Consider the following 110,237-nt stretch of genomic DNA (forward strand, 5'->3'; position numbering starts at 1 on the left):
GCAGAGCTTTTGGAATGCTGATGTGGGGCTTGGAATGGAGGCTGAGTGACATCTCCGGGAACATCACCGTGGGCTGGTGCATTCTAATATCAGATTTTAATTGATTTTTGTAAATTGGAAACCTGTTTGCAAGGACTGGAGATGCTTAAAAAGGGGTAAATATTTATTTATTGATGTAAATAACCTTAAACAGGCATTTACTCACTCCTGCAGAGCTACTCACAGTTTACAACACAGTGAAAGGAGACCGATGCTTCCAGCTTGGAAGTGATGCTGGAATCTGCGCTCCTTGCAAGGTTTAATTATAAAAGAATGGATTCAGGCAGAAAACACGTTAGAATGCACTTTAGTCCAGGAGCAGGCAGCAGAGATGGTGCTGCTGCAGGTGCCTCGGGGCAGGAGGGAGAGGGACGGCCCTAGGGTCATGGCAGAGGGGTTTCCTTGGCCCTGCCGGGCTGCTTGTGCAGCACGGGTCTGTGTTCTGTGGGTCACGGAGGGGAATCCCTGTCCTCCTGAGGAGAGCAGGACAGCCTGTGCTCCGGAGGGGAATCCCTGTCCTCCTGAGGAGAGCAGGACAGCCTGTGCTCCGGAGGGGAATCCCTGTCCTCCTGAGGAGAGCAGGACAGCCTGTGCTCCGGAGGGGAATCCCTGTCCTCCTGAGGAGAGCAGGACAGCCTGTGCTCCGGAGGGGAATCCCTGTCCTCCTGAGGAGAGCAGGACAGCCTGTGCTCCGGAGGGGAATCCCTGTCCTCCTGAGGAGAGCAGGACAGCCTGTGCTCCGGAGGGGAATCCCTGTCCTCCTGAGCAGAGCAGGACAGTCTGTGCCCCGGAGGGGAATCCCTGTCCTCCTGAGGAGAGCAGGACAGCCTGTGCTCCGGAGGGGAATCCCTGTCCTCCTGAGCAGAGCAGGACAGTCTGTGCTCCGGAGGGGAATCCCTGTCCTCCTGAGCAGAGCAGGACAGCCTGTGCTCCGGAGGGGAATCCCTGTCCTCCTGAGCAGAGCAGGACAGCCTGTGCCCCGGAGGGGAATCCCTGTCCTCCTGAGGAGAGCAGGACAGCCTGTGCTCCGGAGGGGAATCCCTGTCCTCCTGAGCAGAGCAGGACAGCCTGTGCTCCGGAGGGGAATCCCTGTCCTCCTGAGCAGAGCAGGACAGCCTGTGCTCCGGAGGGGAATCCCTGTCCTCCTGAGGAGAGCAGGACAGCCTGTGCCCCGGAGGGGAATCCCTGTCCTCCTGAGCAGAGCAGGACAGTCTGTGCCCCGGAGGCGAGGATGCCTGCTGAGCTGGAAGGAGTGGGAGCCCCAGTCCAGGGTGTGCAGTGGAGTCGGGGACTCAGCCGAGCCGAAAGCGGCCGTGTCCCAGCCCGGGCACGCCAGGGAGCCTGGGGAGAGCAGAGATCAGCTCCCATCAAGTGCATTGGCTTGGAAAATGGGGAAGGTTTGGGGTCAGGCGCAGACGGTCCCGGGGGGAGCTCTGCCAGGGGAAATGGGAAGAGCTGCAGCCGCCTCTGCTGTGATTGCTCCTTTCAGAGTCAATTTTCTGTGGGTTTCAGTTGTCCAGAGCCGTCACCTGCTCCTGGCTGTGGGAGGGGGGTACAGAATCCTGGAGTCCTGGAGTGGCTTGGGCTGAAAGGGACCTTAAAGCTCAGCCAGCTCCAGCCCCTGCCACAGGCAGGGACACAGCTCAGGATAGCAGATTCCCTAATGGAATTCTGTCAGACACACGGTGGGGGCACTGGGAAGGAGGAAAATGGGACTTGTGCACTCAGAACCACACACTGCCCATCAGGGACAGCTTAGGCATTCCCTCTGCAGTGCTGGGGCTTATTCTGTGTGTGAGGGAGTGAGAGCTGCAGCTCCAGACCTGCCTGTCCCAACAGCCCAGCAGGACTGGATGGTCCTTTCCAAGCCAAACCGTGCAGGGACTCAGCAGGGTGTGGGTCACCTCCTTCCAGGATGGATCTGGAGCCCACCTGCAGAGGCAGCTGGCAGCAAAGCTTACCTGGGCAGCACTTCTGGGATGCAGGGAATCCTCTGTGCCTGGGTCCTGTCCCGTGGGATGTGGGCTCCAGCTCAGAGGTCCGAGTCCTGAGGGATTAAAAGAGATTAAACAGCTTTTTCTCCCAAACTGGAGGTTTGGATAGTTAACTGCTCCTGAACATGGGAGCTGGAAATGGTCACCCTCCATCTACACCAGATTCCTTCTGCTGCTCTCCTTGGCTGTCCCTGCAGGGAAAACACACATGGAGGGCAACAGATACTCCTCTTTTTGGTAAAACACTGCATTATTGCACCCAAACTGCTTGGAGCAGCCTCAGCCAAAGGGGGTGCCTGAGGGGACAAGGACAGGGAGCCTCTGCTGGGGGACATGGAGCCCTGGCTGGATGGATGGAATGCTGTGCCCTGCTGGGAAGGTGCCCGGGGAGCCTCTGCTGGGGGACATGGAGCCCTGGTGGGTGGATGGAATGCTGTGCCCTGCTGGGAAGGTGCCCGGGCTGGCACTGCTGGGGGACATGGAGCCCTGGTGGATGGATGGAATGCTGTGCCCTGCTGGGAAGGTGCCCGGGCTGGCACTGCTGGGGGACATGGAGCCCTGGCTGGGTGGATGGAATGCTGTGCCCTGCTGGGAAGGTGCCCGGGCTGGCACTGCTGGGGGACATGGAGCCCTGGTGGGTGGATGGAATGCTGTGCCCTGCTGGGAAGGTGCCCAGGCTGGCACTGCTGGGGGACATGGAGCCCTGGCTGGGTGGATGGAATGCTGTGCCCTGCTGGGAAGGTGCCCGGGGAGCCCCTGCTGGGGGACATGGAGCCCTGGTGGATGGATGGAATGCTGTGCCCTGCTGGGAAGGTGCCCGGGCTGGCACTGCTGGGGGACATGGAGCCCTGGCTGGGTGGATGGAATGCTGTGCCCTGCTGGGAAGGTGCCCAGGCTGGCACTGCTGGGGGACATGGAGCCCTGGTGGATGGATGGAATGCTGTGCCCTGCTGGGAAGGTGCCCGGGGAGCCTCTGCTGGGGGACATGGAGCCCTGGTGGATGGATGGAATGCTGTGCCCTGCTGGGAAGGTGCCCGGGGAGCCTCTGCTGGGGGACATGGAGCCCTGGTGGATGGATGGAATGCTGTGCCCTGCTGGGAAGGTGCCCAGGCTGGCACTGCTGGGGGACATGGAGCCCTGGTGGATGGATGGAATGCTGTGCCCTGCTGGGAAGGTGCCCGGGGAGCCTCTGCTGGGGGACATGGAGCCCTGGTGGGTGGATGGAATGCTGTGCCCTGCTGGGAAGGTGCCCGGGCTGGCACTGCTGGGGGACATGGAGCCCTGGTGGATGGATGGAATGCTGTGCCCTGCTGGGAAGGTGCCCAGGGAGCCCCCCCAGCTGCTCCTCGGAGCATCTTGTCCAGCTCTGCTAAGGATTTAAACACCCGTTGGAATTAATCTGCTGGATAAAACCTTTTCTTCATAGTCTTCATTAATCACCCGTCCTTCCCGTAGATTCTTGCAGGAAAATAGATTTTTAAACCTGTCAGCTGTGGTTTTGTGGGATTCATTTCGTGCCTGCTCTGTCTGTTCTCCTGCACTGCCGGGGAGGAGGGAGACAATTAAAAACTCTGGGTGCTCCTTGCTGCACCGAGCCCGGAGCTGGGAATTATGTAACCACTGGGTGGGCTGGGGGCATTAAATACAGAGTTTGGGTCGGGGACTTTGGGTTTCCCGGCAAGCCAGGAGATTGGCAGGGCTGAAAATCCGTCCCGAGCCGCCTCCCTGGGACAGCGGCGGATCTGGGAAGGGGAGGGAGGCTCCGGGGCTGGCGGCGGCACTCGCACAGCTCGCCTGAAGCTCATCCCCGATATCGAGCTCACGGAGGGCAGGTTTCCATCCAAACCAGCCCGATCCGTCCCTGGCATCAATAATGGATGGAGGCGGAACTGCAGGAGGAAACACTTCCAGGAAAGGCGGCAGAGGAGCCCCCGGGGAGCGGCGCGGAGGGAGCGCGGCCGTCGCTCCCTAACGGAGCCGAGCAATTAGCGCGGCTCTGCCGGGAAGGGCGGCGGCGCTGCCAGCCCTGCCGAGCGCGGGAGGGGCTGCCAGCCTCGGGGGGCTGCTGGGGACCTGCCGGGACCCCGGGGCGCGCAGGGCACACAGAGGGACCCAGGGCACTCCGAGGATGCAGCCGTGGATGAAGCAGCACTGGCAGAGCAGCAGTGCCGTGCTCTCCCCTGTTCCCACAGCAGGGACCGAGTCCAGCCCCAGGCTGAGCTGTTTGCCCTGTTTGAACACGGCCCAAGGGGTAAAATGCAGATTTATTTATTCTGTTTTAGCCCCAGAGGAAGGAGGGAATAAGGAGCACATTCGTGGCTGGGAGGGCGGGCAGGCCCTGGCACCGGTGCCCAGAGCAGCTGTGGCTGCCCCTGGGTCCCTGGCAGTGCCCCAGAGCAGGCTGGGACAGTGGGAGGTGTCCCTGCCATGGCAGAGCTGGCACTGGATGGGCTCTAAGCTCCTTTCCAACCCAAGCCATCCCAGAATTCTGTGACTCGCAGCACAGCCCACAGGCTGGCAGAACATCACCCCACGGGGAGGGTGCTCCAGGAGAGACACGGCCGATCACCGAGCTCGTTTTCCATATGGAAGGATCCATACGCCGCTGACATTTCTAGGACACGCTATTTTTGCCTTGTGAGGGGGCTGGAAACATCAGAGTGGCTTTCAAGAAATGAAAGCACCCTATTTAAGCTGAGAAAATTGTTCTTGCTGATTAACCTCGAGCTTTTCCACAGTGTCTCTGGTGACACAATCCCAAAGGATCTAAGGCGAGGACAGGTGTGGTGGAGCTGTTGGATATGCAGCGGGGAAGGGTCCAAATGGGGTTTGGAAACCTCTCAAGCTGCTCCATGGGGATGTGTTGGGGTGCTGAAAATGGTCACTCTGAAAAGTAACCCCCCAAAACTGGCGGTCAGAGGCTGCTCCTCAGCAAAGAGCAGTGGGACACGACAGCTTGCAAGTTACAAAAGTAATTCCCTGATGGAAAGCAACCACAGATTTAGGTGGGCAAAGGGACAAAAAGGCAAAAAATAAATTCCCATAAACTTATTGTACTTCATTTGCTCCAGAGTTTGCAAAATTTCTCAAGTTCATTGACTTTTTTTTTAATGCAGGAAATGCCATGAAATTTATGACAATTCTAGGAGGTGAAAACCAGCACATGTCCGGGGGCGTAGATCCAGTGGGGGGGATTTAGCTCTTCCAGCCTAGAGACACACCAACTGCAGTGTGGAGAGGCTCCCAGACTTTCTTTCCCTTTCTTTTTTCCCTTTTTTCTCCGTGGGGATAATAATAACAGTGTCAAGGACACCATTCAAGCTGATGCCTGGAGAGCTATTCAGTCCAGGCCTATTTACGGCCATTATAAAATGCCTGTGGATAGTTCAACGACCGATTTTCAAGAGTCTTTCTCTACCTTTTGAAGGCTTAGGAAAATCTATCAAACTGCAGAAATTAAGCTATTTTTCTTCAGGGGAAGAGAAACAGAGCAGGGAGCTTCTCACATTAAAATGCTGCCGTAGATTCCCGATGAATGAAAAATTGCCCGGCATAATAATGAGCTGGGAGATGGATTTTGAAGCAGCTTAAAGCTCTGTGGCAGCAGTGCTGGGGATTTGGAGGTGAAAGATGGCCCATCTCTGGGAGCTGCTGTTCCCACATCCATCCAGGGCGTGAGGGTGCAGCCGGGCTCAGAGCACCCAGCAGGGCACAGGGATGGAGGATGGGGCTGTGCAGGACAGCCCTCGGGATCAGAGGTGCAGATTCCCTGGCTGTGCACCCACAGGGACAGGCAGGCTGTCCCTGTCACACATGGCTGTGCACAGGTGTCCTAAAGGCCCAAACCCACTCAGGAAGGGGCACGGCCCAGTGCGTCCTCACTGTCACCCTGCCTTCCTCCTGCCTGCTCCAGCCACTCACCTGCATCCCTGGAAAACAGCTCGTGGAGCAGCTTGCTCTGGAAAACGGGGCGTTGGAGTGCTGTGTGTAATTCTCACACAACAAAAGCAATCCATGTGCTGAACAAGCAGCTCTCCCCCAAATGGGCTCCCAGCACGATCCGGTTCTCAAAGCCATCCCAAAGCCACAAATGGAGCCCACTGGCTTTTCCAAAGCCTCCAGTTACATTTCACTGAGTGGGAAGCACGTTTATTTTTCCCTTACAAGATGCCAGCTCCCTCCTGTGTGTAACCACAGAGCATCATCTCCCTGTCCTGCAGGCAGAGCCCAGCCCACTGCCCACCGGGAGGGGAGGCCCAAACAATCCAGGGGCACCTCCTCGCCTTGGGGAGCAGCACGTGCTCCTCCAGCTCTCCTCCTGCTCCTGTTCCCTGGGAGCAGAGCCCGATGCCTGCCCAGCTCCATCCTGCTGTCAGGGGGTTGTGGAGAGCCAGGAGATCCCTTCTGAACCCCCTTTTCTCCTTGTGCCCTCTGGAGCTGAGGGGTGGAGGGGCACTCCAGGGCGGTGGCACATCCCTGGCAGCCTCCGAGGGCCCCTGGGAGCTGCCATGGTGCCACTGCCCTGCCCTGCTGTCCTACACCCCAGCCATGCCATGGGGGATGCCCTGCCCTGCACGTCCCTGGACAGCACATCCTGCTTTCAGGGCCTGCTGTGCAAGATCCCCTCCCTTCCCAGCCCATCCCAGGTTCCCTTTTTGTGCTCTCCATGGATTGTGTCTGCCCGAGCCCCTGGTCTGTACACGGGAATATGAATAAATAATGCCCTGGGGATGGAGGGGATTTGGAGCTGCCACGTGCTCCTGGGGTAAAACCCTTCCCTTCCAACAGCCTGTGCCACTCCTGCATTTTCTTTTCTGCTGCCGAGGCTTTTGCTTCCCGTTAGAGCAGGAGCTGTGTCCAAGGCACTCCTGAGGGACAAGAGCTCGGCTGCTGAATTTCCAGGGCTGACTCGATGCTATCAGTGCTCCAGGACCCTCTGCTGTGGGGTGGTGCTGCAAGGCAGGGGCTTGGTTTTCAGCAGCAAGGAGGGATTTGGGAAATGCCGAGTCCCTCTGCTGGGGGAGGGTGCCTGGGGTGCTGGCACACAGCAGAGGTGCCCAGGAAGGTGCCAGGGGATGATGGGACACACCTGGGGCACACCACACGGCTCTGAGCTTCCAGCACCTCTGAGGCCCACACTCCTCTGACACGGAGGGACAGGGAAAGCCCTTGGCAGAATGTCACTGTGCCCAGGAGCTGCAGGAGCAGCCCGGAATGTCACTGTCCCCAGGAGCTGCAGGAGCAGCCCGGAATGTCACTGTCCCCAGGAGCTGCAGGAGCAGCCCGGAATGTCACTGTCCCCAGGGAGCTGCAGGAGCAGCCCGGAATGTCACTGTCCCCAGGGAGCTGCAGGAGCAGCCCGGAATGTCACTGTGCCCAGGGAGCTGCAGGAGCAGCCGGGGCAGCCCGGAATGTCACTGTGCCCAGGAGCTGCAGGAGCAGCCCGGAATGTCACTGTCCCCAGGGAGCAGCCGGGGCAGCCCGGAATGTCACTGTCCCCAGGGAGCTGCAGGAGCAGCCGGGGCAGCCCGGAATGTCACTGTCCCCAGGGAGCTGCAGGAGCAGCCCGGAATGTCACTGTGCCCAGGAGCTGCAGGAGCAGCCGGGGCAGCCCGGAATGTCACTGTCCCCAGGAGCTGCAGGAGCAGCCCGGAATGTCACTGTGCCCAGGAGCAGCCGGGGCAGCCCGGAATGTCACTGTGCCCAGGAGCTGCAGGAGCAGCCCGGAATGTCACTGTCCCCAGGAGCTGCAGGAGCAGCCCGGAATGTCACTGTCCCCAGGAGCAGCCGGGGCAGCCCGGAATGTCACTGTCCCCAGGGAGCTGCAGGAGCAGCCCGGAATGTCACTGTCCCCAGGGAGCTGCAGGAGCAGCCGGGGCAGCCCGGAATGTCACTGTCCCCAGGAGCAGCCGGGGCAGCCCGGAATGTCACTGTCCCCAGGAGCTGCAGGAGCAGCCCGGAATGTCACTGTCCCCAGGAGCAGCCGGGGCAGCCCGGAATGTCACTGTGCCCAGGAGCTGCAGGAGCAGCCGGGGCAGCCCGGAATGTCACTGTCCCCAGGAGCAGCCGGGGCAGCCCGCAATGTCACTGTGCCCAGGAGCTGCAGGAGCAGCCGGGGCAGCCCTCGCTCCTCCTCCCCGTCCCAGCGCAGCGGCGCTGGCGGAGCCGGCGGTGCCGGGCCGAGGCTCAGGTGTGGCCGCGGCGCCCCGGGCCCCCGGCAGCCCCCGGCAGCCCCCGGCAGCCCCCGGCAGCCCCCGGCCGCCCCCGGCAGCCCCCGGCAGCCCCCGGCAGCCCCCGGCGGGACGCGGCAGGACGGGACGGTCCCCGCGGGCAGCAGCTGCCCGCTCCCGTGGGAAAGGCGCCGCGCCGGCCCCGCGCCGCTCCCGCCGCCGCAGCACTTTGTTCTTTGTGAAAAGCGGGAGCTGCAGCCGCTCTTTGTGCCGCCGATTTGAATTTGACCCTTTCCAACACCAAAAATCGATATTCCCGGGGAGAAGCAGTGGGTGCTATTTTTCCAAGCCCTGTTTACAGCGGAGCGGTCCTCGAGGCAGATGTTATCTCGCGGACTTTACCAAATTTTACAAAGCATTTTCTGAGCACATAATGACAGTATTATCTTTGTCCACCTGCTGAGAGGAGCGGTGGGCTCACAATAAATATCGGCTTCCGAGACGGGCGAGTCGGAGTCCGTCTTATCTGTCCAGATGGGGGGAAAAAAAGGCCCTAATTTACATCCCAGAAAGCACTGGGGTGTGACAAAGGTCATCGGCTGACACTGTACCCTCGACTGGGATGAAAAATATATGAGTCGAAGGTGCATTGTGTGAGGGGGACCCAGTCCCTTCCCGCGGCTCCTGCCCGCTGCTCTGCTCCTGCCCGCCGCGCCACCCGAGCCGCGGCATTCCCTGGCTGGCAGAAAGCTCCTCCGGGTTCCCAGCACGGGCCGGGCTCACACAGCTCCTTTCCCCCGAGGAAGCACCTCCCCGGCACTCACAGCGAGGGTGGGAGCGCGTCCACGGCTTTGGGTCCAGGTGCCACCTCCCACGGAGTCTCCTGGCTGCGCGACTCCCTCCTTTCCCTCCATTTCCAGGATATTTTCTCGGTTTTACAAATACCCCACAATTAGTGAGTTAATGAGCTAATGAGAGAATTCTAGCCAGCTTCCCTCTCATCTGAGAGCCCACGGGATCCTCCCTGCTCAGCGTCTCAGCAGCAGATCCTGGCTCATCCCGGGGGGCACAGCCCATTACGGAGTGACAGATTCCTGGAATTAGCCATTAGATTAAGGTACACGGCCCTGGAATTAGCAAAGGCACGTGTGTGATGCTGAGCTGGTGCCACAGGAGCTCAGTCAAACCAGGGGTGAGTGCTCTGCTCCGAGGGGCCAGGGAGGCTCTGGCCGCTGGGGTGTCACCGTGGAGCCTGTCCCACTGCCCTGCCAAAATGACAAAGAAAAATGAGTGGGGAATATAAAATCATTAACACAGTGCCTAATACAGTGGGAGAAATGTCAATGGGGACGCTGAGCTAATGGGCTGGTCTCCTCCAGAATTTTATTATCTCTGAAGTTTTAAATAATGCATCACGCTCGGATCCCCGTGTCCCTCCTGCCGTCAGTCCGTGATTCCCCAGCCCAGCACAAGGAAGGGGGAAATCAGAGACACTCACCCTTGCCTACACGTTCTACAGGTAGTGATTGAGCCAAGATTTATTTATTAGTCAGGCTGTGATTGATTTAGAGGAGATTTGCTGGCTGGAGTTAATTACAAGCAATAACTGGCTGCGCTGGCTGCCGCTGCAGGGCCATCCTGGCAGTGCCTGCTCTGACCAGGCTGTCCCAAACTGTCCCCCAGGCTTGGCACAGCTACCTGGGGCACTAAAGCCAAGAATATTCCCCTTGATTTGAGCAATGGCTATCCCTGGAAGTGCTCGAGGCCAGGAGGAACAGGAGGCAGGAAAGAGAGCAGAGGAAGGGCCGCGCTGCCCATGGCCCTGCCGTGGGGCAGCCACCGCCTCCAGGGCCCGCAGCTGTCCCTGTCCTGTCCCCAGGAGCATTCCAGGATGTCCCTCCCTGCCCTGAGCCTTGTTCAGGAGCCAAACACTCTGGGGCACAAATGGTTTCTCCAGTGGAAAAGGAACAAACTACTTTAAAAAACCCCAAACAAGTCAAAAAACCCAAACAAGTAGAGAACCCAAAACAAGCGCTTCAAATTTCATCTCCCAAGGCAAATCCTTTAACGTCAAGCGTCAGTCCCAGGTTTCTTGTGCTCATTATCACCCTGTAAAGCCCCTGCTGGAGGGATGTTTCCTGCCTGGCACTGGGGTGTGTCGTGGAAAAGCTGACCCAGCCAGAGGGAGCTGGGAAAGCATCCTGCCATGAGCATTCCAGGGGCACTGCCTGCGCGGTGCTGGCACGAGTGGCACACCCCAGGAGTGGCATGTTCACAGCCACCAGTGTCTGCCCCTCCGCCCGCTCTCAGGGTGTTAATTAATTAATTCATTAATTAATCAATCGTCTCTCCCTCATTGGCTGTTTGGGTCAGGCTCCCCGCGCCCATCACAGTGAGAGCACCCCGGGGAGCCCTTTGTTCCACAGAGGTGAAAAATTGTACCCACAAAAAGAGTTCCCCCTGCGATCAATTCCCTCTAACAACTTTATTGATTAGCTGCAGTAACATCTCCCATTTATTAATTATGAAGAAGATGTTCCAGTGTTTGCTTAAAGTTAACTGTTGTGCTTTCCCTCTGCCCTCAGGCCCCAGCCCAGCCAGCACTGCCCAGAGTAGCATCCCCGTCCCTGGAGGGATTGAAAGCTTTGGGGATGTGGCACTTGGGAACATGGGGCAGTGGTGGGGAAATGTTTGGTCTCAATGAACTTGGAGGGCTTTCCCAGGCTGTAGGGACTCTATAATTCCTCTGTGCCCTTATTCCAGGATGCCAGAGCTGGCGCCTGGCCATGGATTTGTGTCCCTGCAGCACTGGGACCAGAGGGGTGCTTTGTCCCAGATCCTCTGCACAGGGAACAACCAGGATGTCTCCATGGCTTTGGCTCTTTGGAATTACTGACAGCAGAGGTGGCAAATGCCAGCACTGGGACCAGGAGTCCTTTACACACAGGGAAGGGATGTTGGGGTGGTTTCAACAGCCCAAAGGAGAGATTGTCCACCTCCTTTGCTGTGGAGCTTTTCCAGGCAAATCCAGCCTGGCAAGGGGCTGCTCCCACCTCTGCTCCATCCTCAGGAACACTCCACCCCAAAACCCCAATGTCACCAGGGCTGAGGGGGCGCATAAACCGCTTTCACACCATGAATTAAATGAAAGAGTCAAGTGAGGGCAAGGAAGCCCAGGAGCAAGCTGGAAGCAGGGGTAAGGAAGGAAAAGGAAGGTCAGAAAGAGGGTAATTAAGGAAATGCAGCAAAGAGAAATTATACAAGAGAGGATTAGAAATGTACAATTGGTGTCGCTACCCGGGGCCATAAATCACCCGCGCTGGAAGGAGCTGCTGAAGGAAGCCCAGGGTGATGCTGGACTGATTATGAGTTTGAAATATGGCACGTTGGCAAAAAATCCACGGCGATTTATCTTCTGTCACCAACCATCCCAGGAAGGTGGCAGCCATCCCCACACAGCTCTTCCGAGACTGAGACTCCACTGCTGAATTGATTTCTGAGCCTGCCAGCCTGCATTCGTCTGAGCGGGTAACAAATAACACAGGGAGGGAAAAATTGGGAAATCACAGAGATCACAGTCACAGCAAAACGAATGGATGGGGGCAGGACAGGGATTTGGGTACCTCAGACTCTATTTACACCCTGCAAGCAAACAGAACCCCAAATAAGCCTTTAGCATGGTGTCCTGGATATGTAAAGATTTAATAACTCAGATTTGCAGTCCTACCCACACAGAGTTGTTGCCAGCCTGAGAGAAGGGTGAAAATCTATACTTTTAGCAAATATCTAGATCTAAAAATAAGAGGGGGATACAAATCCTAGCAACGCAGAGGGGTTGGCTGGGAGGTGAATGAAATCCCTGCATTAAAATATGAACATGTGCTGTAACTACAAAGCTGATCCCAGGCTCCCAAGCCCCTCCATGGGCACAGGGCAGCAGCAGGGCTGGGAGCCAGCCAGGAGGGCCTGGGGGGGCTGGAGATGCTGCAGTGCCAGTGGGAGGCAAGGCAGGAGACGGAGAAAAGCTCCAGAAGGATCTGCTGGCAGGAAGCATAAACCAAAAATAGGCAGTGGCAGGAATCAAGCCGAGAGTGGGGAAAATGGAGACGGCGATCAATACCTGGAGACCAGAAACACAGAGAATGTGAACAGGTTTTATTCCTGACCTGTGCTACCAGGGGCTGAGCTGAAAACCTGATTTCTCTTAGAGAATTCACAGACATAGTTCAGAAATTACTAAAAATGAAACATGTAAATGAGGGCATCGACTGCAAGGTGTCCCTGTGCCTTTAGCACTCCTGAGCTGCTCCCAGAGGCTGGATGGGGGTCCTGACACAGGGAAAGGGGACCCTGGGGCATCTCTGCCCCACCACAGGGGCACAGCCCAGCCCAGGGATCAGGGAATGTGCCTCTGTCCCCAGACAGTGACTGCCTGCTGCTGCTGCTGCTGCCCTGAGGGTGCTGGAGGGGGTCTGGGGCATCCAGAGTGGATGGCAAACATCCATTCTCCAGCTCACCCATGGTGAGGATGGAATGAGCAGGGAAGAGCTCAGACCTGGAGATGCATCGTCCCGCAGACCATAATCCCAGCACGGGGCTTGCTCCTGAGCACCTGGATCAGCCCCACTCCCAGGGCAGGCTCAGACCTCCAGCCTGGGATCCACAGCCTCTCAGGACACTTCACCACCTCACCCCTGGGAGAACTGCCCCCATTTCCTAAAAATATTGACCTAATTGGCCCTTGCACCGCGTTTCCCCATGAGAGCCCAGCAGCAGTGCAGCACCGCAGCTTTCCTGCTGCCCCACTTCCACCCCGGGACACAAGGAGGTCACGGGAGCAGGATGGCCACGGCCTCCCTGCCATGGGATTAGAGCAGGGAGTCTCAGGGCTCAGGGTCCTCCCCTAAGCACCGGAGTCCTGCTGGAAAACAGATGGTGAGGAAAATGATTGGAGGAGGAGATTAATAATAACACTGATAGAAAACCAGATCGAAGGGATCAGGGCGTAGCAGAGGGGCTGAGCGATAATTCGGTGCCTTGTGGGAAATGAGGGGGACAGATGCTTGCCTAAATTTGGGGATTAGATTTTGTAGCCTAAAGAAGATAATAAATGAAATGATTATGGCATTAAAGGGCTGGTCCCTGTGGACAAGCAGGCTGGGAAGACCCTTGGCATTAAGAGCCAGGGATGAGGGGACGGGTCAGTTTTAGGGCACCCTACCAAAGGTCATCTCCTGACTGCTGAGAGCTGCTTTAGCCCAGGGGAAATTCCTCCTTCAGGGGATCTATGGAGCACAGGACAAGGATCCTGTGGTCACAATTTTCCAGGAAACTTTAGCAAAAAAAAAAAAAGCTTTTTTTTTTTTCTTTTTAGCTGGCTCATGCACTTATTTGGGCTTTGGGAAAATCACGGCATTTCAGTGGGACAGAGTTCCAGGGCCATCTTACTGGGGCGGCTGGGAGGGCCAGGATGAGTACAGCCACCAAGCCCGGGCTACACCGGCAGGGGCACCTCAGCTCAGCCGGCTCCACACTCAGAGCTGCCCTGAACAAAGAGGTGCTTTTGTGTGTTCTGGGGATTTCCCCTGGCTTTTGTCCCCAGCTCGGAGCCCAGTGGCACCGGAGCTGACCCAAGGCGGGACCCCGCCCGTTTAGGGGTGCCTGGGGCTGCTGGGGCTGGCCCGGCTCCGGAGGGACCATGCCTTGATCCCCGCCTTGCTCTCCCCGGGAGGGTAATTGGCGCTCGGGCTGAGATGAAGATCCGGCGCTGCCTGGGGTCCCTGCGCTGCGGCCCCGCTGTTTATCCGTGCTCCAGTTAAAGAGTTTCCCATGGAGAAGTGGCTAATGATGGCCCGGAAAGATGAGCAGGGAGGAGGAAATGCAGGCGCTCCTCGCCGAGCTGCAGCCCCTCTGCCGGAGAGGGAAGCGGCGTGGGAGAGCCCCGGAGCCGGGGGAGGAGGAGGAGGAGGAGAGGGAAGTGCTTTACGAGGAGAGCCTCTCCTCTCCCACACAAATATCTAAAAACTATTAATTTCGGGCAGCAGCTAGGAAGATATACATGAAAGGGAAATTGATTTCTATTTAAATGGTATGTTTTCATCACCTTTTTTCAGAGCATGAACATTCATCTCTGAGTACCTGTGCTAATTGATTTCAAATGCAATTCAACACAATCACTGTAGAATAATAAATCTGGGGGCCAAGAAGGGGAAGGAGGGAGATCAGCAGGGCTGGGAGAGGGAGAGCCCGCGGGCGCAGGGAGCAGGGGAGGAGGCGCATCCAGCCTGGAAAAGGTGACACAATCCCATTAGAGCCGTCCCTGGGGGATCAGCGACGTTTACGGATAACACAACGGGACCTGCTAATCCACATAAACTCTCGGAGACAGAGATTACGAGGGAGACGGGACACAAGCCAGGAGAGGAGCCAGGGCTGGGAGGGACCGTACAGACAATCCAGCCCCACCCTGTACCCTGGAAAGGGACACCTGCCACTGGCGCAGGTTGCTCCGAGCCCCATCCTGAACGGCTGCAGGAATGCAGGGAGCAGCAGCAGCAGCAGGCAGAGGAGCAGGGGACGCTGGAGGAGCTGGGGGCACCAGGAAAAGCTGCAGCTGGAGATCCAGGGTCACCTGCCACGTCCCCTGGGGGGACACCGCAGAGGAGACCGCTCCGGGAGCAACAGCTCTGAAAAACATCCAGCTTTTAGGTGTTTGTCCTCAAATAAATAATGGAACATGATACCCAAAAAGCTGCTGTGGGAAAATGGGCTAATGGAAGGCCTGGGTAAATGCAGGTGAGGCAGAGGGGAGCTGCTCCTGCCTCAGCATGAGGCACTTGTACCCAGATATTGCAGTGCTACAGCCTGTTGTGGTACTCAGGGCTCGAGAGGATGCTGGAAACTGGGGAGAGAACAGAAAATAGCCATAAAAATTACCTGCAGCCAGAAAGACACTGCACAGCAACCAGCTGAAAGAGCCTGACATGTTTAGCTCATCAAGGAAAGAGGGGAAAATGCCCTGATAGCCGGATATGGGAACTTGTGCAGGAAAAATGATGGGATAACAAGGCACCTTTAACCTGAGTCTGCTCCATAAGGAAAGAGCCCCCAGACTGGAGCTGGGGGAAGCTGTGCAAGCCCTCCCCACTGACACAGGCACATGCTCTTGGGCATAAGTAGGATTAGGGAGTGAAATTCCAAGGCCTCTGGTAAATGAGCAGTGTATGAATTCAGTGTGGCGCTGTAGGATAAAGCTCAATAGCAATATTCACATGGAGTTAGCCCCATTTACCCTGGCTGGTTTGGCTCCCAGCTAATCTGAGCCATTTCACACACCGCTGGGAAGGAAAGGGGATGGATGTGGACACTGCCCAAAATGGAGATGATGCTGCAAATGCTCTGTTCTTTTGCTCTCTCCACTGTCGGGACAGACACAGGCATTTTTGCTGGACTTCTCTGAAGCAGTTTTTATGGATATCATCTTTTTCCAGGACATGTAACCTTGCCAGGGAGAGGGTTCGAGCTCCAAACCCACCTCCAAACCACTTGGAGCTCTTATATTGATGCAGCTGGGACTGTAAGCAAAATAAAGCCAGTGAAATAATGGCCAGTGGACAGGCAGAGACCGTGGAAAGGATATTGATTGGAACAGGGTCTCTTTTCTGCACAGCACACTGAGCTCCGGAGGGCTGAGCTTCGGGTAATTTCTAGCAAATAATGTGTTGTACACTGTTATTTGTGGATCCTGAAATCAAACTGGAGCATCCGGGGCTCTTGTCTAACAAGTCCCTGTAGCTAGAGCCAGTAGCTGGGGCCTTGAGAGAGGAATAAAAGCAGCAAATCAGAAATAAATGGGAATAAAATAAAACCCAGCGTGTTTGGCAGCGGTGGAACACCGGGTGCACCCCCAGGCGGCAGCACCGTCCCTGGGTCCGTATGTAAAGCACCCAGGAAAACCCCAAGGAAGCTGAATGGGATGAAGTTTTCCAGGCGCGGAGGTGCACGGTGGGATGGGACACGCGGCCACAGGCACGGGGGAGAGCCGGGAGCAGCAGCTCCTCCCTGCCATCCCTGCTCCGGGGCCGTGGAAATGGATGTATTTGTTTCTAACATTCACTCGAGCTGCCAGCCCCTGCTGCTGAAGGATCTGGTGGCACAGCACAGCCGGCCATGGCAGAAGGGGCATCAGGAGCCCCGCCAGCCCCGGCAGTGAGCCCGGCTGGCCTCGCTCCGCCTGCCTCCTGCACGGGTAACAAAGAGATTGCAGCACCGGTTCAGAGGTGGGGAATTTGATAAACTGGCTCATATTTTTAAATGAACAAATGACACTTCATCGTGGCCGTGACAGAGGGCTCGGCGCTGCTTTACAGTAATCTATGCCTTCTTTAACACACGGCTGCGATCCTGGCCGCCGGCAGATGAAGGATGGAGGAGCAGGCAAAAGGTTAATAGAGCATTGGGCCTTTTTTAATTGAAAAAATGACTGAGGGACCATGTAGCAGAGCGAGCAGTAATATTATTACAGGCTGTAAGTACTGTTCCAGAGACTTACTGTTCATCTGGGAGCAGAGTAATGAGCACAGCCGGGCTGCTCCCGCCTTGGCCGGAATGCCGATGGCTCCAGCAGGAACCGGCTGCCTTGGGAAAGGGACAGCATCGCCTAAATGTTTGTGTTCCTTTGCAAACTTTCAGATTCTCCAGGAAAAAGTACCCTGGGTGGCTGGCAAAATTGATTCCTCCACATGATGCCTCCGCATTGGCGTGCGAGGGGCTCCAGCTGGGCTGGGATTTGTGGTTCAGGAGAGAGGCTGCAGGGAGCTGATCCAGCCTGTGTGACACAGGGTTAACCAGCACAGCCGTGTCCAGCTCAGGAAGGGACAGACCTTTACACCTCCATGGATGGGCCCTGTGCCCTTCCCTGGCACCGCTGGTGCTCCCTGCTGCAAGTCTGGCACAGGGCACAGCATGGAGCATCCCTGTGCTGAGCATCCCTGTGCCAGCTCCTGCACTGGGGCATCCCCGTGCTGAGCATCCCTGTGCCAGCTCCTGCACTGGGGCATCCCCGTGCTGAGCATCCCTGTGCCAGCTCCTGCACTGGGGCATCCCTGTGCTCCTGCCCTGGTTGGGATTTACAGCACCGACCTCAGCACATCCCTGTGATGGCAGCTCCGTGAGCCCGCAGTGCCATCTGCTCCAGAGGTCAGGAACAGGGATAAACGGCTCACGGGAGAGCCCGCAGGAGAGGGAGCACGAGGGGAGGAGGACGTCCCGGAGAGGCCGGCAGACAGGGCAATGGCCCGCAGCCACGAGGGAAGGCATCCTCGCAGACAGGGCGATGGCAGCAGTGCACGGAGGCCATCCTCGGAGGAGCTTTATCGCGGGGCAGGGTCAGTGCCCGGCTCGGCCGAGCGGCGGCGGGGCCCAGCGGTGCCGACAGGGCTAATTGATGAGGAATTGCCCGCGGAGCGCTGTGTCATCCCGAGGAGCTGCACTCGGGGCCGGGGCAAGCAGGCTGTTAAACAGGCTGTGGCGGCACTTTGGGCCGCCAGGATTTATGCTCCGGGGGAGCAGCTCTATCTGTCATCTGTGAAAAGCCTCATTTACAGAGAGACTCCGTCAGGAAAGGCAATCAGCCTGGAACCTGCTATGCTGGGAATTTATAACTGCTGTGCCAGAAGAGCTCATCCCTCCCTTGGGCAGGAGCTGGGGGAGCTGGCCTGTGCCTAGGAATGGGTGTTTGCTCCCCAGGGAATCCCCCAGCACCCTCAAAGGGCTCAGGGTCTGAGAGTGACACGGTGATGGGGACACCCATCTGTGGCACAACTGGAAACGCTTCTGGTAGGAATAGCAGACCTGTCTCTGATGGGCAAAAGGGAATACTCATGGAAAAAAGCAGGGGAAAGGAGGCAGGTTTGGCCTCACCTCTGGGCCTGGTGATGCTGGGGCTTTGCCTCTGGTGGGGAAGAGGATTCCCAGGCATGGGAAACCAGAGAATCCCAGAGTGGTTTGATTTGGAAGGGGTCTTAAAGGCTATGCGGTGCCACCCCCTGCCATGGGCAGGGCCACCTTCCCCTAGCCCAGGTGGCTCCAAGCCTCTCCCCACAGCCTGGTGTGGATGTCCTCTGCTTCCCAGGACCCTGGGAGCCCAGCAGGGCACAGCACTGGGGCATCTGCTGCAGTCCCCCCATGATGGACCTCAGAATAAAGGCCCTGACCGAGGGATGGATGGCTAACATCATCATTTGTGCTGCATTTTCCTCTCCCGGGGAGGATGAGCTCCAGTTACTCCCATCCATCTCATTCTTTCAAGTCATCTTCATTCTGCAATTTCCCCTCACCCCGAAAAGAGTCAAAGATAGATCAATTTCTTTCCAATTTCAGCTGGGAGAGGGAAGGAGCCTGAGGAGAGGCAGAGGATGCCTTTTGCCTCCCCCAGCATGTGCCTGTCCATGTTTCTCCCCGTTCAGAGTGGGAGCACGGCTGGCTGGGTATTGATCCCTCCCTGGGAAGTGCTGCAGCCCGTGCCCTGACCTCCTGCTCACCTGCCAGAGCCAAAACCAGTCAGCTTTGTGTCTCTGCAAGCACAAAAGGAGTTTCTCCCTCAAAAAGGCGAAGGGAGTCCCAGCCAGGACAGCAGCCACTGCCGCTGTGCAGCAGCACGGAAAGGAGTAAATCCTGGCAGGAGGAGGGTGAGCCCTGCCCACCTCTGCAGAGCTGTGTTTGCTCTCAGCTGCTCTGCCCGTGGCCAGGTGGGACCCTGAGGGTGGCAGCAGGGGATGTGGCACTCACACAACAGTGGAATTCAGACACCCACCCCGAAACACGACAGACCCGAACACCTCTGCCACAGCAGGGTCACTGTCCCACTGAACCCTCACTCCCACACAGCCCTGTTGAGCCCCTTGCCATGTCTGTAACAAGTGTGATTTTAGGTGTTTAATTACCAGAGACAGGGCTTAATGGCATTTGTGTCCCAGCAGGGAGTAGTTTGGATGCAGTTTGAGCCTCCAGTGCTGCCTCCCAAACTCCCTCTCTGATAACAGGTGCTTTTACAAACATTGTTAAATGAGATGGATTCAAAATAGGCCTGGTTTTCCCACCTGATCAATAGATCTGAAAGGAACAATGCCAAATATCTGGAGTTATTGTGCAGCACTGATGGCTGTCAGGACAACGGGCAGAGCAAAGACGAATACACACCTTTGCCTGGGTTATTACTTTAAGCCTGTTATTATCATTATTATGGGTGATTAAAAATCCCATTAATCAGATGCTAAACAGATTAAGCCCTATGAATTAATTTTCTGGAAATAACTAAGATAAACATTCTGTGCAGAGCTCATTTAATGAAATAGAAGCTGTTTATCTGCAAAATTAGGGCTTGAGCTTCAGCTGGAAAAATCCAGCATGGTGTGGGCATGGCGGGCACAGGCTGGAGCCAACACCGATTTTTTACCCATTCTAAGTAAAAGAAAAATCTTGCTGTAAGTAATTTATGATACATTACACAAAGAGCTCATTAGTGAGAGCTACAAAATAAAATTACAGTCAGTTAGGAAATAATTCCTTGATTTAGTGTATAAGGAGAGGGGGCTGAAGGGCAGAGGCCCCATGTGCTGCTCCTACTAGCAGTTAAACAAGAGGGTTCTTACCAGCTTTGCCATTAATGAGATAGGAAATGAGCATTAATTGATTTTTCACGACCCTCTTTCCCTTCCACAATTATGGAGTTGCCTCTGAGAGCAAAATATTGGAACCAATGGGGTAAAGCAGTTTCACTGTGGTGAAGTAAATACGAGAGCCGTGCAGCTGTGGCAGTGCCCTCATCCTGAAATTATCCAGCTGTTCCTGCTGCTATCCCAGCCCTGGGCTGCCTGACATCCCAGTCTCCAGGGCATTGCTCTGGTTCCTTTTCTGTTAAAAGGAGCTTCACATCAGTATCCAGCCCCTAAAGTGTCACCAGGGACAAGTGGAGCTTCCCTTTGCATCCATTTACAGCCTTCTCCAGAAATTGCCTATGGAATTGCAGTTTCTTGAGTCTGTTTTAATAAATGGGTGTGTTTGCTATTGCTGTTGAAAGTTCTGCGTTTGGCCTTTTTAAGTCATTTGATTAGGAAGTAGAGAGAATATTTTAGCAGCAGAGAAGGCTCTCGCAATCAGCACTAGGAGGAATAATCCAATTTTCTTGGCAAAGAAGGGCAAGGGTCCTCCTAGGAGGTCAAAGCTCCCTTAGCACAATTAGAACTTTAATTGATGAAATTGGTTGAGCCTCCACCTGCAGAAGCAGTGTATTTGTTGAGCTCTGGGAGTGGAGACAGCAGCTCCCTGCTGGCTCTCCTGAGCACACCCCAGGCCCCCAAATGCACCCAGACCCCACCATGCATTCCAGAGACGCAACTTTGGGGCTCTTGGTTGGACATTAAGAGCGAGATTGGCCTCTCCAGCAGCTCTGTGAGGAGCGGCACGACTCACCGTGTGTCCTGCTGTTCAGACATGCTGTCTGCAATTAATATTGCATAATGGCCTCCTGATTCCTAAATTATGTATTTCTCCTTCTCAGCATCGTGTGGTTTTTTTACAGGGTTAATTATTTTCCATCATTCTGCCTTTAGCAACAGTCGTCTTAATTAAGGGGGCCAAGTTCCGCTCTCGTTGCTGCCTGGCAGATCCTAATGAAATCAATGGAGCCGTGCGGTGTAAATGGGAGGGACGCCGGCCCTCCAGTAAAGTAAAACGTTCCCTCTCTTGTTGATTAATGCATAAAATTAACCCAGCCTTAGCGTCCAACTCCTGACTGAGTGAATCACTGCAGAGCCCCCTCTCGGGCTGCTTTTCCACCAGCAGTTCTGACCTTGTTCATCCCGTGTGCAGTGCTCTGCCACCACAGCAGCACGTCCCGGGTGCCCTGCCTCTGCTTTTGGGTTGGAGAAACACGGCACAAGTCTGCAAGCAAGACTCCAAGGCACCGTCACCTCTCCCTCCAGTGGCTCCAGACAGGGCTGAGCAGGTGGTCCCTGTCCCTTTGATGGGGTCCAGGGCTCTCCCAAAGCCATGTGCTGTTCTCTGCCAGGGATCAGACTCCTGAGGCAGGGATTTAACTCAGCCCAGAGCCCCCTCCCCTGGCTCACTCCCTGCCTCTCCCCTCCCACCCTCGCCTGCTGGCACTAAAAGGGCTGATCCCCAATTATTCCTCCCTGGGTTGCATTTCCTGACAGCCCAACATTAAACCAGGCCCAGGCAGCCATGCAGGGGAGGCTCCAATAAGTGGATGCACATGCAATATTCATGGATGGCTTCAGAATAGTTACAGATCCATCACACTTGGCAGCGGGATGGGGATGGCGTGCTCTCCTAATGCTGGGCTTAAGCACCTTCTTGAACCTGAGCCCTGAGGATGGATGGAGCCGGGGGTGCCAGCATGGCCCCGCTGCTGGCGTGTCCCCGTCTGTCCTGCCACAGTCCCCTCCCACCTCGGGGGCAAAGCCTTTGGGACCTGGGCCTGGGGCACCCCTGGCCACCCCATGATGCGCTGCTCCTGCACCCAGCTGGAGCTCTGGGTAAAGAGCAGGGAAAACAAGGGAGCCACTGGAGCTTAATGCCCTCACTCTGGGAAAGGTTTGTTTACCAGCTCCTGGCCAGCACCACACTGCAGCTCCAAACCTGAGCTCATCCCCCAGGATTAATTTTTACACAATCATTCCGCAGTCTATGATAATCACTCCATAAAAAAATGAAGAGATTTGGGATTTTTTCCAGCGCGGAGGATTAGGTCTAAAGACGAGTAATCTGCAGGAAGCTCAGCTGCATGCACACCACTAATCGCTCCGCACTCTTCCCAGCTTCAGCTCTTTCATTAGGATTTTCCACAGCGGGCTGGCTGTCCTTGCTGGGGCCGGCTGCCGCAGACAGGCAGACACATCCCGAGGGACCCGGCCGTGTGCCAGCCCACGGGGCCACAGCAGCAGCCTGGGTGAGTGGCAGTGCCACGAGTCCCTGCGGTGCCACGCATCCCTGTGGTGCTGCGCATCCCTGTGGTGCCCTCCAACCCCACAGTGCGGGGCACGCCTCATCACCTCTTTCTCCACTACAAACAGGAGCCCCTGGAACCCGCTCCCCACTCTGGCATCTCTCCAGCTTCCTTGGGAAGGAGGTGAAGCAATTGGCACTGCAGACATTAATGCAGCGCAACAAACCAGGTGGTGAGATGGTTTTAAAATGTAATAAACTATTAAAGAAATAATCAGCTTAAATCTGAAGCCTTTAGTAAATTCCTGGTGGTTTAACCAGGTGCAGAGTGAATAATAACCTGGAAAGTGGCAATTTCCCTGTTCCAGGAGCAGCCATGTTCTCCTGAGCACCCAGAAACCTCCTTTGGCAGCCGGCCTTGCCAGGCCTGGCTTAACTAACCCTTGTCTGCACTAAGAGCAGCAGTGAGTGCAGGAGGTAGCAACACACACCCCAACCCTCCTCATGGGCACACCAGGACTATTCCCATTGTGTCCCACTGAGGCCTTAGACTGAATTCCCAAAGATTCCTGATGGGATGTGACCCCATGCCAGAAGGGTGAGAGCTTACAGGATGAGAGAAACCACTGCATGTTTTAGAGTCAAGAGGAGAGACGTGCCCGTTGTGCCCAGCAAGCATTTTTCCAAATATAATTAAAATGAGTACATCTCTACGACGTCTCTGACCACAGGGATAAGGATGCAATGCCAGGTTTTTAAAACAAAATAACGTAAGCACTTAGAAAAGGACTCGAGCAGACTTTGGGTACTTATGTTCAAAATAATTGTCCCAGGAAACCCGATTCAGCAGCCACCCAGGCTGAAAGCACTTAGGCACACGCGGGCAGGCGTTCAACAAAGCATTTAGTGACCCCGGCGCTGCATCAGCAGGAACGCGGGGCTCCGGGCAGGGAGTGACTCAGGGAAACCGCGGGGCTCAGGCGCACGAGGTCCCGCCTGGATCCCGCCTGGATCCTGCCTGGATCCCGCCTGGATCCCACCTGGATCCCCCCTGGATCCCACCTGGATCCCACCTGGATCCTGCCTGGATCCCGCCTGGATCCCATCTGGATCCCACCTGGATCCTGCCTGGATCCCACCTGGATCCTGCCTGGATCCCGCCTGGATCCCATCTGGATCCCGCCTGGATCCTGCCTGGATCCCTCCTGGATCCCACCTGGATCCTGCCTGGATCCCGCCTGGATCCCATCTGGATCCCCTCTGGATCCCCTCTGGGTCCCACCTGGACCCTGCCTGGCTCCTGCCAGGGTCCCACTATGGTCTTACCTGGTCGTGCATGGGTCCCACTGGTTCCAGCCTGAATCCTGCCCAGCCCTCCCTGGGGTCCTGTTTGGCCCCAGGCACGCACGGCAGTGTCCCCGCTGTGCCCCGTTTGGCTCCTGCCTCCTTGGCTGCTCCCACTGCCTTAAGGGCTGGCCTGTGAGGGTTCCTCAGCCCCGCAGGAGCTCACTCCTCACACCCTTCCCCCGGGAATACCTTTGTGGAGCTGCTGTAATGCAGCATACTCGTGGTAATAAATACATGGATCTTCACACCCCAGCAGGCTGACAAGCACTTGGTTTTAAAGAGACTTTAAAACCACTTGGAGTGCTGTGAGGCAGACCGAGACCCCCTTATGCTTGGAGACCCCAAACACCAGCTTCAAAGGAGGGTGGGAAATTGCAAAGATAGCCTGGAAAACGTGGATTTCATGGGGGACAAATCTTCAAAGCACAAGTTTCCTGTGCTGTTATAAAGACCGTGTACCTTTTGCATGAATAAGTCAAAAGTGGGAACCTTTCCTAAGCACTCACCCAACCTGACAGGTGGTTCCTCTGCTGGGCTGTGAAGTGATCGATGCTCCAGGATCCTTTTGTTCTTCTCCTCGATGGGACCCATCCCTCCTGCAGTGCCCGGGGACTCTGCCCCAGGACAGGGTGTCCATGGGTCTGTCCTGCTGCCCAGCTGAGGGCTTTCACACACGAGGCACATTGGAGAGCCTCAGATCTCAGCTAACCAGATTTCCTGCCTCTGCCACCGCTGGATTTTCCTGACCTTAGGGCCGGTGTTTCTCACCAGCTGAGGACTCGGTGTACCTGGGGCTGTCCCAGGAACTGGTGGGAAGCTGCTGACAGCCTGGGACACGTCCTTCCAAGCTGCCCCTCGTCCTCAAGGCAGCTTGCAGAGCAGCCTGTGGCCCTCTGGCTCCTGTGGAGCTGCCCCCAGCCCCGAGCTGCCTAATTGAGGCAGGAGCGGTACCTGGGCCTCCCCGCTCCTGCCGCAGCCTCCGGCGAGCTGAGCTCTGTGTCAATTACAGGAAAATCAATGAAGATACTGTTCAGGACTCCTTTTCACCATTCAGCACGGATGATATCCTTCACTTTCTAGCACTGATTCATTTACTTTCAGCCTCTCCAGGGGCTCCTGACATATTGCTATCTCTGAAGAATCTGAAGCAAGAACTGCCTTTGTTTCCACTGCAACTTGTTGGTGGGGCTGGAGCTCACTGAGGGTCAGGGGAGAGGCTGCAGCACACAGCAGGGTTTAAACATTTCTTACCAAAACACCTTCCCAAGGTCCTCCCAAATCTCTTTTGCATGGGCAGGATCAGGGGAAAAATGTGTCCAAACACAGGACCAGAATGCCATCAATGTCCTTGCTCTGGCTAAGCTGTCCCCAAAAGCGGTGACACTGCAGCAGCGCTGCTTCTCTTGTTGGCCATGTTGGATTGGAGCTACCTGGTCCAGTGGAAGGTGTCCATGGCAGGGGCTTGGAACTGAATGGTCTTTCCCAGTCCAGCAGCTGCACACTCTCCTGCAAGAGAAAAGCCAGGAGAGTGAACAGGACTGTGACACTAGGGCTTCACAGTCTCAGTCTGGGGTTTATTCCCACCCCCAGGACTCAAGGTCAGAAACTACAGGAGACAATATTAAATGTTATAGAGCTGATTCCTAAAATATTTAAAGCAAAAGTCTGCAGTTGGTTTATCCTGGGAAGCCTTGGATTCCACTGGGACAACACTATCCGTGTTGAAGGTGGGGACACTGTGCGCTGGGTGTACAATAAGGGACGTCAGGTGACAGCCACATAAAATGCCTATGTCCTGTCTTAAACCACTGATATCTTCTGCATTCCCAGCCTTTCCTCTCGCTCCACCAAAGCCACAGGCATCCCACAGCAGTTGGATATAGACCTCAGGCTGTACTCTGACCCAACTCCCACTGCAGGCAGAAGAACCTCACTGATGCAAACCCCAGCCCTGTGAGCTCCTCGTGTTCCTGCTCTTCAAAGAGAGCTCCGTGCATGGAGAGCAGTAGGAAATAGCCCAGAGCAAGGACCGGGCTACAAAGACAGGATCTATTATTTATGAGGCACTTCAGTGAACTCGAGGCTTGGAGGCAGAGTGGGCTGGGGGGGAGACCTTTGTGAGGGGAAAAATGGAGTTTGAAGAAACACTGAGAGGGATGCAGCATGAAGGGGTCGTGCTCATGACAGACATCCCTGGGAGTGCAGAAGGCTCTCTTGGAGTTCACATGGGATTTGCTCTGTGGTATAGGGGGCAGTTTAATGACCCATGCTCCAAACGCCAGGCTTTTAAAAAGCAAGGGATCTTCTGAGCCAGCTCAGAGCATGCACTGCCCAGCACAGGCTCCAACAGATCCGTATGTGCCACCCGGGATCTACGGTGTCACAGGGAAACGGGAGCTGGGCATGATGTGCACCCACCCAGACATGGGTCCCCCAGCAGAAGCACAGCGTCCCCAGCAGAAGCACAGTGTCCCCAGCAGAAGCACAGCGTCCCCAGCAGAAGCACAGGGTCCCCAGCAGAGGAACAGGGTCCCCAGCAGAGGAACAGGGTCCCCAGCAGAAGCACAGGGTCCCCAGCAGAGGCACAGGGTCCCCAGCAGAAGCACAGGGTCCCCAGCAGAGGCACAGGGTCCCCAGCAGAGACACAGGGTCCCCAGCAGGGGCACAGGGTCCCCAGCAGAGGAACAGTGTCCCCAGCAGAGGAACAGAATCCCCAGCAGAGGAACTGGGTCCCCAGCAGGGGCACAGGGTCCCCAGCAGAGGAACAGTGTCCCCAGCAGAGGAACAGAATCCCCAGCAGAGGAACTGGGTCCCCAGCAGGGGCACAGGGTCCCCAGCAGAGGAACAGGGTCCCCAGCAGAAGCACAGCGTCCCCAGCAGCCTAGGCCCCCCATGGCTGAGCCATGCTCAGCCCTCATGCATATTTAGGGGCTCCGTGGGCTCCAGGGGTATCCCTGTGGCTGCCAGAATGGGACACACAAGGCTTTTGGGGGGTCACCTGGGCACCCCAAGGCAGTGGGAAGGGTGGTCTGGGCACCTTAGGGTTGCTGGGGGAACACTGGGTATTGTCAGGGTGGGCACACTGGGGAGGGAACTGCTGTGGAGGACACCCCGGGGCTGTTGGGGGGTGCTGTGGCTTTCCGGGTGGCCCTGGGGCTTTTGAGGGCACACTGGGGACGTTGGGGGGAAACCTGGTGCTGTCGGTGGGCCCGCTGGGGCTGGGGGTGGCACGGGGCCTTGACGGGGGCTCGCCGGGCCTGTCGGGGGTCACCGGGGCGCCGGGCTGTGCCCGAGGCCGTCCCGCCGCGGCTGCCGGCGCGGGGGGAGCGGGGGGGCCGTGCGGGCGCTCCCGGCTGCCATTTCACCGCCCCGTCCCTCCATTTTCCTGCGAGCGCGGCGGAGCCGGCCCGGCCCCGGCCCCGCCGCCGCCCCCAATGTAGCGGCGCGGCCGCCCCGCACCCGCCCAGCCGCGGGGCCGCCTCCGGCATGCGGAGCTGCAAGATGGTGCGGGTGGCCAGCGTGCTGGGGCTCGTCATGCTCAGCGTGGCGCTGCTCATCCTGTCCCTCATCAGCTACGTCTCGCTCAAGAAGGACAACATCTTCGGGGCGCCCCGCGCCGCCGGCGCCGCCGGGCCCCGCATGTACATGTTCCACGCGGGATTCCGGTGAGGCGCGGCCCGCCATGGCGGCCCCGGGCCCGGCCCGGCCGGGCAGCCAGGGGGGCGCGGGAGCGGGGCCGCAGAGCGCCGGCAGCGGCCACCGCGCGGGCCGGGCTGCGGGGCGGCGGGCGGGCGACCGGGGGACGCCGGCACGGCCACGGCACGGCGGCGGCGCCGGGCGCTCTCCGTGGTGCTGATGGCGGCGGCCGCGGGGGCGGGTCGGGCACGGCCGGTAACGGGCTGCGGGGCTGCGCGGTTTGTGTGTGTGATTTGTGTGTGCACGTGTGTTGTGTACTTGCGTGGGCGTCTCTGTGTCTGCGTGGGCGTCCTCATGGGTGCTGCATGGATGTCTCTATGTGTCTCCATGTGTGTGGGTGTCTCCGTGTGTCCCTGTATCTGCGCACGGGTGTCTCCATGTGTGTGCACGGGTGCCTCCATGTGTGTGTGTGGGTGTCCCCATGTGTGTGTGTGGGTGTCCCCATGTCTATCCGTGGGTGTCTCCATGTGTCTCCATGTGTGTACATGGCTGCTTCTGTGTCTCCATGTGTCCCCATGTGTGTGCATGGCTGTCTCTGTGTCTCCATGTGCGTACATGTGTGTGCATGGGTATCTCTGTGTCTCCATGTGTCCCCATGTGTGTACATGTGTGTCTCTGTGTCTCCACGTGTGTACATGTGTGTAAATTGCTGTCTGTGTGACTCCAGGTGTCCCCAGTGTGTGCATGTGTGTCTCTGTGTCTCCATGTGTGTACAGGTGTGTAAATTGCCGTCTCTGTGACTCCACGTGTCCCCATGTGTGTGCATGTTTTGGTGTCTGTGCCCACCTGCAGGTCTCAGTTTGCCCTGAAGTTCCTGGACCCCTCGTTCGTGCCCCTCACCAACTCCCTGGGCCAAGAGCTGCAGGACAAGCCCTCCAAGTGGGTGTTCAACCGCAGCGCCTTCGCCCACCAGAGGTGAGCCAGCACCTGGGCAATGGGCAGGGCCCAGTTGTGCCCTTCCCAGCAGCAGCTAAGGGAATGCAGCACCCTGCTAAGTGCTCTGAGCTCCGAGGAATTTGCCAGCGGCAAGAGACAAAGGCTGAACCAGAGCTTTCCCCCAGACACTTGCAGCTGTCCCGAAAGACTTGATTATTTCAGAGCAGGACACCAGGCTGCAACACACATTATTGTACTAGAACGTGACCCAGTTTCCTGGTGTGCAAGTGGAATTGTCATTACTCCAGGATAAATAGCTGTGGTTTAAGAGTGGAAACATTTGGCCTGTAAGAGCCACGAAAGGCTGTGTTCATGGAGGCCGAAGGCACACAGAGAAACTTCCCAGCTGCTGGCAGTTCTGAGCAAGTGCAATGCTGCTCCTGCCTCCAGCTCCGCTCCAGCTGCGGGGGCAGGCGCAGAGCTTTGTGCTCTTTATACATACATCTATTTGCTGATTGCATATATTTAGCATTTCTATAAAAGAAAATAAAACCATGTAGCCATTTAGGACAGCTACTGCCATCTTGGACTGTAATTTTGTGCTGCCAGATGCCTGCTGATTTAGGGGCTGCCTCATGGCTCTGCTCACATGTCCCACCTGGGGAGCAGGAATCTGGCTCTGTGGCCAGGCAGGATGGGGCTGCTGCACCTCTCAGTGCAGGGTTTGGGCTCTTCTCCTCCCTTCAGGCCACAGTCCAAGGACAGCAGGACAAGTACTTCCCTTCCAGTGCTGCCACACCTGCTCTCAGGAGCCGTGGGCTGCAGAGAGGATGGGGCACTTAGTCCCATCTTTTCCCAGGACCTGCCAGGCTGTGTGACAGTGACAGTGGCCACCCTCAGTGTTGCTCCATCCCTGGCACCAGCAGCTCCATAGGCCTGCTCCTGTGCTACCCCTCCGATGATTTTAGCTGATGCCTCAAGGAGCTGCCTTTGCACTTGTCCGCCAGCCAGAACCCATAATTAGGGCACCCAGTGGGACTCCATTAATGCTCAGACATTGGAGGATGTGAGCTGGAGGAATGGTTGTTTGTTTTCCATAAACATAAGTAAATAAAGTCCTATTCAGTTTCTAATTTTATGCCCTGCAAGGGAAATTCCCAAGCAGGGTTGGTTTTGTTTGCTTTCTAAGTATCCCTAATAACCCTCCTAAAAGTGCTGCTGTGCTTGCCCAAATATGAATTAAGGAACTATATTTGCATAGATGGAGACAGTGACTGTCGCTTGGTTTTGTGATTGGAAGCTTGTTAATGAAAACATAAATATATGTATATATAAGTTGTCTCCTGTTAATTCAGTTGGATATCCTGGGTTTGTTTCACGTGCCTTGCGGCTGCACCAGCAATGAGAGGCACACACAGCCCCAGCAGAAAGCTGTCCCTACCCTGTGTCACAGCCCAGACAGGGCAGTGCAGTGCTGGGTGGCTGTGGGGGTGTAATGGGGGCTGCACCCCTTGCCCTAAGCAGCCAATCCCATATTTTAATCCTGACACTATTCCAAGAGGCACAGGCACAGCCTGAGCTGGCATCAGTAGGGACCAGCCGGTAAATCCAAGTGGAGCTCTAAGTGAGGAGCCAGCTCCCTCATTCCCATCTATTTATATTGATTGAAAAGCCACTGCATCATGTTGCTCAGGAAACTACTTCAGTGCACTTTAAATTAAAAAAAGGAAAAATATAAGTCTAGGTGGAAAACAAATCCACTGCAAAAAAGGGCAATTAGAACTCCTTGTTTTCTGTTATTTTGCTCTTGTTTTAGGCAAGAAATCCTTCAGCATGTTGATGTCATCAAAAACTTTTCTCTGGTCAAGAGCAGCGTTCGGATCGGGCAGCTGATGCACTACGATTACTCCAGCCACAAGTATGTTTTCTCCATCAGCAACAACTTCAGGTCTCTGCTTCCTGACGTGTCTCCCATCATGAACAAGCACTACAACATCTGTGCTGTGGTCGGCAACAGCGGGATCCTGACCGGGAGCCAGTGCGGGCAGGAAATTGATAAATCGGATTTTGTCTTTCGCTGCAACTTTGCTCCAACCGAGGCTTTCCAGAAAGATGTTGGAAGGAAAACCAACCTTACCACCTTCAACCCCAGCATCCTGGAGAAGTATTACAACAACCTCTTGACCATTCAGGATCGCAACAACTTCTTTTTAAGTTTGAAAAAGCTCGATGGGGCCATTCTTTGGATCCCCGCTTTTTTCTTCCACACATCGGCAACAGTCACGAGAACACTGGTTGACTTCTTTGTTGAGCACAGAGGGCAGCTAAAGGTCCAGCTGGCTTGGCCAGGAAATATCATGCAGCACGTTAACAGGTGGGTGGGCTTGCCTCGCATTTAACTGGCCAAATATATCTCCTAAGTGATTTCCCCCTCGTGCCTGATGTGGGAGGCACATCTGGCTAGTCAGGACCACTTCTTGTCAGAGCCTCTGATGACGTTTTGTGGTTGCTTCAGAACAGCCGTCAGCTACTTCTGAGCAGATTGATTCTGACTCCCTCTTGTCTTCCCAGGTACTGGCGGAACAAGCACCTGTCCCCGAAGCGGCTGAGCACAGGTATCCTCATGTACACCCTGGCTTCAGCCATCTGTGACGAGATCCACCTGTACGGATTCTGGCCCTTCGCCTTCGACCCCAACACGCGGGAGGACCTCCCGTACCACTACTACGACAAGAAGGGAACCAAGTTCACCACCAAGTGGCAGGAGTCCCACCAGCTGCCTGCAGAGTTCCAGCTGCTCTACAGGATGCATGGTGAAGGACTGGCCAAACTCACCTTGTCGCATTGTGCCTAAGAACCTAAATCTTGAAGTGCCAAACAATTGTCTAAAAAAGTGCCCAAAACCAAATTAAACATTCTTCAGATAGAATTCTAAAAAGGAAACAAACCCACCCTAGAATCTTTTCCATAATTTAAAGATGCTTTTTAGCTACTGCTCATCCAGGGTTTCAGTGTATTTAGCGGTGCAGAAGCTTTTATCATGTTCTGTGGATGCGATTTGTGCAGCTGCAAAGTTGAAACATTTTGCATTTCTAGATAAGCCACTCAGTATGTTTTAATATCTGTTCATATTTTAGCATTCTGCTAAACACCCTAAATAATTTTATTGTTCCTTGCCATTAGAGCTAGAAATGCTACTTTTAAAAGGTTTTGCTTCTTTTGTATCTGTTGCTGTCAATAGCTCAGCGTTGCCGTGGCCGCTGGAGGAAGCCACTCGGAATTGCAGCGCGTCGTCACACGCAAGTTCCTCAGTGTGGATCCTGATTTCCACCGCTTGGGTATTTTCCTATTTACTGAATTTTACATTTTTTAAAGAATAACAAGAAGAAGGTCACAAAGTGGCTCATACCTTAGCTAGGTGTTTATATCACTCTTGGAATACTTCAGTGTTTTTATTCCTTTCGGGACAGATCCTAGTCCAGACTAGACAGATGGAGGCACGTTCATTCCCATCCAGCTGATGCTATTCTGTCATTTGATTTTAAACTTAAACCACCACAATACATGGAATTAGGCTTCTCTGGAGACATGGTGAGAAAAGCCCCAGACCCCATCCCTCTGCTTGGGCAGGGACTGGCAGGATGGGCAAAAATGGAAGCCAGGTGCTGGGATTTTTAAAACCAGTTTTTGTAGGGAAGTGAGCAGAGCTGGAGTGCAGGGAAGAGGCAATGCCATGACCAAATGCCCCATTTATGTCTGTAACTCACCAGTCAGCCAGCTGGAGCAGTGTCCCCCTTTTCCCATCACCAGCAGCACTCCAAGGCAGACAGGGCAGCTGCTTCCTTGGCACCACAGGAAATCCAGCTGTCTGGGGACAGGACAAACAATAGGGTCGCTTACAGCTGGGAAGTGTTGGCCAGTACGTCTCAGGATAAAGGAGCCTGGGAAATAACTGGGTTTCTTATGAGAATGCTGGCAGGTATTTAACAATTTTTTACTGTTCTAAGTGAGAACTGACCCCACAATGACAGAAGATGCAAAATCCGGTGTTTAAAATGGCACAGGTTAATTTTCCTTAGCTTCTTTACCTGTGATCAGACATAGGAGATGAGGAAGGAGATGTCCAGCACAGCACCCAAGCTGAGCAGCCCAGGCATGTCCTGGTGCCCACTGTGGCACTGCAGCTCTGCTGGCCCTGCAGCCAGGATGGTTCTCCCCCCACACCCCTGGGTGCAGAAGGAGCTGGTGGCCTTCTCCTTCATTGGAAGCATCCCACATTTCCCAGCCTCACTTTTCCAAAGGCTGTTTAGGGCTGTGGTGGGGCTTGGATCACCCCCTGCTGCCCCAGCCACTGCTGCTGGGGCTCTGTCCAGTCCTGTGCTCCTCACACTTGCTCAGCAGGGTGCAGCTGGAGTGCCTGTGCTCCTGGAGTCACAGTGGGACAGTGGTGATGTCCCCTGTGCCAGCAAGGGCTGTGGGATCACTGCCTCTGCGAGCGGTGGGGCTGGCAGTGACCGGGCACCGCTGGTCCCAACAAAGCCTGCAGGGACCCTTCTCCATGTGCTGGAGCACACAGATGGTTTAGCCCCAAACTAGGAATTGCACAAGGAAAGAAGAGCTCTGCTCTGGTCACTAATGAAGTGCAGGAATGAATAATTTCTGACATTGTTTCCTATGGAGCTGTACAGCAGCCGTGCTGGTCACTGAGGTCCATGGTAAAGCGGTGCCCAGCCACTCTAATCCTAAAGACAAAGAGCCCACGGGGGCAGAAGGGTCACCCCAAAGCCTGAGTGACCCTTCTTGGCTTCTCTGAATGCCAGATATTTTTATCAAGAGGCCTTTTACCAGTTTCCTGTGGGGACCCATCACTTCTCCTCAGCAAATTCAAGAGATGAGAATTTTATCATTATATTGGCATAAAAGCAGGGAGCAGTGTGCTCCATACAGTTTCTGGAACCTCCCATGGGTTCCAGAGGGGCAGAACCCCCTGCCAGTCCTGGTGTCACCACCAGAACTTTCCAAAAGCACAAAGAGGCACCAAATGCAGAGAAGGAAGCACAAAACTGACTGCAAATATTTGGAAATGGGAATCCAGAAAAATTATTGACAGAACGCCATATTACATCATTGATTTTTAAGCAAAACTCCCCATCGATGCTCCAGACCCACATTGAACATTTCAGAATCATTGATTTTAATGGGGAGTTCTGCCCCATGATCGATGGCACAGCACAGCCCAAAGTAAATTGCTTCTTAGTATCAATATTCTTTTGCCCAAGCTTATGCAAGGTGGAAAACCATCTCAAAGTGTGCAGCTTTTGTTTTGCCAGGTGGGGTCTGAGGGAGAGGTGAGGATGGCAGGGCATGGACAAGACAGTGGCTGAGGAGGAGAGGCTCTTTGGGGCTGCCTCTCTCCAGCACAAATGCCTTTGCATTAACAAACAAGTATCTTTATTATTTATTTAATAGTTATTTATAAGGTGCTGGGGGCTGCCCTCCTTGCTCAGGACAGCCAGTGGCCCCTGCAAGTGGCATCACCTCAGCTGGGCTCTTCCTTCCCTCTCTTTGGCCCCAAACCTTCTGCCTGAATTCCTGATGGTTCAGGGAGAACTCTCCTTCCCATGACTGAATGTCTGGACAAGCCAACAGAGCTAATGCAGTGTGGTCAATACCTGTAAGTACAAAACATTTGAGGCTCCAAAATCCAGACAAGTCCTCCTGAGCAGCTCCCTCCGTTGGGAGACCCTGCTTGGCCCTGGGCTGCCAGGACAGTATCCAGTGGCAGCCACATCCCTCTCCAGCCCCTTTGCCAAGGTGCTGGGGGTGTACATAGGACTGGGAATACGTTTCCTCTCTTCTTTTATACATCTTGGGTCTCTATTTTTGTTGCTTGCATCTCCTTGGTGAATGGTAGCAAGGCACGTGAAAACAGGCATTTGGCTACCAGGTTTAATTGTAGGACTAAGCCAAAAAGCAAGAGTTTGTGAAACAGAGCTACTAACTGTGAATGGAGGCTGCAAAAACAGGGCAAACAGGAAAAAGCAGGTTTTCTGTAAATGAATGTGTCTTTATTTCAATGGCTCTACAGTTCAATGCCTGATGGAGTTGTTTTCGATAAAAAAATATAAACTTAAAAAAAAAAAGAAAAATGCCATAATTGTAATAACGGTTTCATTAGTAAGGGCCATACTAAAAGCATCGTTTATTTTTAAAAGGCTGATGTTCCTAAAGGGCCAGGACACCTCTCAGGTGAGTGGCGGGAAGGACGCTGCACGTGGAGCTGCTCCAGCCCCACGACCACGGAGAGCCTTGGGACAGGGGCTGGCACCAGGCTCTGTGTGTCCCCAGGCTGTGTGTGTCCCCAGCCCGGGGCTGGCACCAGGCTGTGTGTATCCCCAGGGCTGGCATCAGGCTCTGTGTGTCCCCAGGGCTGGCCCCAGGCTGTGTGTGTCCCCAGCCCAGGGCTGGCACCAGGCTGTGTGTGTCCCCAGGGCTGGCATCAGGCTGTGTGTGTCCCCAGGGCTGGCATCAGGCTCTGTGTGTCCCCAGGGCTGGCACCAGGCTGTGTGTGTCCCCAGGGCTGGCATCAGGCTCTGTGTGTGTCCCCAGCCCGGGGCTGGCACCAGGCTGTGTGTGTCCCCAGGGCTGGCATCAGGCTGTGTGTGTCCCCAGCCCGGGGCTGGCACCAGGCTGTGTGTGTCCCCAGGGCTGGCATCAGGCTCTGTGTGTCCCCAGGGCTGGCACCAGGCTGTGTGTGTCCCCAGGCTGTGTGTGTCCCCAGCCCGGGGCTGGCACCAGGCTGTGTGTGTCCCCAGGGCTGGCACCAGGCTGTGTGTGTCCCCAGGCTCTGTGTGTCCCAGCCCAGGCTGCAGCGTGCCTGCACAGCCCTTGGTGCCCTGGCTCCCCTCGGCACGAGCATCGGGGCTCGGGAGCTCTCAGTGTGATCCCGTGGTGTGATGTGCCTGCAGCATTGACTCATGTGCCATAACCTGATATTGAATGCATTGTTTTTAAATAAAATGGTTTCTTGTGCATTGGGAGTCTGTAAAACTGCACTGCCTCTGCCTCTTCCTTATTATTATTTCCCAAACTGCTCAGGGCCACTGATAGGTTTTACTGGAAAACTTCACCAGAGGAGTTGCCAAAAGTGATGCTTAATGCTGCCTATATTTAATTATGCAGTGCAACAAGCTTGGTGTGATGGATCAAATTCTGCACTCCCGTGAAATATGTGAAGATAAAAAGTGTGGGAATCTGGGCACTGATTGGCTCAGGGTGTTTGCTCATTAAGGTGAATTACATCCCCAGGAACATCTTACAGCCCACTGCTGTTTCTTGTTCCAGGTGACCTGCTGCTTGCTCCAGCACTGCAGTGCCCTCACTGGCAGGAATTCTTGTTTTTAGGAGTTCACACCAACTCTCAGGACAGAGTCCCTCAGGCTGGCAGGCACAGAAGCAGAGTCATGCCAGATCCTCTGTCTGTGCTGTGTGCTTCCCACCACTACTACCCACTACAGTTCATATATTTATCCTTGAGACTGTCCTGGCAGAGAGGCAGGGATTTATAGCCCTATAACCCAATCTGGGTATGGGGATGGGATAGGAAAAATCCTTTCCTTCCTCTGCCTCTGGTAAATGTGAGGAAGGCTCTGCTGACCATGGGTGCTGGGGCTGGAGGGTGCCAGTGGCCAGCATGGGTTGAACCCCCTGCCCCATGTCCAGCTCTGTCCTGAGGGGCTGAAGCTGCTCCCTCTGCAGAGAATGCACTTGTGACAGCAGCTTCAAAATGCCAAAGAAAACACTTGCAACGTTTGTTTAAAAGCAGGTGAAAATGACACCTGCAGGCCCTGGCCAGCTGCTTTAGAGAACTCCCTGTGCCGTGTCCTGCACTGAGGAGTCACCCTGGGGTCACCCTTTCTTTCCTGCATGGTTTGGGTCAGGTGCCAGGTGCGGATGCTGCAGGACACTACAGAGAACCCCGGAGAACAAAAGAGGAGAGGAATTAAATTTCATATTCCCAGGGGAGCCACAGCCCAAACCAGAGGGATGCTGGGCAAGAAAGCTCAGCCAGGCCAGGTCAATCTCCAGGCTTGTCCCAACCCACCATCCCTGGACACCCCACCGCTGCCTCTTTGGGGGAGCAAGGGCTGTGGCAGGGGGAGGCCCAGCTGCAGGCAGGCAGGAGAAGGAAAGCTAACAAAGAAACCCCCTCCTCCCTCCCCCAAGAGCAGAGGGAAAGCCTCTGGCAAAGGCAGCCATGCAGGCAGGGAACGCTGTCCCGCTGGGCAGCCCAGGCTCGCTGGGCTGGAAGCAGCAGCAGCAGCGGGCACCCGGCTGTGGCACTGCTCTGCCCACCGTGCCCAGCTGCCAGCTCGGCTGCATCCTGTCCTGCCTGGGTGACAAAGGACACCCGGCACCCTCCTGCCTCTGAGGCAGGCACTGCTCCAGCAGAGCGGTACAGCTGCGCCACACAGGGATATTTACACCTTGATTCCCAGGAAAGTTTTGAAATTAACTTGGAAAGACACCAGACTTAGAAACTACGGTGTGGGACGAAACATCCTCAGGGGACACAGCCATCGGGTGCAGGTTTGGAAAGAAAAAGTCAAAGACCTGATGAATTTGTTGGAGAAGGAGAAGGCAAGGCAAGAGAAAAAGAGAGGAAAAGGGAAGAATAGAGAGGAAAAGGGAGGACACAGACACCAGCTCATCTGCGGCACCAGATTCCCATCAGGGCCTGCCCACCCACCCTCCTCCTGCCTGCCCACAGAGGCACCTCTGTCTCAGGAGCGCTGCACTCGCCTCTTTCTTCCCCAAATCAACCGCAACTTTTGCCTTCCTTTAGGAAGGACAAAAAGATTTCACGCCTAAGTTGCCCTGAACAAAGGCACCTCACGCCAGAGCTTTCTTTTCTGTCTTCCTTTTTTTTCCCTCACCGCAAGCTGGCAGCGGGAGGAGTGGCTGTGGTGGGGGGAACTCCACTTTATACCCGCCTGATAGTGCTAAAAAGCAGCTCAGAAAACATCGTGAGCTCCAGAGACGCTGTGATGACAGCATGGGAAGAATTGATCATTATCCTTTGGGATCTAATCTGTAGGGAAACTGGGTGCTGTCATACACAACCTGTTTGCAAGGAGATACCAGGTGCTCTGGAGGGTGAGTGGCCTGATGATCGAGGGTCCAAAAGATGACATTTCTCCCCACTTCCCTCTTTTAGTTAGGAAAGACCCAGTGGAGGTGGGACTTTCACAAATACGGAGACGGTTATCAGAGCCGAGATAAGGACGATACAAAACTCAAGGACACTCAAGGCTGCTGTTGCTGCTGCTGATTTAAGGAGCGGGGAGAAGCAGTGAACTGCACAGCTGGGAGCAGCGGGCACAGTCCGACCCGGTGTGTCTTGGCACGGGTGCCCCGCACGGGCTGTGCCATAGCAGGCAAGTCCCCGCTCGCCAGCGACATGCCAAGGTGTGCTGTCCCCTCGGGGCCCCCGTCCCTGTCGGCTCCCATCCGCCCTGCCCCTGCCCACAGAGCCGCGCTGCCAGCCGCACGCCCTGTGCCCTGCGGAGCTGTGCGCTGCCCCTGCCAGCCGCGGGGCTGAGGGGCGGCCCGGGAACCGGCCCTTCCCTGGGATGAGGGGAGAACGCCTGTCCGTGTGTTTGTGCACCGGGAGCGGGACCCCACAGCCGTGTGCCAGCGGGGTGGCACAGGGACGGCGGGCTCCTGGGACTCACCATCCACCCCAGGGTGAGGTACGTCCATCGCACCTCATTAATGAGCCCGAATTCAGCCGCTTTTAAGGCAACTAATAACCAATAACCAACAGCACAGATCAGCGCTGTACCTTGGTTTGCAGCAGGGCCGGCTGTGAGCAGCGGGGCCCTGGGAGCCGCCGGCTGAGGGCTGGGCTGCGGACCGGGGGATGCGGAGCCGCTTGCCAGGAGGAGAGCCGTGCGGCCGCCGCGCAGCCGGGACCGCGGATCCCCGCGGCGGCGGTACGGGAGGAGCCCCGGCCGTTGCCGGGGCCGGTTCCGGGCCGATCCCGGGAGCTCCCGGTGGCACCGCACGCTACAAAGGGGGCGGAATCTTTAACGGCCCCGCCGTCCCCTCACGTCCCCTCACGTCCCCTCACGGAGGCCACGCCCCCCGACCCTCAGCCCACCAATGCTCCCGCGCGCCCGCCTTTCCCGCCCTTCCCGCCGCCCTCACGCCCTCACGCCCGCCCGCCCGCGGCTCAAGCCCGGCCCCGCGGGCGCGGCCGGGGCGGAGCGGCCCCGGACAGCTCCCGCCGCCCGCAGACGGCGGCGGCGGCGGCGAGGCGAGGACATGGCGCGGGGCCGGCGCGGCGGGCCCGGCTGAGCCGCCGCTGCCCGCGGGGCGGGCGGCCCCGGGCCGCGGCGGCCGCCTCCCCGATGAGCGGATGAGGAGCGGGCGCGGCGGCCGGCGGTGCCTGGGCGGGGAACCGGGTGCGTGCGCCATGAACCCCGAGCTGGCGATGGAGCCGCTGGGCAGCCTGCACGGGGCGGCGGGGCACGAACCAGAGATGATGGGCAGCCCCAGCCCTCACCACGGCGGCCGCAGCGCGGGGCCGCTCCGGGTGCCGCCCCCCCCGCCGCCGCCGCCGCCGCCGCCGCCGCCGCCGCACCAGGAGCTGCCCCCCGCCGCCCGGCCCGCCATGGTGCCCAGCATGGCCTCGCTGCTGGACGGCGCCGCCGAGTACCGGCCCGAGCTCTCCATCCCGCTGCACCACGCCATGAGCGTGCCCTGCGAGGCCTCGCCGCCCGGCATGGGCATGAGCGGCACCTACACCACGCTGACGCCGCTCCAGCCCCTGCCGCCCATCTCCGCCGTCTCCGACAAGTTCCACCACCCGCATGCCCACCCGCACGCCCACCACCACCACCACCACCAGCGCCTGCCGGGCAGCGCCGGCGGCGGCTTCGCGCTCATGCGGGACGAGCGCGGGCTGCCGGCCGTCAACAGCCTCTACGGGCCCTACAAGGAGGTGCCGGCCGTGGGGCAGAGCCTCTCGCCGCTGGGCAACGGGCTGGGCCCGCTCCCTGGCTCCCAGCAGGGCCTGCACGGCTACGGGCCGCCTGGCCACGACAAGATGCTGAGCCCCAACTTCGAGGCGCACGCGGCGATGCTGGCGCGGGGGGAGCAGCACCTGCCCCGGGGGCTGGGGACGCCCCCGGCCATGCTGCCGCCCCTGAACGGCGCGCACCACCCCGCGCCCCCCGGGCCGCCGCCGCCGCACGGCCCCGCGCTGCCCGCCGGCCGGGAGCGGCCGCCCCCCGCCGCCGGCCCGCAGGGGAGCGGCGCGGGGCAGCTGGAGGAGATCAACACCAAGGAGGTGGCACAAAGGATCACGGCGGAGCTGAAGCGCTACAGCATCCCGCAGGCCATCTTCGCCCAACGAGTGCTGTGCCGCTCCCAGGGGACCCTCTCGGACTTGCTGCGGAACCCCAAGCCTTGGAGTAAACTCAAGTCCGGCCGGGAGACGTTCCGCAGGATGTGGAAGTGGCTGCAGGAGCCGGAGTTCCAGAGGATGTCTGCCCTGCGCCTAGCAGGTAGGTGCAAGCCAGTGCCAGGCGGGGAGCGCAGCGCGACCCTCGGAGCGCAGCGCCGAGCGGCCGGCCGGCCCCGCAGTGCGTCCTCCGCCGGCCCGGCCCGGCCCGGCCCGGCCGCTTCCCCGCTCCGCCGTGAACCGCGGGGCTGTGCGGAGCTAGCCGGTCCCCGCCTCCCGCAGCACCGCGCACCCCGGCTGTGTCCGGCGGGGCGGTGAGGGGCTCGGGGGCGGCGGAGGGGCGCGCTCCGCTGCCACCGCCGGGTGGCGGGGCCGGGGCTGCTCTCCAGGGCCGGGTGCTGAAGGTGCGCACTCCGCACCGCACCGCGCTCTCCGTGAGCATCCCTCCTGCGGCTGCCGGCGCTGCCGGGCGCACCGGGGGGGCCGGGCGAGGGCTCCGCGTCCCGGGACAGGCGGGGCCGGTGGGAGCGGGCGGGGGCCGGACCCCGCGCAGCCCCCGCGGCCCCGGCCCGGCCGCATTGTCCGCGGAGGCCGCGCGGGCGCCCCCTGGCGCGGTCGCGGAGCGCCGCAGCCCCCATTGTTCTGCGGGGGCCGCGGGGGGGGGCGCGGGCAGCGACCCCCGGTACCGACCCCCGGTACCGGCCCCCGCACCGCCCCCGGCAGCGCCCGCAGCCGAGGTGAGCGGCACAGACCCAGCGAGAGCTGTCCCTGCCCTGAGGCCGTGCGGGGCGCGACCGCGGCGCGGTGCGTGCCCGGTGGTGGCCCCCCGGCCGGTCCCGCGAGGGTGCGGACCGGGCCCTGCCGTGGAGCACGGCCGGGGCTGCCTTCCCGCCCCCCGGAAACCACGATGCCGTGGACGTGGGTGAAGAAGGACGCGGGGGACTGTGGCACGGGCAGAGACGCGTGGGACAAACCGCAGCATGGGGTGGGGGCCAGGGGCCGGGGCGCTCTGCTCTGACAGCGACGAAAATCCCGGGATATTTGTGCCAGCGAGTCCGCCCTTCTTTTAGTTCAATTGATCCCGACGAGGGCAGAGCGTTTCCCAGTGGGCAGGTACACAGCGGGCTGTTCCCAGGGCTGCCCGCCTTGCCGGCACAGCCGGAGGGGTCTGAGGGGCCCCGGGGGTCTCTGCGGTGGGGAAATGGGCACAGGGATTTCCCTCACGAGGGGCAGCTGCCGGAGAGGCTGGGATGCGGCGGAGCAGGGCGAACAGGGGCCACGGATGATTGATGGCCCTAATCCCTGGCCGACCTCTAACCAGAGGTGCTGCGGGTTAAACACCCGCGGCCTGGGGTCTCCAGAACCCCCGTGGAGAGTGCTCGGGCTTTCCTGAGGTGCGGGGCAGTCCCGGCTCGGGAGAGAGACGCTGGTGCCCTGCTCGGCTCTAACGCCGACTGCAAACTCGTCTGTCCCTTCCAGCACCCGCGGGCATCCGGCTCTTCTGTGCTTGCAGCCAAAGGAAGGTGCCGGGGTCCGACAGGGGCCTCGGAGGGACACAAGGGGTTCGGGTTTTTTGCCGAGCACGCGGCGATGTCGCCTTCACAAACAAACGTGTATCGAGAGGGAAATCGATGCAGATAATGTTTAGAAGATTAAAAGAGCATTAATGCTGGCAACAGGAGCATCAACGCGTGGACCCAGTTTTCATTGATCTGGAACCTGAGCCGGCTCATTTCCAGTAACGTGGCTGGTGCTTTTCCTTCCCAGCACTGGTCCCGGGTGGGGGTTCCCCGTGGAGCCCTGCATATAGAGCAGAAAATCAGGAATCACAGCTGCATGCAGAGTTATGCCTGTATAATTCTGGGTCTCTGCTTTACCAGGTCCCCTGAATGCCTCTGCATCCAGGAGTAAAGTTTGGAGAGAGCTCAGGTGCTAAGTGGCCATGGACTCCCCATGGAGCGGGAAAGACCTTTGCAAATTACCTTTCCCTTCAGGAAATCGATTATTTTAATTTCCTTTTATTACCACGTGTGAATATGCGGCCCCATCGCCTCAGTGCTTCCTTCTCCCCCTTCGCTCACTTGCTTAAATCCCTCTGAGCATGGGGAAAAAGCCACAAGTATTTCAGGTTTTTAAAAACAAAAAATACCCACCAGCTACCCACCCCAAGTGGGGTGCAAATCTGCCGTCCTTGGAGGGAAATCCCCCTCTCCTGTGGGAACAGTAGCAATGCGATCAGTATTTTTTCTTATTATAGAAGATATATAGTGTTGTCTATCCTATCCTAACGTAATGCAGTGTAATGTTATTATTTCTGTGCTTGTTGTCTTTCCTCGGGGGTCTGTCGGAGTCCTCTGTCGGGGCGGCGCTGGGGGTTCTGTGCAGGGCAGCTCCGCGGGCACCGGCCCCACCGGGCTCCCCGTGCCCGTGCCTGGCTGCGGCTGCACCGGGACAGCGGGGCCGCCCTCGGGACCCTCCCTGCTCCCTCCCTCGCGGGGAGGTTCCGGGAACGCACAAGCCCTAAACTTCTGCGGGGTCAGCAGAGCGCTCCGCCGCCTCTTTACCTTCTGCGGTGCCTTATTGGTGATGAAACACTTCTGTACCGAAACACCATCCGCGGTTCATTAGCGCAGAGCTGCCCGATCCCCGCTCCGTGCTCTGCGCTGTCAGTACCACGGAGAGCGGCGGAGAGGGGCGAGAGCAGGGCCGGAGGGAGGGAGGGGAGCGGGAGCGAGACGGGGCCGCGGAGTCGCCCGGCGAGCCGTGGGTGGCGGTACCAGGAGCGGGCGGCGGCAGTGCCACATCCCGGGGCTGAGCCTGCACCCCCAGGTGCCCCAGCCAAGGAGAGGGGTCTCGCAGTGAGCAGTGGGCTGCGCACACTTGCCCACCCATCCTCTGCCTCTTTGTGCCCTACCAAATGTTTCTTCCCTGGATTTGGAGATTATTTTGTTGTCTGCATCCCCAGCTAAACGTTAAGGCATGATAACATCTGTATCAGGCAGGTTACCTATTTATAAAGCTATTTCTTAGCGTTGAACTAAATATACAGGTATGTAAAGGTTCTTTGAAAGGTGCTTGGTGGCTTGAAATATTGGTGCTCTCTTCAGCTATAGATTAGTGGTTGTGTTTGAACAATCCATGCGGTAAATTGTGGTGCTGGCTGATAAATTGTATTTCTCATGTACCAACTTTCCGAAATCATCCCCTGCCCCAGCTCTTTGTTCCACATCATTTCTGAAGGCGTTTCTGCCACACAGAAATCTGAATCCTGTTTTTGCAAAGCAAATGAGTTTTATCAGTTTCTTGATTATTTGATGAAGTTCATTCTGAGTACATTTTGGCTTAAATGCATTTCTGTATTTTCTCCCCTGCTTTTTAAAAGAAACAATTAATTGGTCATCAAGTGTTACTCGTTCTGAAGCTGTTTTCCTTAGAAGAGTTTTCCCCCAGCATCTCTTTTTTTTCCCCTGTATCTCTTGCCCATCACTGTTTGAACCTAAATATCCCAATTCCTCTCTGGCTGAAAATTGCCACAATTTATTTGTGGCGAGGGGAGAACATTTTTGCCAGCAAGATTATTTCCCAGTCGCTGGTGTCAGTTCTTCGCACCCACCCTCTGTTAGGAGCGTTTTTGCTCTGCGCCGTGGCCCTGGGTGCTCATCCTTGGTGCTCCTCCCTGGTGTTATTCACAGATCCTTGTCCTGGATGTTGCTGCCATCCAGCAGCTGCAGGAGCTTTTCCTTCCCCCCCAATTAGCCATTACAGGGAGATGACAAGCTTCCTGCAGTCCCCAGCGCGGCTGTGCCGAGCCTCGGAGCACTAAAGCAGCCGCCTGCTCATCAGAGCAGCTCCCCTGGAGCTGCCTTCAGAGTGCACATGGGCTCTGCAGGTGTGCAGAGAATGGAGTGCAGGGGGAAGCCAGGGCTGAAAGGGACTGCAGGCCTCACTTGTCCTGACAGTCTGCCCTTTTCTTCAGGATCTCCAGAGGGGGATTTTTTACCTAAGCGATCTCTTCCAGGGCTTACAGGTACAAAAAAACCCTTAATGACTGGCCTTAATCTCACTTTTTGTCTTTTAAACCCTTTGCTTCTCATCTTATCCCCACTAGACACAGCGAAGAAGAACACTCCCTTCCTTCTGATAGCAATCTGTTTGTATTTAAGGCTCCCATCCTGGCTCCTGTCTTCTCTGGAAAAAGCCCATCATACCTGGGCAATGAATATGCAGAGAAAGCACTATATCCAACGGGACAGATAATACATCTCTTTTTCCAAGGTAAAAGATTTTCTATCCAGCTCTATCAATCTTGCAGACTTTTACATAAAAGGCTCTCTGATTTATAGAGGGGTTTTCACACAGAAATCATACCAAACAGACTAATCTCAAATGGGTTTGGTGATAACATCAGCCAGACAACTCGCTGATGGCAGAGAGAAATGCAATCAAAAAAGAAATTGGAGTGTTTTGGGGTTGTTTGGGGGTTTTGAGCTATAAAATCAAACTGCTCCGTTGTGAAAAAAGGGACTCAAACCACTGGTAAATGCTGCTCAGAGGAATTATTAGACAAGCGATAGAGGCTGGCAGGTTCTCAAAACACAAATTGTCTCCAAGACCAAAATATCTCTCAGTAAGCAGGGAACATATTTATGAGCAGCGGTGATTTTCCAGCAGTTCTCTTCCCCTCATAATGGGATGGGAGCACGGGGCCTGTGCCGAGGCATTAAGCTTTGGCAAGCAGCACTGGGCTGCAGGAGGTGAAGGGAGAGCAGAGCAGCTCTCCTTGCAGGGCTTCCCACACACCTTCTCCTCTGTGTTGAGAGGGAGAAATCAGGGGGGTACCAAGAGAACACCTTCCTGGCTGGAAACAGCCAGCTGTGAGCTCCTTTCTCAGAGCATCGCAGGGATCCTGCACCTCCAAACAGGGAACACCTCACCATTACAATGGATGAGGAAGCAGATCTTCCCTGGAAGAACAGAATTAACTTTGTGCTGCGCATCCAATCTGTTCTTCTGGATAAATGCCATCAAGGGCATTCCTAGGGTTTCAAAAATTAGGAGTTTGGTGTGCGTGCAGCAGCAGGGATGAGCAGCACTGGCTGCCCACCCCGACAATGTGATTATTTGCATCTTCATTCTGATTGCTCCTTGTTCCATAATGATTTTGTACACAGCGGAGTACTTAACCTAATTTGTATTGATCTCAATCGCTCTCATTCGTGCATACTTAATTCAGAGAGGTAATCAAATTGATTTCTGAGGCCTAGTTTTTAAAAGATTGTAGTAACAGGCATATACAAGGGGTTGCTTTAAGTGAATCACAGCAAAAGAAAAACATTTTAAATCTTTAGAAAATGTTTTGATGGTCATTTCATTGTGCTCAGTATTACCAGAGTAATTACATTTCCCTCACATTGAGTCCTCTCCAAAATCGAATAGAGGAGCAGTTTTAGTTCCATCAGACAGATAACTGGGTTTGGGTGACTTTGCACCCACTCGAGCCACACGGGCAGGATCAATATTCACCGCTTGTCCTTAGGAGCAGTGGGGACTGAGGACATACTGCTGGAGTAAGGGAACATCGGTCTCTGCTTGGCTCCTTCTTAGCCCCTGCTCTTTGTTTCGTGGCTGCAGAGTCGCTTTTGCTGCTGGTTAAAGCCCCCAGGGCCAGAGAGGCACCGGAGCTGTGTTGGTGATGTCTCCAGTATCCCGGCACGTATCCCGCTTTTCCCGGGGCTGCCTGGGCACTGCTCCACCCCTGGGACCCCCCTGGGCCTCTTCCTCCCTCTGATGCTGGTGACCTTCGTGTCCTCATCTCTGTCTCCCTCCTAGGAGCTGAGGGGGGCTCTGGAGCATCCCTGCCCCATGCCTGAGGGCTCACAGGGTGGGACTGAGCTGAGCACCAGAGCTTCTAGGCATTTTTCAGGATTTCTGGCTGTTTGGAATGCCTGTGCTGGCTAGGTTCCTCTCCTATGGGGAGGAAAATAGCAAATCAGAGTTATTGTTGCAGAAAGTCAGGCAGATGGACTATTAGTAGGGAAATTCAGTGTGATGATACTCAGGGTGTCACAGTGCAGCGCTGGGTCCCTGCACCCTCTTAATGCCCTTCAAGTTGTGGGGCTCCACTTTGGTCCATGCTAAGGGAAGCAGCACTGACCCCAGTTCTGAGCAGTTCCTGTGTTGTTTCTATTGAAGAGCATCTTTAATCCAATGCAGAAGAAAAATCTTTTCTTTTATATTTTTATGTATATTTTTTTCCACAGTTATGGTTTTCAGTTCTTGCTGGTTGTCCATTTTCTTCCATAAGATATGTTCATGTTTAACCACAGCTAATAAATCAAATTGTGCTTAGAATCCAGATGGTCTCTTCCCTTCCCTCTGCTGTTAAAACCTTTCTCTTTCTTCCCGGAAAATCACTTGATTTTATTAGAGTGCTCACCCCATTTTTCTCTGCTGAGAGATGCACGTCAGGTGCAGCGTTTGCCTTTGTGGGGCCTTTTCAAGAGCAAACTCAACAGTTCAAGGAAAGTATTTACTGAATGCATCAAAAAGCACATACCTCTGCATTATTTATTATCAGATACCAATAACTGTAAAACGCAGAGTATCTCAGGACATAAATTAGTGATGGTAGGAAACACTCCACTCGTCCCAGTGTCCCGGAACCGATTAGGAGCTGCAGCAAAGATGCTGCTGCTCGTCATGTCCCCAGCACCAGGGACATCACCTCCTGGATTCTGGACTCGTGGCCAAGTGAACCCAGCTTCTCATCTGCTTTTTCAGCTCAGACAGGCAGCTGGCTGTTATCTGTGCAGCGTCAGGGGTGCAGTCAGAGAGCCCAAACCCTCCCCTGCTGCTCCTCTGGGATAATGGCCTCGGAGAGGCGGGTCTGCCACTGGGGCCAGGTGCAGGCTCACCTCGGTGCTCCCAGGAGCATCCTGCTGCTTCCCGCTGCCGCCGTGGCTGTGCTGGGAGCGCTCACCACAGCCCCTGTCTGCGCTCAGCCCGGCTCTCAGGAACAGCCTTCTCTTGTGCCTCGAGGTCTGACCTTCACCTCCCTCCCAGAGGCAGCTCTGCTGCAGCCCCAGCTGGAATTTGGCAGCTGGGAGGGGTCAGGGTCAGGCACTCCAAGAAAATAGCCCAGTTTCCTGCAGAAATGCTGTGAGGTCCTGTCCCTGCACAGAAGGAGACAGTCAGTGCTACGGTGGCTGGGCCAGGCTCCACACAGGTACAGCCCTGACTGGGTTAATCACAGACATTTCCACAGTCTGACTTTTACTTTTGGGCCAGCTTCATTTCACGTTCCAGACCTGCAGAATTATTTAACAGGGCTGCTTAAAACCCGCCCGCTTATCAATTCTCTGGGCTCATTTTGTCCCAGCACATTACCTAACCATGTCAACATATGGATTTTCTCTCTGTGCCCGCTGCAGGCAGCCTGGGCAGGCTATTTTTAAGTGTGGGTGTGCTCCGGCAGCGGTATTGGTTTCAGCACTTGCTGTTCTCTCTCTGCTAATAAATACAGAGCAGCTATTAATACGAATGGGGTTTAGGATCCATTAGCAGGGCTCAGCAATGGCCCAGCCCTGCCGCCCTGCGTGACCTGAGCTCTGAGGCTGGCTTCACCCTCGGGACATGCCCCGGGAAGGGGACAGGCATGGGAGCGGTGCCCTGGGGTGCTGCAGGGAGGAGCAGGGCAGGGCCGGGTGAGCCACTGCCTGCTCCACCAAGGAGCTCCCCGGTGCTTTTTCCCCTTGGTGCTCACACAAAGATGCTGCTACTGGAGCTTTGACTGGGGTTTGCTTTGGAGTGTACGTACAGCTGTTATTCCTGGCTATTGAGAGGTATTGGGGATGTAGAAGCAATGCAGCCCCTGGATTCCTCTGGCAGCCCTCCAGTCCCATGTGCCGGCGTGGTGCTGGCTCAGCTGGTGACATTGCCTGCACCGTGTGACAGTGCCTGCCATCGGGGTGGCTGGCGGGCTCTGTGGGCACCACCCTGACACTCTCTCTCTGTCTCTGCCGCCCCCTCCCAGCCTGCAAACGCAAAGAGCAAGAGCCCAACAAAGAGCGGAACAACTCCCAGAAGAAATCCCGCCTGGTTTTCACGGACCTCCAGCGCCGAACGCTTTTCGCCATCTTCAAGGAGAACAAGCGTCCCTCCAAAGAAATGCAGATCACCATCTCCCAGCAGCTGGGCCTGGAGCTCACCACCGTCAGCAACTTCTTCATGAACGCGCGCCGGCGCAGCCTGGAGAAGTGGCAGGACGACCTGAGCTCCGGGGGCTCCTCCTCGGCCCCCAGCACCTGCACCAAGGCGTGAGGGGCGCGGCACGGCCGGCACAGCGCGGAGAGAAGCGCGGCCCCTCTCCGGTGACTAAAGCACAATCCCCCGCAACCAAGCCCAGCCCAGCTGGTCCCGAGGATGTTCCTACGGCTTCTCTCAGTCTTGGCAGGCGCAGGCTCCACTTTAACCTCTCTCCACACAATACTATGCTCAGGACAGGCGAAGCAGGTCTGAAACGTAGGGGAGTCGTTCTTGAGGCAGGTTTCTCCTGAGCCCCAGGTTTCCGTGGCCGAGGAGCCGCTGCCGGCCCGGCAGCCTCCCGTGCCCGGCGCCTGCCGTGTGCTGGCCACACCACCCTGCGGCCACACAACAACGGAGCACAAAGTCGGATACTAAAAACCCAAGACCCTGTTTTTAAACTCAGGCATGGTTTTTTGTTAAGTGTTTTAGGGAAAAATCAGATTTAAGATTTTTTTGGTCGGTTTTTTAGTTTAATTTAATCAGCTTGTTCTTGGATCAGCAAAGTTCAGTTCTCTTGAGCTCAAAGTATCAAGCACAAAGCCGGTAGCTGCAGCCACGGCCCGGCCCTGGGCTGCCCAGGGCGGCTGTGCCAGCTGCAGCCTGACATCCCGGGAACACCGCACGAGCCTCAAGCACAGCTGGCAGTTCCTCACAAGCTCTGTGCTTGTACCTAATGCACACTCAGGAGGTCGATGGAACTGCTACAGTTCATGGAGCAAACACAATGTTTTGGAAGACGTAGATTAATTTACATTATTACATCCTTTTTAGTTTCTGGGAATCTGGTTTCTCCTCGGCAACGGCTGTTACCGAAACCTTTTCAGCGTTCAGTGTATTTTTGTTCATTTTGTCAGTATTTTATGGTACTTTCAAGCAGGAAAAGAAACAGAAACAAGCCCTTCAGATGCCACTGACCGTTTCAGATGTGCCGCGTTTAGCTCTATCGCATCCCTAAGTTCCTTTTCCCTGCCAGCTCCCCGAGCCGGCAGGAACACAGCACACCAAAGAGACAGGATTTCTGCAAGCCAAAGATGTTTATACCTTGCCATTTCTCCTTGTGGTCGCTGGTGCGGGTGGTTGGCCGGCGCCGGGGGAGCCTGCGAGCCCCTCGGCCTCTCTCCAGCTCCGCGCAGCGGAGCCGCCCTGGCGGCGGCCGCCGGCTGCTGACCGGCCTGCGCGGCCGTGCTCCGCCACAGACACTTGAGACTTTTTTATGTACTACTTAATCGAAACCAAAGAAACGTTTTCTGCACCTACTTCTTCTGCAACAAACTATTCCATTGAAAGATAAAATTAAAATTTAAAAAAAAAAAAAACAAGGAAGCATGTCAGGAAGCAAACGAGTCCCCACACTGTGTTCTACAAACATCTCGGACATTTTCGGAAGCAGATCTCAAAGAAAGGGTTGGCAAGAATGAGAACAAAGCAAAGCCAGTACAATTGCTGCTTCATTTGACAACTCAAGTCCTCTTAAAGTTGAAGATTGTCTTTAATTTGTGCCTATGCAGTTTTTTCAAAAGAACAAGGAACAGAGCAACCAAAACCTCAACAGCTACAATACCAAAGATGAGGATTCTCACTACTTGTGTTTCAGTTTGTTTCTCCTCTTGCACAACTAATGCACATAACCCCACTGATCTCTGGACAGGTAACCACTCGTGAGTCTCTGTGCAGCCAGAAGGGTGGGTTCATTTATGTTTTCCCTCTTTCTGCCCCACATGGCACCTCTCTGAGAGCTGCATGGACTCCAAGTGCAGGATGTTGGGAGACTGCCCTGGTGCATCTCCTCCCTCCAGGAAACACTTGTGGGTTGGCTGTGACGTGTGTGTTGGTCTCCTGTGTGTCTGGGGCCGTGGACAGCCGCCCTCCTGCACGCGACATCGGCCCAGTGACCCCCACCCTTCTCTCTCCTCCCCAGGGATAAAGCTTGCAATAGGTGTGTTCCCATCTCTGTCACTGTGAGTGCTGAGCAGCCCCACAGCCCGGCTCCAAACCTCCACCTGAACCAAACCCTAGTAGTACTCAGCAGTTCCTGGGGCACTTCAGGAGCTGCTGCTGACATATTAGCCTTGTAATCTTCTTTGATCCAGGTCGTGATGATCCAGATCATGACACGTCCAAATTTATCCTCAGAGCTGGAGCATGTCTTGCTCCTCTCTGCCTTTAAACATGGGCTTCATTTTAACTGCTTCACACAGCTGCTGCAGTCACTTTCCAATTAAAATAGAAAAAAAATCAAGAAGCTGCGTCTGCTCAGGACAGGAAAAGTTTCTGGAAAGCAGGTTCAGGATCCTCACAGCTAAATTGACAGCATGTGCCTGCTCTGGGGATCAAAGGATCCTTTGGCAGATTCCAAGGAGATTTGGAGAATCCTTGTAGCCAGACATGGAATAAAGTTGCCCCAAAAATGGTCCCAATCTGTGTGGATGTATCCTGAGGGCTTCTCACCCAAATGCCAGATGTTTGAGTGCAGAGTTTGGAGCCAGCAGGCTGTGGAGCAGGGCCCAGCTGAAGTTTCACTTTCATTCCCACCTGAGTGTCCATCAGAGCAGCCCCTGGTGCATTTTGAGCTCGGCTTTGCCCTCAGGGGAGCTGTCCTATGCTGAAGTGTCCCCCTGCAGTCTGCAGTGGCAGGGGATGACACGGGACAAGTGAAAACCCCAGTGCTCCCTCCTCAGCTCCCCTTCCTGCTGTGTATCCCACAGGGAATGAGCCCCAGGCGTCCTCTGAGCTGTGGGACACCCCACTGAGGCTCATCTCACCCGAGGGACACTCCCCTGAGGGCCATCCAGACGGCCACAGCTCTGCCTCCCACCTTCCCCGGAGCCAGCGGGAGCTGCCCACAGCTTTGGCAGAGCCTGGGAGCAAAGACCTGGCCTTTTTCCTCCTGCTCAGAGCTCATCCAATAGCCCAACACAAGAGAATTTAGATCAGGCACTGAATTACTCACAGATTTCTCCTCAGTGAAATTCTCTCCAAATTGTGCAAGTGCAGCATTAGAGAGGAGCAACAAAACGAGGCTTCTCTGGGCTGGGGCCTCAAGCCTATCAAGTCCCAATGCATTTTCACCCCAAGATCCTGCTGCATTTGTTATCCCTGCATCTCTCCTGGCCCTGTGTGTCTTCCATTTCACTGTCCACTCCCTCAGGCCTTTATGTAGCAGCTCCCTGAGACGAGGAGCGTGGCAGCCAGACTGCGGTGAGGTGTTTGTCCTGCCCACACCGCACCAGACCCCAGCAGCTGTGTTCCACCTCCGGGCCCTGTGCTGATCAATATACAGAGCTGTGTCATGTAACTTGTTGCTTTATTTGTTGTGCTGCCAAAGACTCGTGTGTACCGAGAGTATCCCAGCATCTTCTGGAGCAGGAACTTGGAGCCACAGCCTTGGGCACAGCCGAGATGAATTCAGCTCTCGAGAAACCTTGGCTATTGCTGGGTGTGCCGTGCAGGAGCAGAGTGTGCTCACTGACTTGGGTTGCAAAGCTTTCCTGTGGATCTCTCGTACCTACAGCTGAAGCCAAAGAGCTGCGAGGCGCTCGGGCGGCAGAGCTCGCTCCGCCCGCGGGAGGGCAGGGCTCTCCTTTCCCCAGGGAAGGCGCGGCATCGCCCGGACTGCAGAGCGGGCTGGCTTCGGACACGGCCAGCGCTTCCCTTGCTTGTCACGATTCCCGAGTATTTGTATGGGATGGGGAAACTTTCTACTTGGCCTCCTTTATATTTATTATAGGGAATTTTTATGGTTTAAAATTTTTAAGAAGGCAAAGCTTAAAATGGTTTTATTTTTTTCCAGACACCTGTGGGTTTTAACCCAATATATTATCTATCAATAATGTAATTTATTTAATTTAGTCTTAGGGCAGGTCCTGAGATCTCTGTTCAGTCTGAATCGCATTGTGTTTCGGTTTAGCTTTTGGAGTTTTGCCCGAATGTAGATGGGGGGTCAGGCTCTGGTCTTAGCCATTTGTGTCTATTTAATTCAGCCATTTGCGAGTTCATTTGGGAGTAACTTTGCTTATTTATCTGCAGGACTATTGTAGCGCATCGGGGATGCGAAGCCTGTTAGTAAATACACTTCAGAGCTGCTACTGCTTTGTAGAGCAGCCAGCTTCTGTCACACAGGGGAGGAACAACTGGTTCCCTTAAGGTCTAGTTCAAGTTCCCTCTTTTAATTCATTTTAATTGTTTAAATATCAACGTTTAAATTATTTAAGTTAATCTCTTCCCTCCTTGTTAGAAAGTGTGACATACCTTTAGTATGGCACATGAAGCCTTCATAATATAACTTATTTATTTAACTTATTCATCGTCACCCGGGGATGCCCTTGTAGAGTTTTTATTTTTTAATTAGAGTTATCTATAAAGCACTACAGCTGATCTCCTGTAAGAGCAGCAGAGTGAACTTTGAGGACAAGCAATGAATATTCAACCTAAAACTGTGCGTTCAGAAAAATAGGGGGAAAAAAGACACTGGGATACTTTGCCTGAACTTTGTGGCTTCTTAAAACTTAAGCTGGGGGGAAAATAATCCATACCAAGCAAAAAGAGAGAAACCCTTAAACTAGCTGCTTCCAAGAATGAACTTCTGTGTGTGGAAAAAAAAAGAAAAAGGAAAAAAAATGAAAAAAAGAAAAAAAAAAAACAGAAAAAACCTTTCTATTTCTAGTGAGAACCAAAGAGGCTACCTCACTGACTTTTCCATTTGTAATTTTAATCGTGTTGATGATACCAAAGATACCAAAGATTTCTTTCTCTGTGCGGTCTGCATTCTGCTTGTGCTCTCTGATAACTCCCACTGTTCTCTCCTACACCCAGAAACGTCCAGCAGAGCCCAGATTCCCAAAGAAACGCTACCCTGGAAGCTGCCAGTTCTGGTGATGCCCTTTTCTGTGTTCCTTTCTCCTTCGTGCCAGCACAGCCGTCCGCAGCCGTGGAGCGTTCCTACCCAGGTCCCGCCGGGTTGTGTGGAGCTGGAGGTGATCCCGGGCTTTGTCCACCCGCACGTTCCCCGGGGAATCTGCGGGCGCTGCCCGGGCCGCTATGGGGCGTGTTTGCAGCAGCAATTAGCGTTGCTAATTATTATTATTCTCGTGCTCGAGCAGAGCCCAGGGCCGCTGTGGGGCCGCAGAGCCCGGGGCAGGGGAGGAGTTCGTGCACACATCCAGGCGCTGCTCCCTCTCCTCACCTTTGCTTGTTGTTTACAATTACCGTTTTCAGATAAAAATCAATTAATTACTTTTCTCAAGTTAGCAATGAAGTGAGGCTACATTAAGCTCCATTAGCATCACGTTCCTGAGTGATTACTTCCAAGCTGTTTGGTTGTTTGGTTGGGAAATGAGCGGTGCCCTTTGGCACTTGGGTTTGAGCCTGTTCCGTGCTGTTTATGGGCTGAAGCAATGCTCCGAGGAGCCGAGCCCAGCCCTGGGCACTGCTCCTGCCCCGAGCCCCAGCCCAGGCTGGCACAGCTGCTGCAGGGCCCGGGCAGGAGGAATCCTGAGGATTCCCTGAGGAATCGCCTGGGCCGTGCCCTTGGAGTCACAGAGTTACCGACAGCTCCACACAAACGCTCCGCTTCAATTACGTGCTGCCTTTTATTTTGTGCTTCTTTGGGGGTTTAAGTCTGTGTTGGAAACGGTAGGACTTGACAAGTGTGCTTTTCCCTCTGTCTCTGTGTTCCTTCAATACAAAGCTATAATAATTCTCAGGATGCCTTCTGGGCGGGGGTAGCCGGTTGTCCCTGTGCCCTCGGACACAGACAGTCCCCAGAGCTGGCAGGGTCCCCGCGGCCCCCCCGACTCCTGCTTCACTTGCAAAGAGTGATGTTACCACGGGACGAGTGCCTTGCTTGAACCAAAGCAACGATTTTGCCAGTCTAGACCTCTCTGTGCTTTTTTTTATTCTTCCTGTGAATACCTCAGCTTCGACTGGGCCGCCGAATCGTTCCTGGTGGGCTTTTGTACTGTGGTGCTTTGCAATGCAGCCCTGCAAAGAACAGACTCCTGATAATACCAAAGGCTCTCCTCCTCCTCCTCCTCCTCCTCCTCCTCCTCCCTGTCCCTGATCTCTCTTTCTCCATGGTTCCAAAGCTTTATTACGAACTGGGCATGTTGGCAACGCAGACCGTGCAATCCCTTACCGAATTTTCTCAGATATACCTCATAGAGAATAGCTGTTTAGCGTAATGTTATTATAGCGTATGTAATAAATTATTCACTGTTTCTTTTTGGTAACTGTGATTTAAAAGAAAAAAAAAACAGAAGAAGAAGCTTTATATGTTTTAGGTTGTGCTTTTGTACTAGACGGAGAAGGTGCGCTTAAAAATGTACGTCGGTCTTTCTTCCCATTGGGTTTTTTTTGTTATTATGGATCGGGGAAAAGTTGCAGAATGAGCCCAAAGTTTACAGTTTCATATTTTGCTGAAGAAACAATCTGTGTTCATTTGCTCTGTTGGAAAAAAAAAAAAAAAGAAAAAAAAAGAGGAAAAAAATTATTTTCTACATTTGTGCTACTTGGTCTGAAGAGCTGATTGTCCTGTGTGACGGTGTAGTATTATAATTAGCAACTGCCAATCAGCGCTCCCATGTTTATGCATGAGGCAAACCCTTAGCAGTGTGATGCATCGTGGTTCTTAATGGCAACTTCTTCCTTTGGGTTTGGGACGAGCTCTTTGGCTTGGTGGTGTTTATTTATGCATGGAGCCTGTTAGCTGTTCGCAGTCGTGGCGCAGTTGTGTTTGCATTTACGCTCTGAAATCACGCCCGGGTTCGCCCCGCGCAGCTCAGCACTGCTCGGGGTCCAGATCAGCTCTGGTCTGTCCCTGTGCTAAACAGACCCAAATTCAATTCCAATGAAATTGCCATCTGGGGAGAAGTCTGGCCAGCTGGCAGCTTCGATTCGATTCCCTCAGTCCCCTGGCAATACATGCCCCGCTCCTCTCGGAGGCTGCCGCGCGTTTTTCCCAGGGTCGGGAGTTCCTTTGGCTTTATGGCAGGCCCTGGGCACAGCAGGGACCACCCTGCCCCTCACCTGCTGCTGCCCAGCCCAGCCATCGCAGCTGTTGTGCCAGCAGGGGCAGGGCACAGAGCCTGGGCTCGGCAGTGCTGTCCCAGCCGTGCCACCTGGCCCGAGTCCATCCGAGCACTCCAGCTGTGTCCTGTGCTGCTGCTGCTGCCCCCGCAGGCAGCCCTGACTCCAGCAGCCCCTTGCCCACGCCCTGCCCTGGGCCAGGCTGGTGGCCGTGCTTTATCCCCCTTTGATTTGTCCAGATTCACACTTGAGCCCCCTGTTTAAGGATGGGTTGTGTTTTCTCTCCGGGCCCAGCTTCGGAGCCCGACGTGCCCTGCTCTCAGGCCGTGCTGGACATAAAGCCAAACCAACTGCTCCATGCCCCGCACTCTGCGTGGGAAAGCAGGCCTGGGCAGGGGCAGTGGCAGTCTGCTGAGGAAGCCTCTGAGTGCTGATATGGTCTGTCATTAAGGGTATTTTAGAGATGTGCTCTCATTAGTGCAAGGAGACCTTTTCATTTGGCCTTACTCGGTAGGTTGTGATAATAATGGAAGCTGTGTAATATAGCCGGGTTATTTTCTTTCCTGATTTCTCTGCCAAAGACAGTAACAGACACAAGAACTTTAAACAGGGGTTTTTGTAAGACAGTTGATGATTGTAACAGTGGTTCATCTTCCAGAACTTTCCACGTTGTTCCGCCATAAGCAGAGCGGGATGTTGGGCAGAGCCCTGCTGGCAGATGCCACCACTCCTCACCGACACGCAGTTGTTGTGACCCAGGCCGAGTACACCTGCACTCCTCAGCCCAGAGGCCACCAGGGGTATGGGAGGCCATGGCAAGGGCACGGCGGGGCTGCCACGAGCTGCTCCAGCTGGCTGGAATTTGCCAAGGTACTTGTATTATGAAATTTAAGGTCTATTTTATTATGTCATTTTATGTCATTTTTTAACTTTGTGGAAGGTGGTATGTTGAACTGAGTGTAAGCTGAGTTTTTCAGACAAATAAAGTAGCTAAAGAGTGAATGTTATTTTATCATTAAAGGGTTTTTACTCACTGATTTGTGCCAATAGATGTCCTTTATCTCAATGACAAGTATTACATTGCTTTCAAAGTTTTATTTATAGCTATTGATGTAAAACCCACACACACATATTATTTGCCAAAGTTCAATAAAGGAGGAAAACAATGCTTTTGCTTCCTTGTGCGATCAAAAGTTCCTGATTTTTCCCCAGGGTTTTTTCCACCACAAGCCCATCCCACAGCAAGGGGTGCAGTGGAGCCAAGGGGGGCTCTGGCTGCTACAGCTCTCAGGGCTGAGGAGAGCTGACCACAGGCCCCAGGGTCGGACCACATCCCAAAAATGCCACCTGGGACCAGGGGCCTGGCCAAGCGCGAGCAACAGCACTTGGAAAAGGATCTGGCACCTTCTCCCACCAGCACAGCCTGTGTGGCTGTGATATTGCAGGAGAAACCACTTTGTGTTTGTGTAAGTCATGGAATTCTGTGATGCAATGTAATTACTGTAAAATTATGTTAGTTTTTGCACTTTCTTTCCCTGAAGCAGCTCTATGGGAGGAGGCAGGAGGTTCCTGGAGCTGCAATTCCATGGCAAGGAGGATGTAGCAGGTTTTCCTTCATTCATTCAGTCAGTCAGTCAGTCAGTCACTTACCCTAGCTGTGGACAAATCTTGTTTCATTTCCTCGGAAAAAAGCAAAACAAAGTGCACAAGAAAAGCACTTTGTTGTATTTGTGTCTTTAAAAACCAAGCAAAACCAGCCCTTTCTTGCCCTAACTCACTCCTCTGACCACCTGGAGCAGGGTCAGCCCGGGGAACGCATGGGGGGCCCCAGAGCCCCCCTAGCACCATGTCCCAGCCCCAGAGCAGTGACAAGGCCCTGCCTTGGGGTTTATTGGCTGGGATCTAACCTTGGCACCAACGTCTAACCTTGGGGTTAATAAACTCACTGAAAAATTTGTTTTCATGCTCATTCTCTTTGTGTCCCTCTCTCGACACCGAGCCCGATTCTGCCATTAATTAAATTTACACTGCTTCATTTCACTTTGCTGAGTGGCCACGGGCGCAGATAAAGGCAGAGCTGCCTCCTCAGCACTTTGTGTGACAGAGCCCAGGACGTGGCTCTTGCAGCCTCCTTTCCTTCTCCCTCTGCTGGGGCGGGCTGCAGAGGCAGTGCCACCAGGCACAGGAAGGGTAAAAACCCTTTAACAGCAAAGAGGCGAGAGTGGTGACACCGAGACTAATGCAGCCACGGCAGGATTGTTCCCCCGGGGATGCATTTTCCAGGCACTTAGCAGTGGGCACAGCTGGAAGAGGGAAATGGGACCATTTCATTAAGCTGAAGGATGAGCTGGGTGTGTGGGAGGATCGCAGCCGGGCTGGGATGCTGCATCAGCATCAGCTTTTCCCAGTGCCAGGCTGTGCCCCTGAGCTCGGCTCCAGGGCCAGCTCTGGACCCATGGAGCTCATTCCTCAGCTCACTGTTTCCTAACCCTGCCAGGAATCACAGCTACCCCAGGATAAAGGGCTGTAAATCCCCCTCGGGAGCAGACACCGCTCCGTCCTCCTGCTCCTCGGGCAGGGCATCTGTCAGGATGAACTCGGCAGTAATGAGCTGCCATGTGGGACCCGCCCTGAGCACAGCACGGCTCCCTCCCGGCTGCAGATGAAGTGCTGGCAGCTCTTCTGATCCCAACACTCCGCAGCACTTGAAACCCTGCGGGAATTCCCTCGGGAAACAGCCCGGCAAGCAGCCTGCAGGGAAAACTGCACTCCAACAGCAAGTCAGGGTGAGGCAAGTGGGTTTCTTTTGGAGGAAAACAGCAGGAGCTTTTGCAATGCCACTGATTTTCAGCACTCGTGGGATGGAGGTGCCGAAGGAAAACAACCGGGACAAAAATACCACCTTGGAATAGGCAGCGTGGCAGGATACCACAGTGGGATCATCAGGCGGGAACATCTGTCACCAATGCCCACGCACAGAGAGAACAAGCCAAGGCCAGCTCTGCCCGCCACAAGCTGCACCACTGGAACCTGCCTTCAGCCTCTGCACACAGCAAACCTCCAGGAGCAACTCCAGGGTCCAGCTCAGAAAGGGATCACGGCAGGAAGCCAGAAGATATTAAACCAGCAGATTAAAACATACAAGACCACTTTGGGTCATGTTACACCTCCCTCCCCTCCTGCCTGACAGCACAAGAACTCCAGGGCAGTAAGAGAGAACCGTAATGGCCCAGTAACTGCAGGATAGAAGCGCTGGGGAGCTGGCTGTGAGGAGCCCAATAACTGCAGGATAGAAGCAGTGGGGAGCTGGCTGTGAGGAGCACAATAACTCTGGGATAGAAGCACTGGGGAGCTGGCTGTGAGGAGCCCAATAACTGCAGGATAGAAGCGCTGGGGAGCTGGCTGTGAGGAGCCCAATAACTCTGGGATAGAAGCGCTGGGGAGCTGGCTGTGAGGAGCACAATAACTCTGGGATAGAAGCAGTGGGGAGCTGGCTGTGAGGAGCCCAATAACTGCAGGAGAGAAGCGCTGGGGAGCTGGCTGTGAGGAGCCCAATAACTGCAGGATAGAAGCGCTGGGGAGCTGGCTGTGAGGAGCACAATAACTGCAGGATAGAAGCAGTGGGGAGCTGGCTGTGAGGAGCCCAATAACTGCGGGATAGAAGCGCTGGGGAGCTGGCTGTGAGGAGCCCAATAACTGCAGGATAGAAGCAGTGGGGAGCTGGCTGTGAGGAGCCCAATAACTGCAGGAGAGAAGCGCTGGGGAGCTGGCTGTGAGGAGCCCAATAACTGCAGGATAGAAGCGCTGGGGAGCTGGCTGTGAGGAGCCCAATAACTGCAGGATAGAAGCAGTGGGGAGCTGGCTGTGAGGAGCCAAATAACTGCAGGATAGAAGCGCTGGGGAGCTGGCTGTGAGGAGCCCAATAACTGCAGGATAGAAGCAGTGGGGAGCTGGCTGTGAGGAGCCCAATAACTGCAGGATAGAAGCAGTGGGGAGCTGGCTGTGAGGAGCCCAATAACTGCAGGATAGAAGCAGTGGGGAGCTGGCTGTGAGGAGCCCAATAACTGCAGGATAGAAGCGCTGGGGAGCTGGCTGTGAGGAGCACAATAACTGCAGGATAGAAGCAGTGGGGAGCTGGCTGTGAGGAGCCCAATAACTCTGGGATAGAAGCAGTGGGGAGCTGGCTGTGAGGAGCCCAGCCTGGGCACAGAGCCCCCCCGAGTGCTCCCAGCATTATCCCTTAAGTGCTCGTTTAAGCTTCCTTGGAAATGCCCCTGCTCGCTGGAGAAACGCAATTAGGCCTCAACTGTGGGTGATGTTCACACGTTATGGATCATCCTTCAAGATGACAGGAGACTGCAGCCTCTGAATTCCCTCTGCGTCATTCCAGGAACTGCCAGGCTCCAGATCTGCATCCCTTTGCCTGCCCTGTGAGCCATGGCACACCGCAGCACCTCCAGTGACTCACAGCACCCCAGGCTGGCGGGAATAGAGCTTGAAGACATCCCAGGGGCAGGGACAGCTCCCACCAGGGCAGTGCTCCAAACCTGCTCTGCACAGCTCTGGTGGGAAGCAGCAATTCCTCCTTCCCTCCCCACCTTGTGGCCTGGTGCTCTGCTGGCCTTTGGGGCTCAGGTGTCACCAGAGCAGCCTCTGAGCCCAGGGATCAAAGGCGGTGTGTGTGGAGATGATCCCTCTCTGGACAGACAATCCATCTCCAGAGTCATGGGAAGGATGCTTGTCAGCCAGGCCAATGGACTCAAATTAAATAACCTCTTCCTGGCACTTAACTGCTGAGCACAAATTTAGCAGGAAGACAAAAGGCAGGTTTTAGACCTGGCCCAAATTTGCAAATCCCTATCCTCTGCAGGCAGAAGTAGAACCTGCTCCTGAAGGCTTGAAATGCTGATTGACAACTAAATCCCTCACCCAGGATGTGCTGTGGACACAAGTACTTCCACAGAGCACGAGAGACACAGCACAGCCCATACATCCTCGGGAATTTGCTCCTGGAAACACAAAAACACCACAGCCAAGCAGGAAAGCAGTGAAGAATGAGCCCTTCAGAAAGAGGGAGGGAAGGAAAAGTGCTTCCACAATGTCAGAGATTGCTCTGGATTCAAATATGACATTGCCAAAGTTCTGCCAGGCTCACACAGCCAATCCCCACTCAAAAGTAACCCAGCAAAGCCTGGACTGAGATTCCAGAAGAACAGAACCACCACCACTGCTCTCCTCCACAGTTCCCACCTTCCACTGTGCTGGGTTTGCATCCCGCTCTCTCCCATCACAACCCAGTCACAAGAGCTCACTAATGGATCAGCTTAAGTATCCAGCATCTCCAATCCCTGCTCTAGAAAATAATCAATCCAGCACTTAATTAGCAACATCAGCAAGGAGCTGCCCAGAGACCGCTAACAGGGAACAGAATAAATTATCCAACAGGTGGGACCCCACACCAGGGCAAGTCCCTGATTCATCTTCTTCTCCAGTCCTTTCAGGGGGTGTCACTCACCCCAGCCTGACACCAGAGGTGCAGAGAGCTGCAGACACCAGCACGAAGGGCTCTTACAAAGACACACAGCTCAGGTATTTCCTCAAAAGAACTTTAATTGGAATTCCATCCTTATGGCAAATGACACACAGAAGGAGTATCCAAATTTGCTGTGTTACATCAAATGGAGTCCTTGGTTGATCTGAAATGCATATGTTGGGCCAAAAGCAAGGATCTGTACACATCTGGCATTAACAAAACCAAAGGAGCTGCTCTGGCTTGCAGCTTGCACTCCAAGGTGATCGTGGTGGGAAGGGAGAATTCAGGGAGCTTTCAGGTACTCCTAGGGAAACCCTGGCCCCACTGAACTCAGCTGTGCCATCCTCCTCTCCAGGGGACAGCAGGAGGCCAGCTCTGACACCACCCACACCCCTTTGGTGTCACAGCACCTTCTGGAAGCTTCCACCTTCTCTGAAATGCAGCGAGGACCGAGGGACAGGTTAAAAAGAAACTCAAAAAGAAAAGTTCACTCAATAATGAAAAAATAAGCCAAACTGCAGAGTGTTAAAGCAGGAAAACAAGCTCACCCCTTTCCTTCCCATTTCTTCCCTCAGGACACCACGGGCTGTTCGTAACTCCTCAATTTCCAGTCGATACCCTGAGGCCAGAGCTCCAGAGTGCTGGGAGCTCTGGGGGCAGAGCCCGTGCCCAGCTCACTGCTGGGGCAGGAGCACAGTGACCCCTGCCAGCCCCACAGGCCCCCACGGCTCCAGCCCAGCTCAGAACACCTGTGGGGCAGGCTGAGCTGCCAACGCGGGGGACACGGCGCTGAGAGGGCTCGGGAAGGCACCTGCACCATGGATCCATCTCTCCTCAGGGCACACACTCACCCAACCGCTGGGCATTGGCCTGGGAGATGAGGAACTCCTCAGAAACCTTGAGAAAACTACCCTCTGACAGCAAACAGCACCACCAGCTCTGTGAGACAGGCTCCATCTGCTAAAAGCTGGAAAATTAAGTGATTTCCACATGATGGTGTAATAGCAGCAACAGAGTAATTATCCTGCTTGTGGTTAGAACACTCAAAAGTGAATTTTAAGTACCTTTTATTACTGGGGACAAATGTAATGCCTCAGAATCAGTGCCAGCTAGTATTTTCAGGACTCTCTCCAGTATGAAAATGAAAAGCCATCTGCATTTATAATACCACAAGGTTCATATGATGTTAACCTTTGCTTTCCACACTTGTAAATGTGGTGGTCACAGCCTGGACCACCTGAAGGTCCACGTTCCCTCCAGCTGTGAGGAAACAGGAGTGGGCAGGAAGATGTGACAGACCAGACTGCTTTGCACTGATCCCAAAGTGTCCCGTAGAGGAAGTTCTTTGTCCAAGGAGAGGTGTAAGGCCAGTGTTCCCAGATATCCTGGACATTTGTGCTCCTTTTCCCTGCCCAGGCAGCGAGCAGAGCCCAGGGGGAGGGAGAGGAGGGAGAAGAGAAGCTCCTGGCTCCCTGCCACTGAAACAGGCACAGGCATGAAGGGTCAAGGAAGACTTTCTGTGGGGAACAGGGTGCTGCAGGAGGTTCTGGCACTGGAGGAATCTCAGTGTGTCTCAGCCTGGGAAGCAGGCATGGCAGTGGAGCAAGCAGCTCTCCAGAGGTATTTGGGATTTACAGCACTCCATGGGTGCTCAACACGGGATCCATCCGTTCCTTTAGTACCCCATCCATCCTTAATTCCAACAACCAAACAGAACGGGACAAACCCCTGACACACCACAGGAGGCCTCTCCTCTCTTTAAACACCCTGTTCCCAAAGGACCTGAGGTCCAAACTGCTGAGCAGATCAGCCTGGCTGAGCAGCAGGGCACCTGCTTCCCAGCCACCAGCAGCTCCCAGGAAGCAGCCTCAGTGCCCAGGTCCTGGCATTTCAGTGCTAAGGACATCAAGTAAACGTGTGCCCAAGGGGGTGCCAGCGGGGCCGCCACACGAGGGCTCAGTGCCACTGTCACAGCTTTGCTCCTGCCCCGGCAGGCAGGAGGGGACCCTGTGCCCCGGGGGCACAGCCGGTGCCAGGGCCCTGCCCAGCACGGCCCTGCTGAGCGCTGGCAGCCTCCCAGGAGCGCCCCAGCACAGGGCTGCCTGTGCTCAGGCATCTGCAGCGTGAAATCGCAATCACCCTGACCGATCATCTCCGTTTAAACAACAGCCATGGAGCCAGACCAGTCCTACCTATGGCACTCCATAGGTACCCCACAAAACCACAGTACTGTGGCACAGTAGAAAGCACAGAGTGGATCTATAACCCTCCTGCAGAACAAGCCTGACTTCCTAAATTTACTTCACCAAACAGAAAAAGCCCTTTTTAAATAAAAATAAGAAGAATTTAAAAAGCCATTCTGCTTAACAGATAAGCCAACATGTTTCCACACATGCTCCTGCTAGACTGGAAACACACAGTTTCAATGGAGCAAATTCTCCAGTATTACCCAAGCAGGCTAATTCCTTTCAAATTATGCTCAACAAATACTTTCCTGCAGATAATGAAAATGTTTTTCCTAGAAAATGTAAACAAGTTTTGTGCATTCTACTATTCCAGCTAAGCTTTCACAGGAAGTTTCCAGCAGGAGAAAACTAAACCAAAACAAAGCCTTATCTTTATGCTCTAAAAAAAAAAAAAATTAAAAAAAATTATATACATACACACCTTATTAAAAAGCATTAGAAGTAACCTGATCTCCAAAGTCTCCAAAGCCAGCTGCAAAGTCCCTCTCAGAACAGACAACAGACTGTGCTGGTCACACTGCACCTCAAGCAAAACAAAAATAAGTGTACCTTCAACCTGGCCAAGTTAATGAACTCCTGACCACCCTGCACACAAGTAAATCCCTGCATAGAAATAGAAGCTAACAGTAAAAAAGCTGTGTAGGATTTTCAGTGCGTCCTGCTGGGCTCACACCAAGTCCCATGGGGGTCGGATGACAGGAGATCTCCTCACACTTGACAGGATAAATGCCCTTATCTCCCCACTTCCTAGGACTCTTCTCAAGCAAAGAGAACACCAGAAGGATCCCCCGAGCCAGGCCGTGCGTGCCGAGGGGACGCAGCCGCGCTGGGCTGCTCACAGGGGCTGGCTGCTGAAGAACGCCTTGGTCTCCCGGCACACGGGGTTGACGCACAGCGGGCAGCACAGCGTCAGCTGCCGGGAGCACACCTCGTTGGACTGCAGGTGGGAGCACACCAGGTCTGCCAGGGCCTGCGGGGAGGGCGGGAAAGGTCAGAGGGAGCAAATCCAGCTGGGCAATCCCCCCAGCCCAACCCGCGTCCCCTTCTGACAAAGCCGCGCAAACTGCGGCACGACGAACCCCTCAGTGCTGGGCAGATCAGGTACAAAGGGTTCCATTTCTGCTCTGAGACTCAAAATGCCTTAAAACCACCTGAAAACATCCACGCTCCGCAGGACACACAACTGCAAACCTGTACAGCCACTGCAACATAGGAGATACCTTGGAGAACAGTGGATTTCCATTGAGAGACTCCGCTCTTCTGATGTTTTCAACTCCACACTGAATCAAAAATAAGGAGACAAAAGTTAAACCTGTTCATCTGATCCTTCACTGAGTAGCCTCCAAAATCTTCCCACTTCATTCACCCCAAAATGACAGGATTAAATGCAGTATCACAGCAAAAATTACTATGGGGCAACATTACATTTTGTTGCCATTCATTCACTGAATGAATGAAAATGACTCGTTGTTTTTGAGCAATATTTGTAATGGTTTAATTACCTAAATCTAGAAAGACAAACTCCCACCTGTTTTGTAGTTAAGCCAGTTCAGATTAATTTTTGATTTACAGGAAAATGAAGCTAACCCCAAATAATATTGCAAGAAGCAACTACAAAGCAAATTGGAACCCAGGAGAAATAATCTCAGAGCAGGGACCAAACGCACAGAGCACTGACCTCGTTGGCCAAAACCTGGGCATACTCGATGTCCAGCTCATACAGAGTCTCAATGTGGTCACTGGTAAATGCTATTGGGACCAGCAGCATGTTCTTCTTCCCTCTCTGGCACAGGCCCTTAATGGTCTCGTCTGTCTGGGGACCAAGCCAGGGCATTGGCCCAACCTGGAACAAAAAAGCAGAAAAAAAGGGAAAACACTCATTAAATCCTTCTTACAAAGAGCACCCACATTTCCTTAGGCAGCATGACAGAGCAGGTTATGGATGGGATACAAACAGTTATTTTTATTTTCCTGCTTCTGGTTGTACTTCTCACTTTATCCATTGAATGTTTAATGAAGACACACTTCCCACCATTACATCTCAAAGGAACAGAACCTGGGCTGGCCTGAACAAGACTGAAGAAAATAACCAAAAATGTAAGTAAAGGTGTCTTTTTTCCAGTCCAGTGAGACCCTGCACAGGCTTTACCTGCTCAGCCCCCACTGAGCACTTACCTTGGACTGCCACACCAGCCTGTAAGGGTTGGAGTAGTTGAGCTTCTCCATGACCCTCTGGACAGTAGCTCCCACCTCCTGAGGGTAGGGATCACCGCGGTTCACCACCTGCACCCAAGCACAGCACACCCTTGGCATGGGGAACACCCTGGGCAGGACCAGGTTTGCCTGGCACTTCCACAGCTGTGTGCCCACACCCTGCCCTGGGTAACTCACAGACATGGGCAGCGAGTGGGCTGAGAAGAGGATGACCACCTCTTTCCTTTTGTCTGGTGGGAACAGGTTCAGTTCCTTCTGGATGTGATCAGCAAAGCACTGCTCAGGGAAACACAAACAAAGCCCTGAGTGGGGAACGCTGCAGGCATCCCCGCTCTCAGAGATGCACACAGGCAGCTCCCATGTCCCTGCTGCCTTAGGCACTCCCCAATTCCCTCAGTGTGCACCACGCTCGGGCAGGGTGCCAGGAGAGTCACCAGCACAGGCAGCTCCTCCCTGCCTGCCCTTGGTGCTTTCTCACCTGCTCAGCACACCACAGAAACTGCAAACCCACACAAAAGCTCCCTCATGAAGACCAAAGAGCCACTTTCTCTGGAAAGAGAGCTGCACAAAGCTTCCCTTCACTGCTCCTGCCACAGTCAGGAATCACCCTGTGCTGCCAGAGGGGAATCTGACAAACCAACAAAATCCGTGTGTGTGCTGGTCACAGACCTGCTCTGAGCAGGAATTTGGACTAATGGCCTGCAGAGGTTCCTTCCAGCCACCACCATTAGCGTAACATCCCCCAGCTTTTAAAACAGGAGGTGCACAGTGGTTGCTTTCACACATTATCCTGCCAAAGCATGGGGCATGAAATAATTCTTCTCCTGAAATTTCAGACATGGTAGACAAGACCCATTTCATCACACAACTAAAATGCACCCTCAGATTGAAGCCTTCCTGTTATCCTTCCTCAGTATTATTTCAATATTTTAAAAGAAAAAGTATAAACCCCAAAGCCCTCAGATCCACACCTGAATGAGAAGGGGATGTGTGGGCCATCGGTCAATTATGCTCCACTTCATCTTTGGCTTCTCCCCCCTCTGGTTATAGTAGCGATAAATGGCATTTAAACTGCTTCCTGAAACAGAGAATTCACAACACAAGTTCAGCCAGGCCACCAGCAAGCTGTCAGACTGGAACAGCTCGGCAGCAAGCTATAATCATATTTTAAAATGCTACATAATTAAAGCACAGCTGTAAATCAGAGCTGAGAGTCTCCAGTGGGAACAATTGGATCGCAGCTCACACGGCACTGCGGGCTGGTCAGAGGTGCCCTGGCTCAGCCACGCTCCCAGGGCTCACCTGTGGTGGAGCAGCTGTACTGGGGGTACTGGGTGAAGGCGATGGCCCTCTGGATGCCGTCCCTCTCCATCTGCTCCACGGCCTCCTCGGTCAGCGGGTGCACGTAGCGGAACCCAATGTAGTACTTGTGAGGGGCTGCCACACGCAGCAGGGCAGGCACAGGGAGAAACACAGCAACACACCATGCGTGTCAAACACACAGAGCAGCCAGGCTGAACTGCTGAAAATAACTTAACTTGCTGGCATTTTCTGGCTGCTTTGGTAAAGCTCTGTCATGGAAACACGTTCCTGGTACCTCACTGGGCTGTGATTAGAATTTAAAAGTCATTTATATTATGGCTTGCTTCTGCAGGAACATCACTTGCCTGCTTCTCCTGCACTTAGCAGAGGCACAGTTCCCAGCCTGGACAGAGCCCCAGTGTCTCACTGAGCAAGTCCTGATTTTAAGGACATAAAGGTAAAGAAGTGTCACTAGCAGAAGCTAAATGAACACCCGGATGCCCTCACAGCTCCAGCTGCCCTCCCTGCCCTGCACACCTGCTCTGATGGCACCCAAGCCCCAGGGCCAGCACTGCTGTCTGGGGCAGCAGAGCAGTGAATCAGGGACACGTGCTCTCCCATCCTGATTTTGGAGGGCTTTTATAAAAAGCTTCATGGCTTTAACACCTAATTCTGGCAGCAATGTGATTCTCCCTGAGGACATCCCAGGTTCCTCCTTTTTTATCTCCAATCTTTTGGGTGCCAGCTTTGGGAGCATGGCTTGGTTAGGGGGTGGGAAGCAGGCAGGGGAGGTTTGCTGTTTTGTTTTTTAAGTGGAGGACAGAGGTTCTTAGGAGAACAAAAGCAAAGTTTCTTTGTCAGGGTTTCCAGGTCAGTGGCTCTGAACTAACATTTAGCATGTTTCTGAAGGAAGCAGATGTCCCGTGCTTGGGCTCCACTCTGTACATTTGTGCAGGATTCAGAAAACAGGTTTAGTCAGCCCCAGTTCTCTGCAGGAGGCAGGGGAGCTCCCAGCTGGGAGCAGCAGCAAATAAAGACCCAACTTCAGCAGCCCTTGAGCCAGTAACCTCATTAACATCTCTGAATGGCACCAAAGACAGAAGTCTGACCGACCTCAGCAGGGACTGGAGGAGTTTAACCTGGGAAAGGACATTTTGGGAAGAACACAGCCAGCCTGGAAGCAATACCCTCCCAGTGCCAGGTTTTGTCCAGCGAAGAGAGGTGTTGGTGTCTGGACACAGGCTGTTTAAATAATAGTGCTCAGCACATTCTACTGTTAAACTGCAGCTGCTTTCAAGTCAAAAAGCAGCCTCCAGAGGCCTTATCAGGTGGGAGAGGTGCCCAGAGAAGGGTGTGACTGCACAGAGAGTGGTCACCAAACAAAAGCAAGTGGGAGCGGGACACTGGGAAAAGCAGATAAACCTTCCAAGCCTTATCTGCAGAACCTGCTGCAAGGCTGACCCTTCAGGGCTCCTGCTCCACGAGCACTCCTGCCTTGGGTGACACAGCAGGCCCCTGACTGTACCTGCAGGGCCCACAGCAAACTGATGGTACCAGGCAGAGTGGCACAGGCTATCCCATACCAGCCAGCACTCCCTGCTGGGAGGGATTCTGTGACACAGACACAGGGGAAGGAGGCTGTACTCACGTTTGAAGGCTTTCCATCACAAAGCACTGGCAAAGAGAGCATCTCCTTCCCTGCCAGCCAAGCTGCCCAGCCTTATCTCCTGCTGTGTCCCCGGGTGGGGCTCGCTGCTATCGCTCAGCCTGCCCTGCACTGCTCATCTACAAAGCCTTGTCTTTTCTCCAGCTGTGCTCCTCTCAGCCCTGCAGCAGCTGCTGAGAGCCCCCTCCCACACCCACCTTAGTGCTCACATGGAAAACATTCCCCTTTCCTCCCCTCTAGGCCTCAGCCACTTGTCCTCAGTGCAGGCTCCCTCAGGCCCAAGCAGGGCTCACAGGGCAGTGCCACACACCAAGGGACACTCCTGGCACCTGAAAATAACACACTTAGTCTGCCACAGCCATCTTCCCATGATCACAGGAGAGACAGAGGTGGCTCCCTGAGCCCAGCCTTCCATAGCAACCTTACAATGAATGGAATCCCTTCTGCACTGCCTTTGCCATGAGATTTCCCAGCTGGGAGGGAATGCACACCCCCCACAAGGGAAACCAGGCAGCCAAAGCTGCTTTGCAGCAAACGGCCCCAGGGCAGAGAGCAGAAGCAGCCGTGGGGGCTGAGCAGAGCAGTACCAGTGCGAGGAGACATGCTGTCCAGCAGCTTCACCATGCCCTCTCCCTGCAGCGCCGTCCACTTCTTGATGGGGGAGCCGCCGCCGATCCTGCTGTACTGCTCCTGGATCTTGGGCGTGCGGCGCCGGGCGATCAGCGGGGCCAGCTTGCTGCAGCGGGGCAGAGGGGCGTGTTACCAGCACAGCCACACTCCCTCCCTCCCCGAGCCCTGCTCTGCAGCCTCTGCCAGCTGCAGCCCAGCAGCATGGCTTGTCTGAGGCCCTATTCCACCACCCTTCCCACCCCTCGGCCTGCCGTTCAAAGAGAACAGCCACGGCACACCCAATCCAGAGGGCTCCAGCACTGTCCCCTGCACTGGCTGCTCCCACGAGGAAGCACTCTCGGGGAGTGCTGCCCTCCACAGAAGTAAATATTTACAGCAACACCCAACACCGCCGGTACCGCGGGAGATCCCAGTGCTCCTCACTTTTGAACAGGAAGGGTCATCAGATCCCTGTCCAGGAAGAGACGCAGCAGGAAATCGTGGACGTCGTCCAGCCGCTCCGGGCCTCCCATGTTCAACATCAAGATTCCTGTTTTAGGTTTCCTAGAGAAGCAAGAGACATTTCAAATCCTAGTGACCTACTGCTTGTATTTTTATTACAGTGACAAAACAACCAGCTCACCCTCCCACATTTGCCTTTTGCAAAGGCAGCTCCTATCCCAAGGCTCCTCCTGCTTATGTAAACACAGACACAAGTATCTACATGATCTTTGCTTTTTTAAAAGGAAGCCGCTTTGTAACACAAACTTTAGCTGGAAACACACTAAGAAAGCTGTCTCACAGCTGCTGGCTCTAAGGGAGGTTATAAAACAGGGTCTCAGCTGTGCATTCCAACCAAACCAAGCAGCAGCTTCCCCGGAAAGCAGATGAGCCACTCACACAAGTCTTTGTCTTCATTACTGTGGGGACACGTCTCATTTCCTGCAGCAGTGACAGCAGCATGAAGCCTTTCTACACACAAATTCATTGCAGGGCCAGTTGTGTTTGGGTTGGGTTTTTCAGAATAGATTTTCTATCTGGGTGCAGGTCTGGCACACTGCTGTAAGGATAACGTCCCACAGGGCACAGCAGCACAGATGGTGGTATCAGCACGTACAGAATGGGTGAGAGTTGTGATCAGCAGCCAATTTCCCCATGGAATTGTTTCCCCTGCCCAAGGGAGCCCACAGACCAGTCCCTCACTTCCCCAGCAGATGGTTCAGGTTGCACAGGGAGCTTTGCCCTTTTGTTAAGGCCAAAGTCTCACAACAGGCCACTGAGAGGAGCCCAGGCCTGCCCCAATGTTTCAGGACCTCAGCTTCCATTCCCTTTCTGCTGGAGTGTGTATCAGCAGGCTGCTGAATGAAACCCAGGAAGCAGGATGACAATGAACTATGATGATAATGAATGTCCCTGCAGCACCTCGGGCCTGACAAGGGCCTGGCTCGGGGGCTGTGCAGGACACAGGGCTGTCCCTGCCCAGCAGGGTGAGTGCAGGCAGGCAGATACACAATCACACACTCACAGCAGCCCAGCCCGGGCTGCCCCGCGGCTATCGGGATGGGCAGGGCCCGCGCACACACACATACACACACACCGCACACAGACACACACACACACAGGGCACACACACAGGGTGCACACACACACACACACACACACAGGGCACACACACACACAGGGTGCACACCCACACAGAGGGTGCACACACACACGGTACACACTGCACACAGGGTGCACACACACATTGCACACGCGCACATTGCACACACACACAGGGCACACACTGCACACAGGGTGCACACACACACACACACACAGGGTGCACACACACACATACAGGGTGCACACACACACACACACACACAGAGGGTGCACACACACACAGGGCACACACTGCACACAGGGTGCACACAGGGTGCACACACACACAGGGCACACACACAGGGTGCACACACACACACAGGGTGCACACACACACAGGGCACACACACAGGGTGCACACACACACACATACAGGGTGCACACACACACACAGGGCACACGCACACACACACCCACCGCTCCTGGGGCTGCTCCCGCGGCCGGGCGCTCTCCGTCACCGCCGCCGCCGTGGCCTGGCCTCTCCATCGCAGCGGCACCCGCAGCTGGCTGCAGCTCCTCAGCACTGCGGAGAGACACAGCCCTGCTCACCCGGGGACAGGCAGTGCTGATCCCCCAGGCACAGCACACAAACCCCCAGCACGGGCAGCTCCCCCAGGCACAGCACACAAACCCCCCTTCCAACACCACACAAACCCCCCAGCACGGGCAGCTCCCCCAGGCACACCAAAACCCAAAGCAAAGCCTTGCTAATCTGTGAGTTCCAATCATAACTCCAAAATAACCGGTAGAAACACGGGGCTGACCCTGAGGAATAAGCGTCAGACTGTGTCACTCCTCATGGGTGAGACACACCTGGGCTAATCCCAGACAGGACGGGATTTCCACACCATGTCTGCAATGTAGGTTAGACATCTGCTCCTGTTTGAACGCCGAGCAGCAACTCCAGAATCCATGCACAAGTCTGCACACATCCCCCTCCCTCTCCAGCTCCCCTGGAGCCCCTTTAGCCACTGGAAAGGGCTCTGAGGTCTCCCTGGATCCTTCTTGTGTCCAGGCTAAACACCCCCAGCTCTCCCAGGCTGGCTCCAGAGCAGAGGGGCTCCAGCCCCGGAGCATCTCCATGGCCTTCTCTGGACTCACTCCAGCATCTCCTTATTCAGCCCTGCAGCTGAACACAACTAGATTATCCTTAAAGCTCCTTCCAACCCATTCCATACAGTTCCATACAATTCCATGCTGGTTACAGCCTGCCTTTTCAAGAGCACACTTCATTCTCCTCGGGAGTTCATCGTCATTACATGGTATTCTTTTAGTGCAGAAATAGTGTGAATTGCTCACGGTGAAAAGAAAAATAAGGTTAAGTTCTGCATCCCCGTCCCTCCGGCAATTGTTCAGTGCGACATTTCCCCTGTCAGACCACAGGAGCTCAGCAGCAATTGAGCCCCAACAGCACAGAGCTCCTCAGCAGCCGACCCACCCGCTGGGAAGAGCATCTTACAGCTCACAGCTCTCTAATAACCTCCTGAACAGATGCTGAACAGCCTCAAAACCTGCTGAAATCAATGGCAACAAAATGCATCCTGCAAATCCAGCCTCTTACTCGGGATTACGAGTGCCTAGCTGTGGATGCCTGCGTCTGCACTGATACAAAAGGCTGCAAACTAAAGAACTTCAAGCATTGCTGAAGCCTGAAAGGTCCTTTGCAAATAATCATTTTTTTTACTTCCAGTTCTGGGGTTATTACTTTCTGAGATGCTGGCACTATATGCCAATTATAGAGAACAATAAAAAGGGAAGTTTCAATGGCTGCATTGATACTTCTGCACTGTAAGAACTTTTGTTCTTGGCCCAGAGGGTGGCTGGGCACGGACCAGGCTCCCCAGGGAATGGTCACAGCCTCGCGGCTGCCAGAGCTCCAGGAGCACTCGGATAACGCTCTCAGGCACAGGGTGGCATTGCTGGGGTGTCCTGCTCAGGGCCAGGAGCTGAATCAATGACTAGGAGCCCCTTACAACTCAGGACATCCTGCAAGTGTCTGACTTAGGCTGAGGTTTAGGCACGTTTCCACCTGCATCATGAAGTACACAGCGCAGAGTGAGACGTACAACGAGTACGATCCCAGCTTGATGGAGCATTGATAAAAGCGTTCTTTCACATGTTTTAGAAACGGCACTACGGTATCAAAGTCTAAAGCGAGTAGCGGGGTGGGTAAGCCCAAAGTGCCTCCGGGCAGGGACACAGCGAGCGCTGCGCGGCCGGGGCTGAGCGGCGGGAGGGCAGCGCTGAGCCCGGGCTCACAGCGCGCACCGGCCGGCAGCGACCGGCACCGGCAGCATCTCCGCACGAGCCCCTTCAGACAGACGGGAGAGCGGCTGGCTCAGAGCGCGGTTCCGCGGCGGGCAGCAGAATCAACCGCACAGAAAAGCGTACAGAAAAGCGGCTGGCTCAGAGCGCGGTTCCGCGGCGGGCAGCAGAATGAACCGCACAGAAAAGCCGCACAGAAAAGCCGCACAGAAAAGCCGCACAGGAGAGCGGCGGGGCCGGGGCCGGGGCGCGCTGGCCTCGGCCGGACAGAGCCCTGCGGGGTGCCCGCGGAGACCCCGCGGCCGCGGCCCCCTCAGCGCAGTGGGAGGAAGCCGCCATCACCGCGCGCAGCCCCGCGAAGCCCTCCCGCAGCCCCGGTAAGCCCCCCGGCCACGCGGCCCCGCCGGCCCCAGCACGGTCAGCGTTATGAAAGGCGCCTCTCGGGCGTTGTGTAACGCGGTGCCGCCGGTGCCGCGGCGCTGCCGCCCGCGCAGCGCCCGCGGTGTCCGGCCGGCCCTCAGGCCGCTCGCCGCCCCCGGCCCCCGTTCCCGCCTTTGCGGCGGCGCCCTCACACTCACGGTGACGCCCGGCAGCGGCGGCAGCGGCAGCCATCTTGGCCGCCCGCATTCCCTCAGACAGCCCCGCCGCCGCCCCTCGCCTCACACCGCCCCCGGCACCGCCCCGGTGCCGCCCCGGCACCGCCTCGGCACCCGCACGGCCCAGGGGGCGGGCCGGGGACAGCAGGCGGCGGGCCCGGGGTGGGTGTCCCGCAGGGGGCGCTGCCCCGGCTCCCCTCAGTAGCCCCTGTGGAGTCCTACGGAACAAAGGCGAGTGATCCCCGGCTTGAAGTGACGCTCTAAACTGCAAAACTGCAAAATCTAAAAAGAGATTTAAAATGTTATTGTAGAAAATGCTGGGGGCTTTCTCAGCGGGCGCCTCATGAGAGATGAGGGTTCAGCTCTGCGCCCCGTCAGACACAAGGGCACAGGAGCACGGAGCTCAGCTGGTAACCTCCATTCCCAGTAGAAACCGAGGCACTGGAATTCAGGCACTGGAAAAAGCTGCCCAGGGAGCTAGAGGAGTCACCATCCCTGGAGGTGCTTAAAAAGCATCTGGATCTGGCACTGGGTGATGCGGTTTAGTGGCTTAGGAATTCCAGAGGTAGTGCTAAGTTGGTGGTTGGACTTGATGATTCTATGATAAGGATACTGCAATTTAAACACAAAGGAACAAACACCACAGCACTTATCCTGCACATGTGGGTGGCTTGCATCCCACGTCTCAGCAGGCCGAGGGCAGAGCCAGCTCTCGGTGCCAAAGGCTGGCAGCACCACGTTCTCCTCAAAAGTGCCCTACAAAGCGGGGCCAGGTAAACTTTAACACAGATAAATATAAAATAGTGCATGTCAGGAGTGGTAATCTAATCAAAGCTAAAGGATAGTCATCCCAAAGTTGCCAGGGTCATAGCTGAAAGGTCCTGAAACCAGTGCTGCCAGTCCTGTTTACCAGTTCCTAATCCAATTACCAATCTCACTTTCTGGAGATACTGTGAAGGAAAATGAAAATGAGGATGAGATCCAAGTTCTGACTATGCATTTTTTTCTCTTCTACAGGCTTGTTTTCCCTGTCTAATAAAAATAAATGCAGGTTCTTGTGTTCCAAGCAGCTGCAGCATCTGTCCCAGATCCCAGCCCACCTCTCTCCAGCAGTTGCCGAGGGAATTGCACAGCAGTCTCTGGTAAGTTCCACAGCATCTTTCATCTGGTCACCTTTTAAGCTCCTTATCTGATCTGCCTCTTCCATGAGCACTTCTTAAGTCCTCAGCCCTTCCTCTAGCAGCTCCCCTGATAAGGAGGCCTTTAACCTTTACAAAGCAGCTCAGCCCTGTCAGGTTCAAGGACTGAGAACTCATCCCAAACAAGGGATGTTTTTCTAGAAGCATCTTTTCCTGACACTCCTGCCTTCCCATCACTTCAGGCACTAAAAGGAAAGTATTTTATAAAGTCTTTACCTGGTGCCAGAAGTCCAGGCTGCTCTCCCCAGCACTGCTGCCTTAATCAGCACCACATTGATTCTCTCCAGCACATTTCACTGGGCAGCTGAGGTGGTCCCTCCAAACTAGAAAAATTCATGCTTTTAAGTTGATTAGTGGGGATTTTGTTTACAAAGGGAAAAAAGCTCATGCCAGTTCTTGGGATACATTTACTGCTCTTGGGTAAGTGGGTTTTTGTCCACACTGTATCAAGCAGCAAGCTCCACAGACTCAGTAAAAGGAGTAAGCATTCAAGTACTGTCTTGCACACCAGCTTCTGTTGCCATAATTTATTGGTTGCTGATTTAGACCAGTTTATATAACATGCAAGATGAAGAAAACCAATCACTTATTACAAAAATGTGGGTATCCACAGCTCAACAATTCCAGGAGTGAATGGCAAATGCAGCCCAAGTCTCAGTGCAGCTGGCAAGCGATGCACCTACCTTTTTCTTCTCTCTGGTAAAGGAATTGCTTTATGACTAGAAACGATACCAATGACTGAACACATGAAGTATTTCATTATCTCTATTTGATAAGTTCATTACAGCCAGGGGAGCTGCTCAGCTGCAGCAGCACAAGGGAACAGGGAGCTGCTCTATGAACACACCTCAGCATGACATGGGAAAGCCCTGCTGGGACTACAGTCTGGAAACCCAGCGTGTTTCAGTTGCTATTCCTCCGGGTCTCAGTCAGTCACTTCTGGCTGCACACAGGGAGCAAAAGGCACCACAGGCCCCCGTGCCCAGGAGCCAACAGACACGTGCAGCTGGGCATGCATGGACCCACGGCAGCTGCACCCACAGCCTGGGGAAAGGGAGCAAAGCCTGCCTCGCCAGCCTCAGCACCGCTGAGCCACAATAAATAATCTGGAAAAACCCCAAAGCCCCAGCCCCAACCCGCCCCTCTCACAGCGGAGTCCTGTGCGCTGTACTACACACCCTGCTACTGAATCAGCTCAGAGAACCCCATTAAAATCAGCAGGAACTATAAACATGCAGTGCTCAAGGTACTTATTCCTATTTTTATCCTTTGTTCGTGCCTCTCCATACCTTTCTCGCAGGGCACTCTTAGGGAATTTCAGGAGCTTGAACTCCTGACTTCCCCAACAAGAAACCCCAAGAGGAAGGAGATTAAAATGAAAGCAAATTTAAAAATAAAATGATCAAATGCCCAGCATATTTTAAGTCACAGAAATTGAAAGCAGAAGTATATCTTGTTTTCTAAATGACAACTTATCAGGATCTTTGTTTTGTGATGACTCAAGAGCATAAATGCACCTAAACAATTTTTCTACGGCTTTTTCCAGTTAATTACTAGTATTTTGTTTTAAAAAAGAGGTTTTGTTTTTTTTTTCCTTTTCACATCCTAAACTGGTATTTGAATTAGCAACAGGTTGCAGGAAGTCTTGTTGTCAGACAGGCTGTAGTACAGCAGCGTGTATCATTCTTTCCCAAGCATCGGCTGCTCAGTTTTCCAGGAGTTTTTCCCAAGGATGGCTAAGGTTTGCAGCGCTGGACAAAGCGTGGATAGAGACAGACATCTCGGATGTGGTGTCTGTTCAGAATCCAGGTCAGGAACCGCTCCAATCCCAGACCGTATCCTCCATGAGGGCACGTACCGTATTTCCTCTGTGAAATCCAGGGAGGGATATTACACATTTTCTAGTAATTTGCAGTTGCAGTAACACCACCAGAAACAAAGCAGCCAAGCCCTGTAGGAGGGGAGAAGCCCCAGGTGCCGTGTGAGCCCAGCACAGGGGTGCTGTACTGACCTGATCCGTGTACCAGTAGTAGGGTGTGGGATCGATGCCCTCTCTCTTGTAGCCCTCGAGCAGCTCCTCGCTGTCCCAGATGCGCATGGAGCCGCCCACGATCTCGCCCACGTTGGGCATCAGCACATCCACCTGCAGGGCACCACAGCACGGCCCACTTAGAGCTGAGCCACCGCAGAGGGCACTGGGCCCAGGCAGCCATGCCAAGGCACCCGCATCAAAACGCGGCAGGGATTCTCCCAGGGATTCCTGCAGCGCTCGTGTCCTCACAGCAAGCATGCTCCAACTACCCCAGCAGGTAAAAGCACTCACAGACTCGGTGAGGCGCGAGTCGTCGCTGCAGCGCTGCATGTAGAAGGACTTGATCTCTGCAGGGAAGCGGCACAGCAGGATGGGCTCGTTAATGGTGTCTGTCATCAGCCTCTCGGGAGCTTCGGGAATGTCCTAGGGTCAGAGCAGGCTTTATCCTTATCCAGCACCAAAACTATGCCCACACACAAGTCCCACATGAAGCGGGCATGAAACGAGACAGTTTCACACTGCACATGTCCACGCTTTCATCCTAATATAACTAAACTCTTAAAACTTATTTTAGAAGAAATAAAAACCCACATGTCTGGGAAAAAAAATCTGTTCCATTAAAATCTAAGTCTCTCCAATATATGGGACAGAAAACCAAGGGGAAAGAAAATCCTGGCTATGCTGTCAAGTTCTCCTGAGCTCCTTCAAACAAGTGTCTCACATGCTGGAGAAGTGTGGCCAGGGAATTGATGACAGGTGACAACACAGGTTTCTATCCTAATGTTGAAGGACATCAGATCAAATCCCAACCCACAGCTGCATTCCTACAGGACATTACATCCCAGCAGGACATACCTCCCCAAACTCATAGTAAGTGCCATCTTCCTTCTTCACATCGTGCTCCTTCAGCCACTCAATGGCTTCAGCATAGTTCATGCGTCGGAAGGGACGCTTGGGGGGCTGGAAACCCTGGGGATAAGAGCAAACACAGCTGCAGGAGCACCATTTTAAAAGGGATACTTTTCTAGCTGATCAGCATGTCCATAACCTTTCCCAGCTCACATGCCATTAAATTACCACTTAAATTAACAAATTAAGCTCAGTACTACAAAGCTAGAACCAAACACAACCATCTCAAGCCCAGTAAATCTCATAGATCACCTGGGAGAAAAGATAAGGAAGTATTTCCAGAGCTTTAGGCTCATATTCCAAGGGAGGAACTGAAATGCTACTTGTTTCATCACTCCCTCATGCTCCATCAGCAAGCACCAGCTGGTTGATATCCAGTCTCTGGGATGGAGGGTTTTATTCCACTGGCACAGCACACGCTTTCCACAAATCCTGGCACACTGCTGGCTTCTGGAGCGTGCTAGCAAGGAACATCTTCCCCCATAGTTCCCTGCTTGGGTCTTTACCAGCCTTGCAGTTTTTTCATTCTTATTATGTTTAATATTCTTCTTGCCATTACAAATAGTAAGGAAGCTCACTGCCATGCCCTGCATCTCCCAAAGGAATGTGCTGAGTAGGAAAGGCTTAAAATCCTATTTTCTTGGCTGATCCCATTGCTGCTGCCTACCGGGTTGAGGTCGTACAGTAAGCTCGCTGCAGGTGATTTCAAGACTCTGTCTACGACATCACACACCAAGTTCTCCAGACGGTCCAACAAATCCTCAAAACTTATAAAAGGACATTCAGCTTCGATGTGAGTGTACCTGGAACAAAGCCCACCACTGCAAAGTCGCGTACAAGCAACACATCTTCAGCTATGAAACAAACTCATCTAAAAAACCCACAACCCAAACCCCTTTTACTCCCACACCATAAAGGAAATCAAGCTGTTTAAAAAGAACCAAGGACAACTGTCCATACTCTGCCAAGTGCCTGCGGGTCCTGGACTGCTCAGCTCTGTAGGACTGAGCAATACAGAAGACATCTCCCAGAGCTGGCAGGCAGGTCTCCAGGTAGAGCTGGGATGACTGGGTCAGGTATGCCTCTTCACCAAAGTAATCCAGCTTGAACAGGGTGGAGCCTCCCTCCACCTGCGTCTGCACTAAGGTCGGCGGTGTGACCTGCGGGAGAACAGGGCTGTCACTGCTTGAGTGAAGAACTGAGCACATGGTGAGTCAGGGCACCAGAGCCGTCACTTGCTGACCAGGGAACACACACTTACCTCATAGTATCCGTTGGCAAAGAAGTGATCCCTGAAGGCCTGCACGACAATGGAGCGCACCTTGAAGATTTTGGACATGTTCTCACCTCGAATCATCATGTGCCTGTTGTTGAGCTGCACGTCCACCTCTGAGTCCTCGTTGAGCAGGTTGTCAGCCCCTCCTGCCGGGGCCAGGCCGATGAGCTCCCAGTAATCACAGCTCAGCTCGTGGCCTCCTGGAGCCTGCCAATGGGACAGAAACCAACACTGGGCAAAAAGTCCCCTGCTCGCCCCTTGGACGTCTTCTCACAAGGGCTTGGAGCAATGGGACAAGAGGGAATGGTTTCCGATGGACTGAGGGCAGGGTAGATGGGATACCAGGAATTCTTCTCTGTGAGGGTGGTGAGGTCCTGGCACAGGGTGCCCCGAGCAGCTGTGGCTGCCTGGCCCCCGGCAGTGTCCAAGGCCAGGCTGGATGTGGCTTGGAACAACCTGGGATGGTGGGAGGTGTCCCTGCCATGGCAGGGGTGGCACTGCACGGGCCATAAGGTCCCGGCACCCAAACAGTGAGACTGAGCTCTGCTCTCAGTGGCGCCCCCGTGTGCTCACAGCCGCCTTCCACCCCGACAAACGGCATTTGCAGTTCCACCTCCAAGTTCAACTGAAACCAGTTTATTCACTGCAATTTTCAGGGTAGAAATGCAGATTTTCAAAGGCTAACCCACAGATTTTTACCAAAATGTGATAGTGGGGGCTCACATTACCCAACCTTGGGTTGAGCCTACAAACACACCCCAGTAAAAGAGATGTGAAAAAATTCTTAACCTCACAAAGTAAAAACTGAATAAACCTGCAAAGGAAAGTGAAATCATGCCACTTATTTAACATAGCTCTCCATGTTATAGTCTAGGAGTTGTCTATCAGTGGAAAATCATTTCAGGCAGAAGCAGAACAGTCCCTCAGTTCATCTGTCTCACACTAGACAGCACAGCTTTGGGAGCTTTGTTCTTTCTCTAGCCCTAGTTCCCTCTGAAATAATGCAATGATTCCTCCCACCTCTGCCTGTGCCTCCCTCAGGACACCAGGGACCCGTGAGGGAGGAGGAGAAGGCCGAGGAGCTCCCGTACCTGCTTGCCCTGGGGCAGGAGGTTCAGCATGCCGTACACCACCACGCTGCTCTCCGTGGACAGCACCAGCCCATTGTAGCACTGGCACTGCAGCGAGACAGACAGAGGCACAGGTGAGCAAGATTTTATTCCTCACTTTCCTACAGCGTCCACTGGAGTCACACATTAGCACACAGTCGCTTCCAAACAGCTCTCACACTGACAAACTGCAGTGGCAGGACATACAATTTAGCAGTAACACAACTGAGTCAGTAGGTTGAGGAGAAATTAACAACATCTACATAAGAGAATACCAGATGATGTATGAACTCTTAAATTCACAACAGAACACAATCATCACCACTTACCAGTTCATCAGAAAGGACACACTGAAGAAACCCTGTGCCATCTCTCAAGACAATAAACATCAGATTTTTTCCTAGTTAAAAAGAGAAGGAATTTGGCTTCACTATGAGCAGTTGCTGGTTAGTTCCTCATTTGGCAGGACTAGTTTAAAACACAGAAGTTAAGGAAATTCTGCAGGACTAGCCTCCAAACTGAAAATCCCATAGGATTTGAACTAAGAAATGTGTGTATGTCCACACATTAGGGGGAACTGTCAGTGTTGCAGTGATCATTGAGATCAACCAAAGAAGGCACCTGACTGGTTTAAAATTTGAGACCAGGTGCTGTCACACTCATTCTGTTTCCAAATTTTGAAGGCGACCATCCTTGTTCTATCTCCCTGCACGAGCTCAACCATGCTTGTGCTTTACCTTGCCTCCGTAACCTGTGGATCCAGCCAAAAATCTTCACTCTCTGCCCTCTGTAAGCCTCCAGAGCATTGATCTTCACCTGTGAGGCAGGGAATAAAAGCCATTAAATAGGGGAATGGTTCATCCAGACCCCAGCCCAGAGCAGCACAATCTCTGTGCTGACCAGATGCCAAGGCACGGGACCATACTCACACACTTGGGCTCTGGAAGACTGGGATCATTCTTGATAACAACCTTCTTGGCTTCCTCCAGGTTCTTCTCTCTTCTCAAGAGATCTTCTGCCTGGTTGGAATAAAATTACTTATTAAATAGCTGTAACCAGGCCAGTTGTAAATAACACGTGCAACACTGACACCAGTGAGGAACCACCTGCAGCTTTTTCAGAGGGGCAGGAATGATGATGACACTGTAATGTTTTTGAAAAGCAATGGTGCTCTGCTCTTTTTGAAACCTACCTCCTTCTTCTCCTTAGCTTCATTTTTCATCTGCTCTCTGTGCCATAGCTTTTTGACATTCTTCATCTGTGATTTGGAAATGATGGCCCATCTCTAAAGAATTCAAGGAGAGAGCAAAAGACAGCAGATTATAATGTGTCCCTTCACACCAAGATGCAGAAAATAATTCCCACTAGGAAACCCTTCAATGCCACAGCACCTCATTTTCTTTTTGGGAATCCACATAAATTGTAGGAAATGGCTCTTTTCCTGCTGTCATCAATGCCTAAAAAAGGGGAAAAAATAACCAAAATGAACCAAAATCATCCTCACAGAGCCTGAGCAGGCACCTTGCTCCTGCTCAGGTTGCAAAACCAGGTATGAAACTCAGATTTAAAAACACAAGGGCCATCACTTGCCCCAGAACACACTCCACACAAAGCATGTGTTTTCCAGACTCACCTTCAACACGGTCTTGAATGGTTTCTTTTGCGTTCCATCACCAGTGGAGTCGTTGCCCTCTCGTTCAGACACATACAGCTCTTCTGGGATACGTGACAAATACGGGCAATTACTCAAAAGATTATGAGAAAGAAAATGGACACACACAGATGTGTCCCTACTCACTGCATGGGGCTGGAAGAAGTGATCGTTAAAGGCCTCTTCCAACCCAACCCTTTCTATTATACCAAATCTTGCTGGTTATCAGCAGTGATAAACCTTCAAATGCACCACCCGGTCAGTCAAGATAAGAATTATATCCTATATTTCATTAAAAAAACCAATCCATGCAGTGCGTTCGCTAAAATCTCAAGGGTTCCCGAAGTACCGAACCCTCGGGAGCCACCAGCTGCACATGGGGACCCGGAAGGAGCAGCCCTTCCTTCCCGGGCACAGCTTTGAGCAGGTAAGGAGGAGACGGGGCCTGGGGCCCAGCCGGGACCCGAACGAGAAGCGCAGCGACCCCTCCCGTGCCCGGGGACGGCCCGGCCCAGCGCGGCGCCGCGGCCGCTCCCGGTGCCCTCCCAGCGCAGCGCCGCGGGCCCGGCCCGCCGGGACACGGCCCGGGCGGGGCTGCGAGGGATGGGGATGGGGGCCGGGCCCCGGGCTCTCACCGAGGGCCAGCGCCGCCGTCCTGCCCAGCACGTCCCCCGCCATGGCCGCGGCGCAGGAACTGCATCACGGGCGGGCTGAGCCAACGCGCCGCCGCCTTGCGTCAGCCGGCCCTGCCCTTCCGCTCCTTCCTTCCGCACACGGGCGGGCAAAGCCGCCGCGCCTCCTCCCCGCCAGGTGCTGACACGTCGGCACGGTCCGGTCTAAACCCCGGAGCCATTGCAAGGAAGTGCACTATCGCGTATTTATTTGCATTACACGTTTGAAATGTACATTCCATTGAATGAGAGCTGTAGGTCATAATTGTTACTATAAAACCATTTCAATAATTAGCTTTTAGTTCGGGAGGGGGAAGTAGATAAAAGTGAAACATTCAAACACCTCAACTCCAGTAAAGAATGTGCAAATGTAAAGAGACTGATAAAACCGCTTTTTACACTGTAAGAACTGAGGCACCAGCAACTGAAATACGTTCCAATGAAAGTGACTGATTTCTAGTTATCCATCACTGACTGTCCAGAACTGAAATGAATCGCTTGTGCCAGCTCCAGGGGCAGCTTCCAGAGCTGAGACCTATCCTGATTCCTAATCCAATGTGACACGGGCAGGAGTTTATCACCAAAGACATCCCAGCTCAGCTGTGACAGTTCCGATGGGAGCATCCAGGGCCCTCTCCAGGGCCGAGCACCCCACGTGCCATCAAGTCTGAGCAGTTAATGAAATGGAGCACACAACGAAATCGCTTCCAATGACAAGGATGAAATGTAGATACAGTTTTATACCAGCATAGTATTCAAAAGTGAAAAGTCTGCAATTCCAGGCATCACTAAAAACAGACACTGCTGGGTTTCCATTCCCGGCACGTGTATCCTTCACTGTCATACAGAGCACTCACACAAGGATCGGTAGTTCCACGGAGAACTCTTGGCCTCTCTGTGCTCCCAGGAGTCCAAACCCAGAAACTTCTGTGATAAGACATAAAAATCTTCACATCCTTATGCCAGGTGGTTGAACGAGACGCTGAGTTTGCCCGGAACAGTTCTGTGCAGTCGCTGTGACAAGCAGCCCCGGCCAGCAGGCGGGCAGCGCCTCAGCTGGTGTCGCGCGTGTCCCCGGAGCCCGGCCCGGCCAGCACGGCGTCCAGCGGGGCGCGCCGCTTGCGGATGCTGCGCCCCGAGGCGATCAGGTCGGCGTAGCCGCGCTGGTGCGAGAAGGCGTAGGCGGAGCGGCGGGCGGACACGCCGCGGCGGAACGCGCTCTGCCGCCGCTTCCACTGCTGCTCCTCCAGCAGGTACTTCCGACGGTTCCTCTGGATCTGCGCGCACGCAAACACACCGCGGGGCGTGCGTTAGGCAGCATCACCACAGCTATCTGTTCTCATAGCTGTGTGCTGGCTCAAGGCAGAGCAGGTAGCCAAATCCATCCCCTACACTCTTGACGTGTAACCCTGGCACTCAGCCCAGCCTAAATTAAACCCAAACTAGGGCACTCAGCAGCCTCATGGGGTCTCGGGGGCACCACCAGATCTCAGCCAGGCACACGAGGAAACAGCCCCCACTGAGCTGCTGCCTCTGGCCAGCCCTGCAGCCACTCTGCTCACGGGACCCAAGCCAGGCTTGTGTCACTCTCTGAAGGGCACCATCACTCACTTGTCTCTAACATTATCACAAAATCCCAAAATGGCTTGGGATGGAAGGGACCTTAATGCCCATCTCGTCCTACCCCTTGCCATGGGCTCTTCCACGAGCCCACACCTTAGCACTGACACCAGCCCCCGTAAATAAACACCTGCCACATTCACCCAAATACCAGATTTCACTCACTTTATCGCTCTCCGAAGGCCAGATTGTCATGGATAGAAAGCGCTGTGCCACTACGGGCAGTAAGCAAATGGCAATGGTTAAAATCATGGTAAGCCAAAGGTATGGCTGCCGCAGAGCATTCGGAGCAGTTCCTGGGAATAAAAGGAGCAAAAGTTAATTTATGACAATGCTACATCAGACAGGACTGAGAACCACAAAGCACCAGGACTGACCTGTGAACTGAAAGCCAGAAGGGAAGAGAACATGGATTCCGGCACTGTGAAAGTCAAACGTGATCCCAAAGTAAATTGCAATACTCCCAAATACTGAAAAAGCATTAACAAAAGTCCAGTATGATGTATCCAGGCCAATCTAAAGGCAAACAAAAGTGCCAAATGAGTTTCTTAATTCCAAATAATGTCAATTACTTCTTACATGTTGTTACCTTTCTAGTAGAGAAATTTAGAACAGTGAGTAGAAAGCGTTCTCAGAACACCAGAACTCAGGGAAAACTAAGCTTACTTGCCTGAAAATTGACCACAAATATCAGAGAGGATGCTGCTGTGACAGCAAAGGACTGATAATCTGCAGGGGCTTCTCCGTCTTGTCCCATAGATATAAGGTAGGCTCCGTATGGGATGAAGAAGATGATCAGTGAAGTTACAGCTCCATGGAGCAAACTTATAAAGAACTTCTTGTAGTTGAAAAGTAAATCTCTCTGACCCAAAATATAAAGTCTGGGGAACCGAAGGCTCAGTTTGTCGCTCACATCCTTAATAAAGAGGAAAAAGAAAAAAGAAAGTTGTGAATTGGGGTTGTTCTCAACCTGAGGTTTGGAGAGTGAGAAGCTGAACTATACAGTGTCCCAAAGGGAATGGCAGATCCTTTCTCTTTCCAATAGCAGGGATTTGCACAGAGTAATGCAAAAGGAAGGCGTTCTTAAAAGCCACAAAACCAAACCTCGTTTCATGGACAACCAGTATAACTTAGATCTGGTGACAGGTGCCTTTGGATTCATTGTTGTAGCAACATGGGGATACCTGGTCGAGCAAGCCGACGAGCAGGACCGGGAGGCTGGAATACAGCACGTTGTACAGTGTGATGAACCAGTCCTCGTAAGCTGTCTGCAACACAGGGGCAATTGCAGGTCTTGGTGATTTCATTTGATTACATCCTTCCCCTCCAGCTCCTGAGAAAACTCACATGTGCTTTACTACAGCTCTAAGTTCCCTTTCTTGGTGTTCACCCAAAGGCAGCAGCACCTTGGCTCAAGGCTCTGCTGAAGCTCTTTAGTTGGTGTTAAGCTGCCCCACTCCTTCCAAATGTTCCTCCCTGTACAACAATGATCCTGACTTCAGTGCTCTGGAATCATACCTAACTGCTTGTAACTTACTCGCTCAGTACTCATCATGTCCTCTTGCAGAAATCACTGGTGACAACTTCACCTTCCTGACACTTGCCAGGTTAAGCCTTTGCTGTTCCACACTGGCAGAAGCACCTGCTTGTTAACCTGTTGTTATCCCACATGAGCACACCTTCCTACCTGGGCAGAGAAGCCATTGAAGAACGAGTACCAGATGTGGACCAGCGTGAAAGCGAAGTTTTTGTAGAAGAAGTATCTCAGGAACTTGCACATCCTGATGTAGGACCAGCGCCCGTGGACCAGCAGCAGCCGCTGGAGGTAGCGGAACTGTCCGAAGGAGTAGTCACTCGACATGACAGCCTGCATGCCCTCCTGGCCACTGATCCCAACTCCAATGTGGGCAGCTGGGTGAGGGACACAAACACCACACACTAGGTTGGACAGAGGGACAGGAACACCACCAGGGCCATTTCTACTGTCACCTGGACTGTCTGTCGGTGCTTGTTCTGTCAGAATGCACCTGGGAAATTTGACCAAAGGAGAACCAAGCGATGAGACAGTGAGTAAAGTGCTGAACAAACTGGGCAGGCAGTTTACAAACACCCTTGGGACAGAAACCCTATCCTAGACATTTTTTTCCTCACTTGCATCTCTTGGGAAGCAGAGCAGGTACAATCTGGGATGGCTAATGCCACCAGGCAGGGGGCAACCAAGCTACTGCTTTGGTCTTTACGTTACAGTTCTGTAACACACAGCATGAGAACAGATTCCTGCTCAGGGAATGTCTACAGAAAAAAAAATAGATCAGGAAAAATCACTAACCATTTCCTAAAGTGCTTCCTCAGAAAGGGAAACAGGCACAGAAGCTAAAAGGCCCACGGCAGCAAAGCAGATGGAAGAGTCTTCTGACAGAGAGGGACAGTGGAGAGACCGCAGGAGCAGGCCAGAGGAGATCTGTCCTAGCGGGAGAGCTTGACAGCTGCCTTACTTTTGATCATGTTCACATCATTGGCCCCGTCCCCGATGGCCAGGGTGATGGCCTTCTTGTACTTCTTCACCAGCTCCACCACCATGGCCTTCTGCTTGGGTGTCACACGGCAGCAGATCACAGCCCGGCACTCGCAGGCCAGATCAACAAAGTTCTTCTGCTGCTGCTCCTTGTAGGCCTCTGCCCTTCTCCTTTTCTCAGCTTGTTTTTTCTTCTCTTCTGCCGTTCTGGGGAATTTCAGTTTAAGTTTCTTTTTCTTCTTCTTCTTCTCCAGCAGGATTTCATTCTGTGAAAAAAATAAAACATCCTGTATTCTCTTCTGCACCATTCCCAGTCCTACCCCAGGCACTGCCTAACAACACACCTGAGGTCATGATGCTCCCGGCATCCATTTCTGGCATTTTAATGAACTGCTTGTGCAGACAAAGGAACAGAGTCCTCAGTGAGAGACACTGCAGGCTGGTGGTGCCCCAAAACCCCAAACACTCGGGAGAACAGCTTTTGTACATACCAGCCAGGAACCAGTGATGATCAGAGCCCGGTCTCTGCTGCCCTGGAAGAATGGCTCGTTCATTCTGAGAGAGGAATGTGGACTGGATCCAGCCCTGTTCCTCTGGTTTTCCAGCCTCGTTTGAAGGAGAGCACTGGAAAGAGAGGGGGAAACTGTACTGAAAAGTCAAGGATAAACTTTAAACTAGGTCAGTCCCAGACTGAAAATCCTGAAAACTTACTAACTCCTCTGTGTTTTTACTTGCCTGGTATCTTCTCCATAGCAGATGGCTGTTTCCTCTGTTAGGAGTTCACAAGAAAATCCAATATTTTCAGCAGTTTCTACAAAAAAAAATTAAGACAGGGAAGTATTTACTGAAAGTTCTGCCACAAGTAATTGTTAGGAGCAGCCAGAAGCACCTCAAGTGATCTTAAGTAATTTCTGATTTACATTTCAGTATGAGAATTCCCTTGCAATGCCACAGTGTAGATGAACAGGCAAACATCCTCCTGTTTTTAGCTGTTAGGCTGTAAGTAACCCCCACCTTTTTTGTCACCAGTAAGCACCCAGATTTTAATGTCTGCTTTGGAGAGCCTGGAGATAGTTTCTGGAACTCCATCCTGTAGTTTGTCTTCAATAGCTGTTGCACCAAGCAGCTGGAAGGCATTTGAAACACAGGTGGTTAGTAGCATTGAAACATGTTTCTCTTAATATAAGAATTGAAATGTACTAAAAATGTACAGCTCCTTACAATCAAGTTTTTTTCTATTTCCTCATACACTTTGTCCAGAGCTTCATCCCGGTGACTTGTAGCTAAACTGGCCTCCAGAAACTTTTTATTCCACACTTCAAATTCATCCTGGCTTATGTCTCTGTAGCACAGGCAGAGCGTCCTGAGAGTTTCATTTGCAAAGACCTGAAAAATAATTAAAACCACATATATCACAAAAGAAAACTCTTCATTTGCAATCCAAACACGAGGGCAAGAACATGGGCATTTCACAAGTTTGACAGACCAAGTCCAACTTTCAGAACCAATTGCAGGTTTCCATTTGTCTTAATAGCTTAGGAAAAGGAAATTAATAACACTACTGTCGGAAAGAACAATTTTTGTTTTAAAAAGAGCATACAAAATACAAACATACATCAAGGGCCTCTTCTGTGGCTTCTCTCTTGACGTTCCTGGGGTGCAGCCGCTCGTAGATCACTGTATCAGCCCCTTTGCAATACAGCCTGATATTGCCACCGGACTCTCTTACTGCGGAGGGAAACAGCAGAGGTGGCACCCTTACATGGAGGAATCATTTCAGATTGGATTTTTCAGCCTACTGCCAAGTACCAAAGTGCAAGATGGTGTTTCTTCTCCAGTGAGCTCAAACGTGCCCCAGAACTGGTAATTCTTGACCCCAGCTTCCTCTGCACATCCCTTTTCACCCCTAAACAAGTGACCTTCTCCACACAGGCTGGTGGCAGCCAGCTTACCAATGACAGACATCCTCTTCCTGTCGCTGTTGAAATCCAGGATGGCCAGGACATCGTAGGTCCTCTGGATGCCCATCTCACTGATGGTGATGGTGTTCTGCGTTCGGGACAGGAACACGTACCCGAAGTTGCGCGCGGCCGTCACCAGCGCCCCCTCGTCCGGGGAAGCTGCCTGGTAGTGGAGCTGACCTGCAGGATGCAGCCAGCACACAGCTGAGGGTGCAGCTGGACACTGCTGCAGCACCCACCAGCAGGGCACACCGAGAGCAGCGACCACAACGCCCCAGTCTGTTACCGTACTGCCCAAACAGGAGCTGTCCTCAGCCTGCTTCCCTTCACTAAAGCAAAACTCCACGTTTTACACCTCAACATCCTAATTTCTCAGTCCAGTCATTTAAACATTTTCAAAAGAAGCTCCAAAACACAAACCCTTGGCCAGAGACACCAATACAGTGAGTGGAAACAACCCCAAAAACATTAAGAACAAGAAAGGACAGGACACTGTTGGTTTCATGGAGATTTTACAAAGATGGGAGTAAAGCAATATTCATATTCCATGTTGTAATTGAATCTTCCAACCCATGAATTCATGAATTCAATAGCTGATCACCTCTACATTTAGTTTTGTTTAATTTAAAAGGGCAGCCTAACACTCCTTCCTTATGGTATCAGCATTAGTTGCAGATGTCTCCCTCATGGAACTGAATTTGAATTATTGTTTTCTGCTACACAAGGAAAACAAACTAAGCAAAAGCCACACTCACCATCAGAAGTGTCAGCCATGACTGTGTGACAAATAGCAAGCAGAAAAAAGAACTTCTGGATTTCTGGCTCCTTTCCAGCCTTTATTTGCTCTATCAGATAGTGATCATAGAATAAGAACTTTCCATCTGCGTACACATTCCAGCTGAAATCAACTTGCTGCTTAGACAAGAGGGGAAGAGAGGCTGAGTCACCAAGGCGCCGTTGCTTTGTGCCCACCCGCATCTCTCCATGCCGTGGATGGGACCAACAGGATGGACCCGGGCTGGACCTACCTCTGCGTGGCTCTGGAGCTGCCCTGCTGCGTCCCGGCAGTCCCCTGCAAGGCAAGCACCCGCACTCAGGGCACCAGGCACAGCAGAGCTTTTACAGCCCACCACAAAGCAAAACATATCCACCACATGTACTGCCACCGGAGGGAAAGGAAAAGGACAAACTGCTGCTCACACTACACGTTCCTTGTCTGTTTCTTGACTTTGTCCCCAGACCATTTCTTGTGAAAGCAAATATGTACAAAAAATTGTGCAAATTACCGATTTTCAGTTTTTCTGAAAGCTGAGATGTTCCCACTAAAGTTACTTAATTTCCACTTTGTAAGTGGGAAAACCCCAACAGCTCAACCCCATGCTTTACCCAGTGCCAGGTCTAAATTGTGGAACTTCAGCTGGAACTAAGAGAACTTGTATGTACCTGACCTCTAGCAGGTATTAACATTCCTCCTCCTCCTTTGCACAGCTTACCGTATCTTTGCCCATTTATGCAACACTTTTTAAAGGTCATGATGTTCTGAGTGAGGGTTCCAGTCTTGTCAGAGAAGATATACTGGATCTGGCCCAGCTGCTCGTTCAGCGTGGTGGTCCTGGCCTTGGCAGGCGTGTCCTTCTCGGGGTAGTACATCTGCAGGTCCCAGTTGATGAAATAGCTTTGGCCAAAGCGAATCACTTCCACACTGAATCAAAGAGAAGGAAGGTTCTCACTCCCAGCTGCAGCTCCCGTTTCCACCCAAAGACAGCTCCTCAGGTACCGCCCTACCTCACGTAGAGGGAGATGGGCACCATGGTGTTGAGGACAATGATGTATCCCCAGAAGGTGAGGAAGCCCCGGTAGGCGGGGCTGGAGTCCTGAGCATCGTACAGGTACCAGGAGGAGTTGCCAATCTGCTGCTCCCAGTAGGTGTGACCGATGGCCAGCCCAGCTGACAGCAGGATAAGGACCACGATGATCTGCAGGGCACAGAGAGGCCTCTCACACGTCAGGAACATCTGCTCCACTTAAATCCCAAATCCCCACGTTCCTAACAGAATGTGACAGCTTTTGGTGAGGAGAAATGGAGGAAACATTTCCCACAAAGGCACATTTCAGATTTCCTCCTGGTCCATCCCAGCTCAGCAGGCCAGAAAAAAGTCAAAATATATTTATTACATACACACAGGAAGAAGCTGCCTAACTTCACATTCACTATTCACTTAAAATCCTAATTTAAAAAAAAAAGGCTTACAGTATAAACCATGTAGTTCATAAGGGAGTCAATTTTTGTCCTTTTAAATCTTGTCTTTCCACTATTTTTCATTATTTTTGTGTCAGCACCTAAAAATAAAGAGTGAAAAATTAAAAAAAGGGAAAGATAGGAGAAGCAAACACATGTCAGTATTACAGTTTTACCAAACTGGGACATGAAATACAGTTGGTATCTATAGGATGAAGATTCTTTTTCACTCTGCAGGTGTGCTTTTAGTGGGGAAATATTGCACACCTGCAAATATGACCATTCCATGGCAGAAGTCCGTGTTCCTGATCTTACAGCCACGCAACAAAATCTTATCAGCATCCAGGGGATAAATTGAGTTTCTCCAGGATAACGTTCCTGTAAACTTATCCAGTCGGTTATTGGGTTCTTCACATTCAACCAGACCTAGAAAATGTGGAGAGAATGTGTTTAATGTACAAGTTAAATCCAAATGCATTGACTTGTACCCACCACCAATATCAAAGTAGCTTTGCTTTACTTTTATTGACTTGCAAACGATTTGAGCTAGGTTCTAACATCATTAGGTGTAGAACTGTACCAACCATCAAAGTCTGCCAGGGCACTTTCTTCCTGAAGGTGTCTGTGTGTCACCTCTAGGGCCATTTTGAATTTTAAGTTAGTCTCACTAAGAAGAAAAAATAAAAAGGTGATTGTATTAAAACCGTGGATAGAGGAGAGAAGTTTAAATACAATTAAATTAAGGTACCACCACTTCTCTGGGCAACCTATGCTAAAGTAAAAAATAAATTCATGTCCTTCCCCCTTTCTTCCTATGTCACATTCTCCAACACTTTTGATGTGCCTGTAGCACTCCAGTGGACAAGTTTTAATGATTCTGCAGCTGGATACAGTTCCCCAGGTGTGGCTAAACAAGTAGACTCTAACATACACAATCCTTGCTCTTTTCCTACTCAGCCCAAATTAACTCCAAGACATCCTTAAGTAGAACCTTACCCATCCAGTTCAGCTGTCTCCACATAGCACAGACTGTTTGGTTCTGAGCTGGACAGCAGCAAAATATCAGCCTAGGAAACAAACAAATACACATCAAACAAAGCCAGGTAAAAATTCCTACAGAGCTCTCTTGAAACATCAAACAAACGTATCTGAAGCAGGCACAAAAGGAACTTACAGGAACAAAAGTATTTTTCTTCAGACGAACGACATCACCAACTTTAACATCTTTCCATTTAGTGGCTTTGAACCTAATACCAAAGATAGTTTAATAATTATTCCTTTTAATCTAGAACACGATGCACTCTATAAAGCTTACTGAACTTTCCTTAGGAAAAAAATGACCTTTTGGTGTGCTGTGGGTTTGCCTCTCAGAAACTGCAATTTTACAGCTCAGAAGCCAACCTACCTCCTCTCTTCCCACTTCACCTAGTTTTGAATTCCTGTCCTGCTCTCCAAAGAAGTTGCTCTTAGCACAGATTTAGTCCTGGAGAATTAACTTTAAATGACTCCTTTAAGCAATTCTTTTCCAGTTTCAGTTAGGTTTTCAGACAGAGAACAGAGCTGAGCCTTTCTCATCATCTACAGCTTCAGATCTGTGGCAAAGCTTAGCAACAGGGACACGATCATCCCTTACAGAGCTCGGAGGGCAACGCACAAACCTTCCATCCTTGATGACATCACATGTCCTGTTATTGACCTCGTTGTCCATCCTGTGACGAGCCTGAAACCGGAGCAAACAATGCCCTGTGTCACAACAGGAGACATGAGCTGCACCGGGAGGGTTTTGCTTTTTCTATTTACAGAACATGGTTCTTACAATGTCATCCACCAGGTCTTTGACTGCAGTTATTCCCAGCACCAAGAGCAAGGGCACCAGAGTTGTGTACCATGACAGGGTACTTATTTGAGGAATCGACTGCAAAAGACCAATAAAATCAGGTCAGTACGGGATCATCAATCAAATTGAAATCAGAGATATGTCACAGTGACCTGGCTAGAGAAAAAAAACAACACATCAGAGAGAATTTTAAGTCAGGTTGTGAAAATGAACAAAAGAAGAGTTTGCCTGTTACATTACTTGGGAATCAGCTTCCCTTTAACAATTGCACTGGCTCGTATAGTCTGGTGGTGCTTCTGATTTATGGGATGAACTCAAAAAACATCTTTTCTCATGAAATTCATGAGCTCTGCAATGAGTTCATTCAAATCCTGTGCAGCTAGCTCATCCCAGAAGCCTGCCATAGCTCATCCAGATTTGCTGCAGGTTTCTGTTACGATGGGTTTGGTCTCTGCAGTAGTGCCCCTCAATTCCCTGACAGGACAGCACTGAACTGTGTCATAAATATTATTGAGCTCAGATTCCCTTCACAGTGAGTACTCTCCATCTTGCTTACCTGCAATATGAGAAGAACAAGAAAATAGAAGTTGGCTGCTCTCTTGAACTGCTCAAACAGATTCAGAGGTAGAAAAGTGATGGGATTGTACTTGTACGTCTTAATTGCATTTCCCTGTGGGAGAAACCCAAATATCACCAGTCACACAGAGGAGCTTCTCTTTCCAACACAAATGTACAGCGCACAGGTTTAAGTTCCTAATTCTCTATCTCACCTTAAATACGTCTCTTGATAGACGCTTGATTTTCCATTCTAAAACCCCAACCCAGTTATTCTTCCCCCCCTCTGCTGGAAACACTGAGGAATTGTGAACGGTGGCTTTTACCCCACTCGCCAGCCATTCCAAAGACCTTACTGGGATTAAGGAAGAATTCATCCGACAATTAGCACCTCATTGGGATAAGACAATTTACCGCATATTTGCTTTTCTTGAAGCACAGGAAGATTGTTCTCTTGAAGCCCGGCTGATCATAGAAACGCTGGTCGTTTGCTTTAACTTGCCAGCTGCAGTCTGGAAGGGACAAAAAGAGTTGAAAAGTGTTACAAACACGAGGGAACAAATCTGCCACTTTCAGGTTTTCTCTCAAATCCATGTTTTAAAGGTACTTTCGACTGAAGCAAAGTCAAACACCTGCTTTATAATACATCTCCTTAAAGAAACCTTTTCAAGGCATTTCCAGGCTGTTTGTCTTTATTAGCAATTCCAGTACATTCAGAGGAAGGGAGAAGCTTGCTTAACATTTGAGAGTTCCGTGGGACACCTGCACAGTAACATTTATTCATGCTAAATTCCCTTCTCTCCCCTCTTCTGGTTTGCCTCTGTGAGACCCGTGAAGCGCTAAGCACTCCAACCCAGCTATGTGTCTTGCTGGAAATGAAGAGCTCAGTTCACCTTTTGAAGGCAATTCATTGATTTAACCACACTGTGCCATGCTCTTCATTCACACTCATTAGAAAATACACATCCGAAGCGCTCATTTTATTTCTTCAGCCACCAGATTTCGTTCGATTGTGAGAAAACTCAGGAGCAGGAATTGCATCCATCACAATTTTCTGTGCCCGCTCTTTCACGGGCTTTCCTTCCCAGGCCCTTCAGCTCCCGTTTGCAGCACGGACACCCGGGCCCTGCCCATCCCGGGAGCTCCTTCCCCAGGTTTGGAAGCCGGCTCCCGCAGCTCTGCCTGCCTGGGAAGGATGACATGACGCAGGCCGGGTTTGGAAATGCAGCTCTCCTGACTCACGGGCCAAGCATCTCCCTTCTCCTGCAGCCCACAGGGATGGTCCCTAGTGCTGCTCTTCCTGGTTCCATGAGATCCTCTGCACCACGGACCGGGTGAAACTGCCGGCGGCAGAGGCGTGGGCACGGCTGTGACTAACACTTCAAACCCAATCCAACTGCAAAGGTGGTTTTGTTTTTCCCACCCACCACAGAGCAAATTCCACACTGACATATCTGGACTTTTCCTGGGACTACACAACTTTCATTTCCAGCACCTTCTGGTTACAAGCCCAGAAGATTATAATAGAGAAATATTTATCTCGAGGAAGCACTTTTTGAGTTAATATTACATGCATTAATTTAGAAAGTTACTAAGTTTGTCAAAATGACAGGGCATAAAGAAAAACAAAGTCTACACAAACATTTCTTTAACACATTCCAAAAACATTGCAGTGTTGATAAAACGGATAGAAAACTGACAAATTAGGTCAGAGGTAAAACCTGCAGGAAGGAAGCTCCTAAAAATTACTTTGAAGTGTGATACTAACACCTAATATTTGGCAAGCTGCTTTGGTAATTCATCAACTTTAAAGGATGTCATCATAAAAAAAATCTTAAACTGAACATGTGACGGGTGCTTGTAAAATGACAGCACACAACAGGTGGTTATGAAAGAGAGCTGATCAACTGTTCCCACACAAACAGGAAAAAATCTGTATGAATTACAGAGGCTTTGGTTAATTGAAAATGCTTTCATTGCAGCATGAGAAAAGGGAATTTAGGGGAGCTACAGATGTTTCCTGGGTAGAGGTTCAGAGCAGGGATGCCAGAAAGGCTCCTCCCACTGAGGTTCTTATGCTGGCAGCAGCCACAGGCTGTACCTGCCGGTTCCTTGGAACTCCTCCTACTCACCTTTTACCTTTTAGGAAACTCATGAGGCTATAAAATGAGCAGTGAGGGGGAAATCTGCTCTGCACAAGCAGAAATTCAGGGAAAACACTGAGCACAGCTAAATGTTTATGCTGGAGCCCATTTCCAGAGGGCTGGGAAACCAAGTACCTGAAGGTCTGTCTGAAAGGTTCCCAGAGCACAGGCCATGTACATCCAGGGCCTGCCTTGATTAACAGGAGGTCACCATGCAGCTCATTATCTTTGCGCAAGGAGCAGTGGCACAGAACTGGGCTGCAGCTTGGAATGAAGCTGAGTCTCATTCTGACATTTGTTAAACTGAACTGCCACCAATTTACTCCTCCAGAGTCAGATAAGCCATTCGAAACCTTGCCTGACACATAAACACAGAAGTCCAATTGGCCCCTGAGGCTCAGCCTCTGCATGCAGCATCGAGCACTGTCCAAAGCAGGGCCATGGTGCTGTTACCTTTTGTGCCAGGCTCTCAGGCCATGGTGCTGTTACCTTTTGTGCCAGGCTCTCAGGCCATGGTGCTGTTACCTTTTTTGCCAGGCTCTCGGGCCGTGGTCCTGTTACCTTTTTTGCCAGGCTCTCAGGCCGTGGTGCTGTTACCTTTTTTGCCAGGCTCTCTGCTCTCCTCCAGGTCCCTGCTGGTTTGGTTGGGTCCCAGTTCAGCCCTAGGCTGCCGACTGTCCAGCTCGTCCTCCGTTTCGTCGTCGCTGTACGGCACCACCTCATCGTTGGGCTGGGAATCCTCCTCGAAGGTGGTCTCTGAATCCCTTTCTGAGATCATGCTGCTAGCACCCTGCCAGCATGGGGGACAAGTTAGGGACAAGAGTTCACCTAGCAAGTGCTGGAAAACACATCTCCAGTTTTACTCTGCTGGTGCTGCTCACCAAACCCCGCATGTGAAACCCCAGAACAGTGCAGGGCACAGGCTGGGTTTTCCAGCTCTGAGCAGGATGAGGGGGCAGCTCTTGTCCCAGGCAGCCCTTGATTACTGTTCTTCATTACACATTGCTATGTGTAATTACACTCTGCAGCCCAGGAACACTGTGTGCTCCCAACACAGGGTGTAGGAACTGGGGAGCACACAAACACGTCTCCCAGGGGCCATTACATCATCCCCCGAGGAGCCACAGGAGCTGGAGCCCTGCTCGGCCACAGTGGGACATGGAACAGGGCACGGAGTGCAGTCACACAGCTGATCCTCCATGCCTGCCTGCCCAGCCTCACCCAAGCCAGCCTCATTTCCTCTCTCTTCCCACGGCTGAACATAAGAGTTTGCCACTGCAAGATCCCACATCTCGCTGTCCAGACACCCAAGGACACCAGGGGAGGCATTTTGGCTCAGGCCTGAGCTGTATCAGAGGAGGATGAGCTGAGCTGTGGCCGTGCCCATGTGCCCTTAAGCTGTGCCTCGAGTGGACATCTCCAGCCATCGCTAGCTGTGATCCTAATCCTGAGCCACACATCAGTTCCCAGCTTGCCCCCTGACCTGCCTCACCACCATGGCACTGCCTTTGCTAACAAACTCAGCAACCAGCAGGGCTGGCACCGAACCTGCTGACATCCCCTCAGCTTCTGGTTTTGCACAGCTGAATCGTCTCCCTCCCCAATATGTGCTATAAGAGTGAGATAAATATTCCATGAGCACAGACTGTGCTACTCGAGTGGCAGGCTGCTGGCAGGGAGCCCAAGGCAGGCCATGCTCCCGAGCCACAGCGCTGCAGGGCCCACCCAGCACAGACTGACAGCCCACAAAATACAACAAATCCACCAGGCTGAGTGCACAGGAACCCACACAACTTCTCCCAAGACCCACTCGAGCTGCTGGAGGCTTCTCCCTGATGGAGTTATCCAGCTGGTCACTAACACAGGTGTAGAACCTGAGACTCCTGTGACAGATCCCATTTTCCTAAATAACCTTGGAGTTAGGAAATGCACTTAAAGCTCCAATTCAGGCCCATGAATACCTCACTGTGATATTCTCCTCTTTTCTGTGCTTTAATTCTTTCCGTCCTGCTAACACCTCTTGTGGGAACTGCTGGGGGGAACAAGTTCCTCCCACACACAGTCCCTAGAACACAAAATGCCACCAGATCTTTGACTGGCTCTCACTCTACAACAACTGAAACAAGCTCATATCGCTGGCACACAGCTGTTAGTCTATTAAATTTTACTGATTAACTGCTTAATGATTAATGAAGTAATTAGTCATGCGAAAGGGTAGATGAGATGTCAAAAACTGCTGCTTTTGTTCTCCATTGCAGATGTGTGCCTGCATGGCAATTCCTTCAATGCCACCAGCAGCAGCCTGCGATGCTCACCGAACAGAGCCCGCCAAGTGACCTGGGGTAAGGTTAAATTAATTGTAGTCACTTTCCCTCCTCAGAGAACTAAACTGCCCTGGAAAACCTCGTTAGGAGAGGAGATCTCATTAAGTGTTACCCTGCAGGCAGCACAAGTGCTCTGTGCTGCGGGCACACCATTAGCATGCTGCAGGAGGCAATGGAATTGTGCCTGGGGCTGGCCGGGAGCCTGCGGAAAAGCTCCCACAGCTGGGAGAGAGATGAGAGCTGCTGTGGGACCCGGGGCAAAGCAGCTCTCCCCTGACAGGCCAACAAATTGCTTTAGAGTTAAGTTTCTCGACACCTGGTCAGGAAGAAAAGGGCTGGCTGGGAGGGCAGAGCCGTGTCAGAAGTTCAGAGGAAGGTGGGGAGGGATCACGATGTGAAAGGGGAGATGGGAGGAAGCACAGCATGGAGCAGCAGAGATGCCAACTAACCCCAAGAGAGCAGGTCAGAGAGGGGAGCACACACCCAGCAGAGCCTGGAGGCAGGAAGCACCCAGCAGAAACTCAAGGGGAACAAACATGGCAAGAAGAGAGGGGCCTCTACTGGTTCTGGTCACTATTCTGAGGACTGTGGAAACAGTTCATGGAGGGCCTGAGGTGGAACAACAAGGTTGTTAAATACAGTTTGATCAAATACTCAGAGAACACTTTAAAAAGCGGGTTCTTGGCTGCACAGCCCTCATTTTTTAGTTCCTGACTTGACAGCAGGGGCTTTCACACTGTTTCAGACCGGTTTCAGATCAGAAAACCTTACATTAACCACTTCAGTCCAGAGGAAGCGTCAGCTCACGCTGCCTGGGTGGGTGGGGAGCAACGCCCAGCTCCCAGTTCTGCCTTCCAGCCTGGAAAATCCTGCTGATCCAACAGCAGGATGGATAGATACATAGGGAGATAAAGGAGATCAAAACAGTATTAAGCACAGCTTTAAGTATACCTGATCCACTTTATTTACTAAAAGGGTAAATTCCACAGTGCTTCAGTAACTCAGGTTTTGTGTCTACTTCTGCCTCAGGGCAGGAACCAGATAATTGGGAATAAATTAAACCTTGTAAAAACTCCACTTACTGTATTTGTTTCAAGGCAGTAAACAACAACCCAAAGCAATCTTATTCTAAATTCTTCTCTGGAGAGTCACTGCACATGACACTGCTGCAAGAACCTGGGGTGACTTCTTGCAAATTGGGTCATCACTCAAAGTGCCCTGAAAGTTCAGGAATCCATCTAGGACAAGGGACATGGATAGTAAAAGGATTAAAATGCCGCTAGAGCTGTTATTTTGTGTTTATTATGGATATAAAGACCTACAAGGCTCACCATGACACACCTGATGACCACCACAGCCTGTGCACAGCCCACACCCTGCATGTTCCCGTCCTTGGCACCACATTCTGCACTACCTCACACACTGGGACAGTGCCAAGCTCAACAGCTGCCCAAACCTGGCCACGCACTGTTCCTCCAGAACACAACAAGAGCAGTATTTTGAGCAAGAATCATAAAGCAAACTCAAATAGTACAAAAAGTAACTCAAATGAACTGCTTCAGCTCTCTGGAGTTTAAATAGGACAAAGCTACAGCAAGATGTTTCACTGATTTAACTTGGCATTTAAAAAAGCATTTAAATGCAAAGCCTGATCCTCAGACAGGTAAGATTTATTTCCTTACTAGCTGTTACTGGAGCATCCAGCATTGCAAAACAAAACCTGCTTACTGGAGGGCTGAACACAAACTCCCAGACTGCAGCAGAAAGCCATGTCTGACATCAGCCTCTGGGGTGGGGCTCCCACGAGGATCTGCAGGCAGTGTATGATCACTCCAATTACATTTTCCCTAAGAGACAGCAGTAATTACTCTGCCATCCTCAGCTGTCCCACACTGCTCAGCTCGCCAGTAACAGAGAATTGGAGCCAAAATGGGAACATGGACAAAGAGAGCCTGGTGGGGAACAGCACCTGAGAGGGCACTCAGGGCGGCCACCCTGGAGAGCACCAAAGGAGAAATCAGAGCCCACAGAGCACCTGCATGGCTCCACCAGAGCAGACACCTGTACTCAAGGGGCTCGAGGCCATACCCCAGCTCATACCCTGAGAGGTTTCAGACTCATCTTTCATCCATGGACACAGGACTAAGGATGGCTGTAACAGCACTTGAGACCTGAAATCTGGAATTGCAAAGACAGCTCAGCATCCACTCTCAGGCCATGATCCACCCTCAGCCCAATAACGGCCCAACTGGTACCGTTAATGCTCCTGGAGTTATTTTTAACACCCCCAAAGCATGGCCAGAAGCCAAGGCTTCAAACAGCAGGATATTGCATTTCTGCTCTCCCCTCAGGAATCCCAGCCTAAGGCTTTGGCAGAGTATGGGCCTTCGTTAAAAATGTGTTCAGCAACTCATCTCCCTGGAACCAGAGCTGCTACAGGGAAACCAGCAAATCATAAACTGGAATTGCTTCCAATAGATGAGATGGATCACTGATTACTCACAGCAGATGTGAAATGTGACTGGTAACAAGTGCTTGGACGGGCTGATAGACAGGTCTTCTGAACAGCTAAAACCTTCCAGGTAATCTTTATGACATTTTGAGAGGAAAAGAAAACAGCAGCTAGAATAGCATGAATCAGCACAAATGGGCCAAGGAAATAACCTTCACTCCAAGCAGTACTAAGCTTCAGGTAGATTGCCATGCAAATTACATGCTTAAAGCTGATAAATTTATAGATCTATTTCACACACAACAGCTCCAGTTACTTCCTTGAATGACTGCTTTACAGTAATTGAACACACAAAAATTATATCTCAAAGGGAATGATTTCCCTTAGTCATCTGTTCTCAAACACACTGGCTGTCCTATGCACCCTAAGAAAGGAAAGCCCAGCTGCTGGGATGCCCCAGAGAAAGGTGAGCTCAGGAGTTCAGGGAGGTACTTTGAGCCAGCTGAGGCTGAAGAGTGTAGGGCAATGAAACCCAACCGCTGACCCTACACACCTCCCCTGCTCCGTGACCCTGGGAACAGCTCCCACTGGAACCTGCCAACACAAGGTGACTCAGAATCACCCCAAAAGGTTAAAGCCTGAGGGATTCCAGTATGGCTGCAGAGAAAGTGCTCGTGGGAAGTGATGCACGCTCACAGCTCAGGAGAGCACAACGTGTCATAGCCCACACAACAGAAGCACCAAGGACTCGGCTCTTCCTGCAAGGTGAGAGGTCCTTGGAGACCCTGTTCTGCCAGTGCCAGGTCCCAGAGGAGGCAGCCTGGCTGCACTGTCGAGTGCTGCTGTGCACCCAGCCCCTCATTTTACACACACCATTTCTAAATACAAAGTGTACCTATTTGATTCACAATAGCACCTTAACACAGGCACCTGCTACTGCTCTGGAGGCTGGACAAACTCTGAGGATTAAGGACTAATTCCAGTTCCAAGAGACTTTTAAATTGCTATTGTATGCAGCCAACCTTGCAACGCTTTGCAAGGAACCAAGCCTGTCCCTCCTGCAATGCCCTAATAACCCTGATTACCTGCACCATCAGGAGGCAAACACCACAGTGAAACTGTAACACTGGCACCACCAAGCTCTGAAAATCTAACTTCAAAAAGCTGCTGGTGCCAACCAGGCTGCATGCAGGGAGGTGACAGTTCCTCTCCTGAACACACTGCAGCCCTGTTCAAGCAAGCTGAGACACCAAGACCCTGAAACCCCCTAGAGGGAGGAGAGAGGGTTCAGTTCTGTGCTGCTGACAAATGTTCAAGTCCCATCTTGGGGAAAAAAATCAAAATAGAAAGCAGAGGCTATTGTGTACTCCCTGGTGTAGCTACTTATTAAAACTTGTATGAAAATAAGTATGAAGACCTTTCCAATATAACTCATTTATCCTGATGAGCCAACAGGATTGGACACAGGGAAGAGATTAACTAGACACCAAGAATTTAACAGAAAATCGCTCCAAGAAAGAGACCCACAGCTGCCTGAGGTTACACAAAAAGGGCTGAAGATGGGCCATTGCAGAAACCAAATCATTTCCCCATTATCTGCCCTAGGATTTCTCATTAACAGATCTGCAGAGTTTTGTCATTTAAAGTCCAAGGCAAGGCAAGCTATCTGTGCAGAAGATAAGAGGCTTGGGCAACCTTTGCTCAAGCTGCCCTCTCTGAAGGGGTTTCAGCCTGCCTTTTAGAGGGTGTTACCTTGGTCTCGAGGTTCATGTTATACAACAGCACATACTGAGGTTAATAGAGGAAAAAATAATTATTGTCTGCACACCTAAACTGCACTGTTTGGAGTCAAAGATTTTTGGAACTTCATAGAGAGATTTTTCCTAGCAATCAAAAATTCCGTCACCATCAAAACCAGCAGGTATTTCTAACGGGACTAAATAAAGGTTACTTCCTGCTACCAAGATTGGAGATGCCATTAACACACCTCTTCTGGCAGCATCTGCAATAGACACTGAAGCCATTTCCCTAAACTGACCTTTATCCAATGGAGTGTGTGACTGAAGCCCAGACTGCATCACAGATGCTGGCACCAGCCACTCACAGAGGATCCCCTGTGTTCATCTTCAAATCAGGCTCCATCTGCAATGAAACAACGTAGAAAATGGTTTATTGGCCGATTCCACCTTGTGTGCACACAATAACAAAAACTATTCTGTAGAAAAATCGTGACATTTATTTGCCTTGCAAAATTTCTTAGGCTTTGTGTGGAACCATTTGTCCTATGACCCTAAGGTGTCTGGGCTCTGTGATAAACCTGAGGCTTGAGGTTGGTAGAGACCGTTCAAAGATATTAACACCAACACCCTGTTTGTAAAGTCATTAGTACATCTTTCCTATCACCAGCGATTGTCAAATTGTCAAATGAAAATCACATTTCAAGTTTCTATCGGAACACATGGGGAAAACCCAGCAGACGTTGCAGGGGGATTGTGTAAGCTTGCCAAAAAGCAGCAGCGCTGTTACAGAGCTGGGCACCTGCCGAGGAGGGCTCGGAGAATCCGGAATGAGAGCGTGCCCTTCACCTTCACCGCGACAAGCACAGAAACAGAGAGGTTAAGTGATTTGCCCAAGGCCATTGGGTAAGTCACTGGCAGAGCCAGGGTTGGGTTTCAGAAGCTCCTGGCCAGCGTCCTGCATTCAATTACAGCTGCACAAAGCAGCTCATTTAAAAGAGGCCCGACAAAGCACACGGCCAGGAAGAACATCAAAACCCCTCGGATCTGAAACAACAACAACAACCAGCCCCCTTTCCACATTTGAGAGCAGGCAGCACTTCAAGCTCTCGGCCCTCAAACAACAGCCACACCAACAAGAGAGCAGAGAAATAAATTCCAGCTCATTTTAAAATAACTTTAGTGCAAGTGCCTTTTGGAATTCACCATCCCAAACTTCAAAGCAAAGGTCCAGAACATTCACATGCTGTCTTTATGTCAGAACTAAGTGAGAATAGTTTAGAAATTACTGAAAATAATCTCTATGATAGCTACAAGTTGACACAGAGACAAACAGAGGCCTGGGACAGGTACAAAAGCAACCAGACTCTAAGGTGACCACCAGTGCAGAAGCTGACAAGGAAAATTTCAAAAATGGCCAGAAACTACTTGTCTTCTAAACCAGGCTTTGGGAGCGAAGACAAATCAAAACCCACGACCAAACAGAAACCTGAGCAACCTGATCCAGCACAGACACGTACAGGGAGTTAATCCAGGGACTCACTCACTCCAGCAGCAGCTACCCAGGTGGGGATTGCTCAAGGGCCAGACTGCCACCCCAAACCCCAGCGGCGCCGCTCTCCAGAGCCAAACCCCCCTCAGCCCGGAGACCAAACACCCAGCCCGGCTGCGACTCATCACCAGCACGCTCCCTGCCAGAGCTCCCGTGCTGTTCGGCCTCTTGGGTTTCAAAGCGCTCCTGCTGACACCCGAGCCAGCGGGGAAATGCTCCATAACCTGCTCCATCCCGGCTCCGAGCAGGGGATGCTCTTTGAGCTAGAGGCAACAAGCACCAGCTAACAGGACCAAGACACCGGATTTGTTTTGTTTTGTTTTCCAAGCAAGTCACTGACCTCACAAGTCACTTGCCCGGTATTTTCTATTGCAGAACTACTGCTCCTTAATGCAGAAACCTATTGCTGCTCTGATGACTGTATAAACACTGACTAATGAGTAATCACCCCGCAGCCCTGAAGGCTGTTCTCATTGTCTGCAGGTATGGGGGGGAAAGCCGGGACTAGGGCAACCAGCCCAGCGCCACGAGCTGGAGTGAGTGCCCGGGGGGCTCGGGGAGATCGGAGACAGCCGAGCTGCCTTAGCTCACCTTCCAGCAAACTCCTGCGCTTTCTCTACACTTCACACCGGAGAGACTGCGCTAAGTTCGACCATCACCGGCCGCACATCCCGCGGGTGGGAGCGAGGGGGACGCTGATTCCCGCGGGGTTGAACCCTCCAGAACAACGCGTCGGGGTCCTCGCTCCGAGCAGGGGATGTTCTGGGAAGGAAAGAGAAAAGAAGGGAAGCCGTTCTGGGTGCGCCCGGGCTCAGCTCCGGCCCCACCTGTGCGGCGGGGCGGGGCGCGCCGGGACAGAGCCCGCCCCGACCCCCGGCCCGCAGCGAGCGCGGCACCTGCGGAGGTGGCGCTGGACGGCCCTGGGGTGATGGATGCACCGCAGCACGGGGCCACCGCTCCGCGGCTGCGACCGGCACCGGGCACCGGCCCCGCAGCCCCGAGCCCCGCGGCCCCGCTCCGGCAGCTGGGCAGGAGCCCCGGCCTCACCTGCCCCGCGGGTTCCCGCTCGCTCCGAGCGCCTCCCGAGCCCCGCGCCCGCCCCGGCTCCCCGGGAGCCGCCGCCAGACCGGCCCGACGGGTTGGGCCGGTTCTGCGGGCGGGGTGTAGGGGAGCAGGGAGGGGCCGCGGGCCCGGCCCCCTGCCCGGCCCGGCGCTGCGGGGCCACTCCCACCGCCGCCTTCCCGCCGGGGCTGGCAGCCGCCGGAGGTGCCGAGGTGCTGCTCCAGCCCTGCCCTGGTGATAGCCGGGACCTCCCTCCTGGCGTCGTTCTAAATGACAGGGCTGCTTCATCCCTCCTTATTCACCGGGTGTACAGCACTAGAGAGCTTTGGAAGGGCTACGGGATTTTAACCTTTTGGCCTTTTAAAAGCTCCGAATGGACTCCTAGTTCCCAAATCCTTCTGAGGAAGGGCTGGGGAGTTGGGCGATGCTCAGGAGTGATATTCTTAACCGATGGTTTTGCTCATTAATAAGTAGATAAATTAATTACAGATAAAGCGGTCATATTTAAGGATTGCAGTAGTGCTGTTCTGCCATATGCACATTTGTTCACAAATAATGCAATTTAGGGCAAATGGGATGCAGATATGGTTACAGATGTGATTAAGTATAAAAATCTGGAAAATTCTGTCCCTTAAAGTGATGATGGGCTGCTGCTCCGTACTAAAGGTGATCTTTGTTTTGGACTGGCGGGTATTGCAGAGATCACTTGGTTTCTTTTTCAGCAGCAACAATACTCAATTTTCCTGTGCCAGAAAAGTCTTGTTCAAACAGATTTGGTTTTCCTAGACCAAAAATGTGATGCTGAGTTCCAGAGCTGTGTCTTTCAACACTTTTCTGTTTTTCTGCCTGCCTCAAATTCCTCACACCAAACAAAACCAAAGTTAAAACCAGGAACATTTTGGCTGAACAAAGCAGCAGAGGTTACTTGTGCTTTTGACAGTTCCTGCTCTGGGCAGGACATTAATTCCTGTCCAGGGCTGAACATTTGGCTTCCACTTCAGCATTCACAAGGCTGCTGCATGCAAAGCCAGGTCTGTGGGACACACTGTCAGGAAGGAGATTACTGCAGATAAAAGGGCCCCTTAACAGTGACTAATGGCCCGGCCCAAATATTAGTTTTACACTCAGTACAGATCCGTGTCTGAGGGAAACAGCAGCTGTTCCCCACACCGGGGCCATGAGGAGGAGCATCCATTGCTCAGACCCTGCTCAGATCTTGCTCTTGGTCACTTCCAGCAGGTATTTCCAGTTCTGCCTTGGGACTTTTCTCCTCCATCCTCTCCTTTATTCCTCACTCTCATCTTTCACTCGCGCCCCTTCACCCCAAAATAGCAACATGCCCTAGTAAAAAATACCTTCCTTTCTGTCCCACTGCTGCTTCTCTCCTTCCCAGCCTCTATTCCTGTTCGTCTTGTTTTGTCAGGGTTTGGGACACAACTGTGTAGAAAGGGTTACACATATCAGTAATTCTGTATTTAATCAGCTCTGAACACACCTATTTATTCACATTCTTATTTGAGTCATTTCCTAATATGCAGAAACCAGGGGATAACGCAGATTGTCTTTCTAAGCAATCCTCTCCCTGTTCATCTTTCCATTTTTTTCTCTATCAATTAATCCAAATGGGGGGAAAGAATTTAATTCTCTATACCTTTCAGCTAATCTGGAATCAAAAGTAATTTAGATGGTAATTTTGAAAAGTATTAATTTGAGGAAAGGGCAGATGCTCCAGCTTGTATAGTTTGTAGGCAGAAAATAAATGGTGGCAATTCTGCATGCTGAAAGAATTGTGCCTTTCTTTATTAAAATGTGGAGGGTTTCTTCTTTTTCCTTTTTTCCTCCCCATTCAAATTAAAAACTTTCAGACAAAGTTGATAGATTAGGGATCTCTTCCTAGGCTAAAGCCCCGTTTCAGTGTCAAGAAGGCTGAGCCCAGATCTTTTGGAAGTTTCAGTTTCCTAACATCAATATCTAAGAGAGAGGGAACCAACAGATCAATAGCAGCCACAGCTCCAGAGATAACCCTTGGCAGAGGGATCCCTGTGCCCTAGTGCCTCCTCACACAGCAGTGTGAGAATATTTCAGATGGAATATGGTCCCTGGATCAGTTAAAGGGGGTGCATGTTGTGCCAGAACCTTCAAAGCTTTTCTAAGGACAGGAACATTAGCAGGACACTCACTTGTTTGGGTGCAGGTTTCTCCAGGGAGCTTTTCTCTGCCCAGGTACTTTCCTGCCTCACGTTTGGCACTTGCTGGAGAGAGCTCAGCTTTAAATCAGGCTCCATTCCAAGTGAATTGTTAATTACCGCAGTTGGGGCTAGTGCAGCCCAGCAGAGAATTCCACAAAGACAGAGCAGCGGCTGCACTTGGAGTGTGCCTCGTTATTCCCTGGGTGAGGGATCCTCTTGTGCTTACAGACATACAGAAATCCTAACACAAATTTCATGGCAAGGACATGCAGGTGTGGAGATTTTTCCTACTCCAGCTATTCAAAAAATGTTTCCTGTGCATTCCCCTTTCTGCTGTGATCCGCCAAGTCCATGGGTTTTATACAAGCCTATGTTTCTGTAAAACCTCTGCTCCAAGCACGGCAGGGATGTTTCCCATGTGCAGAATAGCTCTTTTCCCAAGCTGTGAAATCAGGGGCTGACACAGGACGGGGCCCTTGGCTCCATCTGGATCCAAATCTGTTTTCCTGAGGAGCCCCAGTGTTACTCCTTGCTTCTGCCAACAGATGGGGAACCACACCGCTGAATTGCGGCCGTGAGCTCTGCGGGACAGCACGGACCGAGCTGCTGCTTCCAGCCTCGCCGCCTTCCTGACGGAGCACGCCTGGCTCTGAAACAACGCTCGGAAAGCGTTAGATCTACATGCTGTCACTCAGGATTAGGCTGGAAACAGCAGGGAATGCAGTTCCTGGGATCTGGGAAATGACAAATGCTGCCGGCGTGGTGACACATCAGAGTAGTAGAATATACACGTGGTCTTGTAGGGTATTTGGAAATGAGGGATAAGACTGAGGAACTGAAAGTCACTGACCCGAGTTCTGGGCCTCTTTCCATTGTATTTCCTTTCTGAATTTCCTTTCCCCAGAAGAGCTGAGGGACTGATTTAGTCCTGAAGCCTTGCAGTGCTCAAACACTTCATTCCTTCTCAGGTTCTCACTTGGAATTTCACTGGGAAGGTGAGTTTTGCTCACAGATTTGTCTCTGGACCCTTTTGAACATGGAAATGTTCCCACCAGAGTACACTTAGGAAGTTCTCTTTTTCTTGTTTGGTTGATTTTTTGTTTGTTTGGGGGCTTTTTTTGTTTGGGTTTTTTTTGTTGTGGTAGTGGGTCTTGTTTTTGTTTTAGTTTGGTTTTGGTTTTGTTTTGTTTTTAGGGGTTTGTTTGTTTGTTTTTTACAGTAGAATGTTTATTTTCTTTTTCTTTTTTCTCTTCCTATGAGTCTGTGTTGCCACAAATCAAAATTCTGGCTTTTCTGGCTGTCACTCTTCCTTGCTGCATCCTGTCTTCTGTGATTTGTGAGAGGTCTTTCCTTAAGGGAGCATTATTTCTGCTTAGCTTTCACCCAGTGTATCCCATTGTTCAGCTCTGGGCAATTGTTTTGGGATATTATTGATTTTATGACTTGCATTGTTGTCTGCACAAAACCAGACCCATTTGGGGCAATTTGCTGCTTTCATACTTTCTGAGGGAAGGGAATGTGTGTTGGCTTGACTAGAGCAGCAACAAAACCCTGCTATTATTTTATGTGGTTGGAAGAGGGAATCCATCTCATGTTTCCCTGGAGGCACTTCTGTGATCAGGAATTACTACAACATTACTCAGAGCCCTTTGTGAGGGCGTTTACTTTGGGATGTTATCCCAGATAGTGCACATTGCTGTTCTCCTGACTGGCTGGCATGCAAAAAGAGAGGGGAGAAACCAGTCTGCCAGGCAATTCTAGCTGTAATTCCATGAACATTCCCAGCAGTAGGGGAATCCTCCAGGAGACAGCAAGGTACATGGCAATAATATTACTTATGAATTCAAAGCATTGTGCAAAGATTAAATCATCTCTGAAGCAACTCCAATGATATGTCCTAGTGAAGTGATTCCGCTGAAATGCTGCTCACACAGCAGCAGGCAAGGAATACAATTAAGGAGAAGAAAATAAGAACACCAAAGACAAATTGTGGCTGCAGGGTATGCATCCAGATGCTCCTAATGGATTATTCTGCCCTACAATTGCTCTCTCAGCACATGGGCAGCGTGTCTGGGCAGGGAAGCAGCGGCCTGAGACACAAAAGGAACACCAGGTTATGTGGATTGTTATTTTGACTCCATGGCAGGAGCAGTGTGCAAGGAGGACACCCAGCTCTGTGCACACATTTCCAGCAATGGCTCCCTGCACACAGGAACAGGTGAGGAGCCTCTTGAGAGCAGCCAGGTCCTGCCAGGGACCCCACAGCTCTGCTGGGGCTGGCAAGGCAGCTGTTCCCAGCACCCACAGGGTTTATCCATCATGTAGCAGCATCCCTCTGTTTTACCAGGGACATGTGAAAGTGAGTCAGTTTGTTTGTTTTTGAGGGAAGTTGCTGCTTTTAGCCACCTCACAATGTCATTTTATGGAATGTGTTCATGACTGGGCCTGTACCAATAGCTATGGATGTGTATGTATGTATATATTTATATATACATGAATGTGTGTATATGTATATATACAATAGAGGCATTACAATAAAGTGGCCACACTCTATGTACACACATATGTATATATATATATATGTACATATTTATAGCTTGCCACAGCATCCTTTTATCCTTTTCTTCTTTTCCTGGCTTAGAGCTCCCATGGTTCTTTTGCAGGCTCCATATACACAGGAAAAAGAAATCCCTTTGGTCTTCGCTCCAAGGAAGGTGCCTTATGGAACTTGAAATGCTGTTCCCTAGAGACGTGGCTTGAGGTCTGAAATTAAGGGGAAAGTATTCCAGAAAAGGAATCACTGGGCAGAGCTCACGTGAAGCTGTGGCAAAGATTGATTTGAAACAGAACGAGGGCAAGGAGAGGTTGCCCTCTCCTTGGACTTTGGGAGTTGGACTTTGCTGATCCCTGTGGATCCCTTCCAACTCAGGATATTTTATGATTCTATTCAAGACTTAAAATTAATATGCAGAGAAGCATGTGCTAACTAGAAATTCACTCACTCATCCTACTTTAAGCCCCCATTACTGCTTTAAATGGCTGATTAATGATGTTAGATGGTGATAGCACTCATTTGATTAAAGTCCCAAAGTAAGCAGAGTGGAAATGCCTAGCACTGGGTTGCTGGTAAATGTGATATATGCTTTGTGTGTGTCGGTCTATAAAAATGCCAGCAATCTTGATGCAGGCACATCTGTGTTAAGCTGATGCAGCTTCTTCAGAAGTGCTGCTATTCGACCGAAGGAAATGCACGGTGTGTTTGTGCTGTAGGTGTGTGCCCACAGGAGGCGCCCGCAGCGCTGGCTGCTGAGGGCAGGCAGAGCGCGCCGCAGTCCGTGGGGACTCCGCGAGGATGTGCAGCCACCCCCGCAGCCACACGTGCTGCAGCTTCTGACAACACACTACCCTCCCCGATGCCTTTCTTCTCTCTCCACTAATCCTCCTCCCACTCGGCAAGGAAAGTAGCTGCACAGGCTCACACAGATGCCAGCCATCAGCCTTACTCTGGAATAATTTAACACATCCCTGGAGAACTGATCCTGACTCTTGTTTAGGAGGCTGGGCATCGGGTTCCCTGCAGTGCTCAGCCTCTACCCTCGGATAAAGAACACATTTAGGTTCTGGTTGATTACTGTTTCCAGTTCTTGCTCTCAGAACTCCTGCAAATTGTTGTCTTGCCGGAGAAGCTCCAAGGAGCCTCACTCGGGTGGAAGGAGCTGTGCTGTCCCCAGCTTCCCTCTGCCATGTGTTGCCATCCCCGTGAGCATCAGCAGAAATGACTGTGCTCAGAATTCATGAAGAGAAATGCAAAACATGTTTGTCTGGCACAGAAATGCCAATCTTCTGAACCTCAGGTAGCCCCAGATGGTGTTTTTGACAGATCTGTATGTCTTCCTTGCTGATGAAGATTCATCTCTGGATCTTTCTGTGCCAGAGAAGGAGTTTGCTCTTTTGAGGGTGGTTTGAGTACATGAAGTATGCGATCCCATCCCTGGAGAGCATGTTCTGCTACCTGGAGGTTCTTCTGGCAAGAGGAGGCATCACTTACTGCATCCTTCTGGCTCCTCTTCCCAGGGTACCAGATGGAGATGAACATGGCAGCACCAGGAGAACAGTCTCCACATGATGTTCAGCCAGTTCAGCACTGAGTTGCATCCACGGCTGCCAGAAGTTTAGAGGGTGCTATGCAGTGTAACTTTACAGAAATAAATAGTAAGGCAGATGAGGTTTTACAGCAAGAGGAAACAT

General features: G+C 52.8%; 5 protein-coding genes and 1 long non-coding RNA gene across 35 annotated transcripts; 3 read left to right on the top strand and 3 right to left on the bottom strand.

Moving 5' to 3' along the window:
- Positions 1-26,888: 26,888 nt before the first annotated feature.
- On the top strand, positions 26,889-35,137 carry ST8SIA3 (ST8 alpha-N-acetyl-neuraminide alpha-2,8-sialyltransferase 3). Of its 29 annotated transcripts, none has more exons than XM_071418657.1 (7): positions 26,889-27,180; positions 28,004-28,126; positions 29,904-30,461; positions 30,659-34,418; positions 34,470-34,503; positions 34,550-34,682; positions 34,886-35,137. In XM_071418657.1, exons 1-4 carry the CDS (start codon positions 27,002-27,004, stop codon positions 30,939-30,941), a joined length of 1,143 nt encoding a protein of 380 aa, XP_071274758.1. In that variant the 5' UTR covers positions 26,889-27,001; the 3' UTR covers positions 30,942-34,418; positions 34,470-34,503; positions 34,550-34,682; positions 34,886-35,137. The 29 variants fall into 29 exon arrangements, with proteins under 29 accessions (XP_071274758.1, XP_071274765.1, XP_071274748.1 ...); XM_071418664.1 differs by having other exon boundaries at positions 34,608-34,682; XM_071418647.1 differs by having other exon boundaries at positions 30,659-34,503.
- Positions 35,138-38,384: 3,247 nt separating this feature from the next.
- ONECUT2 (one cut homeobox 2) lies at positions 38,385-56,049 on the top strand. Its single transcript, XM_071418690.1, has 2 exons — positions 38,385-39,657; positions 47,587-56,049. Exons 1-2 carry the CDS (start codon positions 38,508-38,510, stop codon positions 47,871-47,873), a joined length of 1,437 nt encoding a protein of 478 aa, XP_071274791.1. The 5' UTR covers positions 38,385-38,507; the 3' UTR covers positions 47,874-56,049.
- Positions 56,050-60,473: 4,424 nt separating this feature from the next.
- Positions 60,474-73,081, bottom strand: FECH (ferrochelatase). 2 transcript variants are annotated; one of them, XM_071418692.1, is made up of 11 exons: positions 72,939-73,081; positions 70,513-70,618; positions 68,896-69,015; positions 68,430-68,578; positions 66,177-66,311; positions 65,846-65,952; positions 65,052-65,150; positions 64,836-64,943; positions 64,339-64,503; positions 63,881-63,940; positions 60,474-63,630 (listed from the first exon to the last, which is right to left on the bottom strand). In XM_071418692.1, the coding sequence occupies exons 1-11, from the start codon at positions 72,985-72,987 to the stop codon at positions 63,496-63,498; spliced, it is 1,233 nt and encodes a 410-aa protein (XP_071274793.1). In that variant the 5' UTR covers positions 72,988-73,081; the 3' UTR covers positions 60,474-63,495. The 2 variants fall into 2 exon arrangements, with proteins under 2 accessions (XP_071274793.1, XP_071274792.1); XM_071418691.1 differs by having other exon boundaries at positions 72,933-73,025.
- Positions 72,610-97,396, top strand: LOC139585760 (uncharacterized). The gene is made up of 4 exons (XR_011677288.1): positions 72,610-72,737; positions 73,974-74,098; positions 79,414-79,576; positions 96,933-97,396. It is a non-coding gene; the product is annotated as an uncharacterized lncRNA (long non-coding RNA).
- NARS1 (asparaginyl-tRNA synthetase 1) lies at positions 74,668-81,915 on the bottom strand. Its single transcript, XM_071418688.1, has 15 exons — positions 81,768-81,915; positions 81,115-81,197; positions 80,873-80,938; positions 80,674-80,766; positions 80,411-80,500; positions 80,219-80,297; positions 79,811-79,881; positions 79,464-79,550; positions 78,358-78,579; positions 78,057-78,256; positions 77,764-77,899; positions 77,043-77,156; positions 76,479-76,610; positions 76,167-76,298; positions 74,668-76,023 (listed from the first exon to the last, which is right to left on the bottom strand). Exons 1-15 carry the CDS (start codon positions 81,808-81,810, stop codon positions 75,892-75,894), a joined length of 1,680 nt encoding a protein of 559 aa, XP_071274789.1. The 5' UTR covers positions 81,811-81,915; the 3' UTR covers positions 74,668-75,891.
- On the bottom strand, positions 81,996-103,964 carry ATP8B1 (ATPase phospholipid transporting 8B1). The gene is made up of 30 exons (XM_071418687.1): positions 103,786-103,964; positions 103,330-103,500; positions 101,489-101,592; positions 95,272-95,464; positions 92,945-93,042; positions 92,532-92,645; positions 91,955-92,053; positions 91,797-91,858; positions 91,313-91,385; positions 91,135-91,205; positions 90,723-90,805; positions 90,406-90,564; positions 90,151-90,239; positions 89,685-89,875; positions 89,393-89,601; positions 88,928-88,971; positions 88,655-88,811; positions 87,891-88,079; positions 87,554-87,666; positions 87,160-87,324; positions 86,953-87,064; positions 86,674-86,749; positions 86,430-86,562; positions 85,919-86,204; positions 85,111-85,334; positions 84,608-84,691; positions 84,094-84,339; positions 83,801-83,939; positions 83,589-83,719; positions 81,996-83,080 (listed from the first exon to the last, which is right to left on the bottom strand). The coding sequence occupies exons 4-30, from the start codon at positions 95,450-95,452 to the stop codon at positions 82,856-82,858; spliced, it is 3,753 nt and encodes a 1,250-aa protein (XP_071274788.1). The 5' UTR covers positions 95,453-95,464; positions 101,489-101,592; positions 103,330-103,500; positions 103,786-103,964; the 3' UTR covers positions 81,996-82,855.
- Between the last annotated feature and the right edge of the window lie 6,273 nt (positions 103,965-110,237).

This window comes from Agelaius tricolor, unplaced genomic scaffold, assembly GCF_023055355.1.
Source record: "Agelaius tricolor isolate 1412-34295 unplaced genomic scaffold, bAgeTri1.0.p SCAF_89, whole genome shotgun sequence".
NCBI lineage: Eukaryota > Metazoa > Chordata > Aves > Passeriformes > Icteridae > Agelaius > Agelaius tricolor.

Excerpts from the sequence above, each read along its gene's own strand:
- ONECUT2 (XM_071418690.1), top strand. The coding sequence starts at position 38,508 with ATGAGGAGCGGGCGCGGCGGCCGGCGGTGCCTGGGCGGGGAACCGGGT. Across the intron at positions 39,658-47,586 it reads GTCTGCCCTGCGCCTAGCAG|CCTGCAAACGCAAAGAGCAA; the intron begins GTAGGTGCAAGC and ends GCCCCCTCCCAG.
- ST8SIA3 (XM_071418637.1), top strand. The coding sequence starts at position 27,002 with ATGCGGAGCTGCAAGATGGTGCGGGTGGCCAGCGTGCTGGGGCTCGTC. Across the intron at positions 27,181-28,003 it reads ATGTTCCACGCGGGATTCCG|GTCTCAGTTTGCCCTGAAGT; the intron begins GTGAGGCGCGGC and ends GCCCACCTGCAG. Across the intron at positions 30,462-30,658 it reads ATCATGCAGCACGTTAACAG|GTACTGGCGGAACAAGCACC; the intron begins GTGGGTGGGCTT and ends TTGTCTTCCCAG.
- NARS1 (XM_071418688.1), bottom strand. The coding sequence starts at position 81,810 with ATGGCGGGGGACGTGCTGGGCAGGACGGCGGCGCTGGCCCTCG. Across the intron at positions 79,882-80,218 it reads CCACAGGTTACGGAGGCAAG|GAAAAAATCTGATGTTTATT; the intron begins GTAAAGCACAAG and ends CTTTTTAACTAG. Across the intron at positions 76,024-76,166 it reads ACTACTGGTACACGGATCAG|AGGAAATACGGTACGTGCCC; the intron begins GTCAGTACAGCA and ends TGGATTTCACAG.
- FECH (XM_071418691.1), bottom strand. The coding sequence starts at position 72,987 with ATGCGGGCGGCCAAGATGGCTGCCGCTGCCGCCGCTGCCGGGCGTCAC. Across the intron at positions 68,579-68,895 it reads ATGACCCTTCCTGTTCAAAA|CAAGCTGGCCCCGCTGATCG; the intron begins GTGAGGAGCACT and ends GCCCCGCTGCAG. Across the intron at positions 66,312-68,429 it reads CAGCATGTCTCCTCGCACTG|CCCCTCACAAGTACTACATT; the intron begins GTACTGCTCTGC and ends TGCGTGTGGCAG.
- ATP8B1 (XM_071418687.1), bottom strand. The coding sequence starts at position 95,452 with ATGATCTCAGAAAGGGATTCAGAGACCACCTTCGAGGAGGATTCCCAG. Across the intron at positions 91,386-91,796 it reads GATGTCATCAAGGATGGAAG|GTTCAAAGCCACTAAATGGA; the intron begins GTTTGTGCGTTG and ends CTTTGGTATTAG. Across the intron at positions 86,563-86,673 it reads TGCTATGGAGAAGATACCAG|TGCTCTCCTTCAAACGAGGC; the intron begins GCAAGTAAAAAC and ends CTCTCTTTCCAG.